Below are 144179 nucleotides of genomic sequence, written 5' to 3'. Positions count from 1 at the left end.
ATCCTCAATTTTGGAAACAAATAAGTATTAAAATTCTTTCAAATAATATCAGAGTGGTGGCTGCTGGTCCTAATACTAGCTATAATTGGGGCATACCAGATGGGGGCCCATCAATATAATTCCTATTACCCCCACGAGAGTCTTGTGGCCTGGACCATTTTGGCGGTTGTCAACCCTTTGTAGCATTTCTTAGCCAAATTGCCATCCTTTTACTATACAAGAGGTTATCCAGTCTAGAACTTTCTTGAGACAGGGGATTATATGTAGGGATATAGGCACTAATTAAGGAATTAAGACTGTAATTTTCATTTGTAAAAGAGAAATTGTTATGTCTGAAAAGAGTAGACTAGAAAAACAGTATTTTACTGTTTAGAAATTACATTAGAGTTCAGTGTATGTTATTTTGACCATTAATATACAGACTTTAAGTTATATACATCATAAGTGTAAGCAACTTTTATACCATTCGATCAGATATCTACAAATAAATAGAATTTGTTATTTCAAAAATAAGGCCGATTATTTATTATCATAGGGAATTAGTAAGAAGCAATTGAAGTTTTTGTATGTACATTCTCTATTGAATGCACGAGGACCAAAATAATATCTTGACAAATTTTGGAGAGAAGTCAATTAATTAATCAACCGACCATTTTGGGATCATAAGCCGTCCCACCAATCTTTTTATGTTTCTTTTAGGGCACATATTTGTCACTATATATATGCATTTTAATCCTTTTCTACTTGGGCATTACCAAACCACACATTTTTCTTTCTTCACTTTTAACTTTTATTGCTAAGAATATGATTGATGTTTCATGTTTTCGTTTCATTACTTAGTAGGCCTAATTAATGTACCTCCCAATTTCTATCTTCACTTTTGTAAAAAGTTCTAATTTGTAATTTTCTATCTTGAACTTGACACCTTTGCTAACGACTTAGATCTTTTTTTAGGTTCACATTGACATTTCAAGATTTTGAAGTCATAGGGAAAGAGTTTTAGATTTGATTAGTCTTGTGACATATTGGTCACCGGGCAAAAAAAAAAAAAAAAAAAAAGATCAATTAATAACAAATTTTCAATTTTCAATTTTGCACGCTTTCAAGTGATTGATATTTAGATTGCCTTAACTAAATTTTCCTTACATTATTAATTTATGAGAATGAAGTCACTGGTGTTTCACGCGTGTAATTAATTTTGGATCGCAATTTTATTTTTATTGCTACTTAGATTTCTAAATTTTGAACAATTCTTTCTTCAAACATGGCCTCTAGCTTACTTCATCATCAAAATTCACATAATGAATTAGGAACTTACAACTAGTAACTAGGCATTCACACATTAGAATGTTGTTGCTTCAAGCATTAGATCTTTACTTTCGTAATAAACAACAAAAATACTCTGAAGACAACAAATTTTAAAAAAAGTTTTCTTTCAAAAGGTTTGATTTTTTCTTGATACATCATAAAATTAGATAAAATTCTCAAAATCTTTCATAAAAAACATGGTTCAACTATGTCAGGAGCAGAAACTCCATATCGTTAGCAGATACATTCATATTAGCAAATCTTATAAGTATGTGCATGGATTCCATTTGTTGCCAAATATATTAAGTAGTGATCTTGATGGCTTCCGGCAAATAATTGCATGCACACTACTAAAAAAATGGCAAAAACCGACTCGGTTTATTCCATAATTTTTTAAAATCTTTTTTTTTTTTTAAAGAAAACGACGGATAGCATCTGTTATTTTTGTAATTATCTTTTATATTGTTTTTTAAAATAAAACGAGGGACTCTGTCGGTTTTTTATTTTTTATTTTTATTTTTTTTAATAAAAAAACCGTCGGAGTCTGTCGGTTTTTAGAGCTAAAAAATAGTATAAATTAAAACAATGGAAGTATTTGAATAAAGAGCATTAGTGGTCTAATGGTACAACCCTTTAATGCCAAGGAACATACCCGGGTTCGATTCCAAGTTGCTACATTCATTATTTTATTTTAAAAAAAAAAATGAAGTCCGACGGTTTTCCAAAACCAACACGACCTAAACCGATGACCCATAGTTCGTCGGTTTTTTCCGTCAAATTTTGTCTGTTTTTTAATAGTGGCAGTCCTCAATAATAATATGTGATACAAATATTCTCTTCTTTAATAATACGCAATCTTTTGATGCATTAATGTGTAATAAATTTACCGCGTTTCTGAATTCAATGCATAACTATTTTAGTGGCATAGTGGTAAAACATAAAATACATTAAGAACTAAAACCAAATAGAAAAGAGAGACAGAGAAGAGAGAGGAGAGAGATCTTGAAAATCGATAAGCTGCGGGCAGCCAACTACCTCAAGATAGTTCAGATATATTTTATTACTCCTTCCGGTCTATTTTACTTCTTGTTGTGTTTTTTTTCAAGCCCTTCAAGAAAATATTATTCCCTTCGATCCAAAATAATTGAGGTTTTAAACTTGAACACATAAATTAAGGATTTACTAACTCCTAAAAAATAAGAGGGCTTTTGAGTAAAATACCCTTAATTATGATTTTCTTTTATTTAGGTTGATAATTATCATAGGGATATGAGAATGTGTCAAGAGCAAATTTAGGAAAGATAATTAAATAATTTCTTAGTTTTGTGAAACATCAATTATTTTGGACCACCTTTTTGTCACAACCCGTTTTAGCCTAGGTCATGCGGGCACCTATCTTTCCCACCTCGATAGGCGAACCCTTAACTCAAAACATTCACAATCAATAAAATAATAGCGGAAGAAGTAAAATGACGTAAGTCTCACAATATAATATAATATAATATAGATAAGTGCGGAAATAAATGAATCCACCCCAGTATCTGGTTTGGTCATACAAGAGCATTTAAATCCGAATACTAAGGTCTGAATAATAATACATAAATAGTCTCAAATCATGTCTTGAAAGAAAAGTAAGACATAAGCAATAGAAGAGTCTTCGAGGTCAGCAGACGCCATGCTTACCCTGGAAAACTCAAGTAGAAGCTGAGAAGTCGATCAACCACGAGTCAGAGAGGTAGATCTGATCTGGTACTCTGCATTCATAAAGGAATGCAGCAAGTGCAAGTTAGTACAAACAATAGTACTGGTAGGCATCATCAGCCGACTAAGCATAGTTAACACAATCTAGAAAATAAAGCAGATAAGCAAATAACCCAACCAACATGAGACAATATAATCATAACCAAGTATTCATCATCACCTATGTAACATATAAACCCCAATATAATAAGTCTGAGCACATCCGATCTGAACCAATCACCACGGCGGAATCATCACAATCTAATCATCACAACGCAGTCACCATAATCCAGTCATCCAAACATCTCACTCAAGTCACAATACAATGCAGTGCAATAATAGTATGAATGCGACACCATGCCATGCAAATGAGGTGTACACATGTACTCCGGACGGAAATATCGACGTTTCGGTAGCACAACCCAGCGTGACTCGCGAAGTCTAAGTGTCACCCGTCTCGGATCTTTGCCCAACAGACAAACGGGACCCTGACTAATTGCTCACAGGGAGAGTCTCACCGGCACCACCCTGGGGGACCCGCGGAGTCCATACACTAACAACGATTACGGAATAACATAGGAATCGGCCATGCAACAACAATGCCCGAATATAACCATCGAACGTCAGCCTCCTCACAATTACTCAAAAGAGTGTCAAATATCAGTTTCACAAATCAACGATTCTGGAATTGAACCTGAGACATCGGCCTCCTCACAATCACTTAAGTAAAAGAGTTTATCAAGTGTCAGTTTCATATCAACAACGATTCCGGAATGGATCTTCGGACATCGACCTTTACACAATCACTCAAGTAAAAGAGTTTATCAAATTTCAGTTCCACTCAATCAACGTTACTGGATCATCACCGGATATCGGTCATGCATGATAAATATGAGGAATGCGTGCAATGCATATGTCAATCATCAACAAGCAAGCTCAATAGCACAAGTACCTCAACAGGGTACGCCAACAATGCATCACATCACAATACCAACAGTGGGTATGCCAATATATATATAAATCAAGTACCAACAGCGGGTACGCCAATAATGTATCAATAATCTCAAGTACCAACAGTGGGTACGCCAATAATATATCAAATTACAAATACCAACAACGGGTATGCCAATCTTATCCAAATCAGGACAACAAGCAACATTCGTTATCTACTAACTACACATGGCATCAAGCCAACACAATTGAATAATCAAACACATATAACGGGGTGGCTAGTCCCAACACACATCAGGGCCCAACCTAAGGCAATATCCATCCCAACTTCACACCCGAAGGTTCACATGCTATCTCCGACATTATAATCCAACTATGTGATTCACTATACGAAGTTTCACCAAAGATAAACCATAACTTACTTGGACTGCCGAACAGCAACACCAACAAGTCACTCTTTTGTCTTGCCCTTCCTCTGAAGCTCAGAACCAAAGTAGTCTAAGCATAAGCAAACTCTATATTAGAAATCATGAAAAATGATACTTATATTGCTATGATATCAATTAGGTCTATTTTTGTCACGACCCAGCTAGGGGCCTGATAACGTCCAAATACACTCCTCAAAAAGAAAGTGTACACGGTCGTATGCAATATATTTACCCAACTATGAGTCGGGGTCGATCCCACAGGGAACAATATGCTAGGCGATTAAGAAAGTAAGGAACTTTCACCAACTAAGCTAAAGCCAAACGATAAATGATATTTTGGGTTTTTGGAGAAAGATTATAACTAATGCGGAAATGTAAACTAACCTAAAAATCAAGTAAAATGATCAATGGCCACAAGCATGGATAATAGGAGATTACACTCAAGTAACGATCCAATGTATTTTATGATATTAAAAACTAAGAACGAGGTTATGTTAATAGATAATGATTTCTAAAATCTCATTGAAAATCTTCCAACCAAATCAATGAATTTCACTCTAAGCTTTTCCAAGCCTTAGAGTGTGATATTAGGCACAATCAATTTAACCTCAAGTAACTATCCTCTTCCGAGCTCAAGTTATTAGATGGGTTTAATGACCCAAATTCTTGTTAATTAATCTTTCCCAACCTAGATTTCCTCTTCCGAGATCAATCTAAGTAAATGGGTGAGTCCTAGGGTTAGCTAATCCCTTTGGAAACATTCAAGAACGAGATTAATTAAATCAACAATAACTCACTTCATTAGCAATAAAAATCATTCAATACATAAGCAAAACAAGAGTTTCAATCCAAACTTTAACAATGTATACTTCCATAAACAAGGTTCAAGTATAGAAATGAAATACTACACACTAAAATATTCAATACAAAACAAGGAATTGAAGAAAGGTTTAAGAATTATCTCATTAAAGTGCTCCAATCTTCTCCTCCAATGGTGTAGGTGAAACCCTAGCCTCCAAAACTTGCAAAATGATCAAAGATGATCTGATTTCCCCCCAAGTCTTCCTTTTATGTTTCCCAATTTTTCCAAGTCCAAACAATGACAAAATAAACCCCAAAGTTTCAGTTTTACAAATCTGTCCCGTTTTTGCAAAACTGTCCAGTTTTGACAGTTTTGCAAAAATGTCCAGTTTGGCCTCTTTTTGACTTTCTTTTCACTTGGTTTCTTCCGATCACTTCTAAATCACATAAAACTGGATAGAGCACCAATATCTCATAAATCATCCGAGGTGCAGCATCTGCGACACAGGATGCGACTCGCGGGTTCTACATGCGAATCGCATGTGGTGTCGCATGTGTTGGATCATTGTCTTATTTTATTTGCCCATTCTCTGTCAACAGATGCTGCACCACCTGCGACTCGCATGCAGTACCTGCGATTCGCAGGTGGTGCTCTGGTTCATTTCAGCTATCTTGGCTTGTTTTGCTCTATTTTGTTCAATTTTGGTCCATTTTGATCCATTTTGCTCTTTTATGCTCTCCGGGCATCTTTTCCTACAAAACAACAAAAATACACACAAAGTAACAACAAAAGTGCTTAAAGAGTCACAAAAACTTAAGGAATTAGCATCGAATATCGCGTAATTTCACGACTCATCAGGGCCGTGATGGGTACCCGGGGCTAATCACCGAGCACCGTTCGTGCCATCACTTATTAAGCTTATTTAGCAATCATTTATCCGATTCATGCTCAATTTATAATAAAACCCATTTTCATTTAGGAACAAAATGCTTTTATACATACGAGCCTTTAGGCTAGCAAAATACTATACACATACATATATATATATACATAATGACCATGCCATAAAACCACACGACCCACGTCGAGTATCTACGAGCCTCTAAGAGATGACATATGCAACTGTACACAAAAGAATCATCATAGGCACCTCCGGGACAATGGAGGGCTTTCAGTCAGCTAGCAGCCTCTAAGAATCCGGAGCAAGATCTCCTCCCTGTCTACCTGTGGGCATGAACACAGCGTCCAAAGAAAAAGGACGTCAGTACGAATATTGTACTGCGTATGTAAGGCAGGAATGAAATAAACAAACAGAATAGAAAGATCATGAGTCATGGGACAAAGATATAACCTGCACACAAGTCATAGGTAATCGTATTAGTATCATATTTCACATTTTACACAATCATAGTACCCATGTTATCACATCCCATACATCATCACGTACGTCATCATATGCCTCATCACATCGTAACCTGTATCGTTACCCGCGTCCGGGTAACCCTCATATGCCGCCCACTAGTGTTGATCATGCCCGGCCCTCTCGGCTCGGTGTAAACATCGTAGCCCGCATTAGCGGTGACATGCCCGGCCATATAGGCGCGGTGGAATCATACGAAGCCCGCAGTAGCGGTGACATGCCCGGCCATATAGGCGCGGTGGAAATCTTATCATGACAACAACAATCATAACACATAATTATTATACATCTCAAGCCATAGCATCATGTTATCATTTCTTAGTGTTCCATGTATCCCCTAGTGTTACAAGTTAGCATTACTTATCATCTTATTGTCATAACATACAATAGCATTAAGAGCATTCATTAAGCTTTAAGACAACCATACTATGTCGTGGTGACGTAAGGTCGTGAACCACCGATTGTATTATGGACATTTATGAGTATCATGCCTCGCCTTGAAGGGAAGAAAACGTAAGGCGAGTGTTAACAATAATAGCATCATTAGCATTGTAGGAACATCATGCCACAATTTCTTGAGTCTCTAGACTCTAGCTCATTGTCATCACTATCATGCTCATAGGGGATTTAATATATAGAAGGACTCTTAAGCTTCATCTTATAGAAGGATTTGTGGAAAGCTTGAAGGATTCATGCCTTTTGAAAGAAGAGTTAAGCCTCACATACCTTTGTCGTTTAAGCAATTTAGCGTTTGCTTATTCTCCTTCAATGTCACGCCTCTACCTTCAAAAAGAGGATTCGTACGATCGTTAGTTAACCAACTATAAGAACGCACTACTATTTCTAGAGAAAATTGGGCAGCACTTCCTTTGTTTATACTACTTTTCCCGTATTCCATATCAATTCCCAATCACCCACAATAACAATCATAATATAGCAAATCACAATTATCATTCATATACAATGGCCATGATCCACTATTTCTCTTCATTTTCCCCCACATTTATGGTTTTGGGTTCGCTATCGTATTTTTCCATGTATCACACTTATCTCATGGTCTACATGTCATTTATAACATATTCGTACTCACAACACACTAACATTCATGATTCAATTCAACTACCACTCACTCATGACACTATTCACTCTTGAAAGACCCATTTGCTATGTTCTTCTACAATTCGGGTATCTTAACCTTCCAATACCTTAAACAACATAAAATGGTCATGAAACTTACCTTGGATGATGGTTGAACAAGTCTTGAGTGGAGTTTCTCTTCTTAGCACCAAAGCCCTAGCTCACCTCCTTTGGTTTTCTTGAGGAAGATGAACTTTTCTTGAGTTTCACACACTTTGATTCATGGATTATGTGTCGTTGATCTTGGTTTTCCTTTGATTCTCTTGAATTATTGTGGATGAAGTGCTTTGAGGTGTTCTAGAGAGTTCTTGAATTGGAAAGATGATAAATGAAATAAAACGAGCTTGGGGTTCCTTATACTTAACTTAAAAATCTAATTTTTGTGAACATTATTCGGGGTGTACAGTGGCCGTAAACCCAGTTTACGAGCCGTATAGTAGTTTACGGTCCGTCCTTCATGGCCGTATTTAAGCATATCAGAAACAGAATGGTCTGCTGGGATCATGGTGGTTTACGGTCACAGTTTACGGGCCGTATTTCAATTTACGGTCCGTAAACTGAGTCGTATTTTACCATTTCAATATTTGACAGAAAGTTGAAATCTTGGAAGGTTGGAGAACGACAGCAGTTTACGGTCCGTAAACTACTTTACGGGCCGTCTTCCACTTTACGACCACTGGGCCGAAGTGAAAATTCTGCAACTTTTCACTGCACGTTCACGGGGAAATTTCCGAGGTGTAACAATTTTAACCCTAGAAATTGGGAAAACGGGCCCACAAGAGCGAAACGGAAATTTCGGAGGCAAAATACCAAATTAAGTCCTAGATGATCATAACCCAACCATTAATTATTGATTTAACTCAAGAATTGGTCTAAATCTGATTTCAAGTAAAAACCCCCAATTTGGGTATGAACCCTAATTCTCCAAATCTGAAATTCAACGTTAAAAGTGAAAGATATATGATTAGTAAACATAGATTCATCAAGTTTTATCATCAATATCATCAATTTATCATATGGGACCTTAAGGGAAAATCTCCCAAAACCCTTCTTCAAATTCCAACTCTAAGGGATTATAAAAGGGAAGGAGGAATTCTAAAATGATTGTGATTAAGGAAGAATAAAGGATTGGACAAAGTTTTACCTCCAAGAATTTCCTCAATTTGTCTCCAAGAACAGCTTTCCCAAGCTCCAATATCGAGATATGATATAATGAGGGTCTAAGACTTACTTAAGACACATTAAATGAAATATCACTGCCCGTGATCACCACGGCGGAGGGAGTGCCGCTACAGCGGCGCTGCTATGGCGGCTGGGACACTGCTGCAGCGGTGCAACCTATTTCACTCATGACTGCCCTAGCGGCCATCACACCGCCATGGCGGTGCTGCTGGGGCGGCTCTGGTGCCGCCGTTGCGAGCACCAGACACCAGATTTCCATAAATTTTATAAGTCCTCAATCGAAATTCCGGGTTATTCGCGAGGCCATCTGCTCACAACCCGACCACCTAAACCCATACAAAAATACGCTACAAACACACTCGCGGTCTCAAAATTTCCAACGAAGGTCTTGTTGACCGAGTCAACCACCTATGCCTTCTTCCCATTCCCATCCAAAGTCCCGAAATGCACCACAATGCATTGTGAGTGGCTCTATTTCATTATATTCCATCCATATCCCAATTCCATTCATTTAATATCCCTTTGGTGTCAAACCGAACCAATTATACATACAGGTTCTAAACAACCATGCGGACCACTCGGAGTTGACGAAACTCCGAAAAAGGTCTGTTTGCCCAAAAGTCAATCTCGAGTCAAAAGTGAGCCAATCAATGCTCGGGAAAGGCAAAAGTGTCAAAAGAACTATAACGACCAAATGGGCCGTTACACTTTTAGAGGCTAAATATCAGTTATTTTGGACTGGAGGTAGTAATTAAGAGAACAATTTAACTAAACAACTCATATTTATTTCTTGATCTTAATTTAATACTACTATTCTTTCTTTCACTAAATTAATCTCTTTCCAAATTTATTAAAGTAAGAATAAATAGTGGGATAAGATAACTACTTAATTTTTTAAAATAACAAGATTTTTGGACCGGATATTTTAGTAATCATGACAAGTAAAATAAACAGGAGGAAGTAAAATATTAGTTCCGTTCCCAGCTTTCCTTGCCAAAATAAGGTTTTGAATTTAATGAATGATATCAAGGTCTTGCTCTAAATTATTGCCATTTTTCTTTTAAGTTGAAGCCCATCCTTCTCAATCAGTTAGAAACAAATTAAAACCCCTTTCTTGCTTCCAGTCAGTGTATGCAATCAATATTAAGTTCAACAATATTGTTGATCTCATCGTCAGACATTTAATGTAGGGTGTGTAAGTATGCCTAGAAAATTCAACCTTAATTTCCTTAGGGCCCGTTTGGAAAGCCACCCAGGTAATTGAAATTGGGTGTAATTACACAGTTTGGCCTGTTTGTTTGATCAGGTAATTACACAGTTAGGTGGGAATTGTGTGTAATTGAGAGGGTGTAATTACACTCTCCAATTCTCAAAGGGGGCTGAGAATTGGGTGTAATTACACCATGTAATTACAGGGTTACTTTTTAATTTATTTCTTTTTAATATTTTAATTTGTTTTCTTTTTTAATTTATTTTTTTTATTTCTATTATTTAATTTATCTTTTGTTTTTTTAATTTCTTTTATTTTTTATTTCTATTATTTAATTTCTTTTTTATTTTTACTTTTTAATCATTTGTATTTTTTAAAATATATTTTTCTTGTTATAGAATTTATATTTCATTTCCTTTCTTCTCATTCCCAACCTTTACTTCTTGTGGTTCCATGTAATTGCTCGTATTTTTATAAATTTTTTTAATTTTATTCATTTAGCATAACCATGTTAATATACTAATTTTTGAAACTACATATCTTAATATTAGAAAGAATGAGTCATTAGCAAACTTGACATATAAAAAGTGATGTTATTAAAGTAGAATTTCGTTGTGACTGAGGTTATTGACTTATATTTTCCCTTTCCTTTGAATTATAGGAGTATTTACTTATGTTACATTGAAACTTACTTATGTAACGTTAGAATTTGACATAACAGTAGTATGTTAACAATATTCTTTCGGATTTTGAATTTAGGTTATATTTTCAATTTTAAAAATATTTGCTTTAGTACTATTGACTTGTTATTTCACATTGCATATTGTTTATTTTTCACCTACAGTTGATAGAATTATTGTCAAACATTTGAATAGTGTTATGGCATTATATTTATAAATATTCTTTTTTTGTCAAACATCCAATCTTATGACGTTCTCATAAAAAAGGTATGCTTTTAATTTTTATAATCAATTAAAATTAAAATATTATTAATTTGAAAGTATATATCAATTATTTTTTACAATATTAGTTACAAATATTTCGAAAACAACCTCTCTATCTTCCGAGATGGAGGTAAGGTCTGCGAACATTTTACCCTCCCCAGACCCCCACACTGTGGGATTTCACTGGGTATGTTGTTGCTGTAATATTAGTTACAAATATATGATTATTAATTAACATATTTTCAAGAAACAATGTATTATTAAATAACTAATTCAATATCATTTATATAGGCACCTATTTTTTAAATATTAATTTTAATTTTTTTATAATTATTGTAGTTTTAAATTAAACTAACTGTGTAATTACACTTGTGCAACCAAACATCACGCTTGTAATTACACTGTAATTACATTATGATAAACAAACAGGTCGTTGTAATTACAATACTGTGTAATTACTAGGGTAGTAATTACACCAATTCCAATTACCAGGTGGCTTTCCAAACAGGCTCTTAATTTAGTTTTTTTCTCAACCTAGCTAGGGCAACCTTAATTAAGGTGGCGTTTGGATAGTACTTAGTAACCCTTCATCTAGTAACTAATTTTTTGTGTTATGAGAAGAATAAATAACATATGAGTGAATCCCACTTTACCCCTCCTAACATTTAAGAGTTGGGAAACAATAAACCCTTCACGTATTGAATGAGAACGATAACCCCCTATGCAATATTTTTCGGCGAGAATTTTTCCTTTTTCAATAAAGATTTTTTCCTTTTCTGTCTAGAATAAAAATCTGAAAATATATAATTCTTATTATTGTTTTATTCACCTATTTCATTGATAATAATGCACTACTTTTAGGATATACTCCTTCCGGATATAAAAAAGGGTTCACTAAATAGGTAATTTGACTAAACCCCTAATTAAATAGGTACTAGGATTTAATCACATAACACTTAATAGGGGAAAATATGGAAAAATAAGATTAATTCATTCTTGATTTGATAAGTGGATTTGACCCAAGAAAAAAAAAAGCTAAATGGACACTCTTTTTGATCCGGAAGGAGTAACAACTACTTGAAGTAATCTGTAATAAATTTTAAACTATATTTCATTCGTTTTACTTGCGTGCACATTAAGCTTTTGGGTTCTAATAGCACATCAACATTCTACCTAATTTCTCCTGTAACATTTCCTTCGGGTAGTTCCATCCGCTAAGATATATTTCACAACAATTTCCACATAAATCGGTTAGCATACACATTAATTTTTTTGGTTCTAATTGCACATCAATAGTCTACCTAAGTTACTTCTGTAACGTTACCTTTGGCTCATCTGAGTGGTTTTGAGAATAAAAAAAAATACCGGAAAAAGTAACTCGTCTGAGCAGTAACACAGATTTGGTGCATTTATGGAAAAAGTCACTGCTTTTAAATTGAACAAGTTAAAAGAAAATTTTATAGTGCTTACTTTTGAAAGCTTGGAATTGATTAATCAGAGATGGATTTCGGATTTGAGGTTTATGGATTTAACCTTTAACATGTAAGTGGTTTTGAAAATACAAAAATATATATGCTTTAATTGATTTATGTGAAAATTGTTGTGAAATATATCTTAGAGAATGGAATTACCCGAGGTAATGTCACAGGGAGAAATTAGGTAGACTGTTGATGTGCTATTAGAATCCAAAAATTTAATGTGCATGCATGCAAAATAAATGTCGCATAGCTTAGATTATTCCAAGTAGTTGTTATATATATCCTAAAAGTAGTGCATTATTATCAATGGAATAGGTGAATAAGGCAATAATAAGAATTATATATTTTCGTATTTTAATTCTAGCAAGAAAAAGAAAAAAGATTTTTTTTTCAGAAAAAAGAAAATTCTCGCCGAAAAATATTGCATAAGGGGGTTATCGTTCTCATTCAATATGTGAAGGAGGTACTGTGTCTCAACTCTTAAATGTTAGGGGGTAAAATAGAATTGACTGATATTGATAACAACTCAAACATCCACTGAAAACTAATCCTTATTTTAGAATACATGTACTACGTACTAATCCATACACCACAACTTGCTTCTAAGACCAAAAGCGACCCCTAATTATCTTAGACATTTTCTGAGTTCTATGATTTCTTTGCTTTGACTGAATTTAACATAAATCACTCTATTAATCACAATATGTTTTCATCGAAAAATGACGAAGGTATGTTTTCCAATTTTCTCGTTATGAAAATAAATAATAAATAGTAGAATTTAATGATAGATATGGTTTTGGCAGAGAGAAGGCAATTTTTTTTTTTTTAAAAGGAGAATTAGAGGTGTATTTACTACAACAACTGTTTTATTTTTTAGGTTGTATATATAGAAACTAAGCTTTCAGAGTAATAACTTAAATACATGCATGATGCATGAACCCAACTTGCGAGCTTGTAATAAAACTGGCTACACGTTTAATGGGGCACAAAGCGTGCAAAACAGGGCAATAATATTAGGTGGAGATGGAAAATCGAACACAAATTTGTACTTGTGAATTAGGGCTGTTACAAGTTGAAAGTCCTGAATATTTCTTTTCAACGAAAACAAAAGACACTATAATTTTCTTGTCGTACATGTGAATTAATTTCTTGAACTTGACATCTTGATTTCTCAGGCAAGAATTCATTTATATTACTGATTTATACAATTTCTAAATTAAGTATTTTCAAATTCCTTGAGTTAAATTCAGTATTCTATTTTGGATAAGAATAGAATCTAGTTAGCACATACAGATGCCGTGTGAAATAGCATATATATATATATATATATATATATATGTATGCCTCAACCTTGGAAAAAGAAACCATCGTGGGCTCATGTTGCACGAGTGGTTCCTGTGATATTTTCTGCATATTCTTAAAAATGACTCTAGTCCTATTTTTTGCTATTTTTGTCACAATTTATATGAAATATTTTGGATTAAATATATTAAATTGTTAATTATTGTAAATTATAATATTTTTAAATATATAAATTATTTTAAAAAATCTAAAGGTTGCATGCCCCAATTTATTGGCAAAATAAAAAAAAATTGACTTTATAAATTCGGACAGAGGGAGTACTTATCTAACCTTGTATCAATAGAGAAAGTGTAAAGTCTGAAGTTTCCATTTGGACCAAGGTGGTAAAGACAAATTAGACTAAGTCTTTTCGCCGACTAGGGACAAATTAGTGTGTATATATATATATATATATATATATATTCATTTTTTCCCCAATCTAATTTCCTCGATTCACATTAAGATAGCATTAGCTTCTTCTTCTTTTCTCTTCTGGCTGTTGACATTGTCTAATCACAATTTCTCCTCTCTGTCATACATAGCCAAAAGATTCGTACGAGAGACCCAAGTAAACAAAGTGTTTTATAGTGAACTACATGTACTAGATTGTAAGTGCACTATATATGTTTACTTTCAGTGGCATGCACAATTAGCGTTTGTATAAAAGGTACTTAATTATCAGTCCACTATAAAAACTTAATTTGTACATGAAATCAGGTCTGAGGATATATATAGAATAATAGAGGTTCTAAGACGTTACTGTTTGTCTCAAATCATAACTTACATTATTTTCAAACGATGTCAATATATGTAATTTTTCTGAGTAAATAGTATTTGATGATAGTCCGTAGAAGTGTTTCTTCACTATTTTACGTCTCCATTAGCTTTGAGTCAATTCAAATGCTCATATATTCACATTATCATTAGAGGATTAATTACCAGTCGGACCAAACCGACTAACAAATCAAAAGAATCTCATTGCATGCATCGTACGTAACTAACTTACCAAAATGATAGCAATATTCAGAAATGCAGTTTTCATTTGTTTTGAAGATGAGAACAAGCTGTGGTTAAATATCTGCCGACCCTTTTAAGCCAAGTGAACAATACGGCTACTATTATACACACAAATTGGTGATACATACAGTTACTGCTCAGGGGCGGACCTAGTAAGAGCCCAGGGGGTTTATCCCTTCGGTGAAAAATTGCACTATATATATAAGGTGAAAATTATTTTTTATGTATATATAGTAGACGTTAAACCCCCTTAGCTTCTTCATTTATGACTTCTTTATATTTTTGAACCCCCTTGGCATAAATCCTGGCTCCGCCACTGTTACTGCTTGCACACTTTGTACTAATAATAATACCATATAACAAAAGACAAAACAAATTAAAATAATAAATTTGACTTCATCTTCAAATGATTTAGATTTTTAATTAGAGTGAAGTGAGTGGACCAAACCATCGCAGTTGAGAGGTGTGGTAGGTAGGATGATCATGGTTCCTTCCCACTTAATTAAATATCTCGAACTTGATGAATGAAGAGCGTTTTTTATAAAAAAATATTTTACTCCTTACAGTATGTTTACCTGACGCGACTCAGAATTAATCGGCTAATGACCTTCGTCCTTCAGTATATACATAATGATTGCATCAAAAAGAAAAGTTGACCTGACCACCACAACAAAGCGATGAGGTGGGAAGGTTGAAATTTTTTCACCCTTAATTAAATATTTCATGTTTAATTTTTAAAATGTGAAAATTTTCAAAATGTTCTACACTCTTCAAATAGGTTTACTTGGCATAAATTTAAATTAGTCGGGCCAAGGAATTTCTTGGGTACCCGAATATTAAATCAAAAGAGAAGAGTACACTGACGAAACGGCAATCAAATTAAACTCTTGGGGACCCAATAGACCAAAACGACCGATCGAATTTTATTGCAAGACGTGCCCCATTTGTTTCATTTATTGAATCACCGATGCTAATTAAAGAATAAGTCTTACATGTTTGTTTGACTCTCTGACTGTCTGCCTAACTGGTGAGTACTTTTCTTTTGACTGTCAGAATTAAATTCTTTGTTCTTCTCTGGATGTTATGCTCTTATCATTACTCACTGAACAGTCGAATGCTGGTAGCCTGGTACCACAATACTAGTACAGTCGCTCAGAGTTCAGTTAATAGTAGCCTGCTTTCAAAATTATGAATTATTTTTTTAATTCGTCTTTCGTGTATATTGTTGTGAGTAGGGGTGGACGTTCGGGTCATCGGATTGGATATGAAATTTTCGATTGGATATTCGATTTTTGAATTGAAGAAATTACAATCCAAATTCAATTCAACTAAGTTTGGATTGGATTGGATATTTTAAGTTTGGTTTCGGATTATTCGGTTTGGATATTTTGGATTTTCGGATTTGATTCTTGAGACTTAAGGCAAACTTATTAGGAACGAAATCTACGTGTTTGTTCTACAGAAGTAAATCTAAATCTTAATTGCTCAGTAAAAAAAGTCTTCCAGTTCAAATTATGATTAGCAAATCCAAGTCATGTTCAACATAGTAAATCCATACCAAATAAAAGCATTCTAGAAAAGTGAAAATGAACAAAATAAAATCTAAGTAGTCATCTGGAAAAATAACAAAGAACTCTACCGTGTCACCCACTAGCTTGAGACTTTGAGACTTGAGAAGTAAGAAAACCCTATATTATTATTTGATTTAGTAGAGAATTGTTTATTGGACTTAATATTTTAATGGGTAGGGCCTTAGGTACTAACCTATTGGACCTTTAGAAACTAGACTTAATAGTACTGGGCGCATATGATATAGATATGGCTAGATAAGAGGTATAAAAATTTCGGATTTTCGGATATCCAAAAATCCATAGTACTAAATCCATATCAAATTTGAAATTCATAAATTTTAAAAATAAAATCCGAAGTCCAATCCATAATCCAAATATCTAAACCAAATATTTTTCGGATTTCGGTTTGATTTACGGGTTGGCCCAAACAGTGCCCACCCCTAGTTGTGAGACACACATAGAAATACAGAACTAAGATTTTAAATTATGGTTCCTACAGTGACTTCATATTAGTACTATAACAACAATTGAGTTCACAATCAAATACTTATAGATGTTGTGTGAATTTCTTAATATATATACAAGATTTTTAACAGGAGCTACTGGCCAGGTCCACGTGAGCCCATAGACTCCTCTTGACGACTAGACCCGCCCTTGGATATATGGTAGGTTTAATTGAATTTATATTTTGCTTAAACTATGTGTATGTATGTATGTCAAAAGTAATTAAATCTATATGCACCTACCGACATTATATGTATTCTGAACTCACACTAACTTTAGTTTATAGACTGGTGACCTTGGAATTTGGATTGTTGTATGCATAGGAAGGTGAAGCTTAGTATAGAAATCAAAGTAGTAGAATAGTGACATGAAATGGGGTAGGCGAAGAAGACAAGCATCTCGTGATTCCTATTACAACCTCATCACCCAGAAATTGACACAGCTCTTCTCTTATTTGTTTGTATGTATCCTTTTTGAACTCTTTCTATTCATATCACTTTTGTCTCTTAATTATCCCATATATGATGTATGTGTTATTTTCACTCCACGAGAACCCCATGTGAGAATATGTACAAAGTATTGAAATTTTAACTAGTTAATTATTTGCTTGTCTTATAATGCAGTCGTAAAATTTTAATATACTTGCTCCTCGTGTCTGTCTAGTCGATTTCCTTTTCTTTTTTTTTGCGAGAAGTGGGGAGGAAACTTATCTTGGTTTCTGCCATGCATTTGACACCCCTATTCTATTGAAATTTGAAAATTGCTTGGGTTTTACGAGTAAATTCAAAATCAGACTCACATTGAGATGATTTGAATGTTTAAGCTCTTTTCTTCACTTAGAAGTAGAGGTGATTGTGGTTCGGCTTGAGATGGTTGTTTCTAAAAGAAATTAAATTAATTAAGTTGCCCTCTTCAAATATATATTAAAATCAAATCAAATCAAGTCGATTTTTCACCACTTCGACATTTGTCAGTTTTATCGGTTTTTGAAAAAAGTACGTGATAACATATCACCAAGTCATTAGTCTTTAAGAAGAAAAGGAACTATATATGTAGTTTCGCCTAGAAAATCACATGCATTGTACAAGAATTTAGCCATTTCCAGGGAACTTAATAAAACTTCAAATTTTTGTTTGTGCAAAAATTAATGAGTTCTGATTTACCATGATATTTTGACGATAATTGCATTAGACAATGATGAATAATTAAAGGACTTAAAGACAAGTTAATTTGAACGTGAAATAGATTCTTGAACTTGTCAAATAAAGACTACAAATCAAACTAGAAAGTAGAGGAAAAAATCAGATTTAAGGCAGACATTTAGATTACGAACCAATAGTGCAAAAGATTAATATGTGCCGCAATAATTTAGAAGTTTATGTAATAATACACACACACACAAAAGATTGTGCGTGCATGCGTGCCTGCGTGAGCATGCACACAATTATAATTTAAATAGGTATTTATATAATCGGCCTGATTTGATTTTTTTTTTTATTATTTATTGCTTAAAATCAAAACCAAATATTGTCTAATTTTAAAATTTAAATCAAAATCAAATCAAACCTAAAAACTGTCAGATTTTTCCTTTGATTTAGTTCAGTTTTTCGGTTCCCCTGAACACTCTACTTAGAAGTAGGATTAATGTCCAATCCCCTGAACCCAAGCCCAAAAATGAGGTTGAAAGAGTGAAAATAAGAAAAAGATTTCTTATAAGGCCCGCGCACTAGTGGGCTTTGCAGTAATATCTTACAACTTATGGGCCTAGCCAAGTGCAAACCCAAAAGAAACTAGCTTATCACCGATAAGTAAAATTTATTTGGCATAACTTACATTATTACCTATTTATGAAACATAACTAAACTTTATAATAATTATATTTAGTAGCTAAAATATAACATATTTACTTCCTATAGCTATCACTTTTTTACCACTCATCTGATAACTTCTCACACCCCTAAATTTAAGCAAAAAAAAACCGACCCTCTCTCCTATCCCCCTAAATACACGCCATTATGCCCAATATCCCTTAATTTCCTCCAATTTCAAATCAGTTTTACAATAGTTCAACTTTCTTATTTATCTCTAATTAACTACTCATTAATTTCACTCATAATTCAAATCTAATTCCCAAAAAAGGTAAGATTCTATACTGATTTTTACGTTTCACCGTGTATTTAACCTATATTTTCATTTTTTTTCGTTACTTCCCGAATTTTCAATTCCTAATGTTTTGGATTGATATTTTAATAGTTGTTTTTCATATATATTTTGGTTATATTTTAATTGTATTTTGATTATTATGTTCAATATTACTTATTCTGGTTTATGTTGACTATATTTCAAATATATTTTTCATATATTTTGACTATATTTAGAAAAATTTCAGAAAAAAAAAAAGCTGCAGTGAAAACGTTGTTACCTCAATTATGACTATATTTTGGCTATATTTTAATTGTATTTTGATTATTATGTTCAATATTACTTATTCTGGTTTCTGTTGACTATATTTCAGATGTATTTTTCATATATTTTTCAAAATTTCAGAAAAATAAAAAAATAAAAAAGTTACAGTGAAAATGTTGTTACCTCACTTATGAACTCAACTTGAATTCGATATTTCAACAGATGAATTCAAATATATATTCGTCGTTTAAAACGAGCTCTGTTCACTGGTTTGATATTGTTATTTTTCAAAGTTTTTTGATGAACTAGTTTTTGAACCTTTTCTGTTTTTTGGTTAAAAATATGAATGTACTTTTTGAATTCAATTTTTTTTTTTTTAATTTTTTAGCTGTTTGAATGAGATATGAGATCAGATATGGAATGAGAGGATATTTGCGTGAATCAGGGAATATTAAAAACTGATTTTAATTTAAATTGGAATAGATTTTGTTTCCATAAATATAACACTTTCAGTTTTCTCAGCGTGTGTATTTTCATTATATTTATCCTATATTTAAATCGACGCGTCTACTAGCTAAATATAGGTCCTCCAGCTACGAATTGTAAATGTAGAACATATAGTTATAGGTTGTTAGAAGGAGCTAAAAGATAGTTGTTTATGAAAATTTTACTTTGGATAATTGGATAAAGCAATACAAGAAATTTTGATATAAACTTGAACCTTTACTCAGTGAGTTGCACAACTTTAATGCTCTGAAATACTCATATTACAAATGTGAGTAGAGTCAAGACTGTGCTCTATGTTCCAGTGATCCTGCAATAGTTGTCAAGAGTGTATAAGTCTACTACACCTTATATTATTACTATGTAATCGCAAATTGATGCAGGTAGATATTGAACTTTCTTCAATTAGTCATCAAACAAAGTCAAAAGAAATCGAAGTAGTAGAATAAATATATACTCCACCGAAACATCACAATGGCAAATATAGTGCCAAAAAGCTTCTAAATGCACCGTTAGTTCTCTTCATAAGATCCATTACAAAGATAAAATAACTTCCAATACATGACTATCCGGACCACTCAACTGCCCTCTTAATACGAATCAAACAAGCAAATAAACCCATCATCAAAATCAAGCGATTGACCAGACCAAAAATAAATGTTATGAACTACTGTACTGAAAGATGTTAGATTCAGCAGTTTCACTCAGACCATCTCTGCCAAATTAAATACAATTAGAAAAGAAACTTGAGGAAACTGCAAGAGAAATTAACGCATCCAGAATAGGAAATGCTAATAACATGACGAAATGCAGATCCCAGGTTTTCTTTCACATGATCTCCCAGCATAATAAGCTCCCCCTTGACCCGTTCCGTCTTTAGTATTGTTGGTACATATGCTGCAATCTTTACCTGAAACTCACAGTCGATCAGTAATAGTTTGCACGTTGTCATTGTTTGGTAGACTCCAATATGCAGTATCGACCAACGTACTGATGTCATATTCCAACAATTTCTTCTCTTCTGCTAAGATATTTACCTTTATCTTCAATGCAGATATCTTCTTCTGGGCTACAAAGAATGTAACACACCCTCCCAGTAGTTCCATACATCTTGTTTCCACCAGAATATGAAATGTATCAGATTTCGAAATTCTGCTTGAAAGCATGAGCCAGAGGCTGACACTGAGATAGAAGAATAACACCTTCAGAATAAGCACAAATACCAATATCCTATCAAAGTCACGAACTAATAAGGAATCCTCTTCTGTTATAAGTTCAAATCTATTGTTGAACTCTTCTACTCCATCTGCCACCTCTTTCATAATTTTCTGAAAGTGTTTCATAGTCTCCTCAAAAGTGTAAGGGTGTACCTATTACTGCGAGAAAGAAATTGTCTTAGGAAATACAAAGAGAAGTAAATGGAAAACTAACTTGATGATCTAAAATAAATAAATAAATAAATAGATAAACCGAAAAGAGTCTCTTGTTTAGAATGACTCCTGATGGTTTATCAACCTGAGATTCAAAGGCTGGTTGTCACATCCCTTTTTCACCCCAGTTAAAAAGGTTCAAAGAGTTCTTTCGTTTAAAGTGAGGGTTTCGATATACCTTTTTTAACGCAGGTTTTGAATTAAATTCACAAACCACACCTCGCTCCCTTACATGTGATTTCAAATAATTGGGCGTTAAACACGCTCATGCAACCTAAGTAAAATACTTACATCTAACAACTCAAATTTCCAACACTAATGTATATTATGATCAGAAGACTCCAAATTACAACTGAGAATTGAAGCAACAAGGTAATAGCAAAGAACAACTAATGGGTAATTGAGAATAACAGGGATAAGAGTAAACAGAAGGGGATGAGGAATATAGAAGAACAGAGATGAGGAAACAGAGCCAACACTTAAACTTCAGACTACATTCTGTTCTAACTTCAGACTACATTCTGTTCAACAGCTCCTCCTATTTAAGGTGAATTCTAACCCTTCCTAACATGTTGAGCATTTCACCGGGGTCCCACACATAACTGGCCCATTTATCAAAATTGTTCTTCACCGAGTTCACAACAATACTTAACGTTACATATATGCATTTATCTTCAAAACAAAAAGATTCCAACTTCGCGGCTGTTGGAATTACAGAAGGTTAAAAGGGAGTGTAACTATGAAAATAATAGTAAAGGAGGGGTTTTTGAAAGTGAGAAGATGAGATGGCGTAATGGCCATATGCTGCTTTGGAGCACACACAGAGAAAAAAAATTTGGTCCAATCTCTTTATTTATTTTTTGCAATACGGTATCAGGGCATTCAATCTGAATCCCTCTGTTGTTTTATTCCCGAGAACCAAGTGCAGGAACCGATCTGCACAGAGCTTGGTCTAGGGCCAACAACATGGTCATTTCTTGGTTATTAAACTCTTTATCTAGGGAAATTTTAAAAAGTGTCTTATATTATTCTACTTCTAAAGATATTTGGGCAGAATTGGAGGCAAGATTTGGCCAAAGCTCAGGTGCTAGGCTTTTTCAACTCCAAAAGGAGCTTAGTGACCTTACTCAAGGTGCATCTGATATTGCAACCTATTTTACCAAGATGAAACGACTCTGGGATGAGTTGGATACCTTGGATTCTTTTTCACCATGTCTTTGTGAATGTTCATGTGGAGCAAAAGAAAAGAATATCAAGTTTAAGCAAGATGAAAGATTACTTAAATTTCTAATGGGTTTAAATGATACTTACTGTGGTGCAAGAGGAAACATTTTAATGATTTCACCTCTACCTACTGTGTCAAATGCCTATGCACTTTTAATTCAAGAAGAAAAACAAAGAGAAGTCCAGAACACACCAAAATATCTAGGGGAATCTTCCTCTTTTGTTGCTACAAATACAAGTAATGGACAGAGGACTTTCTCTACTGATTTTAGGGGACAAAGGATTGGTTATGATAACAAAAAATCTTCTCTCATTTGCAAATATTGCAAGAAAACTGGACACTTGATTGATAAATGCTATAAGCTACATGGTTTCCCTCCTAATTTCAAGTTTACTAAGCAAAAGAATTTTCAGAACAGTGCACAAGGAAATGCAGTTTCAACAAATGATTATGGAGAGACTTTTAAAGACACAGAGGTGCAAGGAAAATTGCTTTCCAATGAGCAGCTTGCCCAGGTGATGCTGATGTTACAGCATATAAACAAAAGTGAACAAGGTTCTGTTTCTGAGGCCACAGCAACTGCAAACTGTGCTGGTATGAATTTCAGTCCTAGTCCATTTTCTTTAAATTCTAAAGTCAATCAGAAGATCTTTTCTAGACACACCTGGATCATAGACTCAGGTGCAAGTGACCACATGAGCTATAACAAGAATTTCTTTTTTAATCTTACACCTCTATCAAAACCTATCTCTGTTAAGTTGCCAAACTCTCAACATGTTAAAGTGTCTTACTCAGGTTCCATAAAGTTGTTCTCTAATTTTGTTATACATAATGTCCTTTTTATTCCAAGTTTCCACTTCAACCTTTTATCTGTGTATAAGCTGTGTAAACAGTTTTCTAAATTCCTTTTATTCACCACTGCTCATTGTTTTATGCAGGGCCCTTCAATGAAGAGCCCAATTCTGCTTGGTGAGAGTCAAAATGGACTTTACATTCTCAAAGATAGGATTCCAACAGCTCCTACTTATGCCAGCCTGACTTCTAGTACTAGTTTTCATTCCAAAAAGGATGTTTTATCCAAAGTTTGTAGTATTCCTAGTTCTAGTTTCCATTCAATGAAGGATATTTCATCCACTGTTTCTTGTTATTTTGCTTGTAAAAGCCAGTTATGGCATGTAAGGTTGGGCCATATGCCTCTTTCAAATATGAGAAATATCAATGGAATCCCCTTCAATTTGTGTTCACAACTTTCTGCTCCTTGTTCTGTTTGTCCTTTGGCTAGACAACACAAACTTCCTTTTCCTAACAGTCATATTTCTACTAAACAACCTTTTGATTTAATTCATATTGATACTTGGGGACCCTATAAAACTCCTACCTATGATGGATATAAATACTTCCTTACCATAGTAGATGACTTTACAAGAGGAACTTGGACCTTCTTATTATCCACTAAAAGCAATGCTTTTCCCATTCTTAAGAGTTTTTTTGGCAATGACAGAAAGACAGTTCAATAAAAGGGTCAAGATCATTAGATCTGACAATGCATGGGAGCTAGGATCCAGTTTTGAAAGCTCTAGTTTTCTTTCCTCTCAAGGAATTTTGCATCAAACCTCATGTGTAGCCACTCCACAACAAAATGGTGTTGTGGAGAGGAAACACAAGCATCTCCTAGAAGTTTGTAGAGCCTTGCTTTTTCCATCAGCTTTTCTTTCTCACTGTGTGTGCTCCAAAGCAGCATATGGTCATTACGCCATCTCATCTTCTCACTTTCAAAAACCCCTCATTTACTATCATTTTCATAGTTACACTCCCTTTTAACCTTCTGTAATTCCAACAGCGGCACATGTCATGTTCAAATCAACTAGTAGCCTACTAGTTCTTTCTCTGGCTCATGCCAAATTCTCAGATTGCACTTACAACCTAAACTAGATGTTAAATTCACAACCTATGCATTTGCTTTAACAATAAATGTTAACTTGGCACCAGGATTCGATCATTCTATACCACCAAATTAATACACTCTAGCCTATTAGTACTTTGCTTTGAATGGAACATAAATCAGCTACTGAAATAAGAATGAAACCCAATCATCAATCTTAACGTACAAAATCAGAAACAACTTTACTGAATGAACAAGAACACAACTAAACCCTCCAATCGTTTCATGAACAACACTAAATACAATAAGGGTGTGTTTGGTATGGAAGAAAATATTTTTCAATTTTCTCATATTTGGTCGGTCAAAATGTTTTGGAAAACATTTTTCTCTACGAAAACAAGTTCCTTAAAAATGAGAAAAAATGACTTTGCCCAATGGAAGTAGGGAAAACGAGTTCAATGAGTGACATTCCAAGTACATTATCTCCTCCCCACCCCTTGACCATCCCACCCCGAACCCCACTCCCCACCACCCCCGAACCCCATAGTATTTTGCTAGATTACATATAAATGTTACAACAACAACTTACCCAGTGTAATCCCACAAGTGGGGTCTGGGCAGGGGCGGATCCACACCATTGGGTGTGAGTTCGCGGGAACCCACAACTTTTATCTGACCCTTGTATTTATAATGTGAAACCCTTCAAATATATAAGAAATTTGAGCTGAGAACCCAGTAACAACAGACACTGCTAGCTGGGAACCCACAAACTTCAAATCCTGGATCCACCTCTCGGTCTGGGAGGGTAGACTGTACGCAGACCTTACCCCTACCATGATACGTAGAGAGGTTGTTTCCAACAGACCCTCAGCTCAGAGAAAAGCATTACATATAAATGTTGTCGATATAATTTGTTTTTGTTTATTTAACAAACCCTAGTACATTTTCAATGGAAAACATAATATTTTTTTGTTTACTTAGCAAACACTACTACATTTCCCATGGAAACCATAATATTTTTTTGTTTATTTACCAAACACCAGTACATTTTCCATGGAAAACATACTCTTTTCGTGTTTACTTACCAAACACTAGTACATTTTTCATGATAAACATACTATTTTTATTTTTGGTTTACTTACCAAACTCTGGTACATTTTCCATGGAAAACATAACATTTTTTTTGTTTACTAACCAAACACTAGTACATTTTCCTTCACACCAAACACACCCTAAAAGTCGACCATACATGAAGCCCAGGCAGAGTTACAAGTAAAAGCTGAACACAATCACACATTTCCATTAAGCATGGATGCGGCGGAGCCAGGAATTTCATCAAGGGTGTTCATATTTTAGGACAGGGGATGTGTGAGGGAAAACAAAATAGCGCATGAAGAAAACACATAGCCGGGATTCAAACTTGCGTCCTCAGCAAGAATTTGCACACCCTTAGCCGCTGGGCTATCCTTGTTTTCTATGTCAAGATTGTTCATTATTAATATATATCCACAAAGTTCTATATTTAATATAGGCATCCGATAATTTTTTCCGATGAAGGGTGTTCATATGACCACCCTTCAATGGGTGTGGCTCCGCCCATGCCCATTACAGCATGAGTCAATATGAGAGAAAATGAAAAGAAGAAGAAGAAACGGACCTTGACTGAAGCGGACCCCTTTTTTCCTCTCCGTTTCCAGGTTTCTTCTCCTTAGCTGCCACGTATAATTTCAAATGTCTCTCTCCAAGCAATTAGGAATATAAAAGTGACTGCTTAGTTAAAATCACAATAAAATAAGAGGATTAGAGGAATTTTATATATTATACTATGCAAGAGGAACAGAAAATAAAGAGCCCGTTTGGATTATTGGAAAAAAAAAATAGCTTTTAAGCATAATTGCTAAAAGTTATTTTATAAATAAGTAGTTACGTATTTGGATAAAAATGTTTAAAGGATTTTTAGAAGTAAGGGTAATATTTGAGTTGACAGAAAATATAAGAGATAAAAGGATAAAATTATTAGTCAAACTAAAATGGCTTTTAAGCAAAAAAAAAAAAAAAGTTGATGTTGATCAACTTCTTAATTTTGACTTATTTTAAACATTTTTTAATTTAATTTAAACTATTTTTTTATTTTTACCAAACACTCAAATAAATTAAAAATGACTAATAAGCTGATTTGATCAACTTATAAGTCAATCCAAACGGGCTCAAAAGCGATGTAAACCCACTCGAATCCTGTTGAACAATTAAAAAGTCATTGACGAAAGAGATTAGTTGTTTTAAATAACAATAACAAGGTGAAACGTACATTTTGATTTGGGGGCAGCTCCAGGAGAAAGAGCGAAAGTAGTTTTGGTGAAGTTTAATGGTGTTATATTTTTTTTTTTTTTTTAATTTCTCTTATCAATTATTACTCAAATCAAAGATCGCACAGATTATTATTTCACCAAACTAGATATAGAAACAATCATCTTAGCTAAAGTGTGAGCAGTTTGATTCGCTGATTTTCTAACTAAAAAAACAGACACTAATTGAGAACCTTTCATTAGTGTCTTACAATCATAAATAAAAAATCAAAATAAAATTATTTGAAATGTTTCCTTCGAGAGCTTGATAAACTAGCTGATTATTTGTTTCAATCACCACATGGCTATTAGTAAAGTCGTTCTTCAACCAACTGAGAGCTTCCCCAATGCCCATAATCTCTACAACTAACGGGATAGGTATTTTGTTTAAAAACCCTGCTTGCCCGTCGATTGGATCTCCTGAGTTACACTCCACTCCCCCTAGACCACTGTGAATATCAAAGCTAACATCTGTATTATATTTAATTTCATTCTGATTCATTTTTTGTCATTCAGTAACCTAGTTTTCAATGGACGATACACCATGTGATAATAACGCCTTTGCCATCCGAAATTCTTTATAAAAGTGTTGTGCCTTTAAAAGAATTACATTTGACGTTAGCTGTTTATTATTTCAAAATAAGGTGTTTCGTGCCTTCTATAATTCCAAAATCACAAAAATAGCCTCCTCAACTTTACCTTTGTCAAAGTTCTGACGTAGGCCCTCAATCCATTCTGCAAGGGTGAATTATCCGTGCAGCCAACTGAACTCAATTTGCTGCCAACATTGTTTAGGAGTAGTGCATTCCACCCAGCAACGAATAATAATTTCCTGGGGTTAAAGACACTAGGGGGGTGTTACTTTCTTTTTCACCAATCGATCAAAAGTCGACAATAATCAAAGACTGCCAAAAAGAGTTATTATTTTAGGAATAATGAGAGGCTCCAAATAATTTTTCAAAAAGTGCGATGTTGCAGTTGCGACAACCACTCTTCACAGAATATATTCCCTAACAACTCCTTAAATTTGTTTTATTCATGCGACGCTTTTCGTATATCAAAAGTTACTTTGATTAATTTTTAAAATTAAATTAAATTAATATTTAGAATTTAAATATAAATATTTAAAACATATTACTACATATTATAATCTTTTTCAGTCATATGTTAAAAAATATATTTTAAATACTAATTAAAATTCATATTACAATTTGAATTCGAAAAGAAAACAAGTATATATATATATATTTGAGGAAATTCATTCTTGATAGGAAACGGTAACTACAATGTCGGACCAATGAGTCATTAAATCCAAGTTGGATTAAAGGATAAACTTTTATCATCTTCGAATCCAACTTCAACTCTAACACAAACCCCAATGGTATTATATACACGCTAAACTAACTTTTATCTACTAAGTACATACATCGCTATCATTGTATCCTTTTGTCTCTACTGAACAGAGTTGGTCAAATCAATAATGTCTAACGGAAAACCACCAGTTTGCGTGACCGGAGCCAACGGATTCATCGGTTCATGGGTGGTTCAAACCCTCTTACACCGTGGCTACACCACCATCCACGCCGCTATCTTCCCTGGTTCCGACCCTTCTCATCTCTACTCTCTCACCGGCGCGTCTAACTCAGACGTGCGAATATTAGTCCACCAAGTCAACATCCTTGACTTCGATGCTGTATCTAGAGCTATTGAAGGATGCGGTGGTGGGGGTGTTTTCCACGTGGCGTCTCCGTGTACGCTTGAGGATCCTGTGGACCCACAGAAGGAGTTGGTGGACCCGGCTGTTAAGGGTACGATTAATGTTCTTACGGCGGCGAACAAGTTTAATGTGAGGCGCGTGGTGCTCACTTCGTCCATCTCTGCGATGGTGCCGAATCCTGGGTGGCCGCAAAATAAGGTCTTTGATGAGTCATCGTGGACTGATCTTGAGTATTGCAAGTCTCGACAGGTGTCATTCTCTCATCTGTGCATGTCACGTGACATCTTTATTATTTTTAATGCCACGGATATCCAATTAATCTCTAGTGCTGATAAAACCAGGAATTTTACATGCATGTATGCAGCTTAGAGCTGTTTGGATTGGCTTATAAGAAAGCAAGTTAGTAATCCTAACTTATGTTTTTTGACTTATTTTTATAATTTTAACTTAAAAAGTTTTTTTTTTTTTTTTTAATCGTACCAAAATACTATTAAAGTGTTTAAAAATATATTTTAGCTTAAACACCTAAAATAAGCCAATCCCAACAGGCTAGTGTGCTAGTATTAAGTAAAACGAAAAGAAATAAAATTGTTTTCAATTTGGTATTGTAAATTGGAATTAGTTCTATTATTGATTTTTAATTTTGGCTGGTTTCTACTGATTGAATGTTTTTATGAAAGGAGAAATTGAGCAGAAACGATTAACTCTAAAATAGAGGAGCACTAACTAATAATTGCCCATTTGCTCTTGAGCTTAGCGCTTGTAAGTAGTACAATGATTAGCGCGGGTTTGTTTATTACTACCGAAGAAATAAGATTTCTTGACCTCTTACAATTTGAATAGAAAAAAATGACCTTTTTAGATCTCTTATTTTTTTTTTTCAAATCTGAAAAAATGAAAATTTCTTGCAAAAAGGTCATAAAACTTTTTTTTTTTTTTTTTTTTTTTTTTTAGTTTTGTAAAGGATCAAATAACCAATTCTCCCATTACTCGATATAGCGGCTTTTTAGGCTTATGTAGAGCATATTGCTCGCGAAATCCACAACTCTAGTATAACCCAGTATTGTTGAGGATGATGTACTCAATCTTCTCCTAATTTATGTGGCACTTTCAATTTGATGATCCCCTTAACCTTTAATCATTGTTATTCTCAACAAAGTTATAAGGATTCAAAACTTGACATTCCTAATTTTCCCAAGAAGATCTAACTCTCATGCCACTTCAATGTTTAAAGTTCATGATAATCTTAAGACTTGGTTCTATATAGGAACAAATAGATGAGGCTGAATCTATTCTAGATGTGATAGAATCACTGCAGGACTATTGATAAGTTACTTTTTTTGCTACTCATGCACATATCTTGACAGCAGTTGCTTAGTGCTGATCATCTATAAAATACTGTACCTTCTCAAAGGAATTATTTTGAGTACATGGTAGAGAATTCTTAAACATGATAATCATAACCAAGTTCGATGACAGAAATGGTATCCAGTCTCAAAGACACTTGCTGAGAAGGCTGCATGGGAATTTGCTGAGAAGAATGGATTGGATGTGGTAGCAATTAATCCGGCTACATGTCTTGGCCAACTTCTGCAACCTGGACTGAATGCAAGCTGTGCTGTTTTGCAACAGCTGCTTCAGGGATCAACAGATACGCAGGAGTATCATTGGCTAGGGGCTGTGCACGTCAAAGATGTGGCAAAGGCACAACTTTTGTTATTTGAGAGCCCTCGTGCTTCTGGAAGACACCTGTGTACCAATGGCATTTACCAGTTTGCTGATTTTGCTGACAGAGTCTCAAAACTTTCCCCTGAATTCCCTGTCCACAGGTTCGTTGTCTTAATTACGTATCTCTTAATTCGTCTTTTGCATCACTCTAGTAAGTATTTTCTTTGGAGTTCTCTCTTGTATTCATATGATAGGCCATCCTCAAGTTTAATCTTCTGTTGCTGCTTCTCCTTTCCGTTGGAAAAATAACACATACTATGTTGATTCTGTTCAGTCCTTTGAAAAGATTCAGGTTAAATCAGATTGAAAGGGATGAATTCACATCTGTTAAACCAGTCCTGTCTTCTTCTCAGCTAATTATGTTCTAAGCTCTATCAACACTTGATTTGACATAGCCAACTAGTTACTGTTTTTTCATCATGTTACTCAAAAGCATAGATTCAACTATGCAGCTTCCTTTAAATGGATGATGATAAAACTGAATATTTTATGCTGTTAAACTGTATGAAATGAGCAGATTGAGTCCATAAGAACTGATCTCCGCCTGGAGAACTGGGGAACAAAACTTTGTTAACTAGATTTTCTTCAGGCATAACTTATAGACAGTCACTTTTATGACTACCTTAATGGTTTAATACTCCCCCACCTCATTGAAAACCTCTTACTTTTGTTTTGGCCTGTCCCAAATAGATTTTGGCCTCTTCCTTTAAAAGGGTAACTATTTCTGCACACCAACTCCTCAACTGAAAAATTAATAGATTATATTTCAAAAATGATATGGCGTTTCAACTAATTACTTCTTCTTTGTCATTTAAAGCTACTTCCTACATCCTCTTAATCCACCACCTTTGAACTCTACGAAGATTAGTGAACTGTTTGAATGGGATTTTATACTGAATATGGTAAAAAATTGTTTATGACATCTTCTTGAGTTGTGAACGAATACGTTTAATTGTTCACAATAATAGGTCGAGGTGAAAAAGATGTCAAGGGTACATTTGAATAGTGTAAAAGAAGTAATAGTTTGTCTTCATATAAATTGTTGGGGCACACTGGAGTCTGGAAGCCAGGTCACTGAAAATCGGAGGGAGACTAATATACTATACTCGGTGAAAAATTTTTGTGCAAGGTAAGTGATATAATGAAGTGACTACTAAATACTGGCAATAGTATTTCATATAATGTAAAATCAACTACTACATGGTTTAGAGTAGTGGGGTGGCAGGAGGTGCCACTCTACACTTCGGTATGAAAACCAAAATGTGCAGTAGATACCTAATTTATAGGAGTATAGATACATATTGCTCTCATCTGACCCCCACCTCCAGTATTAGCTTCAAAGGAATTATAATTGCTCACACACGCAAAAATCACATTTGTCAAGAATCAAGACCACTTTTATGTTATCCAGGCCTTAACAACCCCACTACAAAACTGTTAGGCTACCCAAAGAAACCCCACTATGAACTGCTAGCTACATCTATAGCATTCCTGGTCCCACTGGTCACCTTCCATGTTACCCATTGAGCTTATCCTTCCTTTTGGAGATTCTATTCTCGTTATCCTGAATATTTTTACGATTGAGACATATAGTTGAAGTTCCGCCTCAGCATCTTTTAGTAAAGTAAAACTCGTACGTTGACATATTATTTAAGTAATTTGTAATTCAAGGTCGGCATTTCATAATTTGTTCCAGGGTTTCTGCATAATCAGCTTTAACTTTATTTCATAAGTGGTTTATAAACACGTCATGATAGTAATATGTACTGAGGTTGGTACTATACGAAATTTATTTCTTTACAATTCAGTTTGTCTGGTTGTGCTAGAGTACCTGGATTTTCAAATGTTATGGAAATGATGTACTCCCTCCATTCACTTTTACTTGTCCACTATTTCTAAAATAGATTTTCATTTTTACTTGTCATTTTTCACATATCAAGATTAGACAATTTTCTTTTTTCATGTTTTACCCTTAAATTTATTTACCAAGACTTCTAGAAATTATAACGGTCAATTTTACTTAACCAATGCATAGCATTGGGATTGGGATTGGGATTGACACAAACCTCTTCGTTTACTCTTTGGCTCCAAAGAATTTGAAGCATTAAAGAGATGGATGAGTTGTAAAGTGCTAGTATCTATAAAAACTTAATGTTGAACCTTAGAACTTCATGTTGCTCTAATAATTACGTATGGGAATTTGGGTTTCAATTATTGAGATTGAGTATTAGTTAATGGGATTATTGTGGTAAAATATCTATCTTCATCATTGTTTCTTAAACAGCGTGAAAAGTCAAAAGTGGACAAGTAAAAGTGAACGGAGGGAGTATCAACCATCAATTTGCTCCTAACTACCATGTGCCTCAATTGAAATGTCTCCTTACTGCATTTATTTAGCCATGACTTATAACCAGGTTGACTGTGGACTTGAGCATTCAATGTGCAAAACCAGTGCTCTTTGTTACTAACAATTTCCTATAGGGAAAAGGGTCAAATTTACCCCTCTACTATGTGAAAAGGATCAAATTTACCTTTCGTTGGATCCAAATATACCCTTAACGTTAACTAAATGGTTCAAATATACCCCTCCACCGTTAAAATTGTCCAAGGTGGATGCTCAATCTCACATGGCACTGCCAGTTTGATGACGTGGACACACATGGCATGCCACCTCACCACTCTCCACCCATTTACCCAATCCTCCTCTTCTTCTTCCACCACTATTGCCACGATCAACACCACCATGACATCCTCCATTTTTAAAGGTCCATTTCTCCCTTGGTTCCTTTGTGTTTAATATAAGTTCAGTTAGTATCGTGAAATCACATATTCTGTGATTTGTCGACGCTCTATTTCTTTAGTTCGGTTATTGTCAAATGGTTCTTGAATGTCTGGCATTTGTTTATATGAGATGATAATTCTTAGTTTCTGTTTGATTTGAGTTATATTAGATAAAATAAGATGGCTGTATGTGAAAATGCATATTGATTGAATGTCAGAATAGTTTTCAAATACTAGTTAAATTACTTGAGCAAATGGAATTGCTGAGTGACTTGAGTCTTCCAATTAAATGGTCATACCGCGATTTGATTAAAATGAAAAGTATAGTTCGGCATGGTGATTGAGTGAAGGTATAATTGCTGAAAATGATGGTCAATTTGATGGTGGCACTGGTGGTGGAAGAAGAAGAGGAGGAGTGGGTAAATGGGTGGAGAGTGGTGAGGTGGCATGCCATGTGTTACCAAGTCATCAAAAAGGCAGTGCCACGTGAGATTAAGCATCCACCTTGGACAATTTTAACGGTAGAGGGATATATTTAAACCATTTTGTTAACATTAAGGGTATATTTAGACCCAAAGTATAACGGAGGGTAAATTTGATCATTTTCTCATAGTAGAGGGGTAAATTTGACCCTTTTCCCTTTCCTATATTCTATGCTTTTATTTACTCCGCGGAATATTATTATTTGTCAAATTGATAGTACCATAAATCTAGTAGATAGATTGAGGAAGACACATAGAGTTGTATCATAAAATAAGCTTTTTAATTGCCCGTTTGAGAATTTCTCTCTTGTCATAGTGTCAATTGCATAATTTACCATTTTTATAAGAAAAAAAGATTCCTTTTAGTATATGATTGGCCTGGTCTTGTCTCAAATAATAGTGAATAAATTTGAATACAGGTTCACAGGGGAGACCCAGCCAGGCTTGGTGGCTTGCAAAGATGCTGCTAAGAAATTGATTGATTTGGGACTAGTTTTTACCCCAGTTGAAGATGCTGTTCGGGACACAGTAGATAGCCTTAAAGCCAAAGGCTTCCTCAAGCAACAGCAGAATTAATTATCTTGATCCCACTTGCTTTTAGAAATTCACATGATTCTCTTTTTGCTTAGATGGATTCATAATAACCATTAAATGAATGATTTATATCTGTCTTTTGGCTAATTTAGTTGAGTAGTTTATTTCATTTATGGGAAACCCTGTGATGATAATCATTATACCTGCTATCGTGGTGCTTTACTTTTCCAATGAGATTAAATGGATCATGATTCTTTTTTGTTTTTAATTCACAGTGATGATTAAAACTATAGAGTACCCCGTTTGGATTTTAATAACGGACACTTGTTAAACAAAATTATGATTTTTTTAAATCTATCTTGTATCTTGTATCAGGGATCCGGAGCTGGTTATTACTATGAGTAGAGGTGTTCATGGTCTGGTTTGACTCGGTTTTTGGCTAAAATCAAACCAAATCAATCAAGGCGGTTTTTTTTAATATTCAGACCAAACCAAACCATTATAGTATAAATTCTATCGGTTTCGATTTTGTCGGTTTTATCGGTTTGATTTGGTTTTTCCGGGTTGTAATAATATATTTTATAATGCAAAAAAATTGACAAACTTATTTACAAACTTGCACTTTTGAGTAGTTGTAGTTTCCATCTGAAAAAAAGTATCCAAAAATCTAAATAAATAGAGAAATTCAAAATCATTAGATAAAAACTAAATCAACAGAAAAAATCTAAATCAGTGGAGAAAATCTAAAATAACAGAGAAATAAAATAAAAAACACATACAAGATGAAAGACTAGAGAAGCAATTCATTCAAGTAAAACTTCAAAGACACAAAAATAATTACACAATCAATAGTGATAATGTGAACAAACTTCTTATTGGAAATAAGTGTGATCTCACAGCACAGAAGGTAGTTTCCACAGAGACAGCTCAGGCTTTTGCTGATGAAATTGGCATACCTTTCATGGAAACAAGTGCAAAAAGTGCCACTAATGTAGAACAGGCTTTCATGGCTATGGCTGCTTCAATCAAGAACAGAATGGCAAGCCAACCGGCAAGGGCGGTTGTTGTTCATCTTGAAAGGACGAAGCTCTGTTGCCTTGATGATGATTCTGATGCGGAGCTGTGGTGAAGCTGGCACGCAACAACACAAAGTATCACTTAACAAGCCTAGCCACAACAGACAAGAATGAACATCATGAAAAAGAGAAAAAAGGAACAAAAGATAGTGCATGGTGCACTCACAAAACATAACTTCTTTTTATAATATTTAGCATGTGTTTGTATTAAAAAAAAAAAAGATTACCAAAAAGTAGAATAAGAAAATTCAGCAGAGAAACCTCTTAACAGACAAATGTAATCATGGAGAGTTTATTTATGTTAACTATTCAGTAAGAGATTTTTATTTTACTTTAACTGTAAATGGGCTTGGGGAACATGGGCTAGACTTTTCTTTTGGAATGGTCCTAAATTATGAAGAAGTTAAAAAATAGATAAAGTTTAATTAACATATATAAATATATATAATATTTTAAATATGTACATATTTATCGGTTCGGTTCGGTTTAGTTCGGTTTTTTTTATGAGTAACACCAAACCAAACCAAATGTTATCGGTTTTTAAAAATCTAAAACCAAACCAAACCAAACCGAGCCGGTTTTCGGTTCATTAAATCGGTTTGACTTGATTTATCGGTTCGGATCGGTTTTTCGGTCTCGTTTGAACACCCCTAACTATGAGATATTCAACTTTATGATCCAGACTTTTCCTTTTTCACATAGAACAAAATTGTAGGCATCATTGTAAATTTTGTTTTTCTATCAATCGATCTAATCGAAAATTAGTGGGAGTGGGTTATATGAATTCTCTACAGTCATCCCATTATCCAGGTCCATAATTTACTTTTGCTTTTGAAAAGATTGATTCTTAATGCTTTTCTTGAATTCACCACTCCATGCTCTGTTATTGTACTGTGAGAATCACAATTCAGTAGAATAGCTCCAAAACTGATTTTGTTTTCGATCACCGAAAGATAAATTATAAAATACCATCAAAGTAATAAGTGAAATGCTCTGCTATTGTACTGTGAGAATCACAATTCAGTAGAATAGCTCCAAAACTGATTTTTTTTTCGATCACCGAAAGATAAATTATAAAATACCATCAAAGTAATAAGTGAAACTGTTTTACTTAACAAGTACAGAGAACTGATTTGGCTGGTTAGCAGGTACTGTTACAGAATTATTCTAGTGCTTTGAATGAATTCAAATTTATAATTAAAGAATAAGAGAAAAAAATTGAGAAGCAAATAACACTAGGAATATTTTTTTGAGAAAGAAAGTAATTTAAGTTTTGTCTATCAGGGTATTTTGTTGTGTAACATTTTTGTGAGTTAGCTAAGTGGCACGTGATTGAGGGGACCAAAGTTAAAAGTTGGAACCTTTGGGGTATGTTGTTGTCACCCATAACCAAGCAAGTTTAGGTAGAAAAATAAATGAATTGTGAGCAATATTAGTCTGGCTTTGGTTGTTAGTCCTTTTCTTCATCTCCATTCTTTTTTTATTTTTTGGTAGATAAAAAAGAAAAAGATTCTTTTATTCGAAAAAAGAGGTACAAAGGGCTAAAGGAGTGGGGAAGACGATGCACATGGTATGTTTGGTAAGCTTCTTTTATGTTAGAAGAGAAAAAATAAAAAAAATAAAGAGAGAAGAGAAATTGAAAGAAGAGTGAAGATAATGACTTGAAATTTTAATCATGGAGGTTACTCTGGCATTCCATGTGCAACAATCGACTCCTCCCACTTATTATTTTACACATACTATATAATAGTATAACTTCCTCTTCTTTTCTTTCAAAACAATCTAAGATTGTACTTTGATCTAACAACCCCCACCCCTTCTCAACCATATATATATATATTCTTAAATTCATCTATCTTTTCCCTGAGTTTGAGGACAAAACTGAAAAAACACCATTCTAAAACTCTCTTCCTTTTGCAGCTGAAAAGTTAAGTACTACTTGTATTCAAGATGAGTAATCTTACTTCTAGTCTTACACCTTGTAGTAGATCATGGTAAGTTATTTTATTTTCTTCCCTTATTATCAGCCTCAATTTTTCCTTTTAAGTGAGCTTTGTTATTCTTTCTTGCTTGCTTATTTTGAATGACCACGACTATGTCACGTCTATAAGCTTCACGTTTGTGAATTTTGAATAAATTTCAACCATATTTAAGTTATACACATTGATAATTTAAAAAAGTTTATGTAATATAGCTAGGTTGTTCTTCTATTTTCCATTCAGACTTGTTATGGAAGATTATTCTTATATCTCAACTTACTACACTATCCGTTCCCAGAACTTAAACTCGTGCGTCCCAAAATGAAATCTTGGAGTAGGAAAGGAATAGAAAAATCTTTGCTTTATTTGGAACTATACTCTAGATCCTTCTCTTCTTAATATATTTTCTTGGATTCTTGAATACTTGTAGGTCAATTAGTGAGGACTCATTGAGAAGGTATGTGTTCTATGCAAGTGAAAATTGCATCCAAGAGTTGTTATCAGCTTCAGATTCAAAAAATGGGAATGATGGCTGGAAAATACTTGGCATAGATAACGGTGTCGAGGTATCAAAACGCCGTTCAGCTTCACTTCACACTTTCCGTAGCCGTTGGTTGCTCAAATCTGTCTCCCCAGAACAATTCATTACTGTGGCTAATGCCATTGATGCTGCAAGGGTGAGTTCAAACTAGACTCAAGATAATTAATTTTTGGAGCTCAATTAATAAAACTTTCCTATGTTGAAAAATAATAAATTTACGCATTCTCTAAAATGACAAATATAAAAAAGTTCAGTTTTATCTTTAATGAAGAAGTGAGATATGTATTTCGAAATTGTTTTTGATGAATGGACGAAATTAAATGACAGCAATGGGACCGTGACTTAGTAGAAGCAAGCTACATAAAGGACTTGGAAGATAACCTAAGTATTATACGCCTTAGATTTGGAGACAACTCAAAGCCTCTCTTCAGAAACAGAGAATTTATTGTCTATGAACGTCGTGAAACTATGGACGATGGCACCTTGGTACGTATAATATCATTCTATTTAATTGATTAACGAATTAAATTTACTTTTGAAAAAGTAATTATATAGTTTTTAATATTTAAAAAATAATAATGTTGCAGGTAGTAGCAGTAGCTTCTCTTCCAAAAGAGATAGCAGCAGGGTTGCACCCAAAGCAAAACAATGCAATACGAGGCCTATTGTTGCAATCTGGATGGGTTGTTGAGAAACTTGACCATGACTCTTGCATGGTCACTTACGTTGTCCAGGTAATTTTTCCAAAATTTTCAAATTAAAAAAATATATTTTATAACGGAAATGTTAAGGCCAACTTGCATGCACCTCTACTATTTCACCAAATACTTATTACCTTCTACCGGCACATGTATTGAGTGCCCACCAAGATTTAGGCCTATGAGGAAAAATCGGCTAACAATTTTTGGTCTCTAAAGCTTGGTTTCCTATAGTAACTTTTTTGACAAGTAATGTGAATATAATCTTAACTTTTATAAAATGTAGATTTCAAATTTAGAACTTGAAACTAAATCTTTTTTTTTCTTTTTGGATGAAATTTCAGCTGGATCCAGCAGGATGGTTACCAAAATGCTTCGTGAACCATTTCAACACAAAGTTGGTTATGATCATTGACAATCTTAAAAAGCAAGCTGTGCTCTCTAGCCCTACCAATAGTGATGATAGTACTTGATTACCACTTTGTACAAACCAAAAAAGAAAAAAAAAAAGAGGAACAAAAGTGAGTAATATTTAATAGTTGAATATATACAAATATGAACCTGTTTGATCATAGTGAAATCCCTCATCACCCCCACCCCATGACACCACTATCAAATGATAAAGGAAAAGGAAATGGAACTTATTAACCTTTAGCTATGGGAGGGGAGGACCACGCGTTTTTTTTACTAAGAAAAGTTTTGGAATTTTGAATCATTACCTTTGTAAATAACCATTGATAGCTATATAGCACGAACTAAAGGAGTTTCCAATATCATATGTAGATATTTTCAAAAGTTGGAGAGACGATATGATGACAGGAGCATCTTTATTTTGTGGATCCATTCATTAATTAATTTCATGAGTGGTTGCTATGATTATAAAGTTTTATTTCGAACTAGCATGATTAGTTGGGAATTGATATTTGGTTCAATCAGGTTCTCTTGCTCAATAATGGACAAGGAAAAAATTCTCAAATTATGATGACTATTGATAGCTAGTCATAATAGATATGATTAGTAAATTAAAAATTAAATAGATTGTCAAGTCCCGCACCATGGTCTTGCCGTAACACGGCATTCGGTGCCTTACTGCATGTGACCGAGCGAACCACATGGCTTGCTGAATCAACATGAGGCATGAATTAATGCAGAATACACTTTTTAAAACGTGGTTAGTCTGAATAACATGAGTCATCATAAATATTAATGAAAATATTTTTTAAATTATGATGCGGAAACAGTGAAAATATGTAAGTACTGAGCCAATACTAGTATACGACTCTGAACATCTGACATGACATAACTGAACTAGTTTATGAAACCTCTGACATGAGTCTGACTGCTAAACTGTTTACTGAGACAAGGCCCCCGACATACCTTAACTGTATAACTAACATGAAAGAAAGATAAAGATAACACCCCGAATGGAATGGGGCTCACCAATAGCTGATACGAACAATAATCCTAATGAGCAGATCAGTCGTCCTGTAAGTCAATTCTTGCATTGTGAAATCAGGCTCCCAGGCAATAAAAGGGGCGTCAGTACTCAGTACACTGGAATTATACTAGTATGTAAAGCAACTAAATGAAATAAACATGGCACATGCAATAATAGGAGTAGAACTGAAATTGTATCTGTATGTTGAACATGAACATGAATATCATCTGACGTGAATATGTATAACATGAATAAAACATTTTAAGTCTGTAAAGATATCTATGGGAGTGCATTAGTATAACCGACATGTAACCACCACGTAAACACGTGGCGTCTGAACTCTGCCCGATCAGCTAAGCAATCTCATACCTTGTCGGGGTACGAGACATGAACATGACATGAATGGATCCAATATCCCGTAATGGGGAAACATGAAGGAATCGTCATAACTGGGCGGAGCGATCTTTATCCTATGCTGGCATACGTAGTTTTAAGTATTAAACCTTCTCGGTATTCAGTAATCTATGCAACTCCCAAAACATGAACATTGATATAGTTGGCTTCGAAGCCCATGAATTACATAAACATGACTTGTAACATGGTATATAAGTATAGTTTAACGTGAACAAGGATAATAACATATATATAACTTGTCTAAAACATGGAAACATGTACAATTTTCATGGGATTGATCATAATAGTTAATAACTTGCATTTAAGAACCCATGGAATGCAACGTATGGGTTTTCATGGATTACGAACAGATTCTCAATAACTAAAAGGGAATATTAAGAACACAATAACGAACTATTAATACAAACATGGTATATCATGGTACATGTATTTAGGGTTATCATGAGCATGTTTAGAACCCTAGTTTTGGTGAACTTTCATATAATCATGGAAGAACATGGTGTGGGGAAGAATAATGATGTTCCCACACGTAGATAGAAACCCTACATACCTTAATCGCTCCAAAACTTGTAACAACTGTCTGAACTTGGAGAAGAAATCCAAAAGCTTGAACCTTGAACTTTGAGATGGGTTTTCTTGAAAACCTTAGGTTAGAAACAATGAATTTCTATTTAGGTTCTATTTATGATTCATGTGCATACGTTAGAATTCACTTGAAAGGCTTGGAATAGACTTACTTAGCGTATGAGAGTGATGGGAGGAGAAACACTTCGTTCTAGGGCTTGAGAATATGAAAAATAAGAAAAGGAACTGAAGTTCCATATTTATACTATAGCTGAGTCGGGAAATGTATGGGCACCATGTATGGCCCGTACAATGGGCCTTACCTGGATTGTCAATATTTAGTAATCATGATTTTTCAACTACAGGGTACGGTCTGAATGTATATCCCGTACAATAATGTACGGTGACAAGCACGACCCAAACTTCTTGACCGTACCTGGAATGTCAAATTCTAGAAACTCCGAATTTCTCCTGGTGATGTACGTCTAAAAAGTACGGCCCGTACAAATGACGTAAAACATCAAATTAATGATTTGAGGCTAATTTTCAATCCCAACACTTCCCATCTTGGTTTCTAAGTCCTAATCGTGAACATAGTTCAGTTTAAAGGTACGAGATGTTACATAGATAACCTGTCAAATTACGTTAATAGTGTACGAGATTTTAACATTGTCATTATATATAAGTTAAATCCTTTTTATCATATTGTTAGGGACAATTAACAAACCTAGTTAATTGTTTATTCAACTCGTCCTTGCCCGATCTGTTGGTTCTAACCACAATTATCCTCTTTTTAGATTAATGATTTTCAATGGTAAATGATTTTTTCTTCTGCAGCGAAAAGGAAGAAAAATAATAAAACTTGTAATAAGTTATTTTTCTTCCCAACAAAATAAACACATTTCTCATAAATAAATAAAGAAAAAGAAGTGTAAATATGCCTTGAATAGAGGAAAGAGGGCTTTCTAATTCAAGGCTCATTTTGACTATTGGGTCAGATCTTTTGATATGAGTCCGCTGATATTGGATTATTTAGGGCGGATTCAGTCATACATGAGATGAAAATCAGCTTATTTTGTCAAGTCAATTTTTTTTTTAATGACTGGAAGTGACAAATCCAACTCAAGTGATACATAACTAAATTAAGTGATTTTACTAAATAAATTCACATAATCGAGTAATGTTTTGAGAAATTTACTTCTTACCCTAATACCTAAAGTAGAAAAGTACCAGAAAGAAAATGAATATTGTAGAATATTCGGGAAAGGAAAGTGAGCGTTATTTTCAAGCCAACTTCCAATTTGCTACTTTGCAATAAGTTTTATTAGATAACGTATATATGTCCCCATCATCAATCTGTATTATAGTAATTAAGGTTTTTATGAGATGGGGTCAGTGATTCACCCGTATTCTCTTCTCAAGTTGAGTGACCAATTAAATTGGCATTGACCTATTCTAATTAGAATTTTCAAATGAAAAGGTCCTAAACAATGACGTGTGATAATGACGAAGATGTCACAATTCTAAATTTAGTGTCACTAATTACAATTGTAGACTTTTTTTTTTTTTTGTTGCTAATACTACATGAATCAGAGATATCGTTTTGATGAAAAAATAAAATAAAAATACTATCAAAATAGACTATATTGATGGAGTAAAATTCTTGGCCTTTCCATTTTATATGTCAAAAGGACCAACTATAGGAAACAATAATTCATTAATTAGTTCTGACGACTTTGTAAAACACTGACCTTTTCCTGCTAGTCAACACCAGCAAACTATTGGTCAGCTGTCGATAAAGATCACATGATAACTGATAATATTGGCCAACAAATTAGGTTTTTTGCCTCCAGGACAGTGGAGTTCATGTGTTAGGTATTAATTTTGTTTTTTTTGGCAAAAACGACAGATTCACAACACTTTGGGACTTGAAAATTTTAAAAATTGGTTAACTGTTGCACCTTTACCTAATTGGACCAAATCGACTGGCTGTGATCAACTGATGTTGCCATAAGGGCCTTGCCAAATTCATCTGAATTCTAATTTCTTCCCTCAAATGAATGTTTGGAGCATAACAGAGGTGGATGTGCAAATATTTGATCTCTTCAATTTTTGAGATTTACAACGGATCCAATTAGATTAATAAAACAAATTAACAATGATCATGGCAATTGGTTATTTTTCTGAGATAACAGCATAGACGTTAGAGGGACAATTTTCAGCACGACAGACATGTAATGAAATGAACATTTCCACACAGTTGAGCATATAATGTCACAAGGGATATATGAGATTGAAATAAATTCAAGAAACAATATCCTTAGATGGACTTTTCGATCATGTCTATAAGGTTGTACACAGCTCTTAATTCTCTATGCAAAAACACCCTCAGACATTCACAGAATGTACACATATAACACAAGGACAGGAGCTGCTTGAATCACTTACCATTTTTCAAACAAAGCATATTTAGTTAAAGCTGCTGGCTCCAGGAGAATAGGTGGTACGTTTATCGCGAATTGGTGCTCCCGCTGTGACGATTTAGGCTTTCTTCACTGTAAGGATGGTCAAAGGTTGCGCTGGTTCCTTCGCGGCTTACAGAAGTTGAACTTGATTCAGCGTAAGTGTTCATTCCATCTATTTCCATGATGTTCTGAATCTCTTTCACCACCTCACACATTGTTGGCCTATGAGCTCCTGCTTCTTCGAGGCATGTGAAAGCTAGATCCACAAACTTCCTGAAGCTGATAGGTGTCATGCTTGAGGGGATAGCGGGATCAACAAAACTATCAATGTTATACATGTCTTTAGACTTATCCATCGCTTGCTTCAATTCCTTCACGATATATTTTCCTCTCACGATAGGACTCCTTGCTGTTATAAGCTCCAGTAGCACAACCCCGAAGCTATAGACATCACTCTTCTCAGTCAACTGTTGTGTTGTGTAATACTCTGGATCCATGTAGCCCTAAGCCAATAAATGTACACAGCAGCTCGTATTAAATGTTCACTTACAAAATCTTCAACAATTATGAAATCAAGTGTTCAGGTTTAAAGCTTCCAAAGTTCTCTACTTTGTGTAAAAATCACAAAGCAATTGCATGCAAAAGTTATGAATTTTGTGACGTTATCAAGCAGAAAGTCTGATCGCTCCTTTCTATAAGAAAATTGTATCAAGCACTTTCTGCATGTACATATGAGCGGTTTTCTTACTGACAGAACCTGGCAGTTCAGCACAATGTGTAATTTCTCTGGACATGAGTACAGATTTAACTTTTAGGAATTAAACCAAGAAGATCATCAGTTTATATCTATTGATGGACAAGAATTTCCAGAGACTACGAAATATAGAAAACAATGACTTATAAAAAATAAGAAATGACACCTAATGATAAAATCAAATTCACGTATCAGTTGCAGCATCAGTAAAGTATGCACTTACCATTGTTCCTTTAACCTGAGTGCTGACGTAACCCTTTTCTGGCTCACTCATCGACTTGGAGAGACCAAAATCAGCAACTTTCGCATTCAAGCGCTCATCTAGCAAGATGTTATTTGATTTGATATCTCGGTGAATGATAGGAGGGTCAACATGGTCATGAAGATATTGCAACCCTCTGGCTGCTCCATGGGCTATCCGAAGCCTCCTCTTCCAATCCAACTTAATCCCAGACTTCCCTGCAAAAGTTGACATTAGTCATTGGTCATGTAATCCCTTAAGGTGTGGTAAACCTGCAGCTGATCGTCAAAATAACAGTTAATAGGAGGAATTACATACCTGAAAGACTTTCTTTCAAGGAGCCATTTGGTATATATTCATAGACCAACATCTGTTCACCTTGCCTGAAACAAAAGCCTACAAGGCTGACAACATTTTTGTGATGAAACCTAGAGAGAAGCTCAATCTCATTTTTAAACTCAAGGGCACCCTGCTTAGATCCTTGCTCTGCTCTTTTAATTGCAACAAGTTGTCCATCTGGAAGTATCCCTCTGTATACCTGTATGTTTGCAAGAAGTTTAAAGTGATCAACTAACTTTAGTTGGGAAAAATATTGTCATATAACTAATTAAAGTGTCAGGTGGTAATGTTACACAACGAATTGAACTCATCATCGGTGGAAATGCCACCGTTCTCAATCTTAAATATTCAACCAGACATTAGCTTTACTAATCCAGCACAATCCTCAACATAAGAAGCAAAGGTCCAGACCTGTTTTATAACAGGCTGGAAATATAGATGCAACCAACAATAATTCTATTGGTCCCTAACTCTATTCTCACCCTCCACCTAAAACTAGGGCAATAACATTAGTTATAAACATTTTCTCGGTTCCAAGTAGGCAATATTGATAGTACGAGGCATGTTGCACTTTTAAATCTGGCATTAAACCTATGCCAATAAGCTACAGAAATATTAGCCTTCATGTGTCTTATGGATTGAACATTATTGCACAAAATGGTTATTACTCAACAGCAAGGAGGAATTATGTGGCTGTTGGAAAATAGTCTCAACAACTAAATTATAACAATAGCTTTTTAATCAGTCATAATGAAATTAAAAATGTATTAACAAAAGTCAATTATAGCCAACCTTTCCATAACCACCAGATCCGACGTAATTGCTTTCTGAAAAGTTATTGGTGTATTTTTTCAGCTCTTCAAATGTGTAACATTTTACACCTTTTAACTGTGGAACACCGCCGCTGTCTTTAATAGAATCCCATGTAGCTGGACAAATAAAAAAGCCGTTAACCATCAGCAGAATAAAAAGTTAGAAGCAGCACTAAAGAACAGTCACAGAACTCACCAAAAGGGTCGCTCTTTCTAACAGCCTCTTGAGCTCTTTTCTTTTGGCAAACTAAAACTCCTATAATAAGTGATAAAATTAAAAGGATAGATCCACCAGCTACTGCACCGATTATATTTTCTTTAGAAATTGACTTGTGAGATCCTCTTGATCCAACTGTAAAGCACAATACCTGTAAAGTCAGATCTCTAGTAACAAGTATAGAATAGAGTTAATTGTCATCAGTTAACTGCACTCAGTACCCAAGCATGATCCTCAACAAGCTAATAAATAATAGTACTACCATATATCTTTACAATTTGCTAATCCATACACTTGGCTTTGTTTTAACTAAATGTGTCCCTTCTCTCACATCGTATATGAGAACTTGAGCACAGCAACTTCTCTTTGTTATTAGCTTTTCATCAGAAACAATTGTTTATAATGGACCATAGATAGATGAAACTTGTGCATAAGACTAAATTAAATTACATATCAATGAAATGTTCTATCACCTTCGAAGTAATTGTAGCTTTCACCAATGAAATAGAATGGTCCAAAATCTGCAGGAGGTTTGAAAGTCTGATTGCTAAGTGTAAATCCAAGTGTGGTAATCCCTGTACGGTTGAAATGATCTTGGCCGAATGGAAAAACTTGCAGGCGTAACGCAAAGTAGACATCTGTCTTTTCCGGATTACTCAAGGAAACTGAATCTACTTGCACCTGATGTTGGCTAAAAGAAGATATCATAGACTTTTGAAGTGACTCAATGCTTGTGTTTCTCAGGTCAGAAAAGGAAGGAGCTCTGAAAAATAGGTTGCCTGTGTACGGATAACTACATTTACAGGTAGGGCTAGGAATTTGATCAGAACTGCATGGAGTTATGACGCAATTATCTGGTGGGGTTGAATATTCAAGGTTCACTTGGGCAACGCCACAGTAGTTTTTTGATACATCTTCATAACAAACTGGATTATCCTTAAGTCTGCCAAGTGAACAAGTACAAAACTGAGATTATCAACTATCCTAACAGGTATGATCTAGTATTTCTTTTCTCGTTGCTAAAGTGGAGAAAAAGTGGCTTGAGGACATACATTATTTGAAAAGGATATTCAGGTCTTCCTGTGAGTGATTCGATGGAATTGTTCTGCAAATCAATCTGCTTTAGTTGGCTGCTATAGCTGGATTCAATATCTAGTGTTCCATTAATCTTGTTTCCCTTCAAGAGGCTGTCATAAAGAACCATCTCATTGTCATAAACTTGAAATGCAAATATAGAATGATAGAATCATATACTAGGTCACTTTGTACTACCTTTTGAAACTTTGTTACAAGACTAGCACATAGCGAAAAGGAGAATAGTTGCATTACAGGCACCGTGGCCTAAAAGGCAAAGAATACTCACACGGTCTGCAACTGAGAAAGACTGAAGAGGCTTGGCAGAATTTCTCCTTGAAGTTGAGTGTTCTCCATTACCCTGTGAACATTTAATTGATGAGGTGCAATTAGGATAATATATACGCTCAGATGCATGTGAGTTCTGCTGAGGCACGTGAAATCAGAGACAGATACACATATGCATGCTAAGAGATAAAGAGGAAAGATAGAGAGAGATGGGTACAGAGTCATCAACGACTGCAAAGTTGATAACCACGGCGGAAAATCAGCTGAGCTAAATGTATTATTGCTCATATCTCTGCAAAACATGACCATAGGACACAAAAGCAAATTAAACTAATCTAAAGACATAGTCTGTAATATCACAACATTAAGATTGATGCATTTTCTTAGCAGAATTGAGTTCCAATTGAAACATAAGTATCCCAAGGCATTGTAGGTCAAGGAACTTACAAGTGGTGGAGGACATTCATGCCAGCAAGATTGGGCAAGGGGCCAGTGAATTCATTGTTTGATAAGTACCTGCAAGTGATATGGAGAACTTATAGTGGGGTTCACACACTCGTAAAAACAGAGATCATAGCAAGGTTGTATCAGCATCTGCTTGTCTACTCACAGTTCACCCAAATTTGTGAGATTTTTGAGGGTTGATGGAATCGATCCATTTAATGAATTCCCGTCAAGACGACTACAGTGTACATGGATATCTAGTTAATATGATTTCCCAGGTAATGTAAAGCAAGAAAGATGGCACATTATTAGAATTCTTTAAGCAAGATGGATTTTGGAAATACTTACACCACTGCCAGAGTCTGCACAAGTCCTAATGTAGGGGGTATCTTTCCAGTAAGCATGTTTTTCTCAAGCAGCCTGTGCAATTACAAGACACAAACAGAAGAAACCATTAGCCAAACGGAAGAAGTACGCTGCAAAAAAGAGGAACTTAGATAGTTGGGGTGATTGAGAGACAAGAAAGTTTTAGAAAAATGGCAAAGGGAGTGCTCAAAAAGAGAGGCCACACTATTGTTGATCTATCAAAATAATCGACAAAACATATACACTTCCAGTTCAGTGGAACTTACAAATGTATGAGAGTCATATTTGAGCTGAATAGCTGATTTGGAATCTCACCAGAGAACTGATTTCTCCCCAGGTGACTGCGAGGTAAGTAGTATATCACATAAAAATGAGAGATGAAGATATTACTTAAGGAACGGACAATACTACTCACAAATGCTTTGTGTGAACAAGCATGTCTAGACCAGGTTTGCTTCCATGGGAGACTGGAAGAGGCCCACTGAGCCTATTATCAGCTAAGTCCAGCCAAGATAGCTTTGATAAATTACCAATAGAAGCTGGTATCGGTCCAATAAATTTGTTACAATTCAAAGCCCTGCATGATTCAGATTAGTGTTTTAGAAATGTAGCCCAGTAGAAGAAACAGGAAAGATTTCAATATAGTATAACAACGATGAACTACGCCAAAGTCCCAAACAAATTGGGGTTGACTATATGAATCCTCACTGACCATGTTACTCCATTTAAACTCATTCCATGCCAATATTATGCAAAATAAAAATAAGAATAAAAGTACAAGAAACCCTTTATATTTTCCAACTCTGAAAGGCTGATGGACAATCTATTTCAAAATATACAACAAGCGTACAGAGCTGTGGTCACTCGCAAAAGTACAGGTGCTCCCCCTTAATACCATCAAAAATTGACAAACAGAGGCGATAACTAAATTGTAAGCATCCACAACCGAATTAGATAGCCAATCTGAGATGACAAATTGTTCCATGTACTGAAATGTCTGCATATTCTAGCTTTAACAACAAATACTGCATATTTCTCAATATCTTGAGTTCATTAAGCATTGAGATAATAGACATGTAATAAGCAACTTTATGCGATGAAGATCAGTCAAATGATCAATTTGTGAAACAAAACAATCCAAACCATGTAATCAACTCTGGCAGGCATAGTTTTTGGATCCATCTATATCAGTAGGAATATGGATATTGTTAATATACCAGCAACTCAACGAAAACTACGCGTCAGTCCCACACAAATATGTTAATATTCCAGCATTCTAATAATTTTTTTCTCAATTCAAGAAATCATATGAACAACAGAAATAAGACTTACACTGATTACATGCCATATAGTTGGTAAAAAAGTTGTAAAATAGAAGAAATTGATATCCTTACAGAAAATGCAGCTGGCTAAGGGATCCAACTGTCTCCGGTATCAGCCCAGAAAACCCACAACCAACGAGGATCCTGCGACGTAGCTAGGAGCAATTACTCTCTATAAACAGGAGTTAAAGAAATAGGCTGGTGAATTAACAACAATTAAGCATTATATCATGTAATTCCCTTACAGTGTTGTTAAACTTTTCAAACTTCCAATTGATTGAGGGAGTGAACCTGTCAAGCGTTTGTTGTATGATAGATCCCTATACAAGGAACCAGAGAATCAGAACAAAATCTAAATACATTCAAGAGTCAAGAATATTTGTGCATGCATGCAGGAGCACAAGCAGATCACATGGGGGAAAATTGGATTGGTGAATGAGCTATGAAGAAGCACAAGTAATTTATTTCATGCAAAAAGTAGAAAGCTTCAGGTGCTTCAAGAACAGAGTTAATTTCACGGATGGTTACTCAACTTTCATCATTTTATTGCACCAAAGTCGTTAAACTTTGTTCACAACAATCCTTCTAAACACGTCGCCATGCACACAAACAAAATGGTCAAATTAATCGGTGTTGGATTATAGTCTAGACGCAACTGGTTCGCCAGAACCCATTGCCTCTAGGCCCAGGGGCGGAGGTAGAAGCAAACGTATTGGTTCGGCTGAACCCAGTAGCTTTAATTCTACTCTTGTATTTGTATTCTAAGTTACTCGGACTCGCCTAAAATGTAGTTAGGCGCGTGTTGGATCCTTCAAAAGTAGTGTATTTTTGGAGGATCCGACACGGGTTCGGCAACACTTTCGAAGAGTCCGAGTAACTTAATTTGTATTACAAGAATTAAATTCAGAACCCAGTTACTAACACGCGATGTCGCTATTCTAAAATTTAGCCCCCGTTTGGCCATAAGAATTATTCACTTTATTCCAGAAATTTTTTCACTTTTTTCCGGAATCAGCATTTGGCCATTAGAATTCCGAATACAACTTGAAGTTGTATTCCAAAATACCAAAAACTCAAAAAACTTATTTTTTAAAAAATTTCACTTTTTTACAACTACATTTCACCTAAAACTACAATTTCAAAAACTATAGGCAAACACAACTCCAACTCCAAAATTCTAAAAAAAGTGTTTTTTTTTTTTTTTTTGGTATCTATGGACAAACGGGGCCTTAGAACCCATAAAATTCAAATTCTGGCTCCGCCTTTGCCTCTAGCTCAAACACATTTATGAAGAGTAGCAGAGAGTGTAGAACTCATTAACTCTAAATTTTGAATTCAACCATGGGAAGTAACTATCAATAAGCAAGGGCTGATTTAAAAGAGAACCTATGGTTATACATGAAACAATAATTTTTAGTACCCGTACCCTATATATATTTAAAAAATTATTAAATATCTATAAATATTTAATTATGTATAAATATTTAATTATGAACTTAATTGTTATTGTATGTTACCTTAAGATTGTTGTACGAACCCATAAAACTTTAAATCCTGAATACGCCTAAGCAAGAGGTGTCATTTCAAATTTCTCTCACCAAACTACTCCATTACTTATGAGTAAGGAAAAACAAAACTAGTAGCTACAACTAAAATGATTCATAGAAAAGTTGATTTTTACCAATTATTTCGTTAGTTATGATTCTTAAATTATAATGCACTAATATTTAATGAGTAGAAAGACATACAATATCTGCAGTTCAGACAAGGCCTCGATGTCTCCAGATAGCTCCCCTTTCAGATTCATGCTTGATAATTTTCTGAATATTCAGAATCATTAGTATCTCAAAATAATAGGTTTGAGAGCCTCAATTTACAAAAAGTAACTATGTGTGCATGAAAAAGAAACAAGAAACCAAAGATAAGCGTCATTTAATAAAACAAGATTTTTTTTTTAACCTAGTTCCATTTGTTATCCAGCATTTATCCCTATACACATGAACTGACCAAAATGGAAGAGCAAATACAGTGACAGTTACATAATTGTCTCAAATGAGATAAAATATCTTCTATAATTTTCTACAAAGCTAATTTCTTTTGTTGCTCATTTTTTAAAATAATTAAGTTATTTATTCAAACAGAAGATTCTTTTTCTTAAATTTTTGTTATAATAGAACAGATGGGGAAAATTAGTTAATAGGAAGAAAACCATTTAGCTGACACAATATGAGGAGGGTGGACATTGAATTATACATGTGACATTGTCGAGCTAAGGAAAAGTGGAATTCTTGACTAAATTATTGGAGTAATAAGTAAACGGATGCAGTTGTGTTTCAATTTTTTAATTTCAATATTTATTCATAAATTTAGGAATATTTTAAAGAGTAGTAATATTATTTTTTTCTAAAAAGAACTTCCAATTGATATGATTCTGATTCGACAATTTTCAGTTAATCACAAAAAAAAATAAAAAAATGCTTACATAGAAATAACACGTGAATTGTTGCACCCGATGCCTTCCCATGGATCACCACAAGGATCAGAGCCATCCCAACTTGGAGGTACGTTCTCCCACTCTTCCTTCAGTGACTCTAGAACACCATCTGCACCCATTTTTTTTTTTTCAGACTACCATACTGTAATTATTTATTGATTTTCAGAAAATACTGCAGATATATGAATCGCATAAAGTTCCTCATTTAGTGAATAATAAGAAAAAACGCTCTGTGTTGGGGATGCGTCCCTTTTTATTTAAACAAACATTTATTTTAGAACAAACCCATGGAAATAAGAAGGATTAAAAAAACAGGTAGAGATCAGAGAGAGATAGCAAAGTGGAAAGGGTTTGAAGGCTCATTGATCAATCATTTGAGAACTTAATTTCAAGTGACTCTTAATTCTTATACAAAATGCAATGTGGAGCATGTAAATCTATACATGATGATCATATCAGACATCCTCAAGCATGGAAGCTAGCTGCAAAGCCTTTTGCTTTACTATATATGTGATCTTCAGATCACCTAAAAAACGATAACTACGAATACCTGTTTGTAATATGTAGAAATAATAACCAGGGAAAAAAAGACGTACAACCTATCGTATAGCATGTTAAATTATGCGTTAGTGCAAAAATTCTTTACATTGTTAGTGTATATGAGTTTTCATGAATCAATTATAGGACCAAAAACAACTAAAGAGATGTAGTAAGTAAGACATACAGTCACCAATATTGGTAAAAGCTTCCAGCTGCACCAAAACTTGCATAGAAATAAGCAGGCAAGAGATGATCAGTAGGATTTTTGTTTGGACCATTGTTTAAATCCACCACCATGCAACCTAACCTTCTTCTTCCTCTCTAAATGGGGTCAAAGAAATATTCTTTTTTTAGGGAAGAGAAAAAACTAATGGAAAGAAACAGAAACCACAAGTGGTTGATTTGTTATGTGGACTCTAGTCTCTGATCAGCAAGAGGATAATATATCTGTACGTAGAAGACTTAGTCAAGAATTCTCTCAGCCAAATCATTCTAAATAACACTGTAGTAAGTACTGATCAATCTAAGTCCACAAACAGAGACACCCTGCTACGGGCTAAATATTGTTCCCTTTTTCTAAGGTAAGGCGATGTTGCACCATATGCATTGGACCCCATACAACTTGTACTTATACAATGACTTTATTTCATCTTAAAGAGTTAAATGAAATAGTCCTTCCTAGCAGCGGTGGAGGCAGAATTTTTACCTAGAGGTTTAAAAAATATGAAGAAGTAAATACACAAAGAAGTCAAGGGGTTCAACATCTATTATGTATACATAAAAAAATAATTTTAATCTAATATATACACTGTAATTTTTTACCGAGGGGGTTCGGATGAACCCCTGGAGCCTACCTAGCTCCGCCCCTACTTCCTAGTAAAAAGAAAATTGTGTGTCCAATTCTCTCTGTTATATACTCCATAAAAGAAGTACGTAACACTTAGGGTGCACTACAAGAAAGAAGACATTTGGCAACAATTTTTTTTTTGTTGCAGGTTATTATTGCAAAAAGTATTTTTGGCAACAACATTTTTTTTGTTGTTGTATAAACTTTTCCCAACGGCTGTTATTGCAACGACGTGCAACAACATTTTTTTTAGTTGCCAAAAGTACTTTTTGCAACAATCGTCAATACTATATGGCAACAAAATTAAATTTTTGGCAACAAAAAAAGTTCATTTTTAAAAGATTTATCATATATGCCAACAATAAAACTAAGTTGTTGTCAAATATTGACTTTTACCAACTATATTATTTTTGTTGCCAAAAGAGCTATTGCAATGTCACGACCCAGCCCCGTGGGCCGCGACTGGTGCCCTAATTGGACACCCAAACCCATTCGCTTACCAAATCAACATATCAAAAATTTATTCAAATTTAGCATACGTCTTTTGAACAGATACTGAAAACAGATATCATCTTAAGCGGTCACCCGTACCGAAATATCATATCAAAAGCCGGTAGGCTGGCGGAATATACATCGCCCGAATACACATACATTTACAAACATAAGGGTCGTTTTGGCCATAATAGCAAACGGGGCCGCTTAAGGCACAAATCACAAACATAATCGAACAAACGTGACCCATGACCCACATATATGACTACAGGCCTCTACAAACCATAACAGAAACACATGACGGGACAGGGCCCCGCCGTACCCAAACAACCATATACATATATGTCGAACATGTATAACAGAAGGTATGTACCAAAATATGAGCTCCGGATCAAAAGGAGTACTCCAAATAGCAGAATAAGTACCTTACTCTGGCGGGTCACTTGAACGAACGTCTGTACCTGCGGGCATGAAACGCAGCCCCCCGAAGAAAGGGGGGTCAGTACGAAATATGTACTGAGTATGCAAAGCATAAGATACAGAAATCCAACCATAACTGAAGCATAAGGTACAGAAGGGAATACCGAATCAGTATATCAAAACCGGTACGGAAATCATATGTATAAGTAATGCAAATCAAAATCATGCATAAGGCTCAGGAATGTGGTCACCACTCCGACGCTGGTGCCACAACACAGCATAACTCCAGAAGGTTTCAAATCTCCGTACAACCCCGTACATAACACATCATCACAACAAATCATAAGCCATATCACAGCATAACTCCATAAACGGAACCCGGCCCTATGGCAAGGTCTCGGGAATCGTAACACAGCATACTGCCGAATATATCATAATGCGCACGATCACAAAACCGGCCCGGGATCCGGCGAACGATATCATAGTAGTAAGCACGAGCGGAGTTGTGAGGAAACCATATGCATATAAGTACATAAATAAATTTCAAACTTTGATGGACAAATATATTTACCGACATCTGAAGGCTCAAAAATAAGATTCGGGTCAATCGGAATTAGTATAAGAAAGTTACGAGCTTTTGAAGTACAGAACCTTCTGAAAAACATTTCATAAGCCATACTTGGAAATTCAAGTATCATTCATATTAGAAAACTTTCGAACAACATTATGGATCAAATCAAATGGAGACTTTAAGACCATATTTACATATCAAAGTATTCATCAAAGACTTTAGTCATCTCGATTTTCTTTCGAACAACATTCGGAAACATAACAACTAGAATCTTCGAACATCATAAATACGTATCAAGTCATATGGAATAGCTTATGGAAGTCAAAGATGTTAGCCATCCTAGTGGCTCTAAGAATAGGATTTTCTTTAGAAGCATACATATACGTTATTTGTTCTTTTCATAAAGGTCATGCCAAAAAAAGGAAAGGTAGGCTTTACATACCGTTTGTCGTCTGTACCAATTCAATAATTTAAACTCGTCTCGATTGGCACTTCAACCTATAACAATGGTAGCATGTCCGTCAAATTGGTGGTTGCTAGTAAACGATAACTCGTTTTTGTATAAAAACAAGTGGACAGCACTTCCACTACTTGCATACATCCACAACTCACATACGAGGTCAACAACATCAATAACAAGACACAACTCAAGGACATAACAAAATCAGCCCCATATGCACTACATACACCATTGCTATCATTCTTTCTCTTTACATCCATGGAGTACAACAACCACAACAACAAAGTGATTAATACACTAATTCCTTATGTTTATCCAGCCCCTTTAACAATGTTAGACCAGCCATCAAGAACAGCCCATACTCCAGCAAATATACTACATATATTGTACATAATCATAACTATAATCCCTGCATTTCGACTCAACAAAAGCAGCCACGAAAATTACAACAAACAGCCCCCAAAATGTCACTACAAAACAGCCACGAAATTTATAACAAGCAGCCCCAAAATAGCCACAAAATTCATCGCAAAACAGCCATGAAATTCATCACAAAACAGCCACGAAATTCATTACAAAACAACCCCAAAATAGCCCTTAGTTACCACATAACAATGACCGATAATCTCACGAACATCTAAGAATATACCAAGCAGATCGACACACTTCGCATACGATATTTTATACGCTTCTTTCCTCCAAGTTTGATGATTCACATCAGCAACAACACATCAACAACATCAACCTCTATATGCAAGAAAACTATCGTAACATTACAACAAGTTCTAAACAGCCCCATCCATTATAACGTCACAATACAATTCTTAACTATCCTTAGTTCTCCAATTCCTCAAGAACAGCCCCTAACTACAATTTAACCATAACAATGACAACCTCAAATAGCCATATAATCACATGAGATTTTCCACCAAAAACCTTATCAAAACAGCCCACAACAACAACATAACGATGCCCGAAATTCTAACGAACACCTACAATACACCAAGCAGCCCATATACACTTCTTATGCCTTATTTCATGCAATCTTTTCAGCAAATTTCAGGGAAATACAACAGCAGTCACACGACACCACATCATCTATTCATATGCAAGTAAACCACATTATTATCTCTATAATTCTTACAACAACCCACAACAATTTTAACTCCAACTCTAACCATTAAATTCCTTCATTCTCATCACATAATCCATGATCACAACAACCAAAATATTAATTCAAATCAGTCCAGCAAATTTCAATTAAAAACAGCCCCTATGGTATTCAACAACATTTCAACAACATTCCAACATTCGTACAATTCGTGTTACCAAGTTACAACTATGTTTCAACATCAAGATACATAATTTCGTGGCTTCAACCATGCTTCAACATCAAGATACATAATTTCATGATTTTCTTTCATTTCTACTCACCATAACATGTTCAAACCATCCACAACACATGCAAATTCATCCTAAAACATATAGAAAATGATCAGCTCTTACCTTAGCAAATTGGCTCCTTAATTTGCTGAATTTAATGGCTTCAATTAAAGACCACTCTTGCTGCTCTCAAGGACCAAATTCACGTTCCCATAGACTTCCATTTTTAAAACACCATGGAAAATTAATTTGAATCAAGCTTGGTGAACTTGATTTTTTTTTTCCACCATAGCCGTGAGCACCTCTCTCTATCTCTAGGGTTTTTCTTTTCTTGTAATGTTGAAGATGATAAATGGTTCCTTAGTGTAGATTTTTCCCTTATATAAGCAGCCCCTAAGAGTGACAAGTGTCCACTCAAGGCTTGAGCCAATTAAATTTGGCCACATGTCTTGGTGGGGCCCACTTAGTGCACTAGTGACTTGTTTAATGAATAATTAAATTTTAATCCCCACTTAATAATCTAATCATGGTAAATTAATCCCAACTTTCCATTAATATTTTTACACTAAGTAAAATTTATAAACAATTCATGTTCTAATAGAAACCGGAAATTAAAGATTTCTACTTCGTGCCCGAAAATGATCCCGTTTTTAACTTGAGTCGATTCTTTTGCGAATAACTCGACGTATAAAATTACGGGATATAACATGCAATTTCTATACTTTCTTGTAGTGGTGTCTCTGTCGCTGCCAGCTAGTTTCGTTGCAAGTGACCAACAAAGTCAAGATAATTTTATGTCTCAGGTTGAGAAATGAATTCCATCTAATTAGCACCAACAGCAAACCCTTAATTCCAAGCTCCTAACAATAGGTTCGTATATATAAACCTTCACTATCCATTCTATTAATGTATACTAGATTCATCTTAATTTATTGTATGATTTTTGAAAAAGGAGTATCATACTTATAAGCTTGGATGCCAACCAATGGGCGAGCCGTGATTTTCATTCAAGAGTTCAAAATACGAAGAAGTATATATCAAGGGGATTTAACATCTGCTATATATAAATATTTATATAAAATAATTTTAGCTTTATATATAAAGTGTAATTTCTCGCCGAATGGGGTTCGTCTTTGTACCCACTTGGCTCCGCCCTTGATGCCAACTTTAGGAAAGTTTAGAGCTTGAAACGATTTTTTCTTCAAACTGAAATATAATTACGTGAGTCTAACGTGATTTTTGGGCCGTATAATTTTGAAAAGTTCCTAACAATACTGGTCAATAGTTAAGTAGGATTTTTATACTCACCGTATCTATTTATGTGGTCATCCAAAGGGAGGGGTCCGTCTGTACGTTGATTAAGGCATGTTGTGGGTTCACAGTTCACTCGCTACTGTCCAAACCCAAGGCCCAAGGAAAGGGCATTTAGCAACTAGTTTATCTGAGAGAAAAGTATTTGATGTTGATATGCTATTGATAATTTGGAAGGAAATTATTGAGAAAAAGATACTAATACATCTATGTTTTTTTTTTCTTCTTTTTCTATTAGTATGTAATTGTAAAACTCATTGTCGTGTAATCAAAAGCTTACAAATTCCAATCATGAAATATCTCGTGCGGGTAGTATAAAGTAAAATTATTTACAGTAGATCCAATTGGTTCGATCCTTCTCCAAATTCTACACATAGCGAAAGCTATGCGCGCTATACTTGGATGCCCTTTATCATCCAGACTTATTAATGAGATAGAACGAGGAAAAAAAAAGAAAGAAACTCTAACAATTGATAAATTTTAATATTAAAATATTCAATTATGCGAGTGCTATAACCTCTCCCACGGCTATTATAGCGAGAAGGATTATTTTTATCCATTAAAAATAATAGACCCATGAAAATTTTACATTTTACTTAAGTTTTTCCTAACAAAGCATAAAAAAGAATGTAGAAAGAAAAAAGTAATTGGACCTTTACCTAATTGGACCAAATCGACTGGCTGTGATCAACTGATGTTGCCATAAGGGCCTTGCCAAATTCATCTGAATTCTAATTTCTTCCCTCAAATGAATGTTTGGAGCATAACAGAGGTGGATGTGCAAATATTTGATCTCTTCAATTTTTGAGATTTACAACGGATCCAATTAGATTAATAAAACAAATTAACAATGATCATGGCAATTGGTTATTTTTCTGAGATAACAGCATAGACGTTAGAGGGACAATTTTCAGCACGACAGACATGTAATAAAATGAACATTTCCACACAGTTGAGCATATATTGTCACACAGGATATATGAGATTGAAATGAATTCACAAACAGTATCCTTAGATGGACTTTTCGATCATGTCTATAAGGCTGTACACAGCTCTTAATTCTCTATGCAAAAACACCCTCAGACATTCACAGAATGTACACATATAACACAAGGACAGGAGCTGCTTGAATCACTTACCATTTTTCAAACAAAGCATATTTAGTTAAAGCTGCTGGCTCCAGGAGAATAGGTGGTACGTTTATCGCGAATTGGTGCTCCCGCTGTGACGATTTAGGCTTTCTTCACTGTAAGGATGGTCAAAGGTTGCGCTGGTTCCTTCGCGGCTTACAGAAGTTGAACTTGATTCAGCGTAAGTGTTCATTCCATCTATTTCCATGATGTTCTGAATCTCTTTCACCACCTCACACATTGTTGGCCTATGAGCTCCTGCTTCTTCGAGGCATGTGAAAGCTAGATCCACAAACTTCCTGAAGCTGATAGGTGTCATGCTTGAGGGGATAGCGGGATCAACAAAACTATCAATGTTATACATGTCTTTAGACTTATCCATCGCTTGCTTCAATTCCTTCACGATATATTTTCCTCTCACGATAGGACTCCTTGCTGTTATAAGCTCCAGTAACACAACCCCGAAGCTATAGACATCACTCTTCTCAGTCAACTGTTGTGTTGTGTAATACTCTGGATCCATGTAGCCCTAAGCCAATAAATGTACACAGCAGCTCGTATTAAATGTTCACTTACAAAATCTTCAACAATTATGAAATCAAGTGTTCAGGTTTAAAGCTTCCAAAGTTCTCTACTTTGTGTAAAAATCACAAAGCAATTGCATGCAAAAGTTACGAATTTTGTGACGTTATCAAGCAGAAAGTCTGATCGCTCCTTTCTATAAGAAAATTGTATCAAGCACTTTCTGCATGTACATATGAGCAGTTTTCTTATTGACAGAACCTGGCAGTTCAGCACATTGTGTAATTTCTCTGGACAAGAGTCCAGATTTAACTTTTAGGAATTAAACCAAGAAGATCATCAGTCCATATCTATTGATGGACAAGAATTTCCAGAGACTACGAAATATAGAAAACAATGACTTATAAAAAATAAGAAATGCCACCTAATGATAAAATCAAATTCACATATCAGTTGCAGCATTAGTAAAGTATGCACTTACCATTGTTCCTTTAACCTGAGTGCTGACGTAACCCTTTTCTGGCTCACTCATCGACTTGGAGAGACCAAAATCAGCAACTTTCGCATTCAAGCGCTCATCTAGCAAGATGTTATTTGATTTGATATCTCGGTGGATGATAGGAGGGTCAACATGGTCATGAAGATATTGCAACCCTCTGGCTGCTCCATGGGCTATCCGAAGCCTCCTCGTCCAATCCAACTTAATCCCAGACTTCCCTGCAAAAGTTGACATTAGTCATTGGTCATGTAATCCCTTTAGGTGTGGTAAACCTGCAGCTGATCTTCAAAATAACAGTCAATAGGAGGAATTACATACCTGAAAGACTTTCTTTCAAGGAGCCATTTGGTATATATTCATAGACCAACATCTGTTCACCTTGCCTGAAACAAAAGCCTACAAGGCTGACAACATTTTTGTGATGAAACCTAGAGAGAAGCTCAATCTCGTTTTTAAACTCAAGGGCACCCTGCTTAGATCCTTGCTCTGCTCTTTTAATTGCAACAAGTTGTCCATCTGGAAGTATCCCTCTGTATACCTGTATGTTTGCAAGAAGTTTAAAGTGATCAACTAACTTTAGTTGGGAAAAATATTGTCATATAACTAATTAAAGTGTCAGGTGGTAATGTTACACAACAAATTGAACTCATCATCGGTGGAAATGCTACCATTCTCAATCTTAAATATTCAACCAGACATTAGCTTTACTAATCTAGCGCAATCCTCAACATAAGAAGCAAAAGGTCCAGACCTGTTTTATAAAAAACTGGAAATATAGATGCAACCAACGATAATTCTATTGGTCCCTAACTCTATTCTCACCCTCCACCTAAAATTAGGGCAATAACATCAGTTATAAACATTTTCTCGGTTCCAAGTAGGCAATACTGATAGTACGAGGCATGTTGCACTTTTAAACCTGGCATTAAACCTATGCCAATAAGCTACAGAAATATTAGCCTTCACGTGTCTTATGGATTGAAAATTATTGCACAAAATGGTAATTACTCAACAGCAAGGAGGAATTATGTGGCTATTGGAAAATAGTCTCAACAACTAAATTATAACAATAGCTTTTTAATCAATCATAATGAAATTAAAATTGTATTATCAAAAGTCAATTATAGCCAACCTTTCCATAACCACCAGATCCGACGTAATTGCTTTCTGAAAAGTTATTGGTGTATTTTTTCAGCTCTTCAAATGTGTAACATTTTACACCTTTTAACTGTGGAACACTGCCGCTGTCTTTAATAGAATCCCATGTAGCTGGACAAATAAAAAAGCCGTTAACCATCAGCAGAATAAAAAGTTAGAAGCAGCACTAAAGAACAGTCACAGAACTCACCAAAAGGGTCGCTCTTTCTAACAGCCTCTTGAGCTCTTTTCTTTTGGCAAACTAAAACTCCTATAATAAGTGATAAAATTAAAAGGATAGATCCACCAGCTACTGCTCCGATTATATTTTCTTTAGAAATTGACTTGTGAGATCCTCTTGATCCAACTGTAAAGCACAATACCTGTAAAGTCAGATCTCTAGTAACAAGTATAGAATAGAGTTAATTGTCATCAGTTAACTGCACTCAGTGCCCAAGCATGATCCTCAACAAGCTAATAAATAATAGTACTACCATATATCTTTACAATTTGCTAATCCATACACTTGGCTTTGTTTTAACTAAATGTGTCCCTTCTCTCACATCGTATATGAGAACTTGAGCACAGCAACTTCTCTTTGTTATTAGCTTTTCATCAGAAACAATTGTTTATAATGGACCATAGATAGATGAAACTTGTGCAAAAGACTAAATTACATATCAATGAAATGTTCTATCACCTTTGAAGTAATTGTAGCTTTCACCAATGAAATAGAATGGTCCAAAATCTGGAGGATGTTCGAAAATCTGATTGCTAAGTATAAATCCAATTGTGGTAATCCCTGTACGGTTGAAATGATCTTGGCCGAGTGGAAAAACTTGCAGGCGTAACGCAAAAAAGACATCTGTCTTTTCCGGATTACTCAAGGAAACTGAATCTACTTGCACCTGATGTTGGCTAAAAGAAGATATCATCGACTTTTGAAGTGACTCAATGCTTGTGTTTCTCAAGTCAGAACTGGAAGGAACTCTGAAAAATAGGTTGCCTGTGTACGGATAACTACATTTACAGGTAGGGCTAGGAATTTGATCAGAACTGCATGGAGTTTTGTCGCAATTATCTGGTGGTGTTGAATATTCAAGGTTCACTTGGGCAACACCACAGTAGTTTTTTGATACATCTTCATAACAAACTGGATTATCCTTAAGTCTGCCAAGTGAACAAGTACAAAACTGAGATTATCAAATATCCTAACAGGTATGATCCAGTATTTCTTTTCTCGTTGCTAAAGTGGAGAAAAAGTGGCTTGAGGACTTACATTATTTGAAAAGGATATTTAGGTATTCCTGTGAGTGATTCAATGGAATTGTTCTGCAAATCAATCTGCTTTAGTTGGTTGCTATAGCTGGATTCAATATCCAGTGTTCCATTAATCTTGTTTCCCTTCAAGAGGCTGTCATAAAGAACCATCTCATCGTCATAAACTTGAAATGCAAATATAGAATGATAGAATCATATACTAGGTCACTTTGTACTACCTTTTGAAACTTTGTTACAAGACTAGCACATAGCGAAAAAGGAGAATAGTTGCATTACAGGCACCGTGGCCTAAAAGTAAAAGAATACTCACACGGTCTGCAACTGTAAAAGACTGAAGAGGCTTGGCAGAATTTCTCCTTGAAGTTGAGTGTTCTCCATTACCCTGTGAACATTTAATTGATGAGGTGCAATTAGGATAATATATACGCTCAGATGCATGTGAGTTCTGCTGAGGCACGTGAAATCAGAGACAGATACACATATGCATGCTAAGAGATAAAGAGGAAAGATAGAGAGAGATGGGTACAGAGTCATCAACGACTGCAAAGTTGATAACCACGGCGGAAAATCAGCAGAGCTAAATGTATTATTGCTCATATCTCTGCAAAACATGACCATAGGACACAAAAGCAAACTAAACTAATCTAAAGACATAGTCTGTAATATCACAACATCAAGATTGATGCATTTTCTTAGCAGAATTGAGTTCCAATTGAAACATAAGTATCCCAAGGCATTGTACGTCAAGGAACTTACAAGTAGTGGAGGACATTCATGCCAGCAAGATTGGGCAAGGGGCCAGTGAATTCATTGTTTGATAAGAACCTGCAAGTGATATGGAGAACTTATAGTGGGGTTCACACACTCGTAAAAACAGAGATCATAGCAAGGTTGTATCAGCATCTGCTTGTCTACTCACAGTTCACCCAAATTTGTAAGATTTTTGAGGGTTGATGGAATCAATCCATTTAATGAATTCCTGTCAAGATGACTACAGTGTACATGGATATCTAGTTAATATGATTTCCCAGGTAATGTAAAGCAAGAAAGATGGCACATTATTAGAATTCTTTAAGCAAGATGGATTTTGGAAATACTTACACCACTTCCAGAGTCTGCACAAGTCCTAATGTAGGGGGTATCTTTCCAGTAAGCAGGTTTTGCTCAAGCAGCCTGTGCAATTACAAGACACAAACAGAAGAAACCATTAGCCAAACGGAAGAAGTACGCTACAAAAAAGAGGAACTTAGATAGTTGGGGTGATTGAGAGACAAGAAAGTTTTAGAAAAATGGCAAAGGGAGTGCTCAAAAAGAGAGGCCACACTATTGTTGATCTATCAAAATAATCGACAAAACATATACACTTCCAGTTCAGTGGAACTTACAAATGTATGAGAGTCATATTTGAGCTGAATAGCTGATCTGGAATCTCACCAGAGAACTGATTTCTCCCCAGGTGACTGCGAGGTAAGTAGTATATCACATAAAAATGAGAGATGAAGATGTTACTTAAGGAACGGACAATACTACTCACAAATGCTTTGTGTGAACAAGCATGTCTAGACCAGGTTTGCTTCCATGGGAGACTGGAAGAGGCCCACTGAGCCTATTATCAGCTAAGTCCAGCCAAGATAGTTTTGATAAATTACCAATAGAAGCTGGTATCGGTCCAATAAAGTTGTTACAATTCAAAGCCCTGCATGATTCAGATTAGTGTTTTAGAAATGTAGCCCAGTAGAAGAAACAGGAAAGATTTCAATATAGTATAACAACAATGAACTACGCCAAAGTCCCAAACAAATTGGGGTTGACTATATGAATCTTCACTGATCATGTTACTCCATTTAAACTCATTCCATGCCAATATTATGCAAAATAAAAATAAGAATAAAAAGTACAAGAAACCCTTTATATTTTCCAACTCTGAAAGGCTGATGGACAATCTGTTTCAAAATATACAACAAGCGTACAGAGCTGTGGTCACTCGCAAAAGTACAGGTGCTCCCCCTTAATACCATCAGAAATTGACAAACAGAGGCGATAACTAAATTGTAAGCATCCACAACCGAATTAGATAGCCAATCTGAGATCACAAATTGTTCCATGTACTGAAATGTCAGCATATTCTAGCTTTAAAAACAAATACTGCATATTTCTCAATATCTTGAGTTCATTAAGCATTGAGATAATAGACATGTAATAAGCAACTTTATGCGATGAAGATCAGTCAAATGATCAATTTGTGAAACAAAACAATCCAAACCATGTAATCAACTCTGGCAGGCATAGTTTTTGGATCCATCTATATCAGTAGGAATATGGATATTGTTAATATACCAGCAACTCAACGAAAACTACGCGTCAGTCCCACACAAATATGTTAATATTCCAGCATTCTAATATTTTTTTCTCAATTCAAGAAATCATATGAACAACAGAAATAAGACTTACACTGATTACATGCCATATAGTTGGTAAAAAAGTTGTAAAATAGAAGAAATTGATATCCTTACAGAAAATGCAGCTGGCTAAGGGATCCAACTGTCTCCGGTATCAGCCCAGAAAACCCGCAACCAACGAGGATCCTGCAACGTAGCTAGGAGCAATTACTCTCTAGAAACAGGAGATAAAGAAATCGGCTGGTGAATCAACAACAATTAAGCATTATATCATGTAATTCCCTTACAGAGTTGTTAAACTCTTCAAACTTCCAATTGATTGAGGGAGTGAACCTGTCAAGCGTTTGTTGTATGATAGATCCCTATACAAGGAACCAGAGAATCAGAACAAAATCTAAATACATTCAAGAGTCAAGAATATTTGTGCATGCATGCAGGAGCACAAGCAGATCACATGAGGGAAAATTGGATTGGTGAATGAGCTATGAAGAAGCACAAGTAATTTATTTCATGCAAAAAGTAGAAAGCTTCAGGTGCTTCAAGAACAGAGTTAATTTCACGGATGGTTACTCAACTTTCATCATTTTATTGCACCAAAGTCGTTAAACTTTGTTCACAACAATCCGTCTAAACACGTCGCCATGCACACAAACAAAATGGTCAAATTATGTTGGGTCCATCCCATAATTTGAGGAAGGAAACATCTCCCTCATTTTAAGGAAGAAAACAAGGAAGAAAACATTTCCCTTGTTTTGAGGAAGAAAACATATTCCTTGTTTTAAGGAAGAAAACATCTTCCTTGTATTTGACAAATTGTCAAGTGCTTGCTTGAGTCACAAATGACATCAATAGATTCATTTCATCCCTATAAATAGGGAAGCCTTCTATCATTTGTAGACACACCAAAATCTCAGGCAATACATCTGAGTGAGAGCAAAGTGAGGTATTCCATAGACTGTAAGAAACTAGTCTGTGAAGAAAAATAGAGTGTGAGTGATATTGTAGTGAGGTGGGAAAAATCAAAAGAGAGTTTTTCTTTTGAGGGTGTAGTGGTCTTAGGAGTATTTGTACTCGTTACTACACGGTGTAAAATTCCTTGCTATAGTGATATCAGCTGCTCTTCTTGGTCGTGGTTTTTTCCCTTATTCAGAAGGGTTTCCACGTAAAAAATCTTGGTGTCATTATTGTTGCATTTTATTCTTGTTGATTTAACCATAAGTTAGTGTTCCGCGTTTATCACTAATACCGGAAATATTATTCTTGCGGTCTATTTTTATTCCCAACAAGTGGTATCAGAGCCAAGGTTCTATCTGAGTATGCTCTGTGGTTGCAGCATAGTCTGAACTTCCACATCAGAAAAGAATTACCTTGGTGCTCCTGCATCAGCTGCCACGTCACCGGTCAGTTTTGTAATTTTTGAAAAATTGCAGTTTGGTCCCTCAATTTTTTTTAAAATTATTCAGAAGGTGAAAATGACCATTGACGAGTCAACTTCATCTTTTGGAGCTATGATTATGCTCACAGCTACCAACTACACGCTGTGGAAACCTCGGATGGAAGATTTCCTCAGTTGTGAAGACTTCTTTGATCCAATAGAGCTGAAGGGTATTAATCCTGACCCGCCCAAGTCAATAGAGTTGAAGAAAATTAATAGAAAAACTATTGGTCAAATCCGACAATGGATTGACCCTAGTGTCTTCCACCACGTTGCACAAGAAATCGATGCTTATGCCCTTTGGAAGAAGTTGGAAGACATGTATCAGGCCAAGACCGCTAGGAACAAGACCCTTCTGATGAGACGCCTTGTCAATATGAAGCTCAAAAGTGGAACTTCTGTTGCCGAACATACCAGTGAGTTCCAGAGTCTAGTAAATCTATTATCTTGTGTAGAAATGCCACTTGGAGACGAAATGCAATCTCTACTACTTCTTAGTTCCCTTCCTGATAGTTGGGAAACACTAGTTGTTACTCTCAGCAACTCAGCCCCAGATGGCAAACTTACCATGTCTGTGGTCAAGGATGCATTGTTCAATGAAGAGGCAAGAAGGAAAGATATGAGCACAGATCAGACTCATGCCCTTGTGACGGAGAATCGAGAAAGATCACAAGGAAAATAACAAAGAAACAGTAGAGGAAAATGGCAAAGTAGAGGCAAAAGTCGGGGGAGATCATCGGATGGCCGGAAACCTTCTTATACCTGCCACCATTGCGGTATAGAGGGTCACATGAAGAAGAATTGCTACAAATGGCTAGAGGAGCAAGACAAGAGCAGTTCTCAACCGAAGAACAAGGGTGGTAAAGCGCTCATCACAATCTCAGGTGATGTAGCGTACTGTACTACCCATGATGAGACATGTTTTCACGTCTCAAGAGAAGACACGGAATGGGTGGTAGATACTGCAGCATCCTACCACGTAACTCCCCACAGGCACTACTGCACAACATACAAAGCTGGAGACTTTGGAGCGGTGAAGATGGGTAATTCCAGTTCCTCTGGAATAGCCGGAATTGGTGATGTACAAATAAAGATAGGTACCGGGAGCACAATCACTTTGAAGGATGTCAGACATGTGCCAGATCTTCGGCTCAATCTCCTGTCAGTGGTATCTCTTGACAAACAAGGGTATGAAAACCATTTTAGAGAGACACATGAAAAATGTCAAAGGGCGTTTTGACAATCGCTCGAGGACATGTTTATGGCACATTGTACAAAACGCATTTGAGAATTTGTACAGACAACCTCAATATTGCAGAGGAGGCTTCTCAGGATTTATGGCACCAGAGACTCGGCCACATGAGCGAGAAAGGGTTGACTACCTTGATGAAGAAGAATCTTATAAATGTTGACAAGAACGCTGCACTGTGTCCTTGTAATCATTGTCTATTCGGTAAGCTACACAAAGTGTCATTTAATTTCACTTCAACAAAAAGATCAGAGTTGTTAAGTTTGGTACACTCTGATGTCTCCGGTCCTATGGAGGTTGAATCACTCGGTGGAAGAAGATATTTTCTGACTTTTATCGATGATGTTTCTCGGAAAGTGTGGGTGTATTTCCTGAAGACGAAGGACCAGGTGTTCGAGTGCTTCAAGTCATTTCACGTCTTGGTGGAACGTGAAACAGGAAAGAAGCTGAAATGTCTCCGATCTGATAATGGAGGCGAGTATACTTCCAAGGCGTTCGATGCATATTGCAGAGCATATGACATTCGACATGAGAAGTCAGTACCACGCACCCCTTAGCACAATGGCGTTGCTGAAAGAATGAACCGGACTATCATGGAGCGTGTCCGGAGCATGCTGAACATGGCTAAACTTCCAAAGCCATTTTGGGGAGAAGCAGTCAATACCGCATGTTGTCTCATCAACCGATCACCTTCAGTACCACTCAACTTTGAAGTTCCAGAGAGGCTATGGACAGGTAAGGATCCTAAATACTCACATCTTAGAGTATTTGGGTGTTCATCATATGCACATGTATCCAAAGAGCTCAGACAGAAGCTTGATGCGAGAACTATCCCATGCATTTTCATTAGCTACGGAAATGAAGAGTTTGGATACAGGTTATGGGATCCTAAGGAGAAAAAAAGTGATCAGAAGCAGGGACGTTGTGTTTCACGAAAATTTGACAATAGAAGACATTGAAAAATCCACGATGTCTCAGAAGTCAAATGAGGGTGCTCAAGTTTCAAATGAAGCACCAGAATTGTTCTTGAGAAATAATGACGAAGTGCCAGAAGAAAACTCAGAAGCAGAAGAAGATGAGGAGACAGAAGAGAGTGCTGAGCAAGGGGAGCCACAACCCACCTCACCAGAACCATCACACGACACAGATGATGGTAGTTCTTCTCAGATGGTTCCAACTGCTCGTAGATCTGAACGAGGCCATATACCATAAAAAAGGTACTCATCATTTTGCTTACTGAAGATGGAGAACCGGAGAGTTTTCAAGAAGTTATGTCTCATAAGGATAAAGAAAAATGGCTGATAGCAATGCAGGATGAGTTAGAATCTCTACATAAAAATCAAACTTATGAGATCGTAGAACTTCCTAAAGGGAAGAAGGCACTGAGAAACAAATGGGTGTTCAAGTTAAAGAAGGATGCAAGCGGACAAGTGGTGAAACACAAAGCTCGGTTGGTTGTCAAAGGGTTCCAGCAGAAGAAAGGAATTGACTTTGATGAGATATTTGCACCAATTGTCAAGATGACCTCAATCCGAGTTATACTTGGCTTAGCAGCAAGTATGAACTTGGAGCTTGAACAGATAGATGTGAAGACAGCATTTCTTCACGGAGATTTGAAAGAAGAAATCTATATGCAGCAGCCAGAAGGTTTTGAGGTTTCAAGTGATAATCTCGTGTGCAAGCTATCTAAAACCTTGTATGGTTTGAAGCAGGCACCAAGGCAGTGGAATAAGAAGTTTGACTCATGCATGAAGAGTCAAGGCTACAAGAAGACTACTGCGGATGAGTGTGTATACATCAAGAGACTTCCAGACGGTACCTTCATTGCTCTTCTACTATATGTAGACGACATGTTGATCGTTGGGAAAGATCAAATGAAGATAAACCAACTGGAGAAAGAACTCTCTGTTGACACCCAATTTTGTCCCTCCTTTATTTCAATTTATTTACTCGGGCTTCTAAATTTACTGACGAGCTAAATACTTTATTTTCACTATTTTTTATTTTTTATTGCTACTACTATTAATATCGCTACTGTTATTTTCAACATTACGAGCATTACTTTACCACAAAATTTAAATGATTCGTCATCATTTCATCTTTTCGGGTTTGGACTCGTTAAATTAATTACAGAACAACACTTTGTTAAATCCTTATCTTTCACATATTAATTATTAATTGTCTTCATATAGTATATATTGTACTAGTTGTTAAATTAGAAGCCCAAGAATAATTAAAATAGAGGACGAAGGGTTAACAATTTCAGCCAAATAAATGGCCCAAATTATCAGCCCATACTCTAATTAATTCAGCCAACCCACATTATTCCCTACCCAAAACAATTCAGCCCACATTATTTCCCTACCCAACCCATTACCTAATTCTACCCGGCGGCCCACTACAATTAAAACCCCTAACCTCTCTTCCTCTTTCATTTCCCTTTTTCCTTCTCTTCTTCACCTAACCCTAGTCGCCCCCCTCTTTCTCTCTTTCTCCTTTCCTTCTTCAGCCGACGCACACCCTACCACTTCATCTCCCTCCTCACGCTCCTCCCCACTCTCCCTTGTCCCCCACACGCCTCTGTCCCCTCCATCCTTCTCTGTCCCCGCTCCTCTCTCTCTTTTCTTAAAACCAAACGAAACTCTATAAATCTGGGGGGATCTTTTCAATTTTGGTGGACAGGTTTTTGTGACAAAGTTTGATTTTTTTTCATCTGGTCTTTAACCCCCTTTAAAACAGAAGAACATTTTTTGTTGGAAAAGGGAATTTTGGGTCTGTAACTTACTCCTAATTTCATACTGTTTGATAAGGAATTTTTCAGCGTTTCCCAAAAATACCCAACTATTTTCAAAACTTGTTTCCTTTCCGGTGAACTTTAGCCGTGGGGGGACTGATTTTGGAAAGAAAAAAAAAAGGAGATGAATCCCTACTCTCTACTTTTGGTATCTGATTCGATTCATCGAAAAAGAAAGAATACGAAACTTTAGTTCGCAAAAATCCTCAATACTTTCATTCGAATTCATTTGGCTCAAGGTTCGGGTCTATTCATAACGAGAGAGTAGATTCGACGCCGTCGACGCCCCAATTCACTGCACCAACAAAAGGTAAACAATCCTTCTTTAAGTAGTTTAATAAGTGCCTGTGCGTCCCAATATGTTCGTTGTCTTAGTGGGTTTGATTGTTGTTTAATAACTGAACAACATTATGTGTGCCCCTGTTAATCAGTTTTTCATTTTGGTAGTTAATAACAATCACAGGTTCATGTATGAGTCGACTTTCACTTAGTCTTGTCTTATCTGATTCTGTAGTCATTTAGCTTATGTGCACTTGGAAGATTAGTCATGTAGAGTTTTAATTTGTTTGTATTCTTGATTAAGTTATGAGTTAGCTTTAGGTTGGCAACCTGTTAGTTACACAGATTTGTATTATATCAGTGTTTTGAATTGTCTTGTCAAGTTGTGACCTTCTCTGGTCTGAAATGTGACTTAAGTGATTAAAACTAATTAGTCCTGAGTTTATCAAATCTAAAACTTTAATTCAGTTGTGTCTGGTAAGATTGCGATCAATGATGTGCAATAAAGTTCAGAGTCTGTTCAATCATATACTGTTTGCCTTCATCATGTTTTGGTTCAGTTTAAGACACGATTGAATGCTCTTAAGTAATATGCTTTACTTTGTTGTTCTCTTTGTCCGTTGTCGTATGATCGAATGAGAAATGCTTTACTTTGATAAATGCTCTACTTTGCTTTACTTTTCTATTTACAAACGAACAAATGAGCATCTTTCCAAAACATTTTTTTTCTTTAATCTCTACTTTGTTGTTTATTTGAATCTTTCCAGCCTTCATTTTTTTTTTAGTCAAGAGACTGCGATATGTTCATTCGTCGTTTTCTCTTTACCCTTCTGTTCAAGGAAATAAATGATAGTTCGTGTGATCTCTTAAGGTCATTAGATGTTTCTTTTTTTGATATTTGTGATTGGTTAGTTTAGAATAGAGTCTGATCCTTTTTTTTCTACTTTATAGCCTAAATGTATTCTCAGATACACTCTTGCTGTATTTCCAATGAATCAAGCCTTATGCTATTGAATAAGATCAAGCATATAGTTTCAAATGCCTCTAAACACATCTCCCCTCTGTAATCCCTAGACCATGTGTACTGCATCCTTTGTCTTGAGCTGTTAGTAGCCAGTTTGCTTATACGAAAGCATGAAATTTGTAAGTTTTCACATTCTGGATTGCCTTTAGGAACCTTGTATTATGAATTATTCCCAGATTGCTATTCTGTTTGCCTTCTGTGGTGATTCCTTAATTTGGTAAAAGTTGTTAAATCTTACATAGGCATGAGAATAGGTTGTGTTCCTCTAAAATCTGGTGGCTATTGCCCCTGTATTCACGATTGCAAAGAATGACTTGTGTCCTGCCTGTTGGCTTTTGTAAACAAGTAAACTGAAGTACTGGTTTAGGTACTATCGACAGCTACGAAAACTGGCAATTGCTTACTACATGAATAGGAAACATCATGTATATATTATGATGTATGTATGAGAATATATCTGGTATATGCATGAATCATTTATGTTGGAAGCTGAAACTGCTCTATTTTTATTCGTTGCTTTTGATTGCCTGGATACGATTTTGGATCTGTGCTTATTTCCCTCTAACTGTTTGTTGGTATGGAGTCTTACTGCCCATTCTGTTTATCTCTATATGTCTCCAGTTCGGCAGTGAGCTTTGTTTTGGGATGCCATTATTTGCGAGATGTTTTCCTTATTCTTTCTTTTCATCTAAATGTTGCCCTTATATAATTTGAACCCGTATTAACATTCCTTCTTTCTGTATGCCATGTAATCCTTATTGTTATTCTTGGACCATGGATTCTCACCAACTAGAATAAGATTGTTTTCTCATTATTGTCACTATCTGTTTTCATATTCTACACTTTTATGCAACTTATACTGTGCTTTGTTGGCTGCCTATAGCTTTATAAAGCATGTTATATATCTGTATTTATTCATCTTTATATGCTAGGTATACTTGCATCGATTATGTATATGTACGTGCATGACTGGTATACTTTAGCCTATACATCCTTATGAATGTGTATACATGAGATATATCTAAATATACACAGTATATACATAATCTACTGATTTGTTTTGAATGTATATTTTACGTGTTTAATCTTATTCATCGATTATATACTAATCCTTTTCTTTCGTTTTTATGCATGACTACCGCATACGAGTCCGAGTGACTCGCTTTCTTCCACATTTGGCGTTGGGCTAAAAGCCCAACATGACCTCTTCTTGTCCAGCCTGCCCACAGCAACAAAAAAAAAAAAAAAGGGACTTTCTGGGCCGAAGCCCAATAACAAATAGGCTGCAGCAGCAGTCCAAAAATGGACTGTTCCATTTGCTCTTCCTTCCTTCTATCTTATTTTTGTTGTATTTCTCATTTACCTTGTATGACTAACACTTTATTTTTGCCTTTTAGTTATAGAGAATTAGTACGGGTAGTTGTAGAAACAATAAGTAGTCATCTTAAGGAAGAACTATTAATAATTCCATCAGTTTCGTTTTCTTTTTATCTATTTTATCTATTTCTAAAATTGTTTATAGTACTTATAGTATTCACTTATATTACACAATTGATCTTCAAAGACGCGAAGTCGCGAACATCTATTTTGAATTAAGGGTACGTCCTATTCTTATTATCTTAGAAAATTTTGAAATGCCACTAAGATGTAAGTATGAACTCATGTATACTTTATCAACAACTCTTCAAGTTTGAATCAATCATGTACATTGAGAAAAAAAATCCATTTTATCTTTACTTTTAAAACAAAATCAGCTAATGTCTCCCCTTTTGAGTCATTTTCAAACATGTTTAAAACATTACATCATCCCGTGTTTTTCTTCAATTTATTTTTCTTTTATGCAAATTATTATTTTCTACAAGTCTTATTTTTAAGCATTCTTACATGGCTATTCACCACTTTAGGCATATTTACAAGACTACATTCTTTTATAATACTATGCTTACACTTAGCCTAATTAATTATAAGTCCGGACGGTTAACCATTGTTAATGGGTCTTAAAGGATGCCTAATACCTTCCTTTTAGACTAATTGAACCCTTACCTAGAATCTTAAGTTTCTCAGACCTTAAACAGAGTTAACTTTAAACATAACTTTAATAAACTTCAGGTGTCCTAATTCACCATAAATAATTAGGTGGCGACTCCTTAAAATAAACAAAAAACAGGAATCTCCAATATGTCGTACTTCTAATTTAACCCGGTTAAAATGGAGTATGACACTCTCTAAGTATTTTGATATGAAAGACTTAGGACCGGCTCAACAGATTCTTGGGATGCAGATCACTCGAGACAGGAAGAATCGCAAGTTATGGCTATCTCAAGAGAAGTACATTGATCGGGTACTTGAGAGATTCAACATGAATAATACCAAACCAGTTAGTGTTCCACTTGCGAATCACTTCAAGTTGAGCAAAAGAACATGTCCCACATCCAAGGAAGAGATCGGGGAGATGTCAGCGGTACCCTATTCTTCAGCAATTGGAAGTCTGATGTATGTCATGGTATGCACACGGCCAGATATCGCTCATGCAGTGGGTACAGTGAGTCGTTTTCTCTCTAACCCCGAGAAGGAGCATTGGGAGGCAGTCAAATGGATTCTCAGATACTTGAAGGGTACCACGAAGTTATGTCTTTGCTACGGAGGAGCTGATCCAGTCTTGGAAGGCTATACAGATGCTGATATGGCCGGAGATATTGATAGTAGAAAATCTACTTCAGGATATATCTACACTTTTGCAGGGGGAGCTGTTTCTTGGCAATCAAGATTGCAGAAGTGTGTCGCTTTATCTACAACAGAAGCAGAATACATTGCTGCCGCTGAAGCTGGTAAAGAAATGTTGTGGCTAAAGCGCTATCTCCAAGAACTTGGGATCCAGCAGAAAGAGTACAAGATACATTGTGACAGTCAGAGTGCTCTAGACTTGAGCAAGAACTCCATGTACCATTCCCGTACAAAACATATTGATGTTCGGTATCACTAGATACGCGAGACGATTGATCAACAACTGTTGAGACTAGTGAAGATCAACACAAAGGAGAATCCATCAGACATGCTGACCAAGGTGGTACCGAGAGACAAGTTCGAATTGTGCAAAGAACTTGTCGACATACACTCAAACTAAAAGCCAGTGTACCCTCCTTCAGGTGTATGGGACTGGAGGGGGAGATTTGTTGGGTCCATCCCATAATTTGAGGAACGAAACATCTCCCCCATTTAAGGAAGAAAACAAGGAAGAAAACATTTCCCTTGTTTTGAGGAAGAAAACATATTCCTTGTTTTAAGGAAGAAAACATCTTCCTTGTATTTGACAAATTGTCAAGTGCTTGCTTGAGTCACAAATGACATCAATAGGTTCATTTCATCCCTATAAATAGGGAGGATGTTATATCCCGTATTTTTGAACCTCGGAGCATCTGCTGGGGTGGGGCCCACATACCGAGATTTTTTTTGGAACATCTGAAAAGTCATATGAATCACATATGTAAAGTTAAACACAACTCATGAAGTACCTTTGGACCAAATCAAAGTGGAAACCCTCCAAACGAATATTTTTAAGAAAACGTTTTCGGGTGACCTGACTTTGGGGGGCAAAAACTGTATTGTAAGTTTGGAATTTCGAAAATACCTTGAAATAGAAGTTGTAGATAATTGAATTAGCTTTCCATCCATAGGTCGTGGGTTCCCAGGTGACGTCGGTACAAGGACATATGAACGTTTTAAGGTCGAAAGGTCAGTGGGCTAGGCCCAACTCGGGACCAACCGAGTTGGCCCAAAAAAATGAAAAAAAAAATTCAGGCCCAAGTGAGGAGCCATTCGGCCATGGTCCATAAAAAGGATCCAAGCCCATGGAATTAAGTCATGTGGTCAATGAATAAAAGACCACTTAATCATCCAAATTCCATAGAACTTTCAAGAGAAAGAATAGGAGGAAAAAACAAGAGAAAAACAAGAACAAAAAGAGGGCATTTCGGGTTTGCCCATAGAAAAATCACCCCTCAAAATCTTGCCTCTAAAATTATTTTCTTGTTGAATTCCTACTAAATTAAGTGTCCTCTACAACTTGGTGTAATTGTTTTGGAAGAAGGAGCACTTATTTCTTCAAGTTGACAACTTGTTCAAGTGAAGAAGTTTGTAGAAAAAGGTAAGAATCAATTCCTTTTTCTTATGTTATGAAGGTTTGTTTATGTTGTGGTATGTGGAAATGAGTAGAAATTATGGAAATAAGGAAGTTTGCAAAGTGGGTATGTATATATATATGTAGCCATGGGTGTATATATGTTGTATACATATATGAGTTGAATTTTATGTTGCATTCTAGTTGTGGTTATGATGGAAATTATATTGGGAATGAAAGTTGAATGAATTTTGGTTGAAGTTGGAATGTAGATGATTATGTCACTTTAGAATAATTTTGTGATATTATGGAAATGAAGTTGTTAAGATGTGAATTATGATTATGGTTGATGAATTTGGAAGTTGGAAACTTGTTATGAAGTTGTATGCCAAAGATTTGATGTTTTGCATAAGTTATGATTTTGGCGGAAGATTGTATATCATGTATATCGAGTGTATATCTTAAGGAAAACGATATGAAATGTTTCTAGAACTATATGGTGATGATCATGATGGTTGTTGAATATGAAATTATTGATCTTAGTTGAAAGTTGGGTTGAATTGAATATTATGTCAACTTGTGAGAAAAATGACTAGTTGAAGGATATTTGTGTTTTTAATGTTCATTGTTGATATTGTTGTTGTCGTTTGGGTTGTTGTTGATGATTTATAGCCGAGTTGAATTCTCGGGGTGTCATATGTATAGGGGAAGTGCTGCCGAAATTTCGGTAGCCAAATATGCTTAAAGTTGAAATAATGGCATTAATAATTCACAATTGGTAAACTTGACCAATTGCAGTTTTTCGACGAAACGGGAAGTGAGTTTGGAAAGGCTTAAGGAGCGCGAAAGGTATGTAAAGCAACCCCAATTCTTCCCTTGGCATGCCCCTAGTGTGTTAGGGTCGGATCCGGGCCTCGAAGGACCTCTTGGCCCTCGGAATCCGCAAGACAAAATTTCAGTTTTTCCTTCAGTAGAATTGAACCATTTTGATACGCTTTTTCTGAAATTATGCAATTTTGCTCTAAATTATTCAGAAAATCATAGAATGTTTGTATAACCTTTTTAGGTGATACTATATGCTTAGAGGGCACAATTTGAGCCCGCCGCCTTGTTTGTCCCAAGGCGGGCCCGCTATTTACGGTTTTGCCCCTAATATGTTAAAGCTTCCTTTTTAAGCGATTTTTGAAAGAAATGTTTTAATTACCCTACTAATCGCTTAACGAATATTATTTTAAATATTCTGTTAAATATTATAAATTATTTTGACACTCGGAATGACTTCGGGAAAGTTATACTTCTGTAATTTATTATGATATCCGAAATACATTTATTATGATTCCGTCCGACCCCATTGGATTTGTTTGTCTTTGATACGCTTCATCGAGTCTTTGAAAACATTTATTATATTTTTAAATTGCATTGGTCTCTCACTACTCCATTCGTGGATGTCCCAATGTTTCCCACACTGAGCCCGGACCAGGATATGTTGTCAAGCGTAATTCTCTGCATTGTTCGCCGCGTCCCGGTGTGAGGGGGCAGGTATACGCGTACATGGGTCTGTGGAGTATGATGTGCCATGTCCGCCTATTCTGATCTGATCTGTATGGCCATTTTGATATGACATTATATGATACGGGGCCACGCCCCTTTTTCTGATTCCTCTGTATAGTGGCACCAGCGTCGGGAGGGTGGCCACATTCTGTCTGCCGAGTCCCCTGTCAGGGACTGGATATGATATGATATGACATATGTTTCTGTACGCATTCTGTCTGTTTTGGAAATATGCATTTGACACTCTGGATTCTGTACTCATTTTCTGTAACCATTATGATTTGACTTCTGTGATTCCGCTTTATATATTCAGTACATATTTCGTACTGACCCCCTTTCTTCGGGGGCTGCGTTTTCATGCCGCGCAGGTACTGACGACAGGTTCGCTGATCCACACGTTTAGGATCCTATTTCTGCTATTTGGGGCGCTCTCTTCTACAGAGCCCATCTTTTGGTACAGTCTGTCACTGCTATCTGGATATGTACTTTGTTCAGGGTATGACGGGGCCCTGTCCCGTCTTATGATTATGATATGTTCTGTAGAGGTCTGTGGATACATCTGTGTGGGTTCTGTACATATGTTTGGGATATTCTGTTCTGTGATGGCTTTATCGGCCTATGTGTGCCAAGTCTGCTTTTCTGCTAAGTTCTGTAGCGACCACTAATATTATTATTATTATATTATTATTCTGTTAATATGCTAATTTGGGGTATCGGGTACGTATAGGTGCCCAGCTCGGGCACTGGTCGCGGCCCACGGGGTTGGGTCGTGACAAAAGTGGTATCAGAGCGGTTCGTCCTCGGAATGTCCACAGACCGTGTCCAGTAGAGTCTTGTTTATCGGTGTGTTGTGCACCACACCTATAAACAGGAGGCTACAGGGCATTTAGGATACTACCCTTCTTTCTGTCTTAGATCGTGCGATAGAGCTGTGTTATCAGGATGACCCCTTCCTAACGAGTGGCTATATTTGCAGATATGCCTCCAAAAAAGGCGACAGCGGCCCAAAAGGCCAAGTCAGTTGCCGTATGAGAGACTAGCCGGGTCCAGAGGACTACCAGGGCCTAGGTATATATTGCTCCGGAGACTTTACCCCAGACAGAGGGTTCTTCTACACCGCCACTCGTGGAGGAGATTGGGGCAGCCGTAGCTGCAGATCGGGGGATGGTTCCACTGCCAGCTCCCGCAGTTCCAGTACATGAGCCTCCAGCTCCACGGCCAGGCACTGAGGATCAGTCTATGAGGGAGGCAGTCCAGTTGCTGACTAGACTTGTGGCAGGGCAGGTTCAGGGGCATGGACTGGGAGGTGATCGGGCAGTCAGGCGTGATAGTTCGAGAGCCCGTGAGTTTTTGACTTGTAACCCTCCAGAGTTCTTCGGGACAAAGCCCGAGGAGGATCCTGAGGAGTTTATTAGGAAGATGCGACGCACTCTAGATTTGATTAATGCTTCCGAGACAGAGTCAGTCGCGTTAGCTTCGTACCGGTTATATGATGTGGCGGCAAACTGGTACGAGTCATGGGGGCTATCCAGGGGGGACGGTGCTCCTCCAGCAGTTTGGGGCGATTTTTCTCAGGCATTTCTTGGACACTTTCTGCCCCCAGAGTTGCGACGAGCCAGATCTGATAGATTCTTATTATTGAGGCAGAAGGGCCGCAGTATTCGGGACTATAGTTTGGAGTTTGATTCCTTGGCCCGATATGCACCTACTGTGGTGGCTACTATGGCGGACCGGATGCATAGATATATTATGGGGCTGGATCGGTATTTTGTTGATAGCTGCTTAGTATTGGCTGCTCAGCCCGGTATGGACATTGCCCGTATCCAGGCCCATGCCCAGGGCATGGAGGATCGGGGCAGAGGAGGACACCAGCCTGACAGGGGCCAGGATCGGAGACAGCCCAAGAGGGCCAGGTCATCTGGAGACTTTCGGGGCAGACAGCCCCAACAGCCGCAGCAGCCTAGCAGATTTTCATCTCAGCCGGCGCAGAGCGCGCCTCCCCAGCCTGCAAGTCGCAGATTCGATAGCCCAGGGTATTCAGGAGCAGGCCAGAGCTCCAGGGCTTCAGGTTCGCGGACAGATAGGGGTTCTGGTCAGATGAGGCCACCCAGGGTTCAGTGTTCTTTTTGCGGCAGATACCATACGGGAGAGTGCTACAGAGCCACCGGTGCATGCTTTTCTTGTGGCCGTCAGGGCCATTCTGTGAGAGATTGCCCGTATAAGGGTAGTTCGGGTGGTGCAGCGCAGCCTACCGGATCAGCCGCTGGGTCTTCATCTTCGTCAGTGGCTATGCGCCCTACGGGGCAGGGTATTTCGGCACCAGCGGGTCGCGGCAGAGGCCGTGGTGGAGCTTCTGGTATTAGCGGTCCTTCGAACCGTATTTATGCTTTGGCCAGCCGCCAGGATCAGGAGGCATCTCCTAATGTCGTTACAGGTACTTTATTGGTCTTCTCTCGGTCTGTGTATGCATTAATTGATCCAGGTTCAACTTTATCATATATTTCACCTCTTGTTGCCGGTAAAATTGGTATTATGTCTGAACCTATAGAGCCATTTGAGGTAGCCACACCGATAGGGGACTTTATTGTAGTGAAACAGGTTTATAAAGACTGTTCTGTGATTGTATGTGGCCGTGATACTAAGGCAGATCTGGTAGAGTTAGATATGACTGAATTTGATGTTATTATGGGTATGGACTGGCTAGCTTCCTGTTATGCTAATGTTGACTGCCAGAATAAGGTGGTTCGCTTCCAGTTTCCCGGGGAGCCAGTTTTAGATTGGGCTGGAAATACAGCATCGCCGAAAGGTAAGTTTATTTCATACCTTAAGGCAAAGAAAATGATTAGAAAGGGTTATATCTATCATCTGGTACGGGTGCAAGACTTGGACGCAGAGACGCCGACACTTCAGTCAGTCCCCGTGGTTAATGAGTTTCCAGATGTTTTCCCCGACGAGCTTCCAGGTCTTCCTCCAGAGCGGGAGATAGATTTCTCTATTGATTTACTCCCAGACACTCAGCCTATCTCTATTCCTCCGTATAGAATGGCGCCTGCAGAATTAAAGGAGTTGAAGGAGCAGCTGAAAGATTTGTTGGATAAGGGCTTCATCAGGCCCAGTACTTCGCCTTCGGGAGCCCCGGTATTATTTGTGCGTAAGAAGGACGGGTCGCTGCGTATGTGTATTGATTATCGGCAGCTGAATAAGGTAACTATAAAGAATAAATACCCCTTCCCCAGGATTGATGATTTGTTTGATCAGCTGCAGGGCGCTAAGTGTTTTTCGAAGATAGATCTTCGATCCGGTTACCACCAGGTGCGAGTACGAGAGGCCGATATCCCTAAGACAGCTTTCCGGACCCGATATGGGCATTACGAGTTCAGGGTTATGTCTTTTGGGCTTACTAATGCCCCCGCAGTATTCATGGATTTGATGAACCGGGTATTCAGGCCATTCTTGGATATGTTTGTAATTGTATTCATTGATGATATCCTGGTTTATTCCCGGTCTGAGGCGGAGCACGCAGATCATCTGAGATCGGTATTAGGGGTACTCCGGCATCAGAAATTATATGCGAAATTTTCTAAGTGTGAATTCTGGCTGTCTTCAGTGGCTTTCTTGGGGCATGTTATTGCAGCTGATGGTGTCCGGGTGGACACACAGAAGATTGAGGCCGTGAAGAATTGGCCCAGACCTACGATGCCCACAGAGGTACGCAGTTTCCTGGGGTTAGCAGGCTATTACAGGAGATTTGTGGAGAAGTTTGCTTCGATTTCAGCGCCTTTGACAAGGCTGACTCAGAAGGGAGCTAAGTTCCTGTGGTCTGACGCTTGTGAACGGAGCTTCCAGTTGCTGAAGGAGAAGCTGACTACAGCCCCAGTTCTGACTCTTCCAGAGGGACCGGACGGGTATGTTATTTATTGTGACGCTTCTGGCATGGGGTTGGGCTGTGTATTGATGCAGCATGGCAGAGTTATAGCGTATGCTTCCCGGCAGCTCAAGCAGCATGAGAAGAATTATCCTACCCACGATCTGGAGCTCGTAGCGGTAATTCATGCTCTGAAGATATGGAGACACTATTTATATGGCATTCATGTGGATATCTATACTGATCATAAGAGTCTCCAGTATATTTTCAGGCAGAGAGAGCTTAATTTGCGACAGCGGAGGTGGCTGGAGCTTCTGAAAGATTATGACGTGGATATTCTGTATCATCCGGGTAAGGCTAATGTTGTTGCCGATGCGCTCAGTCGGAAGTCTATGGGCAGTTTGGCCGATTTACAGCCAGACAGGAGAGAGATAGCCCGTGATATTCAGCAGTTGGCTAGTCTCGGGGTTCGTCTGGCCGATTCTGGAGATACACGGATTTCTGAGTCATCCCTCAGGGACGATATTAAGCGGCGTCAATACGAAGATCCTGTCTTAGCTCAGTACAGGGACACAGCCTATGATAAGGAGAGGACTCCGTTCGAGTTTTCACCGGACGGTACTTTGTTATACAGAGGCAGGTTGTGTGTACCTGATATTGCGGGCCTTCGGCAGCAGGTTATGAGCGAGGCACATTATGCTCGCTATTCGGTCCATCCTGGGTCTACGAAGATGTACCATGATCTCCGATGCTTATACTGGTGGGACGGCATGAAGCGGGATATTGCAGAGTTCGTCGCCCAGTGCCTTAATTGTCAGCAGGTCAAGATTGAGCATCAGAAGCCGGGTGGACTGTTGCAGGAGATGGAAATCCCGACTTGGAAGTGGGAGGTTATTAATATGGACTTCATTACAGGTTTGCCTCGCACTCCACGGAAGTATGATTCCATCTGGGTCGTTGTTGATAGGCTGACGAAATCAGCCCATTTTCTTCCCGTCAGGACTACTTATTCCGCCGAGGATTATGCCAGGCTCTATATTAGAGATATTGTGAAGCTTCACGGAGTTCCTATATCTATTATTTCTGACAGAGGCGCCCAGTTTACGGCGCGTTTCTGGAGGTCGTTTCAGGAGGGTCTAGGGACTCAGGTGAGTCTGAGCACGGCCTTTCATCCTCAGAGCGACGGACAGGCCGAGCGCACTATACAGACGCTGGGGGATATGTTGCGGGCCTGCGTTATTGATTTCAGAGGCAGCTGGGATGATCACTTGCCATTGATTGAGTTTGCATATAATAACAGTTACCATTCCAGCATCCAGATGGCTCCGTACGAGGCTCTATATGGCAGGAAATGCAGATCGCCGATTGGCTGGTTTGATATTGGCGAGTCAGAGTTGATTGGCCCAGATATGGTCCAGCAGGCCGTGGACAAGGTAAAACTTATTCGGGAGCGACTGTTGGCAGCCCAGAGTCGACAGAAGTCATACACGGATAAACGGCGTCGACCGTTGGAGTTTCAGGTAGGCGATTGGGTATTCCTGAAGGTATCGCCTATGAAAGGCGTGATACGGTTCGGCAGAAAGGGTAAGCTCAGTCCACGTTATATTGGGCCTTATCAGATTGTTCGAAAAACTGGAAATGTCGCATATGAGCTAGATTTTCCATCTGATTTGGAAGCGGTACATCCGGTATTTCATGTCTCTATGCTTCGTAAATGCGTCAGTGACCCTTCTAGAATATTTCCTGCTGATGATATTCAGGTGACGGAGCAACTATCGTACGAGGAGCAGCCCGTATCTATTTTGGATCGTCAGGTAAGGAGGCTTCGGATTAAAGATGTAGCCTCTGTTAAGGTACTGTGGCGGAACGATAATAGGGAGGAAATGACATGGGAGGCCGAAGAGGAAATGAAGAAGAAATATCCTCATTTATTCTCTATACCCACAGGTAACCTTAAATCCCTGCTTTAATTTATTCCAATATCAATCGTGTGTCATATGTGATGTCTGTAAACATGAACTCCCCCAAAGTATTTTCAAACCCTATGAGATTAATTTAACATTCGAGGACGAATGTTCTAAAGGGGGGGAGGATGTTATATCCCGTATTTTTGAACCTCGGAGCATCTGCTGGGGTGGGGCCCACATACCGAGATTTTTTTTGGAACATCTGAAAAGTCATATGAATCACATATGTAAAGTTAAACACAACTCATGAAGTACCTTTGGACCAAATCAAAGTGGAAACCCTCCAAACGAATATTTTTAAGAAAACGTTTTCGGGTGACCTGACTTTGGGGGGCAAAAACTGTATTGTAAGTTTGGAATTTCGAAAATACCTTGAAATAGAAGTTGTAGATAATTGAATTAGCTTTCCATCCATAGGTCGTGGGTTCCCAGGTGACGTCGGTACAAGGAGATATGAACGTTTTAAGGTCGAAAGGTCAGTGGGCTAGGCCCAACTCGGGACCAACCGAGTTAGCCCAAAAAAATGAAAAAAAAAAAATTCAGGCCCAAGTGAGGAGCCATTCGGCCATGGTCCATAAAAAGGATCCAAGCCCATGGAATTAAGTCATGTGGTCAATGAATAAAAGACCACTTAATCATCCAAATTCCATAGAACTTTCAAGAGAAAGAATAGGAGGAAAAAACAAGAGAAAAACAAGAACAAAAAGAGGGCATTTCGGGTTTGCCCATAGAAAAATCACCCCTCAAAATCTTGCCTCTAAAATTATTTTCTTGTTGAATTCCTACTAAATTAAGTGTCCTCTACAACTTGGTGTAATTGTTTTGGAAGAAGGAGCACTTATTTCTTCAAGTTGACAACTTGTTCAAGTGAAGAAGTTTGTAGAAAAAGGTAAGAATCAATTCCTTTTTCTTATGTTATGAAGGTTTGTTTATGTTGTGGTATGTGGAAATGAGTAGAAATTATGGAAATAAGGAAGTTTGCAAAGTGGGTATGTATATATATATGTAGCCATGGGTGTATATATGTTGTATACATATATGAGTTGAATTTTATGTTGCATTCTAGTTGTGGTTATGATGGAAATTATATTGGGAATGAAAGTTGAATGAATTTTGGTTGAAGTTGGAATGTAGATGATTATGTCACTTTAGAATAATTTTGTGATATTATGGAAATGAAGTTGTTAAGATGTGAATTATGATTATGGTTGATGAATTTGGAAGTTGGAAACTTGTTATGAAGTTGTATGCCAAAGATTTGATGTTTTGCATAAGTTATGATTTTGGCGGAAGATTGTATATCATGTATATCGAGTGTATATCTTAAGGAAAACGATATGAAATGTTTCTAGAACTATATGGTGATGATCATGATGGTTGTTGAATATGAAATTATTGATCTTAGTTGAAAGTTGGGTTGAATTGAATATTATGTCAACTTGTGAGAAAAATGACTAGTTGAAGGATATTTGTGTTTTTAATGTTCATTGTTGATATTGTTGTTGTCGTTTGGGTTGTTGTTGATGATTTATAGCCGAGTTGAATTCTCGGGGTGTCATATGTATAAGGGAAGTGCTGCCGAAATTTCGGTAGCCAAATATGCTTAAAGTTGAAATAATGGCATTAATAATTCACAATTGGTAAACTTGACCAATTGCAGTTTTTCGACGAAACGGGAAGTGAGTTTGGAAAGGCTTAAGGAGCGCGAAAGGTATGTAAAGCAACCCCAATTCTTCCCTTGGCATGCCCCTAGTGTGTTAGGGTCGGATCCGGGCCTCGAAGGACCTCTTGGCCCTCGGAATCCGCAAGACAAAATTTCAGTTTTTCCTTCAATAGAATTGAACCATTTTGATATGTTTTTTCTGAAATTATGCAATTTTGCTCTAAATTATTCAGAAAATCATAGAATGTTTGTATAACCTTTTTAGGTGATACTATATGCTTAGAGGGCACAATTTGAGCCCGCCGCCTTGTTTGTCCCAAGGCGGGCCCGCTATTTACGGTTTTGCCCCTAATGTGTTAAAGCTTCCTTTTTAAGCGATTTTTGAAAGAAATGTTTTAATTACCCTACTAATCGCTTAACGAATATTATTTTAAATATTCTGTTAAATATTATAAATTATTTTGACACTCGGAATGACTTCGGGAAAGTTATACTTCTGTAATTTATTATGATATCCGAAATACATTTATTATGATTCCGTCCGACCCCATTGGATTTGTTTGTCTTTGATACGCTTCATCGAGTCTTTGAAAACATTTATTATATTTTTAAATTGCATTGGTCTCTCACTACTCCATTCGTGGATGTCCCAATGTTTCCCACACTGAGCCCGGGCCAGGATATGTTGTCAAGCGTAATTCTCTGCATTGTTCGCCGCGTCCCGGTGTGAGGGGGCAGGTATACGCGTACATGGGTCTGTGGAGTATGATGTGTCATGTCCGCCTATTCTGATCTGATCTGTATGGCCATTTTGATATGACATTATATGATACGGGGCCACGCCCCTTTTTCTGATTCCTCTGTATAGTGGCACCAGCGTCGGGAGGGTGGCCACATTCTGTCTGCCGAGTCCCGTGTCAGGGACCGGATATGATATGATATGACATATGTTTCTGTACGCATTCTGTCTGTTTTGGAAATATGCATTTGACACTCTGGATTCTGTACTCATTTTCTGTAACCATTATGATTTGACTTCTGTGATTCCGCTTTACATATTCAGTACATATTTCGTACTGACCCCCTTTCTTCGGGGGCTGCGTTTTCATGCCGCGCAGGTACTGACGACAGGTTCGCTGATCCACACGTTTAGGATCCTATTTCTGCTATTTGGGGCGCTCTCTTCTACAGAGCCCATCTTTTGGTACAGTCTGTCACTGCTATCTGGATATGTACTTTGTTCAGGGTATGACGGGGCCCTGTCCCGTCTTATGATTATGATATGTTCTGTAGAGGTCTGTGGATACATCTGTGTGGGTTCTGTACATATGTTTGGGATATTCTGTTCTGTGATGGCCTTATCGGCCTATGTGTGCCAAGTCTGCTTTTCTGCTAAGTTCTGTAGCGACCACTAATATTATTATTATATTATTATTCTGTTAATATGCTAATTTGGGGTATCGGGTACGTATAGGTGCCCAGCTCGGGCACTGGTCGCGGCCCACGGGGTTGGGTCGTGACAGAAGCCTTCTATCATTTGTAGACACACCAAAATCTCAGACAATACATCTGAGTGAGAGCAAAGTGAGGTATTCCATAGACTGTAAGAAACTAGTCTGTGAAGAAAAATAGAGTGTGAGTGATATTGTAGTGAGGTGGGAAAAATCAAAAGAGTGTTTTTCTTTTGAGGGTGTAGTGGTCTTAGGAGTATTTGTACTCGTTACTACACGGTGTAAAATTCCTTGCTATAGTGATATCAGCTGCTCCTCTTGGCCGTGGTTTTTTCCCTTATTCAGAAGGGTTTCCACGTAAAAAATCTTGGTGTCATTATTGTTGCATTTTATTCTTGCTGATTTAACCATAAGTTAGTGTTCCGCGTTTATCACTAATACCGGGAATATTATTCTTGCAATCTATTTTTATTCCCAACAAATTAATCGGTGTTGGATTTTAGTCTAGACGCAACTGGTTCGTCAGAACCCATTGCCTCTAGGCCCAGGGGCGGAGGTAGAAGTGAACGTACTGGTTCGGCCAAACCCAATAGCTTTAGTTCTACTCTTGTATTTGTATTCTAAGTTACTCGGACTCGCCTAAAATGTAGTCAGGCGCGTGCCGGATCCTTCAAAAGTAGTGTATTTTTGGAGGATCCGACACGGGTTCGGCAACACTTTCGAAGAGCCCGAGTAACTTAGTTTGTATTACAAAAATTAAATTCAGAACCCAGTTACTAACACGCGATGTCGCTATTCTAAAATTTAGCCCCCGTTTGGCCATAAGAATTATTCACTTTATTTCAGAATTTTTTTTCACTTTTCCGGAATCAGCATTTGGCCATGAGAATTCCGAATACAACTTGAAGTTGTATTCCAGAATATCAAAAACTCAAAAAACTTATTTTTAAAAAAAAAATCACTTTTTTACAACTACATTTCACCTAAAACTACAATTTCAAAAACTATGGCCAAACACAACTCCAACTCCAAAATTCCAAAAAAAATGATTTTTTTTTTGTATCTATGGACAAACGGGGCCTTAGAACCCATAAAATTCAAATTCTGGCTCCGCCTTTGCCTTTAGCTCAAACACATATATGAAGAGTAGCGGAGAATGTAGAACTCATTAACTCTAAATTTTGAATTCAACCATGGGAAATAAAGTTGTATTCGGAATACCAAAAACTCAAAAAACTTATTTTTTAAAAAAAATCACTTTTTTACAACTATATTTCACCTAAAACTACAATTTCAAAAACTATGGCCAAACACAACTCCAACTCCAAAATTCCAAAAAAAGTGATTTTTTTTTTTGTATCTATAGACAAACGGGGCCTTAGAACCCATAAAATTCAAATTCTGGCTCCGCCTTTGCCTTTAGCTCAAACACATATATGAAGAGTAGCGGAGAATGTAGAACTCATTAACTCTAAATTTTGAATTCAACCATGGGAAGTAACCATCAATAAGCAAGGGCTGATTTAAAAGAGAACCTATGGTTATACATGAAACAATAATTTTTAGTACCCGTACCCTATATATATTTAAAAAATTATTAAATATCTATAAATATTTAATTATGAACTTAATTATTATTGTATGTTACCTTAAGATTGTTGTACGAACCCATAAAACTTTAAATCCTGAATACGCCTAAGCAAGAGGTGTCATTTCAAATTTCTCTCACCAAACTACTCCATTACTTATGAGTAATTAAGGAAAAACAAAACTAGTAGCAACAACTAAAATGATTCATAGAAAAGTTGATTTTTACCAATTATTTCGTTAGTTATGATTCTTAAATTATAATGCACTAATATTTAATGAGTAGAAAGACATACAATATCTGCAGTTCAGACAAGGCCTCGATGTCTCCAGATAGCACCCCTTTCAGATTCATGCTTGATAATTTTCTGAATATTCAGAATCATTAGTATCTCAAAATAATAGGTTTGAGAGCCTCAATTTACAAAAAGTAACTATGTGTGCATGAAAAAGAAACAAGAAACCAAAGATAAGCGTCATTTAATAAAATAAGTTTTTTTTTTTTTTTTTACCTAGTTTCATTTGTTAACGAGCATTTATCCCTATACACATGAACTGACCAAAATGGAAGAGCAAATACAGTGACAGTTACATAATTGTCTCAAATGAGATAAAATATCTTCTATAATTTTCTACAAAGCTAATTTCTTTTGTTGCTCATTTTTTAAAATAATTAAGTTATTTATTCAAACAGAAGATTCTTTTTCTTAAATTTTTGTTATAATAGAACAGATGGGGAAAATTAGTTAATAGGAAGAAAACCATTTAGCTGACACAATATGAGGAGGGTCGACATTGAATTATACATGTGACATTGTCGAGCTAAGGAAAAGTGGAATTCTTGACTAAATTATTGGAGTAATAAGTAAACGGATGCAGTTGTGTTTCAATTTTTTAATTTCAATATTTATTCATAAATTTAGGAATATTTTAAAGAGTAGTAATATTATTTTTTTCTAAAAAGAACTTCCAATTGATATGATTCTGATTCGACAATTTTCAGTTAATCACAAAAAAAAATAAAATGCTTACATAGAAATAACACGTGAATTGTTGCACCCGATGCCTTCCCATGGATCACCACAAGGATCAGAGCCATCCCAACTTGGAGGTACGTTCTCCCACTCTTCCTTCAGTGACTCTAGAACACCATCTGCACCCATTTTTTTTTTTCAGACTACCATACTGTAATTATTTATTGATTTTCAGAAAATACTGCAGATATATGAATCGCATAAAGTTCCTCATTTAGTGAATAATAAGAAAAAACGCTCTGTGTTGGGGATGCGTCCCTTTTTATTTAAACAAACATTTATTTTAGAACAAACCCATGGAAATAAGAAGGATTAAAAAAACAGGTAGAGATCAGAGAGAGATAGCAAAGTGGAAAGGGTTTGAAGGCTCATTGATCAATCATTTGAGAACTTAATTTCAAGTGACTCTTAATTCTTATACAAAATGCAATGTGGAGCATGTAAATCTATACATGATGATCATATCAGACATCCTCAAGCATGGAAGCTAGCTGCAAAGCCTTTTGCTTTACTATATATGTGATCTTCAGATCACCTAAAAAACGATAACTACGAATACCTGTTTGTAATATGTAGAAATAATAACCAGGGAAAAAAAGACGTACAACCTATCGTATAGCATGTTAAATTATGCGTTAGTGCAAAAATTCTTTACATTGTTAGTGTATATGAGTTTTCATGAATCAATTATAGGACCAAAAACAACTAAAGAGATGTAGTAAGTAAGACATACAGTCACCAGAATTGGTAAGAGCTTCCAGCTGCACCAAAACTTGCATAGAAATAAGCAGGCAAGAGATGATCAGTAGGATTTTTGTTTGGACCATTGTTTAAATCCACCACCATGCAACCTAACCTTCTTCTTCCTCTCTAAATGGGGTCAAAGAAATATTCTTTTTTTAGGGAAGAGAAAAAACTAATGGAAAGAAACAGAAACCACCAGTGGTTGGTTTGTTATGTGGACTCTAGTCTCTGATCAGCAAGAGGATAATATATCTGTACGTAGACAACTTGTACTTATACAATGACTTTATTTCATCTTAAAGAGTTAAATGAAATAATCCTTCCTAGCAGCGGTGGAGGCAGAATTTTTACCTAGGGATTTAAAAAATATGAATAAGTAAATACACAAAGAAGCCAAGGGGTTCAACATCTATTATGTATACATAAAAAAATAATTTTAATCTAGTATATACACTGTAGTTTTTTGCCGAGGGAGTTCGGATGAACCCCTGGAGCCTACCTAGCTCCGCCCCTGCTTCCTAGTAAAAAAAAAAAAATTGTGTGTCCAATTCTCTCTGCTATATACTCCATAAAAGAAGTACGTAACACTTAGGGTGCACTGCGAGAAAGAAGACATTTGGCAACAACTTTTTTTTTTTTTGTTGCCATAGATAGGTTATTTTTGCAAAACGTATTTTTGGCAATAACATTTTTTTTGTTGTTGCATAAACTTTTCCTAACGGCTGTTATTGCAACGACGTGCAACAACTTTTTTTTAGTTGCCAAAAGTACTTTTTGAAACAATAGTCAATACTATATGGCAACAAAATTAAATTTTTGGCAACAAAAAAAAGTTCATTTTTAAAAGATTTATCATATATGCCAACAATAAAACTAAGTTGTTGCCAAAAATTGACTTTTTCCTACTAAGTTCTTCAAACTGAAATATAATTACGTGAGTCTAACGTGATTTTGGGCCGTATAATTTTGAAAAGTTCCTAACAATACTGGTCAATAGTTAAGTAGGATTTTTATACTCACCGTATCTATTTATGTGGTCATCCAAAGGGAGGGGTCCGTTCTGTACGTTGATTAAGGCATGTTGTTCTTAATGAGGTGGGTTCACAGTTCACCCGCTACTGTCCAAACCCAAGGCCCAAGGAAAGGGCATTTAGCAACTAGTTTATCTGTGCGGGTAGTATAAAGTAAAATTATTTACAGTAGATCCAATTAGTTCGATCCTCTCCAAATTCTGCACATAGCGAAAGCTATGCGCGCTATACTTGAATGCCCTTTATCATCCAGACTTATTAATGAGATAGAACGAGGAAAAAAAAAAAAGAAACTCTAACAATTGATAAATTTTAATATTAAAATATTCAATTATGCGAGTGCTATAACCTCTCCCACGGCTATTATAGCGAGAAGGATTATTTTTATCCATTAAAAATAATAGACCCATGAAAATTTTACATTTTACTTAAGTTTTTCCTAACAAAGCATAAAAAAGAATGTAGAAAGAAAAAAGTTAAACAAGATGAGAACTCTTATTAGCGAGTTTATAAATAAATATACATAGATAAGTTATTTCAAATTTATTTATGTTTACTACTTGCGTATTATAGAAGCCACAAAAAAAGAAGCTTATGATCGACATGGCTGCTTGGAGTCATTACATGCATTCGGAGGTCATTCTAGTCACTCAAATTTATATTTGTGCAACTGTTTGTTTTTGTGATATATGCTTGAAAGCTTGGCCCTGCCCTTTTATTAAGTGCACCTTGGCCCTCTCCTTTTATTAAGTGCACCTACCACACCTGCCACCTTGGAGATTGGGAAATTAAGGGCCCGTTTGGAAAGCCACCTGGTAATTGGAATTGGTGTAATTACTAAAGTAGTAATTACACAGTAGTGTAATTACAACGATCTGTTTATTTGTCATAACGTAATTACAGTGTGATTACAAGCGTGTTGTTCGGTTGCACAAGTGTAATTACACAGTTAGTTTAATTTAAAAATAAAATTTAATTATAAAAAATTTAAAATTAATATTTAAAAAATATTTGCCTTTTATAAATGATATTAAATTAGTTATTTAATAATACATTGTTTCTTGAAAATATATTAATTAATAATCATATATTTTTAACTAATATTGTAAAAAATAATTGATATATATATTTCAAATTAATAATATTTAATTTTAAGTAATTATAAAACTTAAAAGAAATTTTTTTTTGAAGATTCTTTTTTTGTGAGAACGTCATGGATTGGATGTTTGACAAAAAAAAATTATAAATATAATGCCATAACATTATTCAAATGTTTGACACAAAAAATCTATCAAATGTAAGTGAAAAATAAACAACATGCAATGTGAAAGCAAATAACTTAAAATTGAAAATATAACCTAAATTCAAAAGAAAAAGAAAAAGTTTAACATAATACTCGTATGTCAAATTCCAACCTTACATAAGTAAGTTTCAACGTAACTTAAGTAAATAATTCAAAAGAAAGGGAAAATATAAGTCTATAACCTCATTCACAAGTAACGTCACTCATTATAGACTAAGTTTGTTAATGACTTATTCTTTCCAATATTAAGAGGTGTAGTTTCAAAAATTAAAATAATAACACGGTTATGCTAAATGAATAAAATAAAAACAATACGAGCAATTATATGGAACCACGAGAAGTAAAGGTTGGGAATGGGAAGAAAGGAAATGAAAAATAAATAATATAAAAAGAAAAATACATTTTAAAAAATAATAATAATTAAAAAGTAAAAATAAAAAGAAATAAAAATAATAGAAATAAAAAATAAATTAAAATCAAAGAAATTAAAATAATAGAAACTAAAATAAAAAGAAATTAAAATCAACAAAAAAGAAGCAAACTAAAAAGTAACCCGTAATTACAGGGTGTAATTACACCCAATTCTCAATCCCCCTTGAGAATTGGAGAGTGTAATTACACCTTCTCAATTATACTCAATTCTCACCTAACTGTGTAATTACTTGGCCAAACAAACAGATCAAACTGTGTAATTACACTAATTCCAATTACCTGTAGGCCTGTGCACAAATCGGTTCAATCCGAATTTCTGAACCGATTCGAAACAATTCGTATAATTCAATTTGGATAATACAATTCGATTTCAATTTACAAATGCAATTGTAAAATATTACGGTTTAACGGTTCGGATACGGTTGGCTTCAATTATCAACCGAACCGATCCGAACAAACCGAATTTATATGCCACAAGTGACTAATATGACTAATTTGGTATATGTAATGTGGTGTTGGCGGATTTGTATGCTTGCACAAGTTTTCAAGCTCTTGTTTTGCTATTTATATGCTATTATGCTTGCAAGTTTATGATTTTTTTCTTGGTTAATATCTTGGTTATAAGGCTACAAATTTAGGATCTCATGCTTTTTTGTTATGTTTACTCTAAAATTGAAATGAAATAGTTACTTGTTTAAATTTCGAATAAACCGAACAAATCGATTTGTGTAACCGAACCGAAATAATAAAAAACAAATCGAATTGAACCTAGAATGGATCGAGTTTGATTGGAAATTTTAGAAAGTCGAAATTCGAAATTTCAACTCGATGATGGCCAAAACTAAACCGAACCGATTCGTGCACAGGCCTAATTACCTGGGTGGCTTTCCAAACAGGCTAGGAATTAACAATTCCTTTTTGGTGTTTTCTCGATTAATAAAATACTATAACAAAAAATATTAAAAGAATTGTTATTAATTTTATTTGAGCTAGAGGGCTATGCAATATTGGTGTAAAATTTTAACTACACAATCATATTTCATGAACAGGCAATTGCATGTAATTCTATACGATAATCATTTAATGGAGTATGGAATAAATGGTAAATAACCTCTTATAACATGTCAAATTACATTGACATTAGAAAAGAAAAAGATTTTTATGTTGTATGGACGCCGCCTAAATTAATAGCTAATAAATGTATAATACATACATGATTAGTGTATAATTTATTATATATTTGACTAGTAAATATTTTTTTTTTCTGACCGACCGACTAAATGTATAACTTGTCCGAGATTATTTGCGATTATTTTAGATACCAAACGTATATTAACTCAAATCTCTTCTATCCTTGGATCTTTGTTTTAAATGACCAATTAAAATAGCAATATAAAAGTCATTCTCGAACGTCTCAAACGGCGTATTACAATGTACAAAGTCCTTTCATTTACACAGATCGTCAACCAAAGTGAAATCTGAGTTCAAATCTTACATAAAATAAACACGCTAGAAATTAAAAACAAAAAAGTTCTTGTACTATTCAATTAATGAAGCATACCTCGGTTTAAGTACTGATCAAATTCTTCTTCTTTTTCTCCTTCCATTCTATTCCCTTCACTTCATTTCCCCATAACATTATCACCAATCACTTTACATTCCTCTGAAAACACAAATTAATCTTTGATGGGAAGTCCAGATGATGACAATTTGCCTAGGAAACAAACACTTAAGAGCATCAGTGATCAAGCCAAATACAAGCTAAAATTACTAGTCCTCATCATACTAACAAATCTTCTTACTATTTACATCTTCACTCGTCCTTCACTAAACTTGCATCCCACTTCTAAGTACACCATTAATGATTCTTTTTCATCAGATTCCAGTTCCCTCTTAAATGAGCTCAATGCCACTAAGAAACAACTCGAAACGAGTCGATCCCAGATCATAGTTTTGAACCAACAGCTCAAGTCTACTAACCAACTTGTCAATGAACTTATAGCTCAACTCAACATCCTTAACCAGTCCATAAACAAGACAAAAGATTCCACTTTGCTCAACTTCAATGATATTCTTGATGATTTGTCAAGTGAAGCTAAGCTTGCTTTAGGCCCTCACAAGCTTCCACTCGGGTACTCGCCAAGATCAGGGACCGATGAGGTTTATGCCTCGGTTGGAGGAGGTTGCTTGAGTTATAAAGAAGATTTAGCACAGTACATGACATATCGCGTTGGGAAGGAATGTCCTGTTGATGATGTTTTCGCGCAAAGGCTAATGCTTAAAGGCTGTGAGCCACTTCCAAGAAGGCGGTGCCATCCTAAGGCGCCTGTTGGTTATGTCGAACCAAATCCATCGCCAAAAAGCCTGTGGTCCACACCACCAGACACAAGTATTATTTGGGATCCATATACTTGTAAGAACTACAGTTGTTTGATAAATAGAAGGAAGTTTCCAGGATTCTATGATTGTAAAGACTGCTTTGACTTACAGTTTAGGGAGAAACAAAGGTGGCAATTTGATAATGGAGGTCTTGATTTTGGGATGGATGAGGTTATGGCAACAAGACGAAAGGGAACAATCCGCATTGGACTTGATATAGGAGGAGGCACGGGCACGTTTGCTGCTAGGATGAAGGAAAGGAATGTAACCATTGTAACAACTTCCATGAATTTGGATGGCCCATTCAACAGCTTCATTTCATCTAGGGGCTTGATATCGATGCATGTTGGCGTCTCTCAGAGGCTTCCTTTCTTCGAGAATACTCTGGATATCGTACACTCTATGCATATTCTGAGCAACTGGATCCCGGATACCATGCTTGAGTTCACTCTGTATGACATATACAGAGTTCTGAGGCCTGGAGGACTGTTCTGGTTGGACCACTTCTTCTGTATGGGATCACAGTTGAATGCAACTTATGTTCCTATGCTGGAGCGCGTTGGATTCAAGAAACTGAGGTGGAATGCTGGCATGAAGCTTGATCGAGGGATCGATATGAATGAGTGGTATTTCTCTGCTTTGTTGGAGAAACCAATGTCCTGAACAACTTAGTTACTGAATATTTAGACAGTTCATAAATTGATGGCAGTTTTGCTTTTAATTCAAGTACAAGTTACCAACCTTGTACTGATTAGTTTCCTTTTTTTTTTTAAAAAAAAAATGTGCTTTTTTGTTGCAACAGAAAGAATAAGGAACACTTGGAGGCGGATTTGTGTGATTTGTAGTGATCTTTTAGTCTTTGCTTGTATCATCACAAATTACAACAGAAAGATAACGATGTAAAATTGAATCTCATGTCAACTTTTCACAAATAGTTACAGAAACTTAGGTAAAGCTGAAAAATTGAATGCACAATTTTTATTAGGATGAAAATATATATATTCTCATATACAAATGACCAACCTAATTGAGATCAGAAAAAGTTTACACACTTTATACAGAAGGTAAAAATAAAAATCTCCAAAAAAAAAAAATATCAGTATTTTCTCTAGTTGTGCTGTTGATACAATAATTTACTCCAATGACAAAATTAATTGAATCATTCTGCAGTCTCTTAAATATGAGCACACATAACAGGCCAAAGCATGTTATGTGCCATCTAATTCCACAAGCTTGGGCAAATCCAATAAAGCACTGATCTTACTTAGGCTCTATCTTTGAAGGAGGACATGCCCCACTATAGACAAAGAGACTTTCATCAGTATACGGATGGTGACCCTTGTTTGCTCCTTCATAGGTTTCTGAAGTAGATGCAGATTCTGCATTCGGGTTCAGTCCTGCGATCTCCATAATGTTTTCAATCTCTTTCACCACTTCACTCATTGTAGGTCGATTGACTCCTTCTTCTTCAACACACCTGAGTGCCAGATCCACAAACTTCTCTAAGCTTCTAGAACTTGCACTCGAGTGAACTGCAGGATCCAAAATTTCTTGAAGGTTATACATGTCTTTTGTCTTGTCCATTGCAGTCTTCACTTCCCTGACAATATATCTTCCTTTTTCAATAGGAACTTTTCCTGTAACTATCTCCAGCAGTACTACTCCAAAGCTATAAACATCACTCTTCTCAGTCAGCTGGTTTGTCATGTAATATTCAGGATCCATATAGCCCTAATAAATAAAAGACACCCATCAAAAGGACATAGATTATGAGTAAATACTGACATTTTTCTGCAAGATCTCAACTTGTTCACTTTTATACATGGCAAGATCACATTATATGAGCGTTAAAAAGCTTTTATCTGCTTGTAGCTTCTATATGGGCTATAACTCATTTGTTTCCTGATGAAGGTAGTATTTCTCCCTGAATTTGGTGATCAACACTCTAAAACATCGTTATTAAGAGAATATGCAAAAAAAATTGTTTAGCTATTTCCCTGTTGCTATTTATTTATTCATTGCTTAGTGGAGGGACAGGGTGGTCAATGAGAAAGGAGGAGCTTAAGGGTTCTTAGTAGACAATGAAATAGTGTTTGTAATGGTTATTACTGGACGACAAATTATTGACACGTTAAATTTCTGAACTTTGTGGACATCAGAAATTTGAGGGATAAAGCATAGAACATCCTAAAACCAAACAAGTTCAGGCGGCTACTCACCATTGTTCCTTTGACTTGAGTAGTAATGTGACCCCTTTCAGAGTCACCTAGTAGCTTGGACAGGCCAAAATCAGCAACTTTTGCGTTTAAGCGTTCATCCAGTAAAATATTGTTGGACTTGATGTCCCTGTGTATGATGGGAGGATTGACAAGGTCATGCAAATACTGCAAACCCCTGGCTGCTCCCACGGCTATTTTCAGTCTCCTCATCCAATCTAACCTGATCCCTGTCTTGCCTACAAGTACAAATTTCAGTACAATCCGGAGACAAATTTCCATTTTGGTGAAGTTAAAAGGAGCTAGTTCTAAGAATCAATAAGAAGGGACCAACATATACCTGAAAGACCGTCTTTTAAGGTGCCGTTAGGAATATACTCGTACACCAGCATCTGTTCAGCTTGATCAAAACAAAAGCCAACAAGGCCAACGACATTCTTGTGGTGAACCCTTGAGAGAAGCTCTATCTCATTTTTAAACTCATGTGCACCCTGCATAGACCCTTGTAAAGCTCTTTTAATTGCAACCAATTCCCCATTGGGAAGAGTTCCTCTGTAAACCTGCAGACACGCACTTCTACAGTTAATCAAACAGATTATCTATTGTATTACATACAAAACCAAAATATGTGAATTATCTTGGGTGGAAGAGCTAAGATTTCTCATTTAAATATACAATCATTTCATTATCATCTGTAAACAGCCGAACACTTCGACAAAGGGAAGGGGAGAACTAAGACAAAGATGATTAAATATCTGAACAAATGAGAGCTGCAATACTGCTAGCAAACACATGTTTAGTGCATAAAAACAGTTTCCATGATTGTGGGATGAAACTCAAAACAAACTTCTTGACAATTAATGTTTTCAATTATGATGGTGGTGGAGGGGAGGGGAGTGCACGTGTTCAATGAAAGCTAACCTTCCCATAACCACCAAAACCAATGTTATTGGTTTCTGAAAAATTATTTGTCCATTTTTTGAGCTCCTCAAATGAGAAAAATCTAGCTCCTGTCAACTGAGGAACAGCACCACTATGTTTATTTGAGTCCCATGATGCTGCATATATAGCAAAAACCACCATAAGATGAAGTAATAGATAAATGGCCTAATAGTTAGTTCCAAATCATACCGAAAGGATCGCTCCTCTTTGCAGCATCTTCAGCTCTTTTCTTTTGCCGGAAAGCATAAATACCAACAATTAGTGCTAAAATTGCAAGGACAGAACCACCAACTGCTGCTCCAACGATAATGCCTGTACTACTAGATTTCTTTGATTCTACGGATGCCCCTGGAGAACAGCATACACATTGACTCAAACGTCTAAGTTCTAACTATCAAATTCACTAAGATGAAATGCTAAAATGCAGTTCCATAGTGTTCCAAACAATAATTTGAATTTTCTGCAGTCAATTATTGAATAAGTTTGTCTAAGAAAACCAATCAGAATAACGTGTATCTATACGAGGAGGTTATTAATAAATTCATTGAAGCTCATGCAAACTCTAACAGAAAAATTACTAGGAACAATGAACGAAAATTGATCCATCATATGAATGCAAACTAAACTTTTAGTTTTTTACCATATCTTTGCCTCAATATATAGACTCGATACATTTTTTGGATCTTGTACTCATTGTTTTAAAAGGCAGTGTCAGGACTCGCCCCAGGGCTCGCCTCAGGGCAGGGCAGTGGCAAAATGCCCTGGGGCTAACGTGCGGGGCTTAGTTCCTATGAGGCTTACGCCCTAAGCGCCCAACCGTACGCCCTAAACACGCCTAACGCCCAACGCCCAGGGCTCGCCTAACAGTTCTTACACAAATTATATTTTAAACTTCTTAATTAAAATCATTCATCCTCATAATTGTTTAACAAAATAATGATACTTAATAGTTTTTCATCTATAGAAATAGAAGATTGGGTGTAACTCATATAACAAGTCGTAGTATTGGATATTTACTATTTGAGAACGTCGTGAGGGTGAATATCACTTAATTTAAAAAAAAAAAAACACATAGCGGAATTGTAAATTTTCACTTGTCATTAGTCATAAGTCCTATGTATCAGAATTATCATATAATTTTATTTTTTGTTCATGAAGAAGTTATGTTTTAATTGTAATATTGATAAATTTTATTGATTATTTGCTTATAGGGAGATAAAATGAATAGTATGATAGTAATAGTGTTTTAAGAAACTATGTTTTTTTCCGTGTTTGAAAGTTAAAATGTTAGAATTGATTTGCATTTCATAATAGCTTTTATTTCATTGTATTGTTTATACTTGTAAAATTATGTTATATATAATTACAAGTTAAAAGCGGTGTATAATGGATTGCTTTGATCATTTTTTTGTGAGGATCAAACGCGCGCGCGCACACACACACACACATATATATATATATTTCATTTATTTACAGTTTTCTTTTTTTTTTTTATGTGATTTTACCTATTTAAAAATATTTATTGTAATTATATTATTTTAAGAAATACTAAAAATTAAATACCCATGGGGCTTACGCCTCGTCGAGGCGTATGTAAAACGCCCCGCCTTACGCTCCCGCCTTTTAAAACACTGCTTGTACTTCTAAGTCGAATACTTAAGAAAGGATTGATAAAGTGATCAAAACACTAGGCCTATAATAATTACTCTTCCTGTTCAAAGTCTTAAAATAGAGTAAATTCTTCTGTCAAACAAAAATACATGAAAACTTTATTATCAATACTTCAAATATATATTGGTTTTTCACCCACCAGCTTTCTATTATTATAGATTAGGTTGCACATATATGTATGAGATGAGAAATGAGCGACCAAAAGCAAAAGGAAATATTTATTACCGTCGAAGTATTTATAGCCTTCACCAATGAAGAAGAAAGGTCCAAATGACGACGGAGGTTTGAAAGTCTGATTACTGAGCACAAAACCTATTCCGGAAACTCCAGTCCGATTGAAAAAATCTTGACTAGAAGGAAAAACTTGCAGGTGTATTACAAGGTAGTCATCCAAATTTTTGGTTGGGTTACTGAGGGCAACTGAGTCCACGGGCAGTTGACGTTTTTGGAATGAAAGCAACAAAGATTTTTGGAGAGTCTCATAAATAGTTTCATTTCCCAAGTTGGAAAAAGAAGGAGCTCTAAAGAATATGCTGCCCGTATATGGAAAAGCACATTTACAGGTAGGACTAGAAATTTGATTTTTAAAGCTGCACTCAGTTGGCAAGCAATTATCTGGTGGGGTTGAATATGTCTTAGAATGTTGACTTGTGGTACAGTAACCTTCTGTTCCGTCTCCTCCTCCATTGCAGAAAGGATTACCTGCAAGCCTGCAGAGAGAAAAAGTAAAGAAATGAGTTAATAGACATGACATAGTCAAGTTTAGCATAGGATAATCATATGCCACAATAAGCTAGACCAAAGTACTATTCAACATATGTGTTTCTCACTAACTTGGAGGTTTATGGATTGAAGAATCTAAGGATAGAGCTTACATTATCTGAAAGGGATATCCTGGTTTTTGAGTAAATGATTCGATAAGATTTCTCTGCACATCAATGAGCTGCAACTGGTTGCTATATGTACTTTCAATTTGAAGTGAGCCATTGAGTTTGTTATTCCTCAAGATGCTGTAACCAATGAGCGCATTGTCATCAAATCTCAGCATAATACAGAGTTACAAAATTTCAGTTAAAATAAACTTAACTTCATATAATCAATCTATAGTTTAGAAATCCAAGTTCCAGAAATACCAACAAAATAAAAAACACAAAGCAGTAAGGACACTTACACTGTCTGCAACTGGTATAGGCTGAAAAGTTTAGCTGGAACTGATCCCTGAAGCCCTGTGTTTTCCATTACCCTGCCAATACAAGGTCATTCATTAGGTTAAAAAGAACTTCTCGAAATAGAATATATAAGGATGAGAAGAAAGGAAACCATGGCGAACATACAGTGTTGTTAAAGATTGCAGCTCTTGAATCCATGATGGAAAGACTGATGCATTAAATGTATTATTGCTCATGTCCCTGCAAAAATAAGTGCCACAGCATGATGGTGAGATTAACAAATTTAGCTTTTTTATTCGATTTTTTGAAAAAGTAACAAGTGGATTGGGGAGAAATATTTACAGTACGATGTTGACCAATAATGGATTATCAACTCAAAGGGATAAAGGCACAAAACACAGGATAAGCAACTTACAAGTAGTTGAGGACATTCATGCCAGTGAGATTCGGCAAAAGACCATTCAAATTATTGTTCGATATGTGGCTGTAATACATGGTCAAAATATACTACATCAGGAAATCATAAGGACATGCAATAGGTTCAGAATATTTTTCAGTTTCTACTTACAGTTCATTGACATGTGTGAGATTGTTGAGATTTTGTGGCACAGATCCACTTAATAAATTCCTGTCAAGACGACTGTTGCAAGTGCAGTCACAAACAATTCATATGGTATAGAGAGCAAGAAGCTTTACTAGATTATAAAGGGAAATCACAAGATAGCAATACTTACAGCACTTCCATCGTCTGGACAAGTCCTAATGTATCCGGGATTTTTCCAGTAAACTTGTTATTCTCGATTAGCCTATAAAATGAATATATACAAGCATGAGGAAACCGTAAAGCATGATCAAAAGGAAAGTTATTTGTGATATAATTATCAAACTTCTTTCACATGACTACTCTCAGAAGCAAAAACATGCATTAATAAGAATATCAAAAGGCGAATTAAACACTACTAGTGAGGAACTTACAGATGTATCAGAGTCAGATTAGAATGGAAAAGACGAGCTGGAATTTCACCGGATAGCTGATTCTTCCCAAAGTGACTGTGAAGCAATGTAAACAATCTTAGAAAATGCAGTTGAGAGACAAAAAAAAAATATAAAAGAAACAAGGGGAGAAGCGTACAAGTGTTTAGTTTTAACAAGCAAATCAAGACCAGGTTTGCTCCTACTAGAGACTGGAATTGTTCCTGTAAGCCTATTGTCAGCTAAATCCAGCCAATAAAGCTCTGTCAAATAGCCAATGGTAGCAGGTATTTCTCCAGTAAAGCCGTTAGAGTTCAAAGATCTGCATAATACAGAATGGGGCTGTCTTAGAGCGTATACCAGAACAAGGATAGAAAGAAATCATATACAGATACAAATACACAACTATTCAGATTTGATAACGTATAAACATGAGAATAGCAGTTCAAACTACAAAGAGTACCACAGAATGCTTACAGAAAAACCAGCCGGGTCAGAGATCCTATAGAGTCCGGTATTGGTCCAGAAAAACTACAACCAACAAGGATCCTGTCATGAAATTAAGAAAGATCAGCATATTATCACGAGATTAGCAGGCAAATGAATGCATGATGATTATTCACATTCACTTACAAATTTGATAGCTTTGTCAATTTTCCAATAGACTGAGGAAGAGATCCTTTCAAATCCTTGTTGTATGATAGATCCCTATAAGATGCAGTCAATGATTAATTGACTTTAAGCTTGACAAATTATCCCAAAGTATTGCTCAGTCATAAGAAAAAAGGGACGTGCAGGAGAAACATGAAACGCGAAAGAAGACCTACAAAGTCTCCAATTCAGCTAATTCTTGAATGTCTCCAGATAGCTGTCCACTCAAACTCGTACTTGATAAAGTTCTGAAATTGAGAAAGATGACATCAACCATATGATATTGTAATTTAAAGTAGTTGACTTAGGGATACACATCGAATTCTTACATGGAAATTACTCGCGAATTTCTGCATCCAACTCCTTCCCAACGACTTCCACAGGGATCTGTTCCCTCCCAATTGGGCGGAACATTCTGCCATGAATCCTTGAGAGACTGTAAAGAAGCAGCTGAATAGAACATTAAATCAGTTCTTCTTAACTAGAAACTTAATTGGCCGTATCTAGAAGAAACAAAAAGGAAAGATGCAAAGTACACAACTGTTATGCTCCATACTGAAACCTTCTAAACTCTCTAAAAACATCAACTTAAGCCTATACAAAAAGTCTTCTATCCCCACCCCAGTATATTCCAGCTTAACAGAAAGTTAAACGGGATAGCAGCTTTTTAAGGGGTAAAACAAAGCTAAATCAAGTCCATTCAAGTTCTTGAAGACCAGAAACAAAGCTAAACAATTCCTCTAAGATCAGAAATCGACATCACCTCTAGCTTTCGTAATAAAGAGACAAGTTCTTGAAGGTCCATATGATCACAAGAAGGAAAACTAAGATTTGAACACCAGCACTCACAGACAGTCAAATATTTCTTTACACTTATTAAGAAACATTTGACAGAAGAACAAAACCAACTTACAATCTTGAGGATTTGTCCGTGCTACTATTGCAAGAACATGGATACAAACAACCAGAAAACGGACGAAAATTCGCGGTGTCATCGCCAGAGAGAGTACCATGTGATCAGTTAGTTCACAAAAACAAGTCCTCAACAAAATCAAGAAGAGAAATCACAACTTCAATTCCTTTCAAGTTCTGCTCCCCACGACAATAATGTCTATCAAATGACAGCTACTAGTATTCATCAATAATAAGGATTTGAATAAGGGATTGTTCCATTTTGCCAACTCACTATCTAAGTTTTCAAAATACAGACTTTTTACCTCCTCCTAAAGAACTTTCTTCAACATGAAATGTTATTTTATTTTGTTCACATAATTTAGACATAATGACTGACCTCCAACGTCAAATTTTTCTCCTATAAAAAAGTATTTGAAGTATTAAAATCACTACCACGTTGAGTTTACTTGGTCTTTACATGCCCAAAAAAGCCAACAATTTACTTGTATAAATCTTTGCAAGGTTAACCCTCCATCACAGTCGTCAAATATTGAATATTTCCCTTGATAATAATTGACCATATTGGGTTTAATCCTAAATAGAATATTAACAACTTGATTAGGCTTAATAATTAGATAAAGTCTTCTTCTTCTGGAAAGGCAATTATTAACTTTTATTTTTGAGGAAAATCAAATTTAAGGGTCATTTTCAACCAAGTCACTCAAAAAAGTTGCCAAGAAGGGCAGTTGGGTAATGCTACACACGCTTTAAGGAAGCTGAACGCCGTGAGAATTGATAAACCCATTTAAGTTAAATTGAGAGTTAATTACCTTGTATTAAATTATTTATTCTCATTTGGTCAAAGCCAGTACTTTATATAAGGGGATTAAGAAAAATACTAGAATGTTATAGTTGAAATTCCGACTTATGGCATAAATTAACCTTAAACTCCGTTTACCACTGTACTAAATAAAATTCGCAAAGACAAGTGGATTCATCCGGTTATATGTAATCAACAAAATTATTTTTACTCTATTGATATTGTAACTAGTTTCCCATAAAGAAGATTCAATTGAACCTTTTTCCTCTTACTTGCTATAGAATAGTCCAATTACGTGAAAGCTGTTAGGATTAAAAGAAATTTTAATAGAGACGCCAATAGGTACTTGCCAATGTGCTTTATCATGTCAATGTCAACGCATTATTATGTATCAAAAAATAAAAAAATAAACAAATACTCTTACTATATTTAGTTGGAATTAGAGTTATGATTGTCCAAAATCCATGAAGGGGTTAATATTAACGTTGTTGTCTACGTCTGAGACCCACCATTATTAGCCGGGTAGCCTCACGACTTGGATTTCGTCTGAACCCATCATCATATATATCATATAAGATTATAAGTAATGATTTTTAGATAGTTTCTAATATATAGAGGTCTTAAATTGAACAGACAAATGTGTCTGTGAAAGGACATGTCTTTTCTGAAAAGTCATCTCTTAATATTATAAATATAAAGACACTCTTAAAGTAAAATATAGAAAAATCTGCATGTATAACACGGACTTTGTTGTATATTGAAGGAAATTGCTTGTATTTTTCCTAATATGTATACGGGCAATATAAAGAAAGTCGATTTATTCACCTCAAAGCCATTTCTTCCTCTATTATGTTTTCCTATTTTTCTAACAGCGGCGGGTCTAAAATTCAAACATGATAGGTTCTAAGTAAAAGAATGGGTTCGATTTTTCTTGAACACCCTTAATCCTAACTTATGTATTAACCGGCCGAGCCAAATAAAGAGTGAGGCGACACATCATGGCCGGCCCTGACGGGAAGAAAAATGACAATAGGAAGATTTTATGGTTTGACATGGAAGCTTCCTTTTTGTTTTCTATGGATTGAATGTTACTGCTGGATCCATCCCAAATTTTGTAAACCTAATCTTGCTTTATTCTACGCTAATAAACAATTAAATTTCTGTCAGAAATATATCGTTAAGTACTCTCTATGTCCCATATTACTTGATCACTTTCCTTTTTACACGCCGCTTAAGAAATTATAAATAAAAGGGAAAAGGGTCAAATATACCCCTCTACTTTAGTTTAATAGTTAAATATACTCTTTGTTAGTCAAATTAGATAAATATACTCCTTTCGTTAGTCAAAGTAGATAAATGTACCCCTTCCGTCAAGAAAGTACAAATATACCCTTCAGTTGATAGAATTCCCAATTCCACCATTAATTACCCGATTTAACTTTAAAAAATTCATGCCCGACCCGCAAATTAAATTGTTTCCACCAAAATATACCCACTGCCACTACAACCAACCCAACACTACCACCATCACCACTTCCACCACCACCGCCACCCATGTACATAGATCATTCACCCACACATGCCTTTCTAATATCAGGAAATGTTTATTAAAAATATAGTATTATCATGAACAACAAAACACAACATGGACAAAGACATTATCAATGGAATGATCAACATAAGGGATGAAACTATGGGCGAAAATTGGAATTTACATGGACAATTGAGGATAGTACAAAATTGCCAGCCCTTGCATTAATTTTTTAATAAGATATTTTGGTTTTTTTAAATTCAAATATGAATTCATAAACATGGTAATAGAAAATTTCCAGAACAGGGAACAAAAGGACGAATTCATGTCTAACAGGACAAGAAGTTCATGCACTTATCACTTATCAGCAAAATGACAAATTTTATCACAGACAAATCTAGCAAATTGAATCTTTCCACTATGCATCTGGAAGATAACATGGCAAATCTAAGAGGATTATAAATACTACACCAGATTGAAGAGCAATATAAGCTGCCATTTAGCACATCAGAGATCCAAAGGAAGGAAAAGGACGAAATATGATCAACAAAATAGTGGTGCCGATGGTGGTGGTGATTGTGTTGGGTCGGTTATAGTAGCGGTGGGTATATGTGGATGAAAAGAATTTAATTTGCTGGTCGGGGCGGGTCGGGCATGGATTTTTTAGAGTTAAATCGGGTAATTAATGGTGGAATTGGAGATTCTATCAACTGAGGGGTATATTTGTGTAGTTTCTTAACGAAAGGGGTATATTTATCTACTTTGACTAACGGAAGGGGTATATTTATCTATTTTGACTAACGGAGGGTATATTTAACTATTAAACTAAAGTAAAGGGGTATATTTGACCATTTTCCCTAAATAAAATTATTCTTGAATGACATGTGATCTACATTCTACATGACAACTCATACTTAAATTATCATAAGATTGAGAAAACTACCTAAACTATCGTTATCTAGTTTACAAAATATGTACACCTGAACTAAATGTGTGAACTCGCTCTTCAAAAGGCAAGTTGTGAAGCTGAAACTTTCTCAAAAAAATTGTCCACATGGTATAAGTAATGCTTTGGTGACACCTACATGGAAATTAAAAAATAATATTTTTTATAAAAAAACTATATATTTTTTTAAAAAAAAAAACTGCATTTTTTTTAAATCAGCATTTTAAAAAAAAATCTGGATTTTAAAAAAAATATGAAAATAATAATAATTTTTAAAAAAAAATATCAAAAAATTTAGAAAATCAGAAAAAAAAAAGATTTAAAAAATGGAAAATTTTGATTTTTTACTAAATAATCAGTCTTCTTATTATTTTTTTTTTAAAAAAATAAATTTTCCATTTTTCAAACTTTTTTTTAATTTTCTATAATTTTTTAAAAAATTATTATTTTTCAGTTTGTTTTTTAAAACAAATGTAGTTTTTTTTTTAAATTTCCATGTAGGTGTCATTATGCCTTTATTTATCCACATGGACAAAACTTAGCAACATTTTTATATAAAATGGAAAGTGTAGATCACATGTCATTTAAGAATACTTCTTGAATGTAAATGAACAAGTAATTTGGGACATACATTTTTAGTAATGTGGCCAAATAATATGAGACGGAAGGATTACTTATTACATGTGACATTCATGAGACAATAATTGTCCTCTTAGGTAGCTCGTGCTTTTTATCTATTCTCAAATTTATAGCTTTCGACAAGCTTTTTGTTCGATTGATTTGGGTAGAGTCATATCAGCTCAATAGTTACCAAACGTATATATTTGTGTACATTTGAAATACTAAAACTTTCAATTTACTGTAAAAGTTAATTTCCAATTAAGTAAAGGAAATATTTTATAATATGATGATGAAACCATATGCATGGGTAATTGTATCACCGACTAAATTTAATTTATTACTAGCATACGCTTACTTCATTTTGTAGATGAAAACAAACTTCTCTGTCTTAATTTAAAGAAAATATTCAACCTCTCTTTCTTTTTCTTCCTTTTCATTTATTTAATTGTTTTGGCTTGTGGGAGAACTAATAATAACCGGTATCTATTAGGAGTAATAAAAAGCAACACCATGGGGTCGAAAGGCTCAAATTACACCAACGTGTAAAGAAAGAAGATTATAGGCAAACGCAATAAAATTATTAGCATTCTGGCTGTATAGTATTAGCTTGTGGAAGTCAACGTGAAAATAAGTACCTTCTCAGAATAATTAGTAAAAGTTAGCAACTTGTTGGTATGGTCCAAGGGTTCCTACATTTTGTCAAATGTCATCCGAGCACGTTTTGTGACCTTAATTTATACCAATTTCTTGACTGTATTATATTTTATTTGGTGGGATAAGATGAAGAAGCAAATGACAACTCAGGTGTCCAATTGATCTAGTTGTCATGAATAAAGATGCAGCAAAAAAAAAAAAAAAAAAAGAAGGAAACAAGTTTACTGATTTGAATAAGCTTTTATTTGAAACTGTTGTCGCTCGTACCCATTACATGTAAATATCAATTAACTCTAAAGCTAATTAATATGTATTTTTACCTTAGGTAATGAAACGGGTTTGGATAAATCTTTTTGATGTGGATAATATACATGATAACATTGTTTTAAATTTGTATTTCTGTGGGACCTAAGTCCTAACTCATGCGATGGATACTTTTATCTTGTCCTGGGAAATAAATGATCCTGTGCATGGTTCTTCGGTCCATCAAAGCAATTAAAGAGTACTGTATTAAATAACTTAAAGAGACGGCACAAGTTGTGGGGGTGGCCGGATTTTATAAAAATAAACCGACTACTTCACCTACCATGAATTTATTAGATATTGTGCATGATTAGTTTCCTTTTATTTTCTTCCAAACCTAGTATAACTAAATATTTTCTTAATTCCAACCTCTTGTCTACCTTAGTTAGAATCTTTCGAGAAAATACTCAGCGAAAGTAGAAATCAAAACAATTATAGCATTCTGCCAGGAATATAATATGCCTAATCAGGGTCCTTTAATAAATAAATAAAAATCAATTATAGCAAATAAATAAAAATGGTGAATTAATGAGGAAAGGCATGGCAGTAAGAATTGAACGTTGGAATCACTCTTTATGGGGTAAAACTTAAGATGGATATTTTTTGGATGGACCAAATGGTCCATTCTATTTAAAATCACAACAGCAAAGGAGTATATTTTTTATACAGGTGGATTTGACTGGTAAAAAATGGCTATGTTTGTAAGGTGAGGGTGTTGAGATCATGGCGGGTCTTCGATTTTTGGTCTTACCAAAGTATGGATTTTTGCCTAACTTAAATTTTAGAATTTTAAAAAAGGTACTAGCAAGCATAATAGTGATAATAAGGTTTTAGGTTCGAACACCCCATTCAGTGGAAAAAGAAAAAAATTGCAAGGCCAAACTATGCAAAAAATCTGCCTTATAAGGCAGAATTTTTAAGGCAATTTTTTTTTCTTAATTCTGCTGAAGCTTGGAATTTTACAAAAGTGAAGTCTTAAGGCCTAGTTTTTGCCCAAATAAGCCTATTTTTGCAATGAATTTGCAGATTTTTATTTTTTTAATTGAGCGGGGGTTCGAAAGCAGAACCTCAGAGTATTTTAGATGAAATTAATGAGCATTGTAATAAAATCACGCAACTGAAATCTCAACACATAAAATCTAAAACTAAACAATTATTAAAAAATGATAATAAAAAATATAATGTGAGGATATTGATACTTTGCATTAGTTCGGGGAATAAAATAAAGTGAATAACAAATAATTAAAAATATAGTTTATCAACTTAAAACTTGAAAGAAATTCTAGGAATAGAATAAAATTTAAAAATATCAGAGAAACTTATATCAAGAATAAAAATATTCTATGTCTATTCTTATTTAGCTCTATATATTATATTTAAAGGAAAGTAATGAGAAAGGATATTAAATCAAATGTCAAGCCAACAATAAGTCATTTAGTTATTTTCTATTCATGCACATAATTTCGGTAATAAAAATTAAAACAATAAATGTTATATTGTTAGCTAAAGAGAAGGAATGTTTAATTGCTTGATACACATAATACGAAAATAGTATTAACAAAAACATTAATAGATTTCAAAACAAAAAAAAAATTGAAGGAAGAGTTTTATATTTTAGAGTAATTCAAAATTACAATTTTGAATAACATGTGAAATTATTTGGACCATAGGTAAAAATACTAAATGAGATAAACTGGTAAAAATAGCATAACAGGAAAAAACAAATGGACATTTATAATGCTTATATGGATGGAGAGAAACTAAAGGCAATTTGAAAATGTAAGTAGAACTGCAGAAGCAATAGCAAAGACTAATAGCCTTTTTGGCTAAACTTCTAAAATCAGCTTATTTTAAAAAGTATTTTTCAAAAGAATACTTTTGGCGAAAAATAGTTCATGTTTGGCCAATTAATTTAAAAAGCACTTTTGAGCAGCAGTTAGTATTTGGCCAAGCTTTTAAAAAGTGCTTCTATATGTATTTTTCACAAAAGTACTTTTCAAAATGTGCTTTTGAGCAAAAGCTATTTTTTTTAGTTTCTGAAAAACTGTTTCTGCTACTCCCCAGAAGCACTTATTTTCTCCCAAAAGCTTGGCCAAACACCTCACTTTTTTTTTCAAATAAGCACTTATTGGAAAAATTTTGGGGAAAAATAAACTTGGCCAAACAGGCTATAAATCAAATTATAAGTTATTAAAAGTCACATAATAGTATAACAATACTAGGTAATATATAGGCAACAATGATTAGTAAGGAAGAAAAAAGACACAAAAATATAGAAGGATAAGATTTATTTGAATTTACATAAGAAAGAGTTTTGAATTATGATAAAATTTTGGAAAATCATGTATTTAAACTATCCACAGATAAAGTCAAAAACAAAAATTATTGAACAATTCAAGGAACGAATCATTTTGTTTATTGGGAAAAAGCTGTATTAGGAGTCTTGGTTATTTCAATCTACATAGTGAAAAATTGAAATATATAATTAATTATCAATTAAGTTATCCAAAAGTACCAAAACCAGCAAAAATTGGTTTAAGAAATTTAAATTAATAAAAATATTTATAGCAATGCATCATTTTCTCAAACATAAATGGCAATATTTTTAGCAATAATTCTAATGAGAAGCCATTACAAATATCAATTAAAGATTAGTGTGGTGAATAGTTGAGTTTGAAAACTCAATAGTGATAATTTTACACATTAGTACTTTGGACATACAATTTGTTACGATTAGTTCTTTTGATATCAACCACGCATCGCGCGGGTACAAATACTAATTTTATCAAAATAAACCAACAACTTCACCTACCGTGAATTTATTAGATATTGTACATGATTAGTTTCCTTTTATTTTCTTTCAAACCTAATATAACTAAATATTTTCTTAATTCCAACTTCTTGTTCACCTTAGTTAGAATCTTTCGAGAAAATACTCAGCGAAAGTAGAAATCAAAAAAATTATAGTAGCATTCTGTCAGGAATATAATATGCTTAATCAGGGTCCTTTAATAAATAAATAAAAATCAATTATAGCAAATAAATAAAAATGGTGAATTAATGAGGAAAGGCATGGCAGTAGGAATTGAACCTTGGAATCACTCTTTATGGGGTAAAACTTAAGATGGATATTTTTTGGATGGACCAAATGGTCCATTCTATTTAAAATCACAACAGCAAAGGAGCATATTTTTCACACAGGTGGATTTGACTGGTAAAAAATGGCTATGTTTGTAAGGTGAGGGTGTTGAGATCACGGCGGGTCTTCGATTTTTGGTCTTACCAAAGTATGGATTTTTGCCTAACTTAATTTTAGATTTTTAAGAAAGGTACTAGCAAGCATAATAGTGATTATAAGGTTTTAAGTTCGAACGCCCCATTCAGCGAAAAAAAAAATCACAAGGCCAGACCACGCAAAAAATCTGCCTTACAAGGCAAAAATTTTAAGGCAATTTTTTCTTCTTAATTCTGCTAAAGCTTGAAATTCTACAAAAGTTAGGTCTTAAGGCCTAGCTTTTGCCCGAATAAGCCTAATTTTGCAATGAACTTGCAATTTTTTTTTTAATTGAGCCGGGGTTCAATTGCAGAATCTCAGAGTATTTTAGGCGAAGGAAAAAAAATTAAAGACCACCCCCAAATAAGGGAAATCATGCAAATTGCCCTATGTCAATACGACTCAAGAACTACTCAATACTGTTGGGGCCTAAAGCCAAACTTTTGATGACAGGCCTTAAATTTTTTATCACGAAAATGAGAAAAGAAATAATTATATATTTTTCATTTGAAGTCCACTTTTTGAGGATCCGTATCAGATATCTCACTAACTTCTTCAAGAGCTCCTTTTTTAGATTGTATCAAAAATTCAATTCTTCTCTCCTTTTTTTTTTCTTTTTTGTTTTGGACAACTGGATTCATATATTCTAATAAATAATTAAAAAGATTATATATATATATATATATATATATATATATATATATATATATATGTATGTATGTATGTATGTATGTATGTAGTAAAATATCAAGCAAGCTTTAGATGAAAACAATATCAAAAAAATTGAAATAATAGAACCTGATTCAAGAAGTTGATAACTTGATTTGATCAATACTTGTGTGGTGCTTTAATATAACTCTTGCAATATTTCGTGCCCGAGAAAAAAAAAAAAAGCAAATTCATACACTATAGCTCTTGTCTTTCAAAGTAATATAGTCAAACACTCTTGAAGAAACAAAGAAGAAATATATAAGCGTAGAGTATACTCAAGTTTGAGAGAAAAATATTACAAAATAGATTGAGTATGGTAGAAAAACCAATCGGGAGCCTTTTTTTTTTTTTTGGTAAATATACTAAAATAGATTGAGTATTTATGAACTATATGTTACTTATTAATTTAGGGCCTTCTTGTCTACCAATCAATTAACTATTTGCTTTCAATGACAAAAAATACTCAAAGTATTTTATAATTTTTCAAATAAATAAATAATATATATAGAAAACCTATATTGATGAAAAACTGGGGGCCTAACATTTTTTTTGTGCGGATTGTCATTTGTCGCTCATATTTGTGGTCTTTAAGTTTGTCTTTCGCTTAAAAAGGTGGGCGAACATCTGAGGTTCTGGGTTCGAATACCCATTCAGGCATAAAGGCTGCGGGGTGTGTATGCCAGATTCGTCATACATGCCTTAAGGAAAAACTAAAGCCATTTCCGATCCGGCGTAATTAAAAATCTTCCCCATAAGACAGAACTTTTCCTTAATGCATAGTTTAGTTATGCCTTATGGGGCAGACTTTTAGTTAAGACATAACCAAAAGTATACCCCATAAGGCAGAACTTTTTCTTAAGGCATAGACTTTGCCTTATACGGCAAACTTTTAGTTATGCCTTAAGGAAAAGCTCCACCTTATGGGGCATAATTTTAGTTATGTCTTATGGGGCACCCTTTTAGTTAAGGCATAACTAAAAGTTTGCCTTAAAAGGTAAAATATATATATATATATATATATATATATATATATATATATATATATATATATATATATATATATGCCTCAAGGCAAAGTCTGCCCCTTCCGGCAGACTTTTAGTTAAGCTCAACTAAAAGTTTGCCAGAGGGGGCAAAGCGAAATTCAAACTCTGCCTTGCGATTTTTTTTTAAAATTTTTGACTGAGCGGGGGTTTGAACCTGGAACCTATGGATTTTAGGCAAAAAGCAAAAATTAAAGACCACCAATTTGAGGGGTAAAGTTAAAGACCACCCCAGGGCCTAAAGCCTTGACTTTAGAGGGTTCATCCCAAAAGGGTCATTTGCACGATTACCCTTCAAAGACACTAGTCTTTAATTTTTGCCGCTCAAATTGGTAGTTTTTAATTTTTTTCCTTTCACCTAATAGCATGAGGATTGGGGTTCGAATCCCGGCTCAGTCAAAAAAAAAATCGCTAGGCAGAGTTTCGTAGCGAAGTTTGGCCTATTCGGGCTAAAGTTAGGCTTTAGACAAATTTTTGAATGCAAAACTCTGTCTTGAGAATCTAAACATCTGCCTTGCGATTTTTTATTTTTTTTAAACTGAGCTGGGGTTCGAATCCAGAACATCAAGGAGTTAGGCAAAGAGCAAAAATTAAAGACCGGTGCCTTTGAAGGGTAATCCGCACAAAATTGATACGCCCAAATTACACCTTTGATATCAGGAGTAAGCGGTCGTTGTCAAATATAGAACCCAACAAGGTTGGGGTCGAATCCCACAGAGAATACAGTGAAGAAGTATACTTGACAAGTGTAACACCCGACTGTTAGTCTATATTTCCAGGGGAAGGAAAATATAATAAGAGTTTGATTGTTGTTTGTTCATTAAAAACAGAGAATGGTAATAGGATGTAAACAATTGGTAAATGGGACTAAGGTTGTGGTTCCAATGGAAAGTGATGCTATTGGGTATCAATTCAACTTATTTATATGCCTAAGTGCATTAAGCCAAGGGTCACGCGATTCTTGCCAAAAGTTTTCCAACCAAATCAGCAAATTTCATCCTAAGCTTTTCCAAGCCCTAGGATGTTTTATAAGAGAGCACCCATATAGCCTCAACTAGCTTTCCTATTCCTAGCTCAAGCTATTAGATGGATTTAATGACCCACATTGTTGCTATTAACTCTTTTCCTAACCTCTACTTTCTTTTCCAAGCAAAGTAATGGTATTAAGGCACAAGTAATGTTGTACACCATCACAAGACATTGATGCTTGAAAAGTTAATAGAAAACACCATTAGCATATAAATGTCGTATGAATATGAAACCCAATCACATAACTAACACATTGGATCCCACAACCTTAGCTGAAAGATTAGCTACTAATATCCATTAAAGGTAAATCAATCAAGTAAAATGTATTCATAAATCTTACAAATATGTTGGATGGAGAAGACAACAAAGCCAAAAGGAATCTCTTAAATGCTTCACCAACCAACAATAAATGAACTCCACAAGAGTCTATGCTAAAAACTACAGAATAATCCAATCCAAAACCCTAGCAAATCTATTTATAGCATGTCCAAAACGGGAACAATTTCCAGACAAAAATGCCCCTGCGCATAGGGTGCGAATCGCACATAGTGTCGCATGTTCAACCTGCGAGTCGCAGGTTTCACCTTATCACCGCAGGTGCCGCATCTTCAATTATCTGTTGAGCAGCATCTGCAACACCAGATGCGATTCGCATGTGCCACCTGCGACTCGCATATGGTGTCGCATGTGGTGTCACATGTGGTTTCTTCTTGGGCCATCTCTGTCAATAGATGCGGCACCACCTGCGACTCGCATGTAGTACCTGCGATTCGCAGGTGATGCCCTGGTTCAGTTTTGCTGGTTTTTTTCTTCATTTGCTTCGTTTTGCTTCAAGTTGCTTCCGGCACATGTTATTCTACAAATTGACACAAAAGCACGAGAAACGACATCAAAAGTACTTGGGGATTTACAAAAGACTAAGTAGTTGGCGTCGAATGAGCCGTAATTTCACGACTCATCAACACCCCCAAACTTATACTTTTGCTTATCCTCAAGCATTTAAAACAGAACTATAAGATATGACAATTGCTAGGTACTATAATGATGATCGTGATCAGTCAAAACATAATCATTCAAAATACGAGTTCCCCTACCTCTTGTTGCGAGACATGGTGCCTTTCCTCAAAAGGCGAGCATTAACCAACTGCTACACTTGATGACACAATGTTACTCTATCTTTAAAAGAAACGACTTCGAATGAAGCGTCAAGAAGTAATTCTTTCGTTGAGCCTAGTAATCCACATGCCCTCACAGAAAGACCAAAGAAATGTCCCACACACACATATTCACGAATAGCAACTGGGACAGAAGACGAATAAGGAGAGAACTACTTACACTCAGAAAAGAAGATGTACAAGTACCAAAAAAAATGTGGTGCCATAAGCTTGCCCTTTAAGTATTTCTCCACTAATGTAAACACACTTTGTTCAAAATCAATTAGGACTTGCAGGTCATAACTAAGGTTCGGGGTTAAGGTGGGGTGAAATTTGGGTAAGAGTGACTTGACGTCTCCCTAAGCATTTTCGAACACACTTCCTTCACCTAATCCGTCCCTTCTTCAGCATTTAAGCATTGTCCGCCAATTCGTGCCTCCTATTGCCAATATCGTTATTTCTTCTCTAGTTTCCCATTTATTTCTTACGTCACAACCATTATTCACACCCTTGCGTTAACTGCTAAACATACAATTTATATGTACATATACACACCTTTCTCTACGCAAATATCTACATATACACTTTTTTTTTAGCTGACTACCACCCCCAAACTTAATCGCTTAGCCTATTGTAGCGTGTTTGATTTGCTTAGGGAGATAGGGTGCAAAAAGGTGGGTAAACAAGGACAAAAGGAATGGGGCCTGTCACAAGGTTGTAATGAAAGAAAAGAAAAACAAAGTTACGGCTCAAAAATGGGTTAACTAGGATATCAATGCAATGGGTAGGAATTTTTAGGTTTAGTGGCGGTCCAAAGAGAGCCTAATGTCCTTTTTCAAACAAGTGTAGTTTAGTATTTCGCCTTGAGATACTTTCCGGGCAAGTTCTAGATCACACATTTGCACAATACTAGGACAATAACCTTTCACACAAATGGCACATGGATTACTTTGCTATCTTCTAACTACTTCTCAACCCATCATTCTAGGCTTGCAAAACATTCAAAACATTTGTACGTCACCAAATGAGTCATGTTAGTGTTGCTCTTCCCCTCTGAGTACATATGCAAGAATTTTGAGGGAGTGGTGTTATCAAAATACGATATCAAAATACGATGGAAAAACGAAACAAGAAAAATTATAAACCGATCAACCATCACTATTCTACTTGGCAATGACAAACTACAAGTGCAACAACTTAAACATGAGCTATCCTACGACAATAAAAACAAACATATGACCTATCCTACAACAATAAAAAATAAAAATAAAAACATATGCAGCGTGATCTGTCCCACCCCCAACAAAAGGAATATGCAGTGTCCCCAATGCATCAAATGTAGTACAAGGGATGAGTAACTCACGATGGACGCATCAGGCGTCCGGTGGTGTCTGATCAGCAGGGAGAACCTCCAACGGAGGTACTATCAATGAGAGCGGTGTAGTATCACCCTCCAGCCCGGGTGTCAATATCGCAGGCCCCACAGATGGGGGCAATCGTGTGTCAGCTGGAGGAGTTGTGGATGAACTGGCCTTACCCGCCCTCGGGGGTCGAGAGGCCCCCCTGGATTTCCTGCTCGCCTCTAAGGACTGTTGCATGGCCACATATGTGTCAATCTCATCCTCAGCGATACCAGCAGCTCGGGAGGAAGTACGTGCCTCCTCAACAGCTGGGTCAACCTCCAGCTCCTCGTCAAAATCTTCATCACTTTCTTTCTCTTCTTCTTCCTCTTCTTCCTCAGTGTCTTCTTCCTCCCCAGTTGGCTCCTCCACCCCTTTTCCCGATGGCATGGCAGGCGCTGTGGGCCCAGTGGAGAATAAGGAAGCACCAGATGGTAGAATGGGTGCACTGAGCTCAATGTCGGGGACTTTTAATACTCGAATGTCCTCCTTGACCTTAGCTAGGTCCGCCCGAATGGCAGGAAGCCCGCTTTCACTGCCTCCCTCAATACGCTCCAACCGACGATCGATTTGGCGAATATGCTCTTTAATTTTGTCCTGCTCTTTCCTAATATCTGTGATCGCCTGAGTGTAGGGTGCCATTGCTGCCTCAATTGCCTCTTTCACAAAATTGGGAAGCCTCTCAACCAACCAATTAACTTTAGTATCTGCTGCGCGGAGCACCCGCATACCCTCGGTAGACACTCCACGAGCTGCTGTGGTGGATGGTGGAACAGGGGCAGCGGGAACTGTAGTGGAAGAACTCGAAGGGTCAGACCTCGGTGCTCGAGGGGCAGTGCTGGGAGTTGTCTCCTCATCATTGGTGGCCAAGTCTTCGAGCTCAAGAATATGAGCATCAAGTGTTGTTCCCGAAGCTCTTGGCTCTGTGCTCACCCGCTTTCACTTCCTAGTCCCCGGTTCTAATTTGGTATAATCAATCATTTGATCAGCCGGTAAATTCCTGTCCACCCGAGGAATATCACGAACCTCTTTCCGGCGGCATAATTTAGTGATCAAACACGGAAAAGAGAGCGATGTGTTCTTTTGAGTGGACCTATTCTTGATCTCTTCTCGGATAACTATCCCCACATCGACAAGGTACCCGGACATGAGTGATGTAATGAGAATACACTTTGTAATGGGTATGTCAGTGCTATGCTTGGAAGGGATCACCCGCGATGATACTAGGGATAGCCAAAACTTGGCTTCGCGGTTGAAAGTGTTCTTCTCAATCGGGACAGATGGATCCAGCCATGGTGGAGTCCCTGAGGCGATCACTGAAGCAACCCACTGTCGGTGGTCCTCCGGGTTTTCCATCTTCAAATCATATTCAGAACTCACCGGAGGCCAACCTTCAATAGGGTCTATTTCGCTGCGTTGCTCATATAGGATAGATGTTATGGTGTCTGCAGCACAATCAATCTCCTTCCCCCGAACCGGAACCCAACAGAGGTGCTCCATGTTTTTCTTTGGTGTGCGGCGCGTCCTCTTTGCATTCAATGTGGCCGCATAAGCGGCATAGAATTCCATTACCAGGGCTGGGCAGTAGTCAGCGGGCTGCGTGAAATAGTTCCATCTCAAGGCCTCAAGCTTGCGAATGATGCCCGGACATTGGTCGTGCATCCCCTGTAGAGTGACTCTCTTTTCTACAATGAGGCCCCGTACTGGATTCCCATCAGGCTTAATTGTATTCCAAGCCTTATACAGTTCTTTGGATCCAGGCACGGTGAACCGTTGCTCTATTGCTTCCCTTCGTTGACCTCTGGTGACGGCATCCTCGGGCTCAGGGGAGGAAGCCCCATGTGTCCCCTCTTCAGACTGGGGGATAGGATCAGCCGGTGCCTTTTCTTTTCTTCTAGAGGTGGAAGTTTGTCGTTTGCTCGTTTTTCTCCACCTTGAGCTTGATTTGATCGAACCATCCTGTACAACATACGAAAATATACCCATTATTTATGGTGTTCCATTAGCAACAAGAAAGGGGTATATAAAGGGTGGCACCACCTGCGAAACACAACATGTGAGTCGCATGTGTGACCTGCGATTCGCAGGTAGTGTCGCAGATGGCACTTGTTGAGAAGTGCCTCACTGTCAACAGCTGTGGCAGAAGATGCGATTCGCATGTTTGACATGCGAATCGCAGATTCTGGTCGCAGGTGAGTCACTTGATGATTTTTTTTAGCACCATAACACAGATGCGCACACACAAAACAACCTACGTATGTAACTGATTCCCTTAAGAGGGTTGTCGCCCCGTCTATCATTGGGAAAAGCTATTAAATTACTCACTCCTATGTTTAATTGTTGTCCCTCACAAAAGGCAATGACACTTTACAAATCAGAAGGCATCACGGATCCTATTCTTTAGGTAATGTGCCGTGGGTACTCAAGAATTCCCCATTTTTGGCGAATAGTCATATTTGCACAATATTTAAACACTCACATTAGCTGCTGAAAAAACAACCAAAATGGACTAGTTTTGCAGTTAATTTGTTACTGCATTATGAGCCCGTTTGGATTGGCTTATAAGTTGGCTTATAAGCTGTTTTCAGTTTTTTTGAGTGTTTGGCTGGCCAGCTTAAAGTCATTTTATGCTTAAAATAAGCTCAAAAAAATAATTGGACCCATTTGACTTAGTTTATCTAAAGCAGCTTATAAGCTGAAAACAGCTTATAAGCCAAAAAAAATAAGTTGGACTACCCCAACTTATTTTTTTCAGCTTATAAGCTGCAAACAACTTTAAGCTGTAAGCCAATCCAAACGGGCTCTATATGCTGAAATGCAGCAAAAGAAATGCCTACACAGTGACCAATTTGCTGCTGCATTTTGTGTTTAAATATAACTTAAACAGCACCCGAAAATACAGCAAAATGCACAAAGAAATGGCCAACCTGCTGTTGTATTAGAGTGCTGAAAATGCAGCCTCAAATGCACCAAAAATCTAGCAAAATGGCCATACTTTAGGTGTTGAAATAAAGCATCAAATGCACTTTCATTTTTGGCAATTCTGAGCTACATTCTGCAACTAAGGAGATTCTCCTCCATGAATTTGGCCTTTAGAAACTAGTAGCTTATTCTTGGAATCTTGTAAGAAGAGATGATGTTCTCTCTACCTAATGTAATATCGGAAGTTAGGCTTCACGTCTCCCTCCTCTTGTACTCATCTGAAACAGTATTTATACGGAATAAAGTATGTTCATATTTAAAAACTGATTTGATATACAATGGATGATCTATCACTATTTGGAAATAGATGATATTCAAAAGGGAGTATCATCTCATCTTGTAATAATTTAAAAGCGAAAGGTGTGAGGACTTTTGAAGCATGTTTTTCTATTGGCATGAATGTCTTAATATGAGGATTGTAATACTTTTGTCGTATCGTTGCCTCTTCACCAGCATGATTTCTTATGCTGACCGCAGTCCCGACCTGCTCAACAAATTCTTTTAAACTTGTTCTTGCATGTAAAAATCTTTTCAAGTATGCATTAATAGATTCCGAGCGTCCAGTCGTTGTCATTCCAGCAAAAAGGTACCCCTTCAAATAAGGCAATGCCCATGATGCACAATTTATGTATAAAAAATTGATATGCCGATCCGATCCAAGTTCAAACTGAGAAATCAATTCATCCCATTGGTGCTCAAATTCTTTAATGCTGCCAAGTTCATAAAGCCTATGAAATTCATATTTGAATTGCAAATACCTTGAACCAAGGACAAAAGAAAATCAAGTGGGGAACTTGGATGTAATATGCCATATGCAAAATGCATGTTTGGTGTGCGACAATTCATTGACAATAGCTTCTGTTAAGCCAAGATCTTGATCTGTTAGTATAGTTTGTGGGTGCTTTCCATTCATAAGTTGCAAAAAACTCTGCAAAATAAATATACAATAGCTATAAAACTAGATTTTTTTAAAAAAAAATTGAGAATACAACGGTATTAACCTTTAATGCCCACGAAAAAGAAGATGCTTTCTCGTTTCGCAAGAGAACACAACCAAAGAAAATAGAGTTGCCATGATTGTCCACAACAATCCAAACTCCCAATGGCATCTCATAACGATTCAATCGGTAAGTAGTATCGAAAACAACTACATCTCCAAAAATTTCATAAGCACGAATGGAGTCTCCAAATTTCCAAATGATATGTCCGAGTCTTTGACATGCATCAACCGTGAAATCATATTGGACATCACCATCTTTATCTTTCAAACTATTGCATATTTTTAGTAGCTCCAGTGCATCACTTTGAATATTGGTAGAACTTTCTGATTGAACAAAGTTCCTTATAGCATTTTCCGTAAAAGGCAATTGGCCTGGATCTACTTCCTTTTCTAATTCAAGCACCCTTCTTATCAAACCCATGGAACAACCAGCTCTCGCAAGAAGTGTAATCCGCTTTTGATCAACAATGTCAATATTTTGATAAGCGGGAAGGAAGCTCACCTCCTTATCACTCAATAGGTCATGGTTGTGGACATTATCAAAACATACCACCGTCCAACAGGTGATCCCGTCAATTATGTCTTTGGCAATAGACATTTTGGCTTTACAACTACATCAGGAAGATTTTCAATCTCTTTGCCGCTCTTTTTTTACTATCTTTTGAGGACGAGGGCTACCGGCTCGATGACAAATATAATCCTTTTTATAAATTCTCATAGGATGTTCTGCACTTCCCAAATGGCGCTCACGTCTAACTGAGAAACCATTTCTTTTAGCAAAATTTACATAGCAATTGTAAGCCTCATCATTACTATTAAACACTTTGGATGTGTTCGGTATGGAGGAAAACATTTTCCAGAAAATGTTTTCCAATTTTCTCATGTTCGTTTGGTCAAAAATTTTAGAAAACATTTTCCAAAAAAACATTTTCCTCAAAATTGGGGAAAATGACTTCCCTAATAAAAGTAGGGAAAACAAGTTCACAAGTTCATTCCACCAATCACTCTACCACCACCTAACCCAACCCCAACCACTCCCAACCCCAACCACCCCATCCCTCCCCCGCCCAAAAATATTTTTTTTTTGGAAAAATAATTTTGACATTATTTTGATTTTTTGCACCCCCCACCAAAACCCCGCACCCTACCCCCCTCCCCCGCACAAAAAAAATATTTTTTTTAAAAAAAAAGGTTTTGACTTTTTTCTATTTTTACACCCCCACCCCCGCACCCCCACCCCTCACCCCTCCCCCACAAAAAAATTATTTTTTTTTGAAAAAAAGGTTGACTTTTTTTTTGCAACCCCACCCCACCCAGCACCTACCCCACCCCCGCACCCATCCCACAAAAAAAATTATTTTTTTAAAATAAAGGTTTTGACTTTTATTTTTTGCACCCCCACCCCGCCCAGCACCCTACCCCACCCCCCAACAAAAAAATTATTTTTTTTGAAAAAAACGTTTTGACTTTTTTTTTGCACCCCCACTCCACCTAGCACCCTACCCCACCCCCGCACCCCTCTCCCACAAAAAAATTATTCTTTATGAAAAAAAGGTTTTGACTTTTTTTTTGCACCCCCACCCCACCCTGCACCCTACCCCTACGAAGTCCCCCACCCCCCCCCCCCCCCCCCCCCGCAAAAAAAAAAATTGGGGGGGGTCATGGGGTATTGGGGGGGGGGGGGGCCCGTGGGGTTGGGTGGTGAAAAGATTTTTTTTTTGGGGTAGGGGGTGTCTGGGAGTGTAGAAACCCACAAGAGACAATAAAAAGCTTCAAAAAAAAAATTGTTGGGGTTGGGGAGGGGGATGTTGGTGTGGTATGGGTTCCACGCAAGGGGGGAAGGGGGTGATGGGGGATGTGGTCGTGTAGAAAAAAAATTAAAAACTTCAAAAAAAAATGTTGTGGGGGGGAGGGTGGGTGGGGGTAGGGTGCGGGGGAGGGGGTGGTGTATGGGTTACGGGAGTGGTTGGGGGTGGGGGTGCAAAAAATTTTAAAAAAATTAAAAATAGAGGGGGGTGGGGGCTGATGTGCCGTGATTTTCGACACATTTTATGCCTTTGTAACTAGAAATGTTCCTTGATTTCAAGTGTTTTTACATTGTTTCTTATGTTATTTTTGTGTTTTATAGGGTTGATTAACTAAGGATCGGAAATGAGATGAAATGCTGAAAAAGGACAAAATGGAGCTAAGTGACGGTCCGTAACTCATGTTACGGACCGTAACGGGATTCGTAATTCATGTTACGGTTCGTACCATTGAACCGTAACAGGGCCTAAACTTCCAGAGAGTTTTCATTGAAATCATCAGTGTTACGGTGTAGTGTTACGGTCCGTAACTCATGTTACGGTCCGTAACATGTCACCGTAACATCGGCTAAATTTCCAGAGAGTTTCAATGAAATCATCAATGTTATGGTGGAGTGTTACGGTCCGTAACTCATGTTACGGTCCGTAACAAGTCACCGTAACATCAGCCAAATTTCCAGAGAGTTGCCAAGTAGAGTCACAAGTTACGCCTCAAAAGGACGGACCGTAACACAGGTTACGGTCCGTCGCATGATGGCCGTAACGTGAAAGCTGACAAATGACGAATTGAAGGACGGACCGTAACACAGGTTACGGTCCGTAACGATGCGGCGTAAGGACATTTTTGTCCAGAAACTTGGCGCGATTTTTGGCTCTATAAATACTTAATGTAGGGTTTTAAATCATCATTCAGATTTTGTTTTGGAGGCACAAACCCTAGGTCTTTCATCTTAGAAGTTGTTGGAGCATTTAAGACAACAATTTCACTCTCATTCCATCTTGTAATTGCATTGTAAGTTCATTATGTTTACTTGTAAGCTTTCTTTGTTATCCAACATTATGAGTAGCTAATTTTAAAGCTAAGGTTGTGGAACCCATGATGGATATTATGTGAATAGATTTCTATTATTGATATATGCATAATGGTTGTTGATATTCATTCAGTTTTTATACTTTAGTGTTGGGTGATGATTGCAAGCATTATCCGAAGCCATTATATTAACTGTTCTTGGGAAAGAAAGTTAGTATTGGTAAGATTGAATGACAATAACTCGAGGCGTTAACCCTTGTTTAATAGACTAACTTAGGAATAAGAATAAGTCTAAATTGGCATCATTGGTCGCTCTTCGATTGTAACTCTTTTATATTCGGAAGAATCATAAAAAGGAAATACGACTTAACTGTTGGAAAACATTAAGAAGTCCTTAAGAGACCAAGTGCATATTCATAGAACAACCATTAGAAGTATATCACATTGAAACCTGAAGCATAATATCTAATCAAATTGGGGAACACAACCTTAGTCTCTCTCTCTCACATTAATTACATTTTAAGTCAAAGTATTAAATTACATTATTCAACAATCAATTCAAACTATCCGGAATAGGATTAAAGCATTTAAAGACCGGTATCGCATACGAGTAGTACTCTTTTCTCTCCATATTCCCTGTGGGATTCGATCCCAACCTTGTTGGGTTACTATATTTGACAACGTCCGCTTTACGCCATTAATAGGTGTAATTTGAGCGTATCAGGGGCGTAGGGGAAGGGAGCAGGGGTGGGGGCGTAGAGGTGGGGGCGTAGGGGTGGGTGGGTACGAGTGGGGTGTGGGTGGGGGTATGGGGTTGGGTTGGAGTTGGTGAGGGTTGGGGTGGGGGTGCAAAAAACAAAAAAAAAATCAAAAGAATTTTTTTTTGGAAGGAGGGGTGGGGCATAGGTAGGGGTGTGGGTGGGGCTGGAGTTGGAGTTGGAGTTGGTGAGACTTGGATGAGTATTTTTCGGAAAACGTTTTCTATCAACCAAATGAACATGAGAAAATAAGTAAGAAATTCACTTATTTTCCAGTACTCAAACAAACATGAGAAAATAAGTGGAAATTCACTTATTTTCTCGAAAAACATTTTCCAGGAAAACATTTTACTCCATACCGAACACACCCTTTGCCTCTCTTCAAACTACCATCAGTGTTATTAATAATATTTTCTTGTCTAAGTTCTTCATGTAAAATTGTTGTAGATCCTACAACTACGTCTTCATTAATAAAGCACCCAATATCACCACACGGACATTGACTTCTTGAAACTCCTATAGTAGAATCACTCATACTACTAAAGACCTGTGTTTTTTAAACCCATCAAAAGAAACAATTTTGTCAATACACTAAGTCATCCAACTATAAAATCAGTTCATTGAACTTTAAATATTGAGTTTTACCAATCAACAAACAAGAACAAATCTAAAGGCACAAAAAATTATATATAAACAAAACTCCCAAATAGTTGGGCAACTCTGTTTCAAAAAGGAAAAAAAAGTATCAGCATAATCTAATCCTATAATTTAATCAACAAATGAAAAGGTATTAAAAAACTATATTCTTACCTCCATAATGCATTGATCAATGTTGAAAGAAGAGAAAACTTAGAAAACGAGATTGAAATTTTAGAGAGAAAATGGTTGCTTTGTCCCTTTTTCCCGCCAGCTTTGTACGTGAATTGGAGAATTTGGGATGGGGTGAAAATTGGGGAGGGAAAATTAGGGAGTTTTGGAGTAAAGACTAAAAAGCCCATATTTTTTAATGATTTGGCAGGGCATTTGAGTAAACTAAAAAGTGGGGAAGGAGCTAATATACTACCTTTTATGTAGTATGTTATATATATATATATATATGAGATGGTAACAAATCACTTTATATTTCTTTTAAAAATACATAACTAAATTGTACATTTTTACTTGTCATTGGTCTTTTGTCCTATGTATCAAAATTATCATATTTTATTATTTTGCTATTTGAAAGTAATTTTATTTTTATTCATGAAAGAGTTACGTTTTAATTATAATATTGAGATAAAATGAATAGTATGATAGCAATATTGTTTTAAGAAATTGTGATTTTTTCATTGTTTGAAAGTTAAGATGTTATAGTTGATTTACATTTCATAATAGTTTTTATTTCATTGTATTGTTCATACTTGTAAAATTATATTATATATAATTACAAGTTGTAAGTGGCATATAATGGATTGCTTTGATTAATTTTTTTCTGAGGATCAAGCATTATATATATATATATATATATATATATATATATATATATATATATCTTTTATTTTTTATGTAATTTAAGCTATTTAAAAGTATTTATGGTAATTATATTATTTTATGAAATACTAAAAATTAAATACCCATGAGGCTTAGCCTCGCCGAGGCATATGTAAAACGCCCCGCCTTACGCCCCCCGCCTTTTATAACACTGGTATGAATTCTCTTGCCCAAAAAGGAGAAAAGAAGATAAACAAACAATTTTTCTTAACATAATTTCCTTGAAGCTGGGCTGGCGGGCTGTAGCAGCCCAGCAGGATATGTAGCCGCTAGATCGCTGAGGCATATGTAAAACGTCCCGCCTTACGCCTCTGCCTTTTATAACACTGGTATGAATTCTCTTGCCCAAAAAGGAGAAAAGAAGATAAACAAACATTTTTTCTTAACATAATTACCTTGAAGCTGAGCTGACGGGTTGTAGCAGCCCAGCAGGATATGTAGCCGCTAGATCGTTGAGGCATATGTAAAACGCCCCGCCTTTTATAACACTGGTATGAATTCTCTTGCCCAAAAAGGAGAAAAGAAGATAAACAAACAATTTTTCTTAACATAATTACCTTGAAGCTGAGCTGGCGGGCTGTAGCAGCCCACTAGGATATGTAGCCGCTAGATTAGTGCAAGTGTGTGCAAGTTGATCCAGACACAACCATTATGAAAATACGGTTTATAACATAAATTTTCAAATCAGGGGATCAAAACAATTTGAGAGATGTAACTAATTATGCAATGATCAAAAACAAACTTCATAGTCCAAGACCAAAAGGTCACACAAATTTTGCACTAGTTGAAGTAGCTGCAAAGGTCAGTGTAATAAGAGAACTCTTAATTTGTTAAGAGTTCCAGGTTTTGAGCTACAGAATTCATCTGTACTGCTCAGTATGATCTAACTTTTTTTCAATCAATTATCGATACAAAGATCACTTAATCTCAAGAAGCCATCTGTAATTCTGACTTCAGATAAAGCTAGTATTAGAACAGAAGAATCACTTGTACCAAACAAACAAACAAACAAACGTGATTCATGGTTATACACTTATACTCAATATAGCAAACAAATGCATATCACAATTCACAATTATACTCCTTAGTAGGGGTGACAAAATCAGCTCATAAAATCATGACCCGCCCAACCCGTTTAGCTTTGGGCGGGTTAATGACCCGGTTATTTATTAACTCAGCTCATTTTGACATGTCCAATTTCAGCCCAACCCGCCCATTTGACACCCCTACTCCTTAGTAACTTCACAAAGTGGTGTTCATGCACCCCAAAATTTACCACTATAATCAAAAGCCTAGTCATTGTGAGCTCTTCTACAGTATACTCGCTCAAGCTGGCCAGTTCAATGATACTCTCAGTTTCTTTCAGAACCTCACCCATGGAAGGCCTGTCATTCATTAACACATCTCATTCTCAATGCAAATAGTCTATCAATGCCTTCGAGTTTTGAACCTGGGCCAATTCTTGGATCTATTAATTGGTAGAGTCTGCAGTTATTTTTTGAATCAGATATGGTCTCTGCAACCAGTCTCACTATGTGTTCTCCTCGTTCTATTGGAGCTCTTGCAGTTATCAGCTCTAGCAACACCACTCCAAAGCTATATACATCACTTTTCTCGGTCAACTGTTGGCTCATCTAACAGTCAGGTTACAAGTATATCCCTAAAATTGTTAGAAAATGGGAAATTGAAGCAGTTCGGTGGACGCATTATGGAATTACAAATGCTTTTTGAAATAAAAATTTGCTTATATCACCATGTTAAACAATGAATAACATGAAGTGACTAATCTTTAATTGGATTCAAAATGATCTTTCTTCATGTTGTTCAATCATTCATGGTCAAGAAAATTACCATTGTTGCTATCCAACCGCCTTCAAGTTTTATGATTTCTTTTTCTCCGTATGACCCACCATATGCTTGCTGGGATTGTGTTGCACACACTAAACTTCTTGCTGGTTACTTTGTTTCTCCAGCTTTTGTAGGGTTCTTTTGCTGTCTCAAGCATGCACCATTTCACCTCTTTAAGATGTAACATCACATTCCATAGTTGCCTCGTAATTAACCTTGCAGTGAATGAACAAGAGGTTGGCATCTTCATACCCCTAATCACATAATGCACATATTGTTGCAAATGATTAGCATCTCCGGCTAGATCTAAGATCATGTAGAGCATTAACCGTATAACATTAAAATGGATTACGACTCAATAATCCAATCCCAAAAAAACAGAAAGCTACATGCTGCGAACCCTTTCAAGTACTTCATAAACTTTACCTTATAATTTCAACTGGTTAAACAAAAATATTAGGCCCATCTTTCTGTTGCCAAGAAATACAAAATTGTACTCCATCTTACTAACTCAAAGTACACTGTATAACGTTCACAAATTCACTCTCCATAGCGCATGGCAATCACATGAATTGACTGTAATCAGATCAGCATTCTGATTGCTAAACTCATCAGCTATCACCAGTAATCCCCACAGGAACATGTCCCACCCTTGAAGCAATGAAACCTGTGGCAATCCCTTACTGTAATCACTCTTCCTGTCATACCAGATAGAAACTTAATTGCATTATGACAGTCACCACATATTCTCAAATTCTTTATGATAAGAATAGGTTCAGAATCTTTGGTCGATAAAAGTCCGAAAGCAACTGCCAGCTTTTCACTGTGATGCCACAAGCTTCTCTCTCTCTCCTCCTGTCTAGTTCCATCATCTCTCAGCAGAGCCCACCTCAAATCCGGAGAATACCCTTCTTGCTTCATCTTCTTTGACATCTCTTCCCAGAATTTATACACCAAATTTATCATCGGATGAGAACTATCTTCTGCCACAAAGACATGAACCCTCTTGGCCACCTCAATCCAACTACACCCCACTTGCTTTCTAACTCCCTTGTCTCGCATTTCTTTTCTAATCAATGCTACCTCTTCCCATCTGCCGAGACAAGCATTCATGTGCGCAAGCATGACATACGGCGCCGCATTTGATGGATCCAGCTGAACACACTGGTTAGCTGCCTTTGTTGCTAGCCCTATATTACCATGCGTTCGACATGCCCTAAGTAACGAGCCCCAGCCAATTGTACCAGGATTATATGGCATTGTTTCGATTAGTCTCTCTGCTTCTTCGAGCTTCCCTGCTCGACCCAAAAGGTCGATCATGCATATATAGTGCTCAGCCTCCGGTTTTATCCCAAATTTATGAGTCATTAAACCAAAATACTTCTTCCCTTCCTCGACTTTTCCAGTGTGTGCACATGAAGATAGGACAGAGATGAAAGTTATATTTGTAGGTGTCATATTTCCTTCAAGCATCCATGCAAATAGTAAAAGCGACTCTGCTCCATGCCCATGCTGAGCATAGCCTGCTATCATAGAATTTAAAGTGACAGCATTATGCTCAGGCATTCTATCAAAAAGTAGTCTTGCATCTTGCAGATTTCCACATTTAGAATACATTGTAATGAGAGCATTGTTCACTGAGATTCGATTGGATGGAATGCTAGATTTGATTGCCAAAGAGTGAATCTGTTTCCCTTGCGACGGCGATGACAAGTTAGAACATGCACTAATCACACAAACAAAGCTGCAATCATCAGGGTGATGACCAGCAAGCTGCATTTGTCTAAAACAAGCAACAGCTTCTTCACACAATTCAGACTGTGAATATCCAGAAATCATTGTGTTCCAAACGACCAAGTCAGGATAAGGAATTTCCCGAAATACTTTCTTGCAATCTAATATACCATCACTACATTTTGAATACAAATCAATCAGCCCACTTCCAACATGTGGATTTTCTTGAAACCCCATTTTGATTAACCGAGCATGAAATTGAAGCCCACCACGCAAGTCTTCGATAGACGTAAGCGCTGTCAATACACTTGCCAAAGTAAACATATCTAAACATAACTCCCTAAATTCCATTTCTTTATACAAAGCCAATGCCTTTATCCCTTCCCTATGCTGCCCATAAGCAACAATCATCGTGTTCCAAGAAACCTCATCTTTTATCTCACCCATCGACTCAAAAACCCCTCGCGCATAATCAAGAACCCCATTTTTACTATAATACGTAATAAGCGTGTTGTTAACAGAAGCATAAGAGTTAAGGCCAGTATATACAGACATGCAATGAAGCTGAGTTATAAAACCAACATTATCATTAGCAGCAGTAATAGCAGCGGAAAGTGTAAACCCATCCATAGCAAGACACGTGTCCTTCAAGTCAAGAAAGAGTCTAACAGCAGGCAGAGTGTAACCAAGGTCAGCATAAGCAGAAATAAGGGTGTTGTAGGAAACAATATCTGGTTGGGGAATTTTATCGAACAAGTGGTGTGCAAGGTGGGGTTGACCTTCTTTAGCATAGGCATTGAGGATAGCATTGAAAGAGAAGACATTGGGTTGTTGGGTTGCTTCGAAAGCTTTACGAGCAGTGTTAAGTAGGCCACATTTGGAGTAGAGAAGGATGAAATGGTTGGAGAAGTAAGTAGATTGTGGAATCAGTGATTTGATGTAAAGTGTATGTAGAGATTTGCCAGTTAAGAGGTTTCTTTGGGCTATGCATGTTTTTAAAATGTGGAAGCTCTCCACCAATGTTTGTTGGTTCATCAGCCACTGCACTATTTGCTCTCAAATGTAGCTGGAATATTGGGAGGGAAGGAATTATATCGTTGATATTTTAAATTTTTTTAATGAGACAACAAAACAAAAATTAATTTACACAGGAGCATATGGTAAATGAAGTTGTAATGGATCACCGAGCAAAGACTAGACAAAAAAATATGTGATTTATTTGAATGTATGTAAGCTTTGGTGAAATATTAATTTGTACACAAGCTAAGCAATTTCTTCAGTTTTGTTTAAAATTTAGTGGACATAGTTATCACGTACCCGAGTTGTTGAGTTGGTTGGCGGAAGCAAACGGAAGCAACCTAGCAGGTAAGTAGGCAGTGAATTAATGAGGTGCGCGTAAGATGACCCTTACACCACAGTCATAAAAAGATATCTTATAACATTAAAATTACAAACGAAGAATGTTTGCCTAATATCAAAACCATTTGATCAGAGGTGTGTTACAAGCCAAAACCTCATGCACATTTAACACTTGATTTTGAATATTGTAAATTACTCGTAACTAATTATGCAATTAAGCCCCCGTTTGGCCATAAGAATTATTCACTTTATTCCGGAATTTTTTCATTTTTTTTCGGAATCAGCGTTTGGCCATGAAAATTCCGAATACAACTTGAAGTTGTATTCTGAAATACCAAAAACTCAAAAAACTTGTTTTTCAAAAAAATTCACTTTTTCCACTTTTTTACGACTACATTTCACCAAAAACTACAATTTCAAAAACTATGGCCAAACACAACTCCAACTCCAAATTCCAAAAAAAATGATTTTTTTTTTGTATCTATGGACAAACGGGGCCTTAAGAGAACTCTTGATTTGTTACAGTTCTGGGTTTTGAGCTATAAGTATCATATGTAGTCCTGTACAGTATGATCCAACCTTTTATAGAACAAATATCGATACAAAGATCACTCAATCTCAAGAAGTCATCAGTAATTCTGACTTCAGGTATAGTTAGTATTAATACAGAAGAATCACTAGTACCAAACATCAAACAAAAGGTAATTCATAGTTATGCTCAATATTACAAACTAATGTAAATCACAGTAATAGTCCATAGTAACTTCATTAAGTGATGTTCATTCCGCCAGAAGTGTATTTACCACTATAATCAAAAGCCTTGTCATTATAAAAATCGTCAAGACTGACTTGAGTTGTGTCCCCATAGCTAGTTGAAGTAAGGTCTTCTTCAGTATACTTGCTCAAGCTAGCCAGTTCAAGGATACTCTCAATTTCTTTCACAGCCTCACCCATGGAGGGCCTCTCGGCCCCGGATTCATTAACACATCTCATTGCCAATGTACATAGTCTATCAACGCCTTCGAGTTTTGAACCTGGACCTATTCTTGGATCTATTAATTGGTAGAGTTTGCTGTTATCTTCTGAATCAAATATGGTCTCTGCAACCAGTCTCACGATGTGTTTTCCTCGTTCTATTGGAGCTCTTGCAGTTATCAGCTCTAGCAACACTACTCCAAAGCTATATACATCACTTTTCTCAGTCAACTGTTGGCTCATGTAATATTCAGGATCCAAGTACCCCTACATAGGAACATTCATAGAAAATGGGATTTCGAAGTATTATGAATGGTACATTATGGAATTACTTATGTTCTTTGAAATCAGACTTTGCATATATCGCCACGTTAAACAATGAATAACATGTGGTGACTAATCTTTAATTGGATTCCAAATGATTTTTCTTCATGTTGTTCAGTAATTCATGGTCAAGAAAATTAGTCTTGTTGCTATCCAACAGCCTTGAAGTGTTTGGGTTTTTAACATAGGCAATCTATAAGAGAGTTATAACACAGCTCAAATTGATCCATCAAGGTTTGAGGTTGTAATACTCACCAATGTACCTTTGACTTGAGTGGTGACATGGCCCTTGTCGTCGTCTCTCAAAAGTTTAGATAGGCCAAAATCAGCAACTTTTGCGGTTAAATGGTCATCCAGTAAGATGTTATTTGACTTAACATCCCTGTGTATAATGGGAGGATCTGCAAGCTCATGCAAGTATGCCAAACCTCTCGCAGCATCAAGGGCTATCCTAAGTCTCCTAGTCCACTCCAATTGGAGTTTTGGCTTGACTGCAAGAGCATATGCAGATCAAGAATAACCAAATTAGATTTGTATATAAGCCCAAACATTGTGATACAAACCTTCTTGTATCATACTAGAAAACTCCATTTCAACTTTGCTAGAGGGCTAGAAAACTTAGGTATCTCTAGCATATCCTAAAACAATCAAGTATCTGAAGAGTTTTATTCGTGACTAGGAGAAAATCCATGATGGTGATGGAGAGAGTTTCAGTTGGAAATGCTATTCCTTGGAGGAGAATGGCTGGATATCATATAATGACCAAGTATGGAAAAGGAGCGGAAGCAATATAACGAATTCAAATTTCCACAAAGGTAATTGAAACACTTTCCACTGTATGAACAGGACAGTTCACTGGACAGATCGATATTGTATTAGTGAAGAAATATTACTCCATCTCCTAATTTTCCAGATCGGACAGAACTTAGCATCTGCTTACTCTGAAGAAAGATATGAAATGACAAATGCGGATAAATATTCTTTGAAGGTCATTGAAAATAAGAGAGGAATTACCTGAGAGACTTTCCCTTAGAGTACCCTTTGGAATGTACTCATAGACCAGCATTTGTTCGCCTTGCTCATAACAAAATCCAACCAGGTTTACAACATTCTTGTGATGAATCCTTGACAGTAGCTCAATCTCTGTTTTGAACTCAAAAGCCCCCTGCATTGATCCATGTTGTGCTCTTTTAATTGCAACTACCTCCCCAGCAGTAAGAGTTGCTTTGTAGACCTGTTGATGCTACATGTATCAGTCTAGAAAATTTTGACATGCCACGAAGAAAATAGCAAAGGAGTGTGAAAGATGCAATATTATTGTACCGTGCAACGCTCATGTCAGTCATGCAGAAAAATCAAGATATAATCCTAGATGACTGAACATCAACTGTTAGTGAATATTAACAATATAGTTCAATTACAAATGCCTCAGCAATTTCCTATAGCTCCTAAGTTGCTGGTAAATAACACAAATGAGGAAGGGGTAAAACATACAGGTGGGTGGCAACAGCAGCATACTTGATGGGATAATTAGTTAGTTTTAGGAAACGACTATTTTAGCAGCTGACCTAACAACAGAAGTAAACCAATTAACCAAGAGACACATTTCCTTATTGCCTTTGGCTTTTCAGACCAAGAAATACTACCTCCCCATAATCATTGCAACATCCTGACAGCTGAATAAATCTTAGACTAGTTCAGTTCATAATCATGGTGGAAAATAGGAAATGTTTTTAAATGGATTAAAAATAAATAGTTAGTTGTGTAGATCGCTTCGTTCACTTTAACTCATCCGCGTATTTCTCCATATAGGCAAGGTGGACTTTTCTTTAATAAATGTGAAATCTGTAGAAGAAGTTTGTGATCCCATGTGCAGGAAGTTATAGCCATATCGACATATAACTATTGCATTCAACAATTCCCTGTCACCTGTTCATTGATGAGTAGCAGAGATCAAACAAGTGAATTTATGCCACTATATTATGAGATGGTCAGCATGTCAGAACAAGTCAAGAGCTTATGACCACTATATTCCCTGTCCTCATTTAGTGTCAGAACAATGACAGGTTTAATGTGATAGTTGGAGCAAAGATCATACAAGTCAAGAGCTTATGACCATCTCTGCATTTTACAATGGTAGTTAAAGTGAATTTATGCCACTATATTATAAGATGGTCAGCATGTTATTCATCCATTCGTATGTGGAAATTAAGACCTTAACACTCTGTGCTGAACTTCATAGCAGGAAAGAAAAGAAAGAGAGATTGTAAACCTTCCCATAGCCCCCAGATCCAATGCAGTTAGATTCTGAAAAATTATTTGTGCACTTCCTAATCTCTTCAAATGAGAACCATCTTGCTCCTTTAAGTTGTGGCACAGCACCACTCTTATCACGGTCCCAAGATTCTGAATTCACACGAAGACATCATGGGAAGACAAAAAAACTACTTAAAAGTTAAAAAAACAATAATGTCAAGGGTCCAGATCTAAGAAGAACTAATCTTACCAAAAGGGTTACTGCTATGACCAGCTCTTTTAGCTATATTTCTCTGGCGAAAAGCATAAAGACCAGCACAGAGTGTTAAGAGAACAAGCACTGCACCACCAACCGATGCTCCAATGATGATACCAGTATGTGATGACTTCTTCTTTCCGTCTAAATTAAAATAAAAAAATAAAAAAATAAAAGCAAACTTGTTAAGCTCGATAAAAGTTGCAAATCTATCCAGAAAAGAATTTGAGAACAAGAGGAAACAAAAGATTGCTTTTTGTATGTTTAGTTACCTGCAAAGCAACAGTAACCTTCAGAAGTAAAGAAGAAGGGTCCAAAAAATTGGAGTTGGAAAGGATTCCGGTTAAGCAGGTAACCAATAGAAGAAGTTGATGTTCGATTGAAACTGTCCTGTGTTGAAGGAAAGATTTGTGCTTCAATTTGTAGATATAAATAAATATCAATTGTTGGATCACTAAGAGAAACTGAATCCACCGGCAGTCCATTGGATAGAAAGGCAGACATCATCGAGCCAGCAAGGGTTGTAAAGTAGCTTGAGTTCTCTAAATTTGAGAAGGACAGGGAAAAGAAATGCAGTGTCCCAGTGTATGGAAATGAACATTTGCATGTAGGACTTAATGCTTTGTCTGAATTGCAGGACATTGCTGGACAACTCTGAGGTGATGAAAAGGAATCATTGGAAATCTGAACTGCACAGTATCTGGCTGTTGCTCCAGCTCCATCACAAATAGGGTTGCCAGTGAGTCTGCAAAATACAATAGAACATTATTCTCGAAGACAGAAGAATGTGCATGCTCTAATAAGAGGGTTAATAACAGAGAAGTAATTTGCTCACGATATATTCATATTGTATTCTGCTTTCTGGGTGAAGTTCTGGATAGAATTATTTCTTAAATCAAGTGTTAAATTGTTCCCATATCCAGTCCCAATGTCCAATGTCCCATTGAGCTTGTTGTTGGCTAATCCTCTACAAATATATAAACAAAATGATGATCAAATAAAATGCTTCCTGTAGGAGTGATGCTGTAGATCCTAAGGCCAAGTAGTAATTTTAATGAATGAACATCCCCTGCCTAAATTAGGTTTTATGATAGAACAAGTATGAACTTACATAGTCTCCAAGTTAGGAAGGCTGAATAACTCAACAGGTATTTGTCCCTGCAGTGTTGTGTTCTCCATATATCTGTTACAATGTCCATCAAAGATTACTAAAGAAGCAAATAACCCCAGGGATTAATTCAACCTAAAAAACGAGGAAGCACACAGAGTAGCTAACTTCCTAGAACTATCCGTATTTGGATATGTGCCGCTTAAGAGCAAGCTCCTCCTCTACAGGATTTGCAGACTAGTACTTGTTTAGGCTTACATTTACAATATAGATTTGCATAAAGAAAGAGTGCTACCAAATTAGTCTAAAACAGTAGCAGAAATACTCAACACCGAATACTACTGGCGAGACTGTTCAGCCATAAAATACAGCGTGAAAATAATGGAAGAAAAATCCATTTTCTTCATAAGGTTTTATTTCTCCAATCCTAATAAATGACTCGTAGAGATAGTAGCTGCAATAACTTAGGCCTCTGCCAGTTAATGGCAGGCACATTAGAGGACATTTTGTATGTTATTTAAGTTCAGGTTTTACTTGATACAACTAAGTTTCTGTGTGCACGTGAGAGAGAGGCGATAGAGAAATACATTGTTTTCAATGATGTTAGGTTTGTAAGCCATTTTGGAACGTCTGATGGGTTGAAACTGTTATTGCTCATGCCCCTGCAAACAATAGGAACTGAATTAAAAGGTGAATAAATCAAATAGGTATATCACATTATTCACATCCTTGCCAAAAGGAGTCACTAATAAATAGAATGAAGCATTTATATGATGAGAACTCTCAAATCTGTCATAAGAGAAGCCAAGTCTACCAAGTTTCTACAAGCATTAGTAAAGATTGTTATAGTTATAAAACCTAAACACCAACTTACACATAGCTTAGAAAATTCATCCCTGTAAGGTCTGGAATTGATCCATTGAGATTATTATTGGATAAGTACCTAAAACAAAAAAGAAAGACTTATTTTCAAAATAAAAAACCAATAACATGCTACTTTTACATAGGGATCAACAGAAATTGATTAGGTATATCCTCTATTGAGTGCATACAGCTCGTTGAGACTTTGTAACATTGTGAGGTTGGAAGGTACAGGTCCATTGAGAGAGTTCCAGTCCAGTCGCCTGTAGCCATGACAAGAAATGTAATGAAAATGAACGTAACTTCAGGTAGAAAGTACATGAGCGAATATTTCTGACAGCACTAGGGAACTCACAAAATTTCTAAATTTGGCAGACTTCCCAGAGACTCCGGAATGTCACCTATCAGTTTGTTGTGATCTAAAATCCTGATCAATAGGAAGCTAAGTATCATCAGAGATCAAGAGAAAAATGAATTGCGGCATGGCTGCTTCTTATTAATCAACATCATTTCTTCAGCATCAAATCTCCATTCTTCAGGTCTTTTAGCCGAAAAATCAAGTCTTTACTCTTTTTAATATTCCATCGACATAGAACATGCATTAAATATATTGTTCTCTCCAAGGATATTATAGTATTAAAACTTCACAGCATACTTTGGAATTGATGCATATGATTGTGCTGGCATAGAGCCCAATGCAGAAGAGCACATATTCTATCAAAGCAACACTGTTAGTCAATCCATTTTGTCTTGAGGAAGTCAAAACACATAAAGGATGTCATGATAAATACAAATATGTACCATAAGTATATGCAAATGGCAATTGATAACTAAACAAAGAGAGATAAAAGAAAGATCTTATACAAAGGAAATGTAAAATACTTGCATCGCTCCCTGCGACAAAGCACACAATAAAAAGAAAAAGCAAAAACATACATCCTCAAAACTTTCTACTCAGGTTGGAAGTAATAAAAGGTCATTATGTATTTATTCTTCAAAAGGTTTAACAAACCTAAGTAAATCAAGTAACTAGATATATGAGTTTGTTAAAATGAAAATATACACTTTAACTTGCCTACATACTCACACATGTATCAGCTTCATGGTTGGACTGAAGAGTCGAGATTGGATAGGGCCAGAGAGCTGATTTTTTGACAAGTGACTGCAAGAAACGGATAAAACTTTACACAACTATTAAGGAAGAGAAAAAGACTAGCATAAAAAAGTTACATTTTATAGCGAGGAAACATACAGGTGTCTGGTATTGACTAGCCAATCCAAACCAGGTTCTGAACCGCGTGAGATTGGGATAGTCCCACTAATTTTATTGTCACTGAGATCAAGCCATGACAACTTAGATAAATTGCCAATTGATGGTGGAATTGGCCCAGTGAAGCTGTTAGAAGTTAGAGATCTGCAGAAATGTTGTAAAAAAGACAAGAAAATAAGTCAAAGAAGCTGACTGCTATAAAGAACATAAACCATAGACCTTAAACAAAGATGAAGAATGTATTGAAACATAATAACAAATAGAGATGTCCTCTATGTGGTGTGCTTCTGTTTATATAACCATAAGATGATCCTCGACAAAAGTAAAGGTGCTTGAGTTTTTTCATTAAGAAACTACAAAATGAATCCATACCACTCCTCGTCTCATTTACTTCACATGTTAGGGATGAATTCACTTTAACTGGACCACTAAGTTCCAATAAGTCAATTTCAATTTACTGAATCCTACTCCGGCACACGTCCATAATCTAGGCAGTGCACATTACAAGTTGTTTGTTAGAGAATCTCTCGATTATATACCCACCACTGATGGGCAACTTTTTGTTTTTGAACCAAAGCCAATCTTAATAATGTTGAATAGACCTTTCGCATGAACTGAACCTAATTTGACTGAGCCCTTAATAAGAAAAGCAAAAAATATTGTCAATCAAAGTTGTTTTTAACTGCAAGAATAATAACTCAGCTGCCCAAGTCCGACTTAGAAAAAATGCACAATTTTACTCCAGGTAAACAAAAAGGAAGTAGTTAATGATTAAACTTCAGATAAACAAAAAGGAAGAAATCAATGATTAAACTTCAGGTAAACAAAAATCCTTACATAAAAACCAGCTGCTGCAGAGAACCAATTGATTCTGGAATTGGACCAAAGAAGCTGCAACCAACTAAGATTCTGCACAAAATGACCAGCTTCTGAAGTCAGAATCTAGAGTACACAGTTGTATAGAACATACTGGAGTGGCCATTTAAATTTCTTACAAGGTTGTCAAATTCTTCAAATTTCCAATTGATGGTGAAAGAGTTCCTTTCAAGCCAACATTATTCGAGAGGTCCCTACAACAAAGAAGCTCATAATATGTGCTTCAAAAACCAAATTTGGTACAATAAAACTAAGCGAATTGATAAACCATTTGAATAGGTTAATTTGGGTAAGAAAAAGGTTTGAAACTAATTAAAGCAGTGGATATCCTCTTATCCAAATAGAAGAATTTATTCCTTTTATTTGAGAGAGAGAGATTTAATTTTTTCGTATGATGTGTATACTCCTTACAAATTCTTACAAGAATTAGATTTGGATCAGGAAGAGATGAGGCCAGAATTATACAAGTAGCAAAGAAAGACATTAATGTTGCACTCATTTACTTTGAGAATTAGCGGCAGTATTCTTAATGATTTTTATATGAAACTACAGTTGTTCTTCAGATGAGAGTTGGAGAAAGGATTATAGGTAAAATAAAGATAATTATGGAATCGTATCATCGATATCTTAACAGTCAAGATAGAAAAAACAGAAATAAAAAACATACAAAATCTGCAATGCAGTTAACGATGAAAGATCTCCGAACTGATTGCCTTCTAGGCCCATGCCTGATAACTTTCTGCAAATGGAAAGTTAAAGAAAACAATGAGGAAGGGAAGATAGGCAAGCTACAGAACAATCAGAAGTTTAAAATATCGAGGATATACATCGAGGTTATGCGCGAATTGGTGCAGATTATTCCTGCCCAGCTGCTACCACAAGGATCTGACCCCTCCCAATTTGGTGGCAAGTTATTCCAGCTAGATTTGATAGCAAATAGAGCAGTGGCTGCACAATAAAAGGAATTATAAACAGTTCTGTATTGTACTATCATAAAACTCAAGTTAAAAAAAGCGCAAAACTTTTAAGCATTCAAATTTGACAAATATTCTTTTCAACTGAAAATCCATGACAATAAATCTAGATAGCATAGAAGCTTCTTCCAAAGCTTGTTGCTAATCTAAACTCCACATCTGCATTGCTAACTTTGAACGACTTTTCGGTTGATCAATAATTTGGTCAACTAAACTACAAGAAGAGCATATTTCAACTTTTTTTTCATATGTTTTAAATTGGGTGTAAAGACAGAAAGAGATCCCAATAAAGAAAAGACAACTCTTACTCTGAGTACCTCTGAAATGTGCTTAATTCTGAATGAAGTGTGTTGCCTAGCATTTTGCCCTACAACGCACAAGGAAGTCTGATGTAAACACATCATTTGATCTTCAATGACGCTAAAGAACAGCTAGATCATAAAGTTCTCTAGTTCTTCCTTTGTGATGACTTAGTTTTATCCCTTCCTGTTTTGCTTAACTCTGCTATTTTTCCCTTGTACTAGTTTCCACTAGCATGCAATATAGTAATCAATCACAACACAGCGCCAGCAGTCCACTGACAATCAGCAAGAACTATAGGCTGCGGACCTAGGCACCTCAAACTTTTTAGATGAATTATTCACTCCAACTCAAAGCTTAAAGAGGAACAGAATGAAATAGTCAAATCAAAATTCATCCCCCACAAATTGGGTGCATTGAAGAAATTAGAAAGTAATGCAATAGGCTTTTTTGAAGTTCCATAAATAGAATAAATCATTATTCAGGATGGAGTATGATATTCTATCAACGAGTAGCCAATACTGCACAAACAATTCATGCTGTTTTATACTTTTAAACAGTTGGTAATTTCGGATGCACTCAAGTCTAACTATCTAAGTCTTAGGTTATAGACTCAGTAACTATCAAATCTGAAACAGTTCACCAGTTTACAGAGAAGTGGAATTTAAGCATGAAAAAAAAAGTGCATATCAAGTAGTCTTAATTGGATAATTGGAAGAAAAAAGATTAAAAAAAAAAAAAGCACTACCATCATTGCTGTTTGTCTGTCCCAGTATAGCCAGAATTTGGGATACAAAAATCAGGAGGAAGATATGACTTCTTGAACCCATTAATTCCAGCATAGCAAAACCTTTTTTCTGAACATTCAAAATCCCAATGCTTTTGTTGGAAAAGAAAAACTGTATGTCAGTGCAAGCCTTGTGAACAACGCCTTCCTAATATCCAGCAAGTTATCATTGACCTTCACGCTGCATGGACAAAAGAATGAGTCCAAGAAAATATGTTGAAAACTAAGACAGGACAAATAAAATAATGTGTTTGAAATATATTACAATGATTCCTCGAGCCAACAATAAGAACAAGCCAACAAGAAGAAGGTTTCTTGGTAAGAATCAAGAACTTTGACTAAGTATCCTCGCCCCTTGTCATTTGCTGATTTCATCATCCCTAAAAACTAATCATAAAGGGGTTAGAATTAATTTAAAGGGTGCAGGTAAGAAATATTGTTGTTTAACATATACAGGAAAGCAAATGTTTTCTTTATTTTTGCTATAAAGAAAGAAGATGGTTCATCTGCTGACAAGTTAAAAAGTGGACATATTCTTGTATCTTGGAATTAAGAAGAGTTCTTCCAAGATAAACATTGAAACTTTTGGTGAATATTCAAATATCTAAACTCTAAAGCGACAGCCTGAGGCCTTATAATATAACTATCACAAGTGGGGTAAGGTGAAGAAGAGCAAGTAGAAGAAGAACAAGTATTGGCGCCAAGGCCAAGGTTGAACATTCGAAGAAGTCAAATATTTCTGAAACACTAGAAAATTATGTTTGTCAATATTGCCATGATGAAAATATCTGTTGACATTCTTCCTTAGAGACAAATTATCTCATACCCGAAGGTATTACGATTAGACAAATTCAAGAATGAAATAAGGGTTCCGTCTGATAGACCAGGAATTGTTTCTTTCGTCGCATTAGTCATAATATATGGGATATCACATATATATATATATATATATATATATATATATATATATATATATATATATATATATGTGCGCTTATTAATATACGCATAACTCATAAGATGTCTGATTTCTGATACAAAACATTGAATAATTAAAATAACGTTGGTTTGTGGTATTAAAATCCACATTGTTATTACACTGAATAATTATGCAAGGATCTATATCTATATAATCGCAGGATATAGGCGCGGTGACGTGATACTCTCCTATGCCACGATCTTTATTTATCTTTCTTCTCAAATTTTTCTCTTTATTTGAATATTAATTGTATTATATAATTATTTAAAAAGATTTGGTATATTTGTTCGAATGTTCCGAATACTTACCATGATACTTTGTCTTTTGTAAGTAGATAGTTGTCAAAAATTTGCTTCCCTCTCTCCTCAGTAGTAACTTAATTAGAGCCCGTTTGGATTGGCAGTTGTCAAAAATTTGCTTCCCTCTCTCCTCAGTAGTTACTTAATTAGAGCCCGTTTGAATGGGCTTATAAGTGGCTGAAAACAGCTTTTTTGAGTGTGTGGCTGGCCAGCTTATAAACCATTTTGTGCTTAAAATAAATTCAAAAAAATAATTGTGCTCGTTTGGCTTAGCTTATCTAAAGCTAAAAAAATAAGTTAAGTTACCCCAACTTTTTTTTTTTTTTGGTTTATAATCTGTTTTCAGCTTATAAGTTACTTTTTTAAGCCCATCCAAACAGACTCTTAATCCCGAGCAATTTCTATTCCCCCGTTCATTTTCCATTCAATGTCATTGCTTGGTTACGTTCATATTCATCCATTTCAATTGTCCGTTACTTCCAAAATTGGAGATTTGATTTGCCTCTTATGCTGCCATTTCCTAGATATCAATGTAAAGTTTCTTTCTCTTTATTTAATATAATAACCTATTATTAATTTATGTTTTGATTTTTACCATTACTCTGGCTTCTATTCTTGGGTATGGTTCTGCATTTTTCTTAAATATCACTAGATGATGAAAGCCCGTGCTAACACAGGCCCAATATAAAAAATAGTACCACACTTTTTTTTTAGTCCGTCTAAAAAAGAATGATATATTTTTATGTTTAGAAATCAATTAACTTGAAATTTCCCTTTTTACCTTTAATGAAATGATTTAAATCCACACAAATATCTATGACTTGTTTTAGACCACAAGTTTCAAAGATCTTTCCTTTCTTTTTTAAACTTCGTGCCTAGTCAAACTATCTCACATAAATTAGGACGGAGAGAGTACCTTTTAGTAATATAGTTATGAAATTTTTATTATAGAAAGTATTATAACTCAATTAATTGAAAATATCAATAAGTTATTTTACTTAGTCTGCTTCTCCCATATATAACTTTCCTGGTTTGGTTCTCCAATTGAAAGATTTGAAATACATCTTCCCCTACCGAGTTTCATGTCATTATCTCTTTCTACTCAACAACACTGAAAAGCGCTTTCATGTGTTAGCATCTGTTGTAGTCTTAAATTTTTAAGTATAGACCAACTTCATCATTTTAAGAAAATATGTGTATACGTTTCTTGATAGTTTATATTTCGTTTTCTTGATGTTATTCTTCAATTCATGTAAGACGTATGTGTCTAAAATTAGTGTATTTTTATCCTTACCCAAAGGTATAAGGTTTAAATCTTTTGGTTTTATGACTTCTTTAGCGATTTTTGTATTCAATTTAAATTGTTATTTCTTTTTCCTGAATTTCTCTTCTTAAAATTTTCTCTAAGCGTATCTTTACCATTTTCTGAACTTATTATCATTATTTAAATGTCCTATAAATTTTCTCTAAGCGTTCCTTTATTATTTTCTGAACTTATTATCATTATTTAAATGTCCTATAAATTTTCTCTAAGCGTTCCTTTACCATTTTTTGAACTTATTATCATTATTTAAATGTCCTATAAATTTTCTATAAGCGTTCCTTTACCATTTTCTGAACTTATTATTATTATTTAAATGTCCTTTTTTTTTCTTTTTTTACAATTGTCTCCTAATTTTTCATGTAGACCCCACCTTAAATTTTTTTATTAATATTATATAAGAGTGAGTTGACGACCAAATCCACTCTTCTATAATAGTTAATAATATGATGTACATGTCATTCCTTTTTCTCATCCATTTGTTAAATATACATGGAAAAAAGTGAGCTTTTGAGCATAATAAAATCTCTATGAAAGTATGTTACTGTAAAAGATCCATTTCTAATTTTAAGCTTGATCTCAATTATTTTAGAGTAATAACAAAAAAGAAAATATTAATGTGTAGGATTAGGATAAAATTTGGTTTAACTTATTTGTTATCACTATTTATAGAATATTTTGTACATGAAAATTGGAAAGGGCAAAAGATGAAATTGTCGTCCAGAGTCCATACTTTTTATGTACACAAGTATACGTCAAGGACAAATTGTACAATCAAAGAATATATAGCAGACAAAAAATATTAATCAAAAAATAATACTTTTATATTATTCATTAGAGATACCTGAGTAAGTAGATACCTGAGTAAGTGACTATGCTAACTTTTAAAATTTTAAATCACAATATTCTCAACATTTTTTATTTTAGGATGATCTACCTTTTATTATGTTTAATTAATGTTAATTTATATTGGATTATTCTCAGCATTTTTTCTAATTTTTACAAGAATATGCCTTTTGTTATCTTAATATCTAAGTATGGAAAAGGATTAGTCAC

The 144179-nt window shown here is 35.9% G+C and overlaps 9 protein-coding genes across 14 annotated transcripts; 3 read left to right on the top strand and 6 right to left on the bottom strand.

Moving 5' to 3' along the window:
• The first annotated feature begins 28101 nt into the window (after positions 1 to 28101).
• On the top strand, positions 28102 to 34441 carry LOC132598568 (cinnamoyl-CoA reductase 2). 2 transcript variants are annotated; one of them, XM_060311521.1, is made up of 4 exons: positions 28102 to 28791; positions 30022 to 30371; positions 33953 to 34132; positions 34209 to 34441. In XM_060311521.1, exons 1-3 carry the CDS (start codon positions 28306 to 28308, stop codon positions 34107 to 34109), a joined length of 993 nt encoding a protein of 330 aa, XP_060167504.1. In that variant the 5' UTR covers positions 28102 to 28305; the 3' UTR covers positions 34110 to 34132; positions 34209 to 34441. The 2 variants fall into 2 exon arrangements, with proteins under 2 accessions (XP_060167504.1, XP_060167503.1); XM_060311520.1 differs by having other exon boundaries at positions 33953 to 34441.
• Positions 34442 to 36698: 2257 nt separating this feature from the next.
• On the top strand, positions 36699 to 38933 carry LOC132598567 (uncharacterized). Its single transcript, XM_060311519.1, has 5 exons — positions 36699 to 37137; positions 37553 to 37799; positions 37991 to 38149; positions 38251 to 38397; positions 38706 to 38933. The coding sequence occupies exons 1-5, from the start codon at positions 37094 to 37096 to the stop codon at positions 38832 to 38834; spliced, it is 726 nt and encodes a 241-aa protein (XP_060167502.1). The 5' UTR covers positions 36699 to 37093; the 3' UTR covers positions 38835 to 38933.
• Positions 38934 to 43012: 4079 nt separating this feature from the next.
• LOC132598566 (leucine-rich repeat receptor protein kinase HPCA1-like) lies at positions 43013 to 52613 on the bottom strand. The gene is made up of 19 exons (XM_060311517.1): positions 52318 to 52613; positions 51582 to 51702; positions 50848 to 50919; positions 49345 to 49419; positions 49172 to 49243; positions 48193 to 48354; positions 48044 to 48118; positions 47760 to 47831; positions 47578 to 47649; positions 47415 to 47483; positions 47185 to 47259; positions 46969 to 47040; positions 46658 to 46792; positions 46079 to 46548; positions 45585 to 45740; positions 45369 to 45505; positions 44556 to 44775; positions 44220 to 44455; positions 43013 to 43745 (listed from the first exon to the last, which is right to left on the bottom strand). The coding sequence occupies exons 1-19, from the start codon at positions 52409 to 52411 to the stop codon at positions 43287 to 43289; spliced, it is 2844 nt and encodes a 947-aa protein (XP_060167500.1). The 5' UTR covers positions 52412 to 52613; the 3' UTR covers positions 43013 to 43286.
• A 5929-nt stretch (positions 52614 to 58542) lies between these two features.
• LOC132598565 (leucine-rich repeat receptor protein kinase HPCA1-like) lies at positions 58543 to 89570 on the bottom strand. 2 transcript variants are annotated; one of them, XM_060311515.1, is made up of 19 exons: positions 89335 to 89570; positions 88600 to 88720; positions 87864 to 87935; positions 64873 to 64947; positions 64700 to 64771; positions 63721 to 63882; positions 63572 to 63646; positions 63288 to 63359; positions 63106 to 63177; positions 62943 to 63011; positions 62713 to 62787; positions 62497 to 62568; positions 62185 to 62319; positions 61606 to 62075; positions 61117 to 61272; positions 60901 to 61037; positions 60087 to 60306; positions 59751 to 59986; positions 58543 to 59276 (listed from the first exon to the last, which is right to left on the bottom strand). In XM_060311515.1, exons 1-19 carry the CDS (start codon positions 89426 to 89428, stop codon positions 58818 to 58820), a joined length of 2844 nt encoding a protein of 947 aa, XP_060167498.1. In that variant the 5' UTR covers positions 89429 to 89570; the 3' UTR covers positions 58543 to 58817. The 2 variants fall into 2 exon arrangements, with proteins under 2 accessions (XP_060167498.1, XP_060167499.1); XM_060311516.1 differs by lacking the exon at positions 62713 to 62787.
• Positions 89571 to 93534: 3964 nt separating this feature from the next.
• Positions 93535 to 95257, top strand: LOC132598563 (probable methyltransferase At1g29790). The gene has a single exon (XM_060311514.1). It carries the CDS (start codon positions 93798 to 93800, stop codon positions 95151 to 95153), a length of 1356 nt encoding a protein of 451 aa, XP_060167497.1. The 5' UTR covers positions 93535 to 93797; the 3' UTR covers positions 95154 to 95257.
• A 183-nt stretch (positions 95258 to 95440) lies between these two features.
• LOC132598562 (leucine-rich repeat receptor protein kinase HPCA1) lies at positions 95441 to 103460 on the bottom strand. Its single transcript, XM_060311513.1, has 19 exons — positions 103025 to 103460; positions 102441 to 102561; positions 102288 to 102359; positions 102094 to 102168; positions 101938 to 102009; positions 101621 to 101782; positions 101464 to 101538; positions 101223 to 101294; positions 101057 to 101128; positions 100904 to 100972; positions 100654 to 100728; positions 100491 to 100562; positions 100195 to 100329; positions 99545 to 100029; positions 97838 to 97996; positions 97628 to 97764; positions 97047 to 97266; positions 96710 to 96945; positions 95441 to 96221 (listed from the first exon to the last, which is right to left on the bottom strand). Exons 1-19 carry the CDS (start codon positions 103122 to 103124, stop codon positions 95751 to 95753), a joined length of 2880 nt encoding a protein of 959 aa, XP_060167496.1. The 5' UTR covers positions 103125 to 103460; the 3' UTR covers positions 95441 to 95750.
• A 16981-nt stretch (positions 103461 to 120441) lies between these two features.
• Positions 120442 to 121159, bottom strand: LOC132644578 (protein FAR1-RELATED SEQUENCE 11-like). Its single transcript, XM_060361166.1, has one exon. It carries the CDS (start codon positions 121069 to 121071, stop codon positions 120442 to 120444), a length of 630 nt encoding a protein of 209 aa, XP_060217149.1. The 5' UTR covers positions 121072 to 121159.
• Positions 121160 to 126392: 5233 nt separating this feature from the next.
• LOC132598561 (pentatricopeptide repeat-containing protein At3g49710) lies at positions 126393 to 130508 on the bottom strand. 2 transcript variants are annotated; one of them, XM_060311511.1, is made up of 2 exons: positions 127871 to 130508; positions 126393 to 127698 (listed from the first exon to the last, which is right to left on the bottom strand). In XM_060311511.1, exon 1 carries the CDS (start codon positions 130211 to 130213, stop codon positions 128063 to 128065), a length of 2151 nt encoding a protein of 716 aa, XP_060167494.1. In that variant the 5' UTR covers positions 130214 to 130508; the 3' UTR covers positions 126393 to 127698; positions 127871 to 128062. The 2 variants fall into 2 exon arrangements, with proteins under 2 accessions (XP_060167494.1, XP_060167495.1); XM_060311512.1 differs by having other exon boundaries at positions 126393 to 127659.
• A 609-nt stretch (positions 130509 to 131117) lies between these two features.
• On the bottom strand, positions 131118 to 141418 carry LOC132598560 (leucine-rich repeat receptor protein kinase HPCA1-like). Of its 3 annotated transcripts, none has more exons than XM_060311508.1 (20): positions 140790 to 141418; positions 140486 to 140705; positions 139291 to 139411; positions 139131 to 139202; positions 138583 to 138657; positions 138425 to 138496; positions 137570 to 137731; positions 137405 to 137479; positions 136673 to 136744; positions 136509 to 136580; positions 136331 to 136399; positions 136044 to 136118; positions 135460 to 135531; positions 135184 to 135315; positions 134621 to 135093; positions 134343 to 134492; positions 134109 to 134242; positions 132851 to 133070; positions 132092 to 132327; positions 131118 to 131779 (listed from the first exon to the last, which is right to left on the bottom strand). In XM_060311508.1, the coding sequence occupies exons 2-20, from the start codon at positions 140577 to 140579 to the stop codon at positions 131306 to 131308; spliced, it is 2850 nt and encodes a 949-aa protein (XP_060167491.1). In that variant the 5' UTR covers positions 140580 to 140705; positions 140790 to 141418; the 3' UTR covers positions 131118 to 131305. The 3 variants fall into 3 exon arrangements, with proteins under 3 accessions (XP_060167491.1, XP_060167492.1, XP_060167493.1); XM_060311509.1 differs by lacking the exon at positions 140790 to 141418 and adding an exon at positions 139746 to 139804 and having other exon boundaries at positions 140486 to 140692; XM_060311510.1 differs by lacking the exon at positions 140790 to 141418 and adding an exon at positions 139755 to 139804 and having other exon boundaries at positions 140486 to 140692.
• Between the last annotated feature and the right edge of the window lie 2761 nt (positions 141419 to 144179).

The sequence above is a fragment of the Lycium barbarum genome, chromosome 6, assembly GCF_019175385.1.
Source record: "Lycium barbarum isolate Lr01 chromosome 6, ASM1917538v2, whole genome shotgun sequence".
NCBI lineage: Eukaryota > Viridiplantae > Streptophyta > Magnoliopsida > Solanales > Solanaceae > Lycium > Lycium barbarum.
Note: the sequence above shows the minus strand (reverse complement) of the source record. Positions and strands in the feature narration are given on the sequence as shown.

Coding starts and splice junctions, on each gene's coding strand:
- LOC132598568 (XM_060311521.1), top strand. CDS start 28,306: ATGTCTAACGGAAAACCACCAGTTTGCGTGACCGGAGCCAACGGATTC. Junction 28,792..30,021: donor AGTATTGCAAGTCTCGACAG/GTGTCATTCTCT, acceptor GTTCGATGACAG/AAATGGTATCCAGTCTCAAA. Junction 30,372..33,952: donor CCTGAATTCCCTGTCCACAG/GTTCGTTGTCTT, acceptor ATTTGAATACAG/GTTCACAGGGGAGACCCAGC.
- LOC132598567 (XM_060311519.1), top strand. CDS start 37,094: ATGAGTAATCTTACTTCTAGTCTTACACCTTGTAGTAGATCATG. Junction 37,138..37,552: donor ACACCTTGTAGTAGATCATG/GTAAGTTATTTT, acceptor GAATACTTGTAG/GTCAATTAGTGAGGACTCAT. Junction 38,150..38,250: donor CTATGGACGATGGCACCTTG/GTACGTATAATA, acceptor ATAATGTTGCAG/GTAGTAGCAGTAGCTTCTCT.
- LOC132598566 (XM_060311517.1), bottom strand. CDS start 52,411: ATGGTCCAAACAAAAATCCTACTGATCATCTCTTGCCTGCTTATTTCT. Junction 50,920..51,581: donor AATTCACGTGTTATTTCTAT/GTAAGCATTTTT, acceptor CTGAATATTCAG/AAAATTATCAAGCATGAATC. Junction 45,741..46,078: donor AAGCTACAATTACTTCGAAG/GTGATAGAACAT, acceptor TGTGCTTTACAG/TTGGATCAAGAGGATCTCAC.
- LOC132598565 (XM_060311515.1), bottom strand. CDS start 89,428: ATGGTCCAAACAAAAATCCTACTGATCATCTCTTGCCTGCTTATTTCT. Junction 88,721..89,334: donor TCTTACCAATTCTGGTGACT/GTATGTCTTACT, acceptor AAATGGGTGCAG/ATGGTGTTCTAGAGTCACTG. Junction 62,788..62,942: donor ATGAATGTCCTCCACTACTT/GTAAGTTCCTTG, acceptor CATGTTTTGCAG/AGATATGAGCAATAATACAT.
- LOC132598563 (XM_060311514.1), top strand. CDS start 93,798: ATGGGAAGTCCAGATGATGACAATTTGCCTAGGAAACAAACACTTAAG.
- LOC132598562 (XM_060311513.1), bottom strand. CDS start 103,124: ATGGTACTCTCTCTGGCGATGACACCGCGAATTTTCGTCCGTTTTCTG. Junction 101,783..101,937: donor CTGACCCGGCTGGTTTTTCT/GTAAGCATTCTG, acceptor TGTATTATGCAG/ATCTTTGAACTCTAACGGCT. Junction 97,997..99,544: donor AGGCTATAAATACTTCGACG/GTAATAAATATT, acceptor GCTGTTCTCCAG/GGGCATCCGTAGAATCAAAG.
- LOC132644578 (XM_060361166.1), bottom strand. CDS start 121,071: ATGTCTATTGCCAAAGACATAATTGACGGGATCACCTGTTGGACGGTG.
- LOC132598561 (XM_060311511.1), bottom strand. CDS start 130,213: ATGAACCAACAAACATTGGTGGAGAGCTTCCACATTTTAAAAACATGC.
- LOC132598560 (XM_060311508.1), bottom strand. CDS start 140,579: ATGCTGGAATTAATGGGTTCAAGAAGTCATATCTTCCTCCTGATTTTT. Junction 138,658..139,130: donor TTAACTGCATTGCAGATTTT/GTATGTTTTTTA, acceptor TCTTTGTTGTAG/GGACCTCTCGAATAATGTTG. Junction 136,581..136,672: donor CTGCCAAATTTAGAAATTTT/GTGAGTTCCCTA, acceptor TCATGGCTACAG/GCGACTGGACTGGAACTCTC.